The 111,596-nt window shown below is 50.2% G+C and overlaps 2 protein-coding genes across 3 annotated transcripts; one reads left to right on the top strand and one right to left on the bottom strand.

Moving 5' to 3' along the window:
- Nucleotides 1-36,546: 36,546 nt before the first annotated feature.
- Nucleotides 36,547-62,112, top strand: MECR (mitochondrial trans-2-enoyl-CoA reductase). Its single transcript, XM_074976316.1, has 10 exons — nt 36,547-36,726; nt 48,914-49,011; nt 49,311-49,442; nt 53,117-53,260; nt 54,778-54,880; nt 56,515-56,617; nt 57,298-57,371; nt 58,489-58,549; nt 59,614-59,686; nt 60,994-62,112. The coding sequence occupies exons 1-10, from the start codon at nt 36,602-36,604 to the stop codon at nt 61,155-61,157; spliced, it is 1,077 nt and encodes a 358-aa protein (XP_074832417.1). The 5' UTR covers nt 36,547-36,601; the 3' UTR covers nt 61,158-62,112.
- A 2,309-nt stretch (nt 62,113-64,421) lies between these two features.
- LOC142001390 (putative transmembrane protein 244) lies at nt 64,422-84,664 on the bottom strand. Of its 2 annotated transcripts, XM_074976543.1 has the most exons (6): nt 84,499-84,664; nt 76,851-76,936; nt 72,415-72,488; nt 70,015-70,140; nt 65,183-65,227; nt 64,422-64,903 (listed from the first exon to the last, which is right to left on the bottom strand). In XM_074976543.1, the coding sequence occupies exons 1-6, from the start codon at nt 84,532-84,534 to the stop codon at nt 64,809-64,811; spliced, it is 462 nt and encodes a 153-aa protein (XP_074832644.1). In that variant the 5' UTR covers nt 84,535-84,664; the 3' UTR covers nt 64,422-64,808. The 2 variants fall into 2 exon arrangements, with proteins under 2 accessions (XP_074832644.1, XP_074832645.1); XM_074976544.1 differs by lacking the exon at nt 76,851-76,936 and having other exon boundaries at nt 84,499-84,572.
- Nucleotides 84,665-111,596: the final 26,932 nt, after the last annotated feature.

Here is a 111,596-nt window from a genome sequence, read left to right as displayed (position 1 = left end):
TGCACTCAGTTCTGGTGCCAGGCCTCAGCCTGGCCCAAAGCACACAAGAGCTGCGATTACAGGGAAAGTTGCAGTGCACCAGGAGTGCTGCACACACGTTGCATGCACACACTTGGGGTACATGCTGGAGCACACTTGGCACAGGCAGAATCTTTGGCTGTTTTACTTGTTAAACTCTCCAAGGTCTCTACTGAGCATGTGCCAGTTGAGATCTGGCAAAGGGTAATACAATATTACCAACCCTCCCCGCACCTTCCCTCAAGGTCAAAAGCCACAAGTGGGAGCCCAGAAAATCAGGAAATTGCCTTCACTCTTTATCAAAGGTTCCTTACGTGTTAACAAGAGAACTGAAATTTGCCCATCGGTGTAACTCATTGAGCTGTCAGGATGTGGACCGATTGGAAATCTGCCCCTTAACTAGGTGCCTAAATGAGAGTGAACTAGCATTGCCAATTCTTGTAGTTTTATCGCACAAAGTTATGCCCAGAGCCCTAGCTCCTGGCATCACGTGACTACATAGGACTCCCAGCTATTACTGAAATGACATGTGCATTTCTAGCCATCCTGGTTGCAGAGTAAAGCTTGAAAACATGAACCCCACAAGCTCAACATTCAGAAGATAAATAAAAGAAGAATGCCAAATCTATTACGTGGAGGTGGCCGTGATTTAAAGGCCATGCTCATGGTTATTGAGGGCCTGACTAACAATTTGTGAGCACTTCTTGTTGACAATACCACTGAAGTCTTTTGAAAATCTGCCCCTGATTGTGGGAGCTCAACATCTGAAAATCTAATCTGGCCTAATTAAGTTGCCTACCCACAAAGTATTAAGTCAATATCAGGAATAGAACTGTGGTGTCCTGACTCCCAGCCATGTTGTCAAAGGGACATCTTTGTATAAGTTTTGTCTAATTCACTAATATTTTAAACTCTTCAGATTCCTGAGCACCATTTAATAAAGGTATTTTTAAATAAAAATGGCTTTTGCTTGTGTCTTCTCAACTTGGGAAGAAGGCCTTCCAGGTGGCTTGCAGTGTGGAGGCAGATTTTTTAATTTTTTCCCCTACTATGCTGCTTATTTTTAGGTACATTAAAAATGTATCTCCTCTCTCCCTGGAAGATTCCATCATGATGGAAGAATGAGTAAAACAACATCAAAAAGCTAAAGAGAGTGAAAAGCCAAGTGTACATATTGGATGCCGGGGGAGTGAGCAGGCATAGCCTGCCCACGGCTACAAGGCCCCTCACACGATGAGAGGGGACCCATTAAAAACAGCCCGGTTCCAAGTAAATACGGGGGACAACGAAAGAAAAACCAGGAGCGGGAGTGAGGGTTAAAGGTTTAAAATGAGGGAGCGAGAGGGGGACACCGAGCAGAGGACCCCGGACAGCGCCCACCGTTCCTCAAAGGCGTCCAGGGAGTTGGTAGATGCCGCCCAGAGGAACTCTGCTCGGATTCGTGAGTGGAGGGAGGAACGGAAGTAGGCCCCACAGTCGCAGGTCACCCCCCCTGCCAGCCTCCTCTCCCTGGTTTTGTAAATGGCCATTTTGGCCGTGGCCAGGAGGAGGCTGACGAGGAGATCCCGCGACTTTGTGGGGCCACGGATAGGGTGTGAGAGGATGAGAAGGTGTGGGGAGAAGTGCAGCCAGAACCTCAAGAGGAGGTTCTGGAGGAGCCAGAAGAGGGGCTGCAGCCTGGCGCACTCGATGTAGATGTGCGCCAGGTTCTCCCTCGTGCCGCAAAAGGTACAGGTGTCCGGGATGGGGGTGAACCGCGCCAGGTACATGCCCGTGCTCACCGCTCCGTGGAGGATTCTCCAGCTGATGTCCCCGGCGGGCCGCGGGACCAAGGTGGAGTAGAGGCCGGCCCACCGGGGCTCCCCACCCTCCGATGACGGCAAGAGGTCCCGCCATTTGTGATCGGGGCGGGACACGAGGGTGGGGAAGTGGAGCGTGTGAAGCACGAGCGCGTACAGAAGGTGTCGAGGCGCGGTTCGGAAGGGGACCGGATGGAAAGTGTGCAGCCGGCTGAGGTGATGGGGGGGAGGGGGGCGGGCAGGATCGCGAAGCCGGGGGCCCACGAAGAGGTCCGGAGGGTTAGGAGTGGGAGGGGGGCAGGGTGCACCCTCTCGCAGGACCCGGCCGAGGTAACTGTGAGCGGTGGAGGGCAGGGCAGCCTTCACCTCCCGGAGTACGAGACGGGGGGAGCGTAGGTCGGAGAGCCCCATGCGCCGGGCGAGCGCCGGGGCCTCCATCCAGTCCCCCCGCTCGTAGTCCAGGAGGTCTCCGACCCTGGTGATTCCACCTAGGACCAGCCTCCGGCGCACCGTGCGAGACTCCGCTGCCTGCACACGAAGGTGGGGGTTGTGTAGCAGGGGCTCCGCGAGGAGGTCTTCTCCGACGGTGGCCCCTAAGGACCTGGAGGCTGCGAGCAGCCGCCAAGTGCGGAGGAGGTCCTGGTAGAAGGCCGGCAGCTCCGAGAGGCCTCGCGGACGGTCTCTGCAGGATAAATAGAGGAGCTGCCGGTCGCATCGGAGCCCTCAGTAACGGCGGAGGAAAGCGTGCGCCAGCGTGCTCCATGCCGGACTATCTGCACTGTTGGTGTTGAGAAGCCTCTGCAGGGCCCGGAGGTGGAAGACATGGACCTGAGTGCGCGTGCAGGTCAGGCCCTGTCCCCCCTCCTCCGGGGGGAGATGGAGTACCCCTGCAGAGACCCAGTGCAGTCCTGGCCAGAAGAACTCCAGGATTAACCTCTGGAGCTGGTCCAGGAACCCGGGGGGTGGGACCAGGGTGCTGAGGTGGTGCCAGACCATGGACAGGACTAGTTGGTTCAACACCAGCGCTCTCCCTCGGAGGGAGAGACACTGGAGTAGCCCTGTCCACCTCCGCAACCGCTCAGCGACCCTGCTCTCTAGGCCTTGCCAGTTTTCCGGCGGAGAGGGATGCGTGGCGGAGAGAAAGACGCCTAGTTAGAGCAGCGGACCCGCGCTCCACCGGATGGCCTGAAGCGCGGGTGGGAGGCGGCTCGTCTGCCAGCCGGTCCCGACCACCAGGCCAGAGCTTTTGACCCAGTTGACCCGGGCGGAGGAGGCTGCCGAGTAGATAGCTTGGCAGGCCTCCAGCCGCGCCAGGTCTCCCGGGTCCTGGACCACGAGGAGCACGTCGTCGGCGTACGCCGACAGGACTAGCCGCGGCCCTGCCTCTGGAAGCGCCAACCCCGTCAACCTTCGCTGAAGGAGGCAGAGGAAGGGCTCGATGGCCAGAGCGTACAGCTGTCCTGAGAGCGGGCAGCCTTGTCGTACTCCCCGTCCGAAGCTGACCGGAGCGGTCAGGGTCCAGTTGAGCTTGACCATGCACTCCGAGGCAGCGTACAGCACCCGGAGAAACCCGACGAAGCGGGGTCCGAAGCCGAAGGCCTGCAGGGTGCCCAGGAGATACCCGTGGTCCACCCTGTCGAACGCCTTCTCCTGGTCCAGGGACAGGAGGGCGAACAACAGGCCGTCCCTACACCCAAGCTCTAAGAGATCCCGGACCAGGGACAAATTATGCAGGATGGTGCGGCCCGGGACGGTGTAGGTCTGGTCGGGGTGGACCATGTCCTGCAGCACGGACCCCAAGCGACAGGAGATGGCTTTGGCAATGATCTTGTAGTCCGTGCTGAGGAGCGAGATGGGACGCCAGTTCTTGAGGTCGCGGGGGTCCCCCTTCTTGGGCAGCAGGCTGAGGACTGCCCGCCTGCACGAGAGGGGGAGCACCCCGCTTTGCAGGGCCTCGGCCCAGACGCTGAGCAGGTCTGGGCCGAGGACGTCCCAAAACACGCGGTAAAACTCCACGGTCAGCCCGTCCATGCCCGGGGATTTATTGGTGGGCATGAGACGGAGGGCTTCCGAGAGCTCGGCCAGAGTGAGAGGAAGCTCCAGCCGGTCCCGGTCGCCCGTGCTGACCGACGGGAGTTGGTCCCAGAGCGCCCTGCGGGCGTCGGCGTCGGTCGGATCCGGGGAGAAAAGGGTGGCGTAGAAGGCGCGAGCCCTCTCGCGCATCTCCGCCGGATCCGTAAGAGGGGTGCCATCCTCCGCCAGAAGGCAGGGGATATGTTTTTGGACGCCCCTCTTTTTCTCCAGGGCGTAGAAGAAGCGGGAGCCGCGGTCCATCTCCCGCAGGAGTTGGATTCGCGACCTCACCAAGGCCCTCTGTGCCCGATGGGCGTCGAGGGTCCTGAGCTCGTCCCGCTTCTCCTGGTACGTGCCGCAGAGGGATGGATCTCCGGGGCTGGCGGCTAGACGCCTCTCCAGCTCAAGGACCTCCCGTTCCAGCTGCCCTGTCAACGCATCCCGCCGCCGGCTGGCCCCCCGAGTATAGTCGCGGCAGAAGAGCCGCGCGCGCACCTTTCCCAGGTCCCACCACCGCCGTGCCGAGGGAAAGGCGTGCCGCTGCTCGCGCCAGGCCAGCCAGAACTCCCGGAAGGACGCCACGAAGCCCACGTCCTCCAGCAGGCTGTTGTTAAAATGCCAGTAGGCCGACCCCCGCCTCCCCGGCGAGAGGGAAGCCTTCATGGCCACCAGATGATGGTCCGAGAAGGGGGCCGGCCGTACGCTGGAGGCGTGGGCATGGGAGAGATGGTGCCGCGAGATGTGAATGCGGTCCAACCGGGAGTGTGCAGATTTATGGCCCACCACCCGGACGTAGGTGAAACCGGCGTCCTCGTCCGGGTGGTGGCTGCACCAGACGTCCACCAGGGAGCGACGGTTAATGAGCTCCCTGAGGACGTCCGCAGCGGCCTGGCACTTCTCGGTCCCTGTGCGGTCCCGCTCCTCGAGGGTGCAGTTGAAATCCCCGCCGAGGACCAGGCACTCGCGAGGATCGATGGTGTCGAGGAAGGCCGCCGCCTGCCGGAAGAAAGGGGTTCTCTCCGGGCCGAGTGTCGGGGCATAGATGTTGACAAGGTGAAGAGGCAGCCCCTCCACCCGCACCCGGAGATACAGTAGGCGGCCCGGCACGACCTCGACGCTCCCCAGCACCTCGGGCTGCAGGTCTGGGGAGAACAGGGTCGCTACCCTGGCCCGCTGGGCCGAGAGATGACTAAAGTGGACCCCGTCTCCCCACTCCAGCCGCCACTTGGCTTCGGAGGCCGGAGTAGTGTGGGTCTCCTGTAGAAAGGTGACCGAGTACCCGCCCTCTCGGAGGAAGGAGAGCACTCGGCACCTGCGGAGACCCGACCCGCAGCCCCTGACGTTTAGTGTGGCAAAGATGAACGGCGCCATTTGGAGGGCTGGGGAGGATCCTCGCCAGAGGGAGCGCCGGCGGTTCCCGTGGGGCCACGCAGCAAGCCGTGAGCCACGCCAAAGGTGACGAGGGCGTCGCGGAAGCCACGGGCCCGTTGGTAGACCGCGGCGTCCCTCTTCCCGGTCCCCTTACCCTCCCTCAGAAGGGCCCTCGCGGACTCCAGGACAGAATGAAAATCTCCCCAGCGCTGGAGGGCAAGAGTAACCTTGTTCTTGGAGCCGCGAACGTCCTCCAAGAACTGGCGCATTTCACCCGCCAGCGCGTGGGGTGCCGAGGTCTCGGGGTCTTGAGAACCCGTCGGCCTCGCGTTCTCTTGGGCCCCCTGGCCAGAGAAGAGGTTGGGGGAGGGACTGGGGCCTAAGTTTGGGAGGGATGAGGGCGGCGGAGGGAGAGCAGCCCCAGAAGTGCTGGGAGAGGGCAGTGCAAGAGGGGCCTCCTGAGGGGTTACGTCCTCGGGGGCAGGTATGAGTGGGCAGGGGTAAAAGGGAGGGGGAGGTATGGGGGCAGGGGAGGTAGAGATCAGTGGGGGAAGAGAGGGGTCATGGGGGGGAGGGAAAGGAAGGAGTGGGGGGGGAGGAGGAAGGGGAGGGTTTAGAGTGGGGGGGATTGCGGGTTCTGGAGTGGGGCATTGGCTGGGAAGGGGTGTGGCGGGGGTGGCAAGCAGTGAGGCCGAGGTGGGAGCAAGGGCGGAAATATGGGCCAAGGAGGTCTCCAGGAGGGGGGCTTCCTCAGGCAATGGCAGGGTAGAGGTTGAGGTGCCGGCACTCTCAGCGGGAGTCGTCCCTAGTTGAGGGAGGGGTTGCCCCTTGGGACAGCTCAGGGCGGAAGGAGGTGACAAGTGAGGGATCGCTGGTGGGAGGGGTGGGGGAAAGTGGGAGGGGTGGGGGAGAGTCCGTGGGCGGCCCACAGGCCTCTAATAGCAGGCCTTCCATGTCCAGGGCCACCGGGGTGAGGCCCAGGGCCTCGACCTCCTGCGAGAGGAGGGCGAGTCCGGGAGCCACCTCCTCCGGGCGCTCCGTTACAGCCGCCTGGGTAGCGGCCGGAGGGGTGTCAGAGGAGGGCGCGGGCACGGGGCGGGCCATCTCGGCCTCTTTTGGCTCTGGCTCCGGGGCCGAGGGGGTGTTAATCTCCTCGGCCGCCGTGGCGGCAACCTCCGTCACCCCCGGCAGATGGTTGGTAGCCGGGGGTTCGGCGGGTGGAGCGGGGCTGGCGGATCTCTTGGGTGCCTTGCGTGGCACCTCCACCCCGTCCTCCGGCGGGGTGGGGTGCCGGACGCGCGCACCCCCTTTTTTCCTTTTCCCCCCCACCAATACCCAGTCCTCCGAGGAGGCGGGCTGGGCAGTAGAGGAGGAGGGGCCAGGGGATAGGGCCGACAACGAGGGAGGGAGGGAGGAGGGGGGTGGGGCGGCGAGGGAGAGGGGCGACCCGCCCTGGGGTGGGCCCTCTTTTGGTCCTGCCGCCGGCCCTGCCTCCCTCTCCTCCACGGGCCCGGCTTTTGTGCCCGCTCGGGTGCCGGCGCCCGCTTCTTCTCTCCCGGCACCATGCTGCCGGGCGCCCTCCAACGCCCAAGCGGCGATGGATCCGTCCGGGCCTAAAAGAGGAGGGGCAGTCCCAGGGCCTGTCGCGGTCGGGGCGCCGCCGGTCTCGTGGCTGACGCCCCCCGGGTCGGAGGAGGTCCCGGGCTCCTCTCCTTTGTGCCGGGCCAGGGGGCAATCCCTCCGGACATGCCCCGCCGCCCGGCACCCGAAGCACCGGGCCTCCCCCAGGGTGTAGAAGACCCGGTACTGGGCCCCTTGATGGGGCACCAGTATAGTCCCCTCCTGGGCCACCCCGCCCTGTGCTGCCGCCGGCGGCAGTTGGACTCGGGCCTGCCGGCGGAATGAGAGCACGTGCCGGAGGGCGGGGTCTTTGCAGCCTAGGGGGAGGGGACTCAGGACCGTCAAAGGCCAGCCCAGGGCAGTGAGGAAAGGCAGAAGGGCGGCGTTGGGAAGGAAGGGCGGGACGGACGAGAACACCACCCGCACGCCCAGGTCTTCCAGCGGCTCCAGGGGCACGTGCACGCCCCCAACCGCCAGGCCCCTCTCCACCGCCTCCTGGGCGGCAGCCTCCAAAGCCAGGAAGAAGACGATCTTCCCAAACATCCGGGAGGCCGCCACCACGGCCGCGGACCCCACCACCCGTGCCAACGCCCGCACGTAGGTTTCCACGTGGGGCGAGGCAGCCACCAGGAGGCAGCGGACCCCGTGCCTCCTGGTGAGCACGGGGAAGGGGCCGCGACCGTCGGGGATGGTAGTCCTGGCGGAGGCGGAAGGAGCAGGGTGCGGGGCGGCGGCCGCCGCCTGGGCATACGACCTGGGGGCCGAGATGTCGGGGCCCCCAGGGGTGGTGGAGGGAGCAGGGGGAGGGGGAGAAGGGGAGGCTGTGGCGAGTGCTTGGGCAGCCGGGGGGAGAGTCCCCGCCACGGGGGGTTTAGCCTTCCGGGCGGGGCTCTTGCCCTTCCTTTTCCCCTGGCCCTTTCTGCCCTTTTGGGGGGGTGGGTGCGGGGCCAGGTTGCTGGAGGACGCCGCGGCGGAGGTGGTGGGAGCCCCGGAGCCTGCGCCCGCACCCTCAGCCAACATGGCAGCAGAGTCTTGGGTGGCCCTGGATGAGTGGGCCGCCGTTTCGGGGGTGGGAGGGGTGACAGTGGAAGACAAGGGGAGGAGGGGGTCACCGGATGACCCTCCGGCAGGTGTGGGGGTCATGGTGGCGGGTTTATAAGATGGGGGAAGTTTGTTGGGTGTGGGGCCTTTAAGAGAGAGCGGGGGAGGGGAGGAGAGTGGAGTGGAAGGAAGGGTGGAGGCGTGGCTGCCCCTCCCCCACCGGCCAGGCTGAGGACCCAGTCAGATGGGGGAAGGGCAGAGCAAGGGCAGTGAGGTCAGGGGAAGGTGAAACCCAAGATGGCCGCTGCTCCCAGCACAAGATGGTCAGATGGCTCCTTTTCTGCACTGGGATGTGGGGAATTGAAGTTTGTGCGTGGGGGGGGGCTCAGGCGCTTGGGTGAAGTGAAAAATAAAGGTGGGTGGGAGGGGGCGTGGGCACAGCCAACCTGGTGGAAATGGGGGGGTGGGGGTGCCCACGTGCGCCTGGGGGGGGGGCCCACAGCAGCTGCTACAGAGCCTTCAAGAAACCAGGGGGAGAAGGAAGGGGCAGTTGGTTAGAAGGGGGCCTAGGTGGAGGAGGGGCCCCCAGCGGCGGCTGGGTGTGGGTGGGGGGGCAGTAAGGGGGGGGTGGCTGCAGGGGTGGGGCAGGGGCACACCCTAACACCCCACCCCTGGCTATGCAGCCACCCCTCTGGAGTCCCGGTGGAAAGGAAGGGCTCTGCCCAAACTCACCCCTCCCAGGCCACTCCACAGGAGGAGGCCCGTGGAGGGGGCCCAACCACCGCTTTCAGAAGCCGCTTACCTTTCCTGGGGGGTGAGGATGCAGCAGCTGCTGGATGAGGAGGTGGGCTGCTCAAGTGGGGGGCAGCAGCAGTTCCCCTGTCTTTGGTAGTGTGGGGAATGGGGAGCAGGAGAACGCAGTGCTGCTGAAGGCTGGGAGGAATGTGTCTCCCAGAGGTCATGTGCATGAGAATGCAAAGGTGTGCATGTGTGATACCTTTTCAGGCAAAGCCTAATGGGTAGCAAGTAAGCCATGAGATTTGGTCTATTGTAAACATGTAGTTGTAAAATCACAATTTAAGCTGACACTTAATGTGGGAGTTGTGAGATCTCACCAATGCTCTGGGTTGTTGTAGGGGACAGGGCAGTTGCCATATCTGTGTAAGACATTGATTACACAGGGCTCCCTGGTTTAAAGGATTGTAAGAGAGTAGTAGTACTGGTTGAGCTATTTTGGTCAGTGTCATGGTTCTCCCTATGTTTTGGCTATATAGCTGTAAGTCTGGCTTGACTAATTCTCCCTATCTGTCAAAAGACAGAGCTGGATATTAGAGTCTATCTCAGACTCTGTGCTTGCGAGAGCGGGGGAGAACCGCCTTACAGGCACCTAGCATGGGGGTGAAATTGTCCCAGGCCACTGGGTGGGGGCTCGAGCTGGTTAGTTGTATCCTTGACAGGAAAACCCCACAAGAGTTGAACCTGGCCCTTCTGGCAGGCATTTGGCATTAATAGAAGGGTTACACCAAGCATCTGAGAGACAAAAGGAATTTTTAGTTATACTGTTTACAGCTCATACTCCTTTGATTTTGTTTACACCTAACTTCAATGATGAATTAGCTTTGTGGAGAAGAGAAATCTTTGTGAAAATTCAAAGATCTCCCCCTCTTAAATGTAGGTGAGCCAGTGAACAATATACTTCCTCAGAGAGTCTCCATCAGATCTAGAATCAGCTTGACTGATATTTTCAAAAGAAAAAAAAAACATTAACAATAATAAACCCACCATCTTACAGATCTTCTTTGCACACCACAAAGATTCAAACAGAAGCACTAGCCCAGATTGTTTTAAAAAAACACAATTCTTTGTTGCGATACCAATGAGGCTTTTTCTGTTTCTCTGGTGATGTCTGAGGGACACAAGACACTGATTGATTCTAAAAGAGAAACAGAAAAACTGACTACTCAAAGTGCTGTCAAAGCCATAAAGTCAACAAACAAGTAGGAAAGGGAAAAACAACTTTTCTCACTAACTCTTTTCACTTACATAAAATGTCGGTGTCATTTACAACAAGAATAGGTGTAAACAATTTTCAGACACAAATGGGATATTTAGGTTGAAGGTGCCCTTTAAGAAAGTAGTAGATCAAACTTGCACAGTAAAATGAACTCACTTATTTCTCACCTGCCCCTCTGTTGAGATAAGCGAGTATTTTTTGTGACTGGTCTAGTCAATTTTCTGGACGTTTTGTAGGGCTGTGTTAGGCCATAGATCTATTTTATTGTAATAATAACACCTTGATCCTTTCATTCACAGCTCTCACAAGAAAAGCGTAACTCTCCCCATTTTATAGAGGGAGAAGCAGAAGCACAGGAAGATGAAGTGCCGGAGCTGGCAACGGGGCCAGGTCTCTTGAGCCTTAGGCTATTACTCTGTCCCCAGGCCACACTCTGTCCACATTAAAAAATAAATCTCTGTATTTTATGGGTAATATAATATGTATTTTAGGGGCTTATCCTAACACTTAAATCTTTACTGGTCTTTTAACACATTAACTAATGCAATTGTTCAAGTGCAGGCATTGCCATTACATTTGTTCCTAGTTGTGTTTCGCTTTAGGCTCTGGCACTCAAGAGCAGGGCAGGATTAACTCTCCTGTGGGCACGGGTCTACTAGATTTTGTGGGGCCCTCTAGGTTCTGGACTGGGGCCAAAAACGAGGGGATCTATGTGCAAGAGGGGGCAGTGGATTGAGACAGCTTTGGTGCGGTGCTGGAGGGGTGAGGGCTCCTACTGGGGGCCGAGCTCTGGCTTGAGGCTGGCGATAAGATGTTTGGGGTGCAGAGGGCTCCAGATCAAGGGATTTGGAGTGTGAGAGGTGGAAGGAGGTTGAGATGGGGGTGCAGGGTCAGGGCAGGAGTTTGGGTGTGGGAGGGAGCTCAGGCTTAGGATGTGGGAGAGGGCTGGGGTGATGGGGTGAGGTTCATGAGGGATTTAGGAGTGGGAGAGAGCAGGGGACTGGGGTCAGGGCACTTACAGGCAGCGCCCCCCTGCAGCTCCCATTGGCCATGAATCACAGCCCATGGGAGCTGGGGTGGGACAGAGCCTGCAGGCGAGGACAGTGCTGGGACAGAGGTTCCGAGTGCAGTGCTTGTCACAGTGATGCAGCTCCAGGAGTGGAGGTTAGTGACAGCCTGCAGAGCTGCTTCCTCTGGCAAGCAGAGCTGGTCCAGAATGCAGCAAGCAGACTGCAAGGGCTGTTGAGACTGCAGCCCTTAATCCAGCCCTGCTCCCAGTAACTAGAACTGGCACTCAAGTTTGCTAAAAGGCAGGTGTATAGGGCGCAGAGTACATACCACCCCCACCCCCTCGGCACTGGAACCATAGCAGAGCAGACAGGGAAGTGCTGCCCAGGTGAAGATTGTACAGACACGCTGAGGGTATGCACCAGTGGGTGTCCCCTACACAGCCCTGCAGTGCTGCTACATTGCTATGCTTAACAGTGTCATAGCCTAATGCTTCCCTAGTGCTGCAGCTATCCCAGGAAAGGCTCCAGCAACATGGGCCTGGTGGGGGAGGGGGGAGAAAAGAAAGGCTCTGGCAACTCCCTTTTGCCAAGCCTTTCCCTGCTGCCTCCCTGGCCAGAGCCTTTCAATGATGCATGTAGCTCCACAATTACATGGCTCCTGCATGCCACCAAAAAGGGGAGAGGTGAAAGGGAGACACACGTGTTAAAACAGGAACACTACTTGCAGGGAGGCAGTCAATGGGAGTGTCAGTAGAGAGGGCCAGGTTGTGCAGCATCAGATTGTGTTACTTTCTAAAGGGATGCAAAAAAACCTCCTTGGATTGGCAAGCCCAAGCCAGCTGGCTGGCACAGACAAGCTCATGTGGAGTAGTCCCTACGTCTGGCTCTGAAAGTCACAAAAGCTCTCGATTTCATGAAATAATAGTAACATGTGGGCTCCTTTTATTTGACCTCTTGGTTTATAAGCTACAGGTCACAATTTCAGGCAACTCGCTCTTTTTAAATCAGTGGAACCTGAGATGCTGCATTGCCTGAGCTGAGCTCTAAGAAAACTGTATATATTATGAAACTGGTGACAAAATTTGCAGTAGGTGGCAATGGTATGTGTGAGCTACAGTAGCTGAGCACTACTGACTTGTTAGCTGCATCCAGGTCTATAAGCATGGTACAGCTCCTTCTGTGTGCAAGTGTGTCAGCATCAGAGGGACATACAGTAAGCCCCCCGATACATGCAATTTCAACTTGAGCTTAACTTGCATTAATGCGAGTTAAGCACAAGTCAAAATCCTGAGGTTCCCAGGTGCTGGGGGCTGGCAGGCATGCAGCTCTTCTGCCAGCTCCCCGCTCTGGTCCCTGGCTCCCCCCGCTGGGGGAAAAGCCAGGGAGAAACCGCCTGCTGAGGCTGTTTGCCCAAGTGACTCCTCCAGCTGGTGGAAGCCGGGCAGACAGACTGCCACGCTGGTGTGGCTACTCCCCAGCTTCCCCCAGCTGGTCAGTTTCCCAGCCCCTGCAAGCCCAGGGGTGCCAGGAGCCAGGTTGCCGCCATGTTCCCAGTTCCCCCATGACTTGAGAGAAATTTGAGTTATGTGAGGGTGTGCAGGAGCTCAACCTTCGCATAACTCAGGGGTTTACTGTATGTGTATGTGTGACTGGCAGACGTGGACAGGCACTTCACCAACTTTGGGTCCATATTGCAGTGTTTTAATTCAGCCCTCCAGAACAAAGGGGGAGTGGGTCATTTCTGGAATTGAAGCCCAAAAGATCTGGTTTCAGATATCAAATTCTGTTAAAGCTGGGAGGACCTTACCCATCGGGAATATGCACACACTTTCTGCATAGTTGTAATGTGCCCAGCCTTCTGAGCTCACAAACAAAAGTCATACCCTGCAAAAGGAACCTCAAATGGCAAGTTCTTCACAGAACTTTCAAGTGCCACCAAACTTTCCTTGGGCCTCAGGTCAAGAGAAAAGTTCAGTTGCAGAGCAAACCCAGCAGTTATCTCCCGCAAGCAGAGGGAATGGAGTGTTAGATCTCTGAACTACATTCAGCAAAGGTAGCACCTGGCTGGTGGTGAGCCAAGCAGGTTGGGGCTGCACAGAGCAAAGATGCTATTCTCCTGTTGCATGCTGAACAGATGCGGAGTGGGAACTGGATTCACGACTGAAATTGTTTAATTAACTTTTAAGATGCTAATATGCAGCTCACCAATCATAGCAGCACTTTTACATACTTAACATACTAAGCAGGCTGTTTCCCTGAACTGTGGGTCGGAATCAAGATGGGTTTTCAGCACAATTCAATACTCAAACCCAACCCACTCAGCTGGAAATGTGCAGACATGAAATTCTGCAGACAGCATAACAGTATGAAGGCAGAGTTTAGCCAAAACACTTGTCTGAGAATTTTTCTCCTCAGGTATCATTATGATTCTCAAGCAGTAGCTCTGTCAACCTTGTTGCTGCGTTATGATAGCTCTTGTCACCTGCTTTGCAGTCCGACAAGCATGCGAGTAATGAGCTGTAACTTATTTACAACAAGACAAGTGACTGTCGAATCACTGAATCTTTGAAATGTGGGGCTGGAAAGGCGCTAGAGAGCTCATCACATTCAGGCCCCCTCAGAGTAAAACTAGACCAGCCCCCAACATGTATAAGGCCATTCATAATTTCTCAGTTCAAAAGTTGGGTCAACCATTTATTACAACTGTGATGCAGGTGCAAAGCCAAATTTGAATATGGCAGTGAAGCAGGTTCCCCTTTTGAACCCACAAACCAGCCTGAGACTGTCTTTTCTGTGTCAGTTCCCACCACCTTCTATACACAGAAGCAAGGCGAGGAAAGGTGAGATAAGATGAGGCACAGCCTGGCCTGGCCCTTTATCTCTTCAGCCTTCCTACTGTGGCTAATGAGACCTGCATCTGTTCCCCATTTACCTCTCCACTTTGGGCTTACTCAGCCAGCTCTACTCATCCTTTCTGCTGCAGCTGGTGCAGCAGGGCTCTGGCTCACTCATTTTAGCCAGCAGTCTGTCACAGGCAGGTTGTGACACCAATCCCTCAGAGTCAGTCCATCTCCCCTCTGTCCTGATGGGGAGGTGGCCAGGCCAAATTTCAGTGTGTGGCACAGCGACCCTGCGAGTGACTGGTGTTGCAACTTGCCACATAGGGTCATAAGTTACCATTGTGCTAAAGTTGCAGCTTCCACAACAAAATCATGGGTTGTGATTTTCCTATAACCTAATTTATATGCCATCATATACAAGTCTAAGGAATAGTAACAGAGAGGAAGCCGTGCTAATCTATACACTATCTATACACTATCAAAACAAAAAGCAGTCAAGTAGCACTTTAAAGACAAGCAAAATGGTTTATTAGGTGAGCTTTCGTGTGACAGACCCACTTCTTCAGACCATAGTCAGACCAGAACAGACTCAATATTTAAGGCACAGAGAACCAAAAACAGTAAGCAAGGAGGACAAATCAGAAAAAGATAATCAAGGTGAGCAAATCAGAGAGTGGAGGGGTGGGGGGGGAGGTCAAGAATTAGACTGAGCCAAGTATGCAGACAAGCTCCTACAGTGAAAGTTCCCATCACGATTTAAACCACGTGTTAATGTGCCGAATTTGAATATAAAATCCAGCTCGGCTGTTTCCCTTTCCAGAACGGTGCGATAATTCCTTTTCAGTAACACACATACCTTTAGGTCATTGACAGAATGTCCCGTTCCATTAAAATCTTGACTAACTGGTTTGTGGATCTGGAGTGTTTGATGTCTCTTTTGTGCCCATTGACCCTTTGTCTAAGGCAGTTAGAAGTCTGTCCAATATACAAAGCATCTGGGCATTGTTGGCACATGATGGCATATATGATGTTAGTAGCTGGTCTCTGGGTATTTGTCTGGCCCTGTCGATTTGTTTTTTTACTTCTCCTGGTGGGTAATTCAGGTTTATGAATATTTGGTAAAGTTCTTGTAGTTTTTGGTCTCTGTCAGTTGGATCAGCGCAAATGCGATTGTACTTAAGAGCTTGACTGTAAACAATGGATCTAGTCACGTGTGCAGGATGGAAACTAGAAGGGTGTAGATAAGTCTAGCGATCAGTAGGTTTTCGGTACAGAGTGGTACTCATCAGGCCATCCTTGATTAGTACTGTAGTGTCCAGGAAATGTATCTCTTGCATGTTGCAATTGAGGCATAAGTTGATGGTGGGGTGTAGATTGTTAAAGTTTCTGTGGAATTCTTCTAGAGCCTCTGTACCATGGGTCCAAATTATAAAGACATCATCAATGTATCTTAAGTACAGGAGTGGTAATAGGGGATGAGAGCTGAGGAATCTTTGTTCCAGGTCAGCCATAAATATATTAGCATATTGTGGGGCCATGCGGGTGCCCATAGCAGTTCCACTAATCTGGAGGTATAAATTGTCCCCAAAATGGAAACGATTGTGTGTGAGAACAAAGTTACAGAGGTCAGACACCAGATTGGCTGTGGTGGCATCAGGGATGGTATTCCTGATTGCTTGTAAACCGTCTTTATGTGGAATATTAGTGTACAGAGACCAGTTACTCCAAGATCAGCCCAAAAAAGCCAAGAACAGAACACCACTGGTCATCACCTACAGCCCCCAACTCAGACCACTACAACGAATTATTAAAGACCTACAACCTATCCTTAATCAGGATGCCACACTCCAGAAGGCCCTAGGTGACATGCCTGTTCTCTCTCCTACAGACAACCTCCCAAACTTATGAGGATCCTCACAAACAGCGACAGTCTATACCCCAGGAATACCAGTCCTGGAACCTTTCCCTGCAACAAAGCCCGCTGTCAGCTTTGTCCACGTATCTTCTCTGGAAATACCATTACTGGATCTAACCAGGTTACTGACAGAATCATGGGCACTTTCTCATGCTCCGCTACTAACATCATATATGCCATCATGTGCCAACAATGCCCAGATGCTTTGTATATTGGACAGGCTTCTAACTCCCTTAGACAAAGGGTCAATGGGCACAAAAGAGACATCAAACACTCCAGATCCACAAACCAGTTAGTCAAGATTTTAATGGAATGGGACATTCTGTCAATGACCTAAAGGTATGTGTGTTACTGAAAAGGAATTATCGCACCGTTCTGGAAAGGGAAACAACTGAGCTGGATTTTATATTCAAATTCGGCACATTAACACGTGGTTTAAATCGTGATGGGAACTTTCTGAGTCACTATGGCTATGTCTACACTAGCCCCAAACTTCGAAATGGCCACACAAATGGCTCGTCACGCCGCATGGCTCTTCCCCACAGGGCTCCTTTTCAAAAGGACCCTGCCTACTTCGAAGTCCCCTTATTCCCTTCTGCTCATGGGAATAAGGGGACTTTGAAGTAGGCGGGGTCCTTTCGAAAAGGAGCCCCGTTGGGACAAGCCGCGCAGTGGCAAGGCGAGTCAATTTTGAAGTGCTGCAGCCAGCCGCATGCTAATGAAGCACTGAATATGCATTTCAGTGCTTCATTAGTAAACTCCAAAATGGCCATTTGCATGGCCATTTCGAAGTTTGGGGCTAGTGTAGACACGGCCTATAGGAGCTTGTCTGCATACTTGGCTCAATCCAATTCTTGACTTGACCAACCTCCCTCCTCCCCCACTTTCCCCCTCTCTGATTTGCTCACCTTGATTATCTTTTTCTGATTTCTACTCCTTGCTTACTGTTTTTTGTTCACTGTGCCTTAAATACTGAGTCTGTTCTGGTCTGACTACGGTCTGAAGAAGTGGCTCTGTCCCACGAAAGCTCACCTAATAAACCATTTTGCTAGTCTTTAAAGTGCTTCTTGACTGCTTTTTGTTTTGAAAGTGTACCTATTGGATGCCGGGGGAGTGGGCAGGCGTAGCCTGCCCACGGCTACAAGGCCCCTCTCACGATGAGAGGGGACCCATTAAAAACAGCCCGGTTCCAAGTAAATACGGGGGACAACGAAAGAAAAACCAGGAGCGGGAGTGAGGGTCAAAGGTTTAAAATGAGGGAGCCAGAGGGGGACACCGAGCAGAGGACCCAGGACAGCGCCCACCATTCCTCAAAGGCATCCAGGGAGTTGGTGGACGCCGCCCAGAGGAACTCTGCTCGGATTCGTGAGCGGAGGGAGGAACGGAAGTAGGCCCCACAGACGCAGGTCACCCCCCCTGCCAGCCTCCTCTCCCTGGTTTTGTAAATGGCCATTTTCGCCGTGGCCAGAAGGAGGCTGACAAGGAGGTCCCGCGACTTTGTGGGGCCATGGATAGGGTGTGAGAGGATGAGAAGGTGTGGGGAGAAGTGCAGCCAGAACCTCAAGAGGAGGTTCTGGAGGAGCCGGAAGAGGGGCTGCAGCCTGGCGCACTCGATGTAGATGTGCGCCAGGTTCTCCCTCGTGCCGCAAAAGGTACAGGTGTCCGGGATGGGGGTGAACCGCGCCAGGTACACGCCCGTGCTCACCGCTCCGTGGAGGATTCTCCAGCTGATGTCCCCGGCGGGCCGCGGGACCAAGGTGAAGTAGAGGCCAGCCCACCGGGGCTCCCCACCCTCCGATGACGGCAAGAGGTCCCGCCATTTGTGATCGGGGCGGGACACGAGGGTGGGGAAGTGGAGCGTGTGAAGCACGAGCGCGTACAGAAGGTGTCGAGGCGCGGTTCGGAAGGGGGCCGGCTGGAAAGTGTGCAGCCGGCTGAGGTGATGGGGGGGAGGGGGGCGGGCAGGATCGCGAAGCCGGGGGCCCACGAAGAGGTCCGGAGGGCTAGGAGTGGGAGGGGGGCGGGGTGCACCCTCTCGCAGGACCCGGCCGAGGTAACTGTGAGCGGTGGAGGGCAGGGCAGCCTTCACCTCCTGGAGTACGAGACGGGAGGAGCGTAGGTCGGAGAGCCCCATGCGCCGGGCGAGCGCCGGGGCCTCCATCCAGTCCCCCCGCTCGTAGTCCAGGAGGTCTCCGACCCTGGTGATTCCACCTAGGACCAGCCTCCAGCGCACCGTGCGAGACTCCGCCGCCTGCACACGAAGGTGGGGGTTGTGTAGCAGGGGCTCCGCGAGGAGGTCTTCTCCCACGGTGGCCCCTAAGGACCTGGAGGCTGCGAGCAGCTGCCAAGTGCGGAGGAGGTCCTGGTAGAAGGCCGGCAGCTCCAAGAGGCCTCGCGGACGGTCTCTGCAGGATAAATAGAGGAGCTGCCGGTCGTATCGGAGCCCTCGGTAACGGTGGAGGAAAGCGTGCGCCAGCGTGCTCCACGCCGGACTATCTGCACTGTTGGTGTTGAGAAGCCTCTGCAGGGCCCGGAGGCGGAAGACATGGACCTGAGTGCGCGTGCAGGTCAGGCCCTGTCCCCCCTCCTCCGGGGGAAGATGGAGTACCCCTGCAGGGACCCAGTGCAGTCCTGGCCAGAAGAACTCCAGGATTAACCTCTGGAGCTGGTCCAGGAACCCGGGGGGTGGGACCAGGGTGCTGAGGCGGTGCCAGAGCATGGACAGGACGAGTTGGTTCAGCACCAGCGCTCTCCCTCGGAGGGAGAGACACTGGAGTAGCCCTGTCCACCTCCGCAACCGCTCAGCGACCCTGCTCTCTAGGCCTTGCCAGTTTTCCGGCGGAGAGGGATGCGTGGCGGAGAGAAAGACGCCTAGATAGAGCAGCGGACCCGCGCTCCACCGGATGGCCTGAAGCGCGGCTGGGAGGCGGCTCATCTGCCAGCCGGTCCCGACCACCAGGCCAGAGCTCTTGACCCAGTTGACCCGGGCGGAGGAGGCTGCCGAGTAGATAGCTTGGCAGGCCTCCAGCCGCGCCAGGTCTCCCGGGTCCTGGACCACGAGGAGCACGTCGTCGGCGTACGCCGACAGGACTAGCCGCGGCCCTGCCTCTGGAAGCGCCAATCCCGTCAACCTTCGCCGAAGGAGGCAGAGGAAGGGCTCGATGGCCAGAGCGTACAGCTGTCCTGAGAGCGGGCAGCCTTGTCGTACTCCCCGTCCGAAGATGACCGGAACGGTCAGGGTCCAGTTGAGCTTGACCATGCACTCCGAGGCAGCGTACAGCACCCTGAGAAACCCGACGAAGCGGGGTCCGAAGCCGAAGGCCTGCAGGGTGCCTAGGAGATACCCGTGGTCCACCCTGTCGAACGTCTTCTCCTGGTCCAGGGACAGGAGGGCGAACGACAGGCCGTCCCTACACCCAAGCTCTAAGAGATCCCGGACCAGGGACAAATTCTGCAAGATGGTGCGGCCCGGGACGGTGTAGGTCTGGTCGGAGTGGACCATGTCCTGCAGCACGGACCCCAAGCGACGGGAGATGGCTTTGGCAATGATCTTGTAGTCCGTGCTGAGGAGCGAGATGGGACGCCAGTTCTTGAGGTCGCGGGGGTCCCCCTTCTTCGGTAGCAGGCTGAGGACTGCACGCCTGCAGGAGAGGGGGAGCACCCCGCTTTGCAGGGCCTCGGCCAAGACGCCGAGCAGGTCTGGGCCGAGGACGTCCCAAAACACGCGGTAAAACTCCACGGTCAGCCCGTCCATGCCCGGGGACTTATTGGTGGGCATGAGACGGAGGGCTTCCGAGAGCTCGGCCAGAGTGAGAGGAAGCTCCAGCCGGTCCCGGTCGCCCGTGCTGACCGACGGGAGTTGGTCCCAGAGCACCCTGCAGGCGTCGGCATCGGTCGGATCGGGGGAGAAAAGGGCGGCGTAGAAGGCGCGAGCCCTCTCACGCATCTCCACTGGATCCGTAAGAGGGGTGCCATCCTCCGCCAGGAGGCAGGGGATATGTTTTTGGGCGCCCCTCTTTTTCTCCAGGGCGTAGAAGAAGCGGGAGCCGCGGTCCATCTCCCGCAGGAGTTGGATTCGCGACCTCACCAAGGCCCCCTGTGCCCGGTGGGCGTCGAGGGTCCTGAGCTCGTCCCGCTTCTCCTGGTACGTGCCGCAGAGGGATGGATCTCCGGGGCTGGCGGCTAGACGCCTCTCCAGCTCAAGGACCTCCCGTTCCAGCTGCCCTATCAACGCATCCCGCCGCCGGCTGGCCCCCCGAGTATAGTCGCGGCAGAAGAGCCGCGCGCGCACCTTTCCCAGGTCCCACCACCGCCGTGCTGAGGGAAAGGCGTGCCGCTGCTCGCGCCAGGCCAGCCAGAACTCCCGGAAGGATGCCACGAAGCCCACGTCCTCCAGCAGGCTGTTGTTAAAATGCCAGTAGGCCAACCCCCGCCTCCCCGGCGAGAGGGAAGCCTTCACGGCCACCAGATGGTGGTCCGAGAAGAGGGCCGGCCGTACGCTGGGGGCGTGGGCCTGGGAGAGATGGTGCCGCGAGATGTAAATGCGGTCCAACCGGGAGTGTACAGATTTATGGCCCACCACCCGGACGTAGGTGAAACCGGCGTCCTCGTCCGGGTGGTGGCTGCGCCAGACGTCCACCAGGGAGCGACGGTTAATGAGCTCCCTGAGGATGTCCGCAGCGGCCTGGCACTTCTCGGTCCCCGTGCGGTCCCGCTCCTCGAGGGTGCAGTTGAAATCCCTGCCGAGGACCAGGCACTCACGAGGATCGATGGTGTCGAGGAAGGCCGCCGCCTGCCGGAAGAAAGGGGTTCTCTCCGGGCCGAGTGTCGGGGCGTAGATGTTGACAAGGTGAAGAGGCAGCCCCTCCACCCGCACCCGGAGATACAGCAGGCGGCCCGGCACGACCTCGACGCTCCCCAGCATCTCGGGCTGCAGGTCTGGGGAGAACAGGGTTGCTACCCCGGCCCGCTGGGCCGAGAGATGACTAAAGTGGACCCCGTCTCCCCACTCCAGCCGCCACTTGGCTTCGGCGGCCGGAGTAGTGTGGGTCTCCTGTAGAAAGGTGACCGAGTACCCGCCCTCTCGGAGGAAGGAGAGCACTCGGCACCTGCGGAGACCCGACCCGCAGCCCCTGACGTTTAGTGTGGCAAAGGTGAACGGCGCCATTTGGAGGGCTGGGGAGGATCCTCACCAGAGGGAGCGCCGGCGGTTCCTGTGGGGCCATGCAGCAAGCCGTGAGCCACGCCAAAGGTGACGAGGGCGTCACGGAAGCCACGGGCCCGTTGGTAGACCGCGGCGTCCCTCTTCCCGGTCCCCTTACCCTCCCTCAGAAGGGCCCTCGCGGGCTCCAGGGCAGAATGAAAATCTCCCGAGCGCTGGAGGGCGAGAGTAACCTTGTTCTTGGAGCCGCGAACGTCCTCCAAGAACTGGCGCATCTCACCCGCCAGCGCGTGGGGTGCCGAGGTCTCGGGCTCTTGAGAACCCGTTGATCTCGTGTTCTTTTGGGCCCCCCGGCCAGAGAAGAGGTTGGGGGAGGGACTGGGGCCTGAGTTTGGGAGGGATGAGGGCGGCGGAGGGAGAGCAGCCCCAGAAGTGCTGGGAGAGGGCAGTGCAAGAGGGGCCTCCTGAGGGGTTACGACCTCGGGGGCAGGTATGAGTGGGCAGGGGTAAAAAGGAGGGGGAGGGATGGGGGCAGGGGAGGTAGAGATCAGTGGGGGAAGAGAGGGGTCATGGGGGGGAGGGAAAGGAGGGAGTGGGGGGGAGGAGGAAGGGGAGGGTTTAGAGTGGCGGGGATTGCGGGTTCTGGAGCGGGGCATTGGCCGGGAAGGGGTATGGCGGGGGTGCCAAGCAGTGAGGCCAAGGTGGGAGCAAGGGCGGAAATATGGGCCAAGGAGGTCTCCAGGAGGGGGGCTTCCTGAGGCAATGGCAGGGTAGAGGTTGAGGTGCCGGCACTCTCAGCGGGAGGCGCCGGCAGGTCGGGGGAGAGGGTATCGGGGTTTTTAGTTGCAGGGACGAAGGGGGGGTGCAAGGGGAGCCCTAATTCCCCTGGGGCGTCCGGGGGCTGGCCGACCTCCGCCGGGGGGTCGTCCCTAGTTGGGGGAGGGGTTGCCCCTTGGGACAGCTCAGGGCAGAAGGAGGTGGCAAGTGAGGGATCGCTGGTGGGAGGGGTGGGGGAAAGTGGGAGGGGTGGGGGAGAGTCCAAAGGCGGCCCACAGGCCTCTAATAGCAGGCCTTCCATGTCCAGGGCCACCGGGGTGAGGCCCAGGGCCTCGACCTCCTGCGAGAGGAGGGCGAGGCCAGGAGCCACCTCCTCCGGGCGCTCCATTACAGCCGCCTGGGTAGCGGCCGGAGGGGTGTCGGAGGAGGGCGCGGGCACAGGGAGGGCCGTCTCGGCCTCTTTTGGCTCTGGCTCCGGGGCCGAGGGGGTGTTAATCTCCTCGGCCGCCGCGACGGCAACCTCCGTCGCCCCCGGCAGATGGTTGGTAGCCGGGGGTTCGGTGGGTGGAGCGGGGCTGGCGGATCTCTTGGGTGCCTTGCGTGGCACCTCCACCCCGTCCTCCGGCGGGGTGGGGTGCCGGACGCGTGCACCCCCTTTTTTCCTTTTCCCTCCCACCAATACCCAGTCCTCTGAGGAGGCGGGCTGGGCAGTAGAGGAGGAAGGGCCAGGACACAGGGCCGACAAGGAGGGAGGGAGGGAGGAGGGGGGTGGGGCGGCGAGGGAGAGGGGCGACCCGCCCTGGGGTGGGCCCTCTTTTGGTCCTGCCGCCGGCCCTGCCTCCCTCTCCTCCACGGGCCCGGCTTTTGTGCCCGCTCGGGCGCCAGCGCCCGCTTCTTCTCTCCCGGCACCATGCTGCCGGGCGCCCTCCGACGCCCGAGCAGCGATGGATCCGTCCGGGCCTAAAAGAGGAGGGGCGGTCCCAGGGCCTGTCGCGGTCGGGGCGCCGCCGGTCTCGTGGCTGACGCCCCCCGGGTCGGAGGAGGTCCCGGGCTCCTCTCCTTCGTGCCGGGCCAGGGGGCAATTCCTCCGGACATGTCCCGCCGCCCGGCACCCAAAGCACCGGGCCTCCCCCAGGGTGTAGAAGACCCGGTACTGGGCCCCTTGATAGGGCACCAGTATAGTCCCCTCCTGGGCCACCCCGCCCTGTGCTGCCGCCGGCGGCAGTTGGACTCGGGCCTGCCGGTGGAATGAGAGCACGTGCTGGAGGGCGGGGTCTTTGCAGCCTAGGGGGAGGGGACTCAGGACCGTCAAAGGCCGGCCCAGGGCGGTGAGGAAAGGCAGAAGGGCGGCGTTGGGAAGGAAGGGCGGGACGGACGAGAACACCACCCGCACGCCCAGGTCTTCCAGTGGCTCCAGGGGCACGTGCACGCCCCCAACCGCCAGGCCCCTCTCCACCGCCTCCTGGGCGGCAGCCTCCGAAGCCAGGAAGAAGACGATCTTCCCAAACATCCGGGAGGCCGCCACCACGGCCGCGGACCCCACCACCCGTGCCAACGCCCGCACGTAGGTTTCCACGTGGGGAGAGGCAGCCACCAGGAGGCAGCGGACCGTGTGCCTCCTGGTGAGCGCGGGGAAGGGGCCGCGACCGTTGGGGATGGTAGTCCTGGCGGAGGCGGAAGGAGCAGGGTGCGGGGCGGCGGCCACCGCCTGGGCGTACGACCTGGGGGCCGAGATGTCGGGGCCCCCAGGGGTGGTGGAGGGAGCAGGGGGAGGGGGAGAAGGGGAGGCTGCGGCGAGTGCTTGGGCAGCCGGGGGGAGAGTCCCCGCCGCGGGGGGTTTAGCCTTCCGGGCGGGGCTCTTGCCCTTCCTTTTCCCCTGGCCCTTCCTGCCCTTTTGGGGGGGTGGGTTCGGGGCCAGGTTGCTGGAGGACGCCGCGGCGGAGGTGGTGGGAGCCCCGGAGCCTGTACCCGCGCCCTCAGCCGACATGGCGGCAGAGTCTTGGGCGGCCCTGGATGAGTGGGCCGCCGTTTCGGGGGTGGGAGGGGTGACAGTGGAAGACGAGGGGAGGAGGGGGTCACTGGATGACCCTCCGGCGGGTGTGGGGGTCATGGTGGTGGGTTTGTAAGATGGGAGAAGTTTGTTGGGTGTGGGGCCTTTAAGAGAGAGCGGGGGAGGGGAGGAGAGTGGAGTGGAAGGAAGGGTGGAGGCGTGGCTGCCCCTCCCCCACCGGCCAGGCTGAGGACCCAGTCAGGTGGGGGAAGGGCAGAGCAAGGGCAGTGAGGTCAGGGGAAGGTGAGACCTAAGATGGCCGCTGCTCCCAGCACAAGATGGTCAGATGGCTCCTTTTCTGCACTGGGATGTGAGGGAGTAAAGTTTATGCGTGTGTGGTGGGGGGGGTGGGGCTCAGGCGCTTAGGTGAAGTGAAAAATAAAGGGGGGTTGGAGGGGGCGTGGGCACAGCCAACCTGGTGGAAATGGGGGGGGGGTGCCCACGTGCGCTTGAGGTTGGGGGGGGTGGCCCACAGCAGCTGCTGCAGAGCCCTCAGGAAACCAGGGGGAGAAGGAAGGGGCAGCTGGTTAGAAGGGGGCCTAGGTGGAGGAGTGGCCCCCAGCGGCGGCTGGGTGTGGGTGGGGGGGGCAGTAAGGGGGGGGTGGCTGCAGGGGTGGGGCAGGGGCACACCCTAATGCCCCACCCCTGGCTATGCAGCCACCCCTCTGAAGCCCCAGGGGAAAAGAAGGGCTCTGCCCAAACTCACCCCTCCCAGGCCACTCCACAGGAGGAGGCCTGTGGAGGGGGCCCAACTGCCGCTTTCAGAAGCCCCTTACCTTTCCTGGGGGGTGAGGATGCAGCAGCTGCTGGATGAGGAGGTGGGCTGCTCAAGTGGGGGGCAGCAGCAGTTCCCCTGTCTTTGGTAGTGTGGGGAATGGGGAGCAGGGGAACGCAGTGCTGCTGAAGGCTGGGAGGAATGTGTCTCCCAGAGATCATTTGCATGAGAATGCGAAGGTGTGCATTTGTGATACCTTTCAGGCAAAGCCTGATGGGTAGCAAGTAAGCCATGAGATTTTGTCTTCTGTAAACACATTGCTGTAAAATCACAATTTATCCTGACACTCAGTGTGGGAGTTGTGGGATCTCACCAATGCTCTGGGTTGTTTTGTGGGACAGGGCAGCCGCCATAGCCGCATAAGACATTGATTACACAGGGCTGCCTGGTTTAAAGCCTCATAAAGAAGAATGTATTAGAGTCAAGTTGTTGAGTGGCTTAGTAATGCTTGTGTGTTGGTTATGTAGTTATTATACTGGTTTGACTAGTTTTTCACATCTGTTGAAAGATAGAGTCAGATACTAGGGTTTTCATGAAGCTCTATGCTGAAATCACAGAGTAGCAATTGAGGTCATGCAGAGCTGAAATCACAATCACAGGGTTCTGCTTCAGGGTGATTTCCCAAAGGCTGCTGGCAGGTAGCTGGTAGGAGGAGTAGCCAGCAGGTGGTAGTCAGTGGGATGCTGCAGGCAAGTGGACAGCTAGTACTGCACTGGAGATGTATCTGTGGGCTCTGGGTCTGGGACTGCACTGAGAGAGGTACACCCTGTGACTGTGTATGGGGGAAAGGCAAAGAGCCCAAGCAAGAGACTTCGTTCTATAGCACGTGGGGATGGTATCTTGTTAAAGGGGTTTGTCTCTCCTTTGCTTAGCTATACTGCATCTGTCACTGTAAACTTGGGGTAGGTTATTTTCATTAAATAAGCTGTTTCTATCTTAGACTCTGTGCTTGTGAGTGGGGGGGAGAACTGCTTTACAGGCACCCAGCAAGTGGGGTGAGATTGTCCCAGGCCACTGGGTGGCAGCTTGAGCCAGTTGGTTGTATCCTTGACAGAAAACCCCTAGGAGCTGAACCTGACCCTTCTGGCAGGCACCTGGCATTAATAGAAGGGTTACACAAGGAAACTCGGCTGACTTGCAACTGAATGCAAACCCTCCCCTTTTTATCACCAGGCAGCTGCAACATATTTTATGGATCCACCAGGTAATGATCCTTTTCTTGCTGTGTCCTTGTGACACTGACACCCAGACATACAAGTATATGGCTTACATACATTGTGAATACGTATGCATACATGCAGATTTCCTCTCCAGACACACATCCCCCCAGACAATCATTTCAGAAAAGACATCTATATTCTAGTTGGGTGTCAAAGACATGTGTCTTGAAAAAAATAAAAGATCAAGGGAATTCTAAATCTCTAACGTTCTACTAAATAAGCTCAAATCCCTCAGCCTCTCCTCATGTCATGTTCTCCAGTCCCCTAATCATTTGCTGCCTTCCACTGGACTCTCTCCAGCACATCCACATTCTTTCTGTAATGGGGGTGGGGCCCAGAACTGGATGCAGTACTCCAGATGTGGTCTCAACAGTGCAGAAGAAAGAAGCATAATCATGCTGCACTTGTCCTTGTTGACAGATTTCTTTTGGCCCAATCCTCCAATTTATCTATGTTGCTCTGGATCCTATCCATACTCAACAGCATATATATATTTCTCCCCTTAGCTTAGCATTATCCATTAACTCCGGAGGGTGCAATCCATCCCCTCATCCACGTCATCAATAAAGATGTTGGAAAAAAAAAACAGCCCTAGAACCGACTGTTGGGGAACTCTGCTTGATACCAGTTGCCAGCCAGACATCAAGCCGTTGATCACTACCCCTTGGGCCTGACCATCAAGCCAGCTTTCTATCCATCTTACAGTCCATTTATCTAATCCATACTTCTTTAACTTGCCAGCAAGAGTATTGTGGAGACTGTGTCAAAAGCGTTACTAAAGTCCAGGTATACCATGTCCATTGTCTCCCTCAGATCCACTGAGCCAGTTACATTGTCATAGAAGGTTGGTCAGGCATGACTTGTCCTTGGTGAATGCATGTTGACTGTTCATGATCACTTTCCTCTCTTCTAAGTGCTTCAAAACAGATTCCTTGGGGATCCCCTTCAGGATTTTTCTGGTAACTTAGGCTGAACAGTCTGCAGTTCCTCCTTCTACATTTGCCTTTTTCCAGTTGTCCGAGAGCTCTCCATCAGCAACCTCAGATGCATTAGATCTGGCCACATGGATTTGTGTATGTGCAGCTTTTCTAAATAGTTCTTTACCTGTTCCTCCACCACTGAGGGCTTCCCACCTCCTCCCCATACTGTGCTGCCCTGGGCAGCATTCTAGGAACTGACGTTGTCTGTGAAGAAAAAGGAAAAAAAGCATTGAGTGCTTCAGCTTTTTCCCTATCATCTGTCACTAGGTTACTTCCCTCATTCAGTAAGGTTTCTCACCTTCCTTGACCAGTCTTTTAATATACCTGTAGAAATCTTTCTTGTTATCTTTTACCTCCCTTGCTAGCTTTAATTCCAATTGTGCTTTGATATTCCTGATTATACCTCTTCATGCTCAAGCTATATATTTATACGCTTCCTTAGTCATCTTTCCAGGTTTCCACTTCTTGTAAGCTTCTGTTGTGTGTTAAAGCTCACTGGAGATTTCACTGTTAAATGAAGCTGGTCACCTACCATATTTGCTTTTATTGATGCCTTCAGTAAGGGTTTTTTAAAACACGGCCCACTCTACTGGACTCCTTTCTCCCTCATGTTAGCATCCCAGGGGATCCTGTCCACCAGTCCTCTGAGGAAGTGAAAGTCTGGTCTTCTGAAGCCCCAGGTCCATATTCTGATGCTCTCCTTTCTCCTTTGGTCAGGATCCTGAACTCTACCATCTTATGGTCACTGCTTCCCAGGTTGCCACCCACATTTACTTCCCCAACCAATTCCTTCCTGTTTGTGAGCAGCAGGTTGAGCTGAGCCCAGCCCCTGGTTGGTTCCTTCAGCACTAACACCAGAAAGTTAACCCAAATATTCTCCAAAAACATTCTGGATTGTCTGTGTACAGCTGTATAGGTCTCCCAGAACATGTCTGGATGACTGAAGTCCCCTATGAGAACCAGGTACTGTGATCTGGAAGCTTCCATTAATTGTCTTAAAAAACTTCATACACCTCATCCACCTGACTAGTGGTCTATAGTAGACACACAACACAACATCTCTCTTGTAGATCAAACCTCTAAACTTAACCCAAAGACTCTTGACAGGTTTTTCTCCTGATTTATACTGGAGCTCTGAGCAATCATACTGCTCTCTTACATACTGTGCACATCCTCCTCCTCCTTTCCTCCCCTGCATGCTCCAAGCATGTGAGTTGTGCCACCAAGTCTCTGTTATTTCAATCAAATCATTGTTCTTTGACAGCGCCAGGACTTCCAATTCTTCCTGCTTCTTTCACAGGCCTCTTGTGTTTGTGTAGAGACACCTAAGATAACTAGCTGATTGCTCTACTTTCCCAGTATGAATCAGGGGTTCTCCTCTGTTGCACTTTCCTCCTTGTGTTTCTTCCCAGTATCCCTCTTCTCCCACTTACCTCAGGTCTTAGGTCACCATTTCCTGACACACCTAGTTTAAGGCCCTCCTCACTAGGTTTGCCATCCAGCCTGCAAAGATGCTCTTCTCTCTCTTGGTTAGGTGCATCCCATCTCTTCCTAGCAATCCTTCTGCCTGGAACAGTATTCCATGGTTGAAGAACCCAAAGTCCTCTCTCCAATACCACCTGCACAACCAAACATTTACTTCCAAAATTCAGTGATCCTTAACTGGGCCTTTTCCTTTAACAGGGAGGAAGGATAAGAACATCACTTGTGCCTCAAACTCCTTGATCCTTCTTCCCAGTGCCACATAATCTGTGGTGACCTTCTCAAGGTCATTCTTGGCAGTATTATTGGTTTCTATGTGGAGAAATAGGAATGGGCTGCGCTCTAAGGACTTGATCAAGATCAGAAGACCCTCAGTGACATCCTGAATTCTAGCTCTAGGCAAGCAGCACAAATCTCAATTTTCCTTCTGGACAGCAGATGGATGACACCATCCCCTTTAAGATGGAGTCCCTGACTCCCACCCCCTTCTCCTTCTATTGGGAGTGGTGGTTGTGGAACCTCATCTCAAGGACAACACATCCCATAGCTTCTGTTCAATGGTGTCTCCTTCTGATCCCCTCACTCAGACATCTCCTCCAAAGTATCTATGCAGAGAGGCTGAAGACAGTTGCTTACGTCTGGCTGGAGTGGGATACTTGAGTTGTCTTTCTCTCTCTGGAGGTCACATGCTGCCAATTTTCTTCCTTTTTCTGCGCTGCCCTCTGTGGTTCACCAGCTTCCTTTGCCTTCAGTATCAAAAACTGACTTCTGTCTAGAGGGGTTATGGCTTTTCCAGGATCTCCTGGTTGAAGACTGGGAGTCAGAACCATGCCAACTGGGACATACTCAAGGGCAGGCCGAGTACTGAGAGTTCCTTGGTTCCCCTGCTGGAGTCCTGAGAGCACAGCCCTGCTGGGAGCTGGTCTTTTGAGGAAAGTGCCAGCTGAAGGGAGTTAGGGGGACATGCCTCACCTCCCAGGTGGAAGCCTCAGGTGCAAGACTTGGAAGAGGTACATGTGCTCCTGCAGGAGACGCTGGAGCATGGTCTGTAGGTGGAATTTATGTTAAACTGTCTTACTTGGGAGACATAAAAGTCAAGCCCTAAAGAAAAATGGCTGGCACCCTAGGTCAGCCAGCACTGCATTTTTTAATGTGCTGGCTGGCAAGCTGGCACTGACTTATCACCAATTTATCAGTTTGAAGCCAGAGCCAGTCAGAAATAACCGAATGCCCTTCCCCTCCTCTGCAGTGTGGCCTAAGTGACAGGAGTTGGTGGTTCTCAATCCAGCTCATAAGTGACAGATGTTCCATCACAAGCCCACTCCAAACAGCCATTTAATATTAAAGTGGTTGCAACAGCAGTCAGGGCCCCATTGTACAGGATGCATTTTAAAGAGACAAGACAAGCAGAATGGCAGGAGGGGACATGGAGACTGGAAATTACTTGGTCAGGGTCACGCAGCTGCTCAGTGGCCATGAAGAAATGAATCCAAAAAGCCCCCTGTCTCCATCCATTTTTGGGGTGAGGATGGGGTTACTTTCACTGATGGGAAACTGTCCCTGCGTTTCCTTTGTCCATCTGTAGCCCATAGATGGGTAGTATCTTCAGAAGACTAGCTCATATTTCAGAATCCATTCAAAGTGATAAAGAAAAATACAGGTTGCACCTCTCAATTCTGGTACTCTTGTCCAGCAACATCCCTGGTCCTGCCAAACCATGGATGTTTCAGGACCAGAGAGTACTAGGCTGGGGCTGGGATTGTAGCCAGTGTTAGAGCCCCATCTGCGTTGGGACCAGAGCCCCTGTCTGCCCTGAGGCAGCATGGGGCAGGGCCCAGAGCCCCTGGCTGGCCCCCAGCATTGCAGGACTGGCTGGAGCCCCCTGGCTGCTCCACAGCAGCATGGGGCTGTCCAGAGCTCCCTGGCAGACTTGCTGTGTGGGTGCAGAAGCTCTGAACTTCCTTTGGTCCTGCAAATTCTCTCGTTCGGGATCTGTCATTATCCTTAGCATGCCAGACAAGGGAAGTGCAACCTGCACTTTGCTAATCTCATGTGACTATGCATCTCATGGAACCCATTTTTCATCCAACCCCCGGCAATGGCACAGTAGGAAATCACTCCTAGGGCACTTCTGAAATAGCTGATCTCTGCCCTGTGATAATTTGCTTCATGCGGACTAGAGGCCTGGTTGCAGCTCCACGTGCAAGCGGAAGTTGGCCTGGAAGAAAGTTTTAGACAGAAACTTGTTGTAATACATGTCCAAAGTTTATCGGCTGGGTCCCACGCTGCCTGCGGGAATTGCTTCATTGTTGGCTGGGCCAGGCCCTCCACTGGCTGGGGGAGGGGCTAGGGCTGGCATGGTGAGGGGGTTCCGTTGGGGTCTGGGCCTGGCCCCACGCTGGCTGGGGGAGAGGTTGTGACCGAAACAGGGCAGGGTGGGAAACATGGTAGACCCTGGCCCCAGCAGACAGGAGGGACACAGCAAAAATAATACAGTAGTCCCTTGAGTTACATGAGGGTTGAGTTCCCACACACGACTTGAATTTAGTGTAAGCTGGGGGGCAGCTTTCTTCCCAGTGGAACGCATGTTCTGCAGCCGGGGAAGTAGCAGGAGCACCTGGACCTCCTTTTGAAAGGTAAGTCTTGGGGTTGGGGGGGCAGTTAGGGAGGGTTAAGCCTGGCAGTGGTTTGGGGCCATGGGAGGGGGGCAGGGGGGTTAAGCCTGGGGTGGGTTAGGGCTTCAGGGGGTGTGGGGGTGTGAGCCAGAGCTGTGAGTGGGGGGGTTGAGCCACAACCACACTCAAGGGGGTTGAACAGGGGTTGGGGGGTTGAACTGGGGCAGGCGAGGGGTTGAACCAGGCTGAGGGGGTTGAGCCAGTGCCGGGGGGAGTGGGATTTTGAGTTGTGCTTGCAGTAATGTGAGTTAAATGCAACTCAAAATCACGCATTTCGAGGCTTTAATGTATATATGATGCCATTTCTTAAGCCTTGCAATCGACATAAGCTGCATTTTAAAATATTCTATTCCTTTCTAGCAAAGATAGTTGATTCTTCTCTAGGATATTCTAGACCCTAATGCACTTTACACACTTGAAGTATAATATAAATATAGGTAGTCCGTCATGTCCGACGATGATGTCTTGAGCTTGCACAAGCTCATCGGTTGTGGACTCGCATGTGGCTGACGAGTCCAAGCTTTGAACTGCATGGGTGTTCACAGTGGGGGCCAGGGAAATGTCCTGGCTCTGTTGGTGCGGCTGCTACTGTTGCTTTCTTCCTCTCACGAGCATCAATGAGGCATACGTGTCGCTGTTCTTCAAAGTTGTCATACGCATGTCGTACCAGACCACACCAGCCTGTTCGGTCTTTTGCATGCTGCTCTAGACGATTTGGTTTTAAACTAGCATGAGCAATGTTGGCCTTCACGCAGTTTTTATACCTCTTGCGAGGCCTACCTGGATTCCTTTTGCCCTGGAAGTGTTCAATGTAGAGGAGTTGCTTAGGGATTCTCGACTCCTCCATTCTTATGATGTACCCTGTCCAGCGAAGCCAGGCTTTCAGAATCTTGGCTTCGATGCTCATGGTTCCTGCTTTGTCCAGGACTTCCAGGTTCGTAACTCTGTCCTGCCATCAAATGTGCAGTGTTGACCTCAGGCTGCATGTGTGGAAGCCCTCCAGCAGTTTTATATGTTTTCTGTACAAGGTCCAGGTTTCACAGCCATACAGGAGATTGGTCAGGACTACAGCCTTGAACAATTTCAGTTTAGTGAACTGTCGGATATTGTGCTGATTCAACACTCGCGCTCTCAGATGTCCTAGTGCCCAGCTGGCCTGGCATATTCTGGCATTGATTTCTTTGTCAAGGGAGCCATCATTGGCTATCACACTGCCAAGTTACTTGAACTCCTCTACTGTTTTTAACTCTGTTCCTTCAATAAAGATTAAAGCGGGGAGAACAGCAGGTCCTGGAGCAGGTTGAAACAGTACCTTGGTCTTTCCTAGGTTGATGGTCAAACCAAAAGAGGCGAGTGGCATCAGCAAACTTGTTGACAATGAGCTGGAGATCCGATTCCTTGTGTGCCATAAGTGCACAGTCATCAGCAAAAAGGGCTTCAAGGATGAGCCCCTCAAGCGTCTTGGTTTTAGCATTCAGGTGACAAAGGTTGAAAAGTGACCCATCAAATCTGTATTTTATGTACATTCCATGGTCTGGGTCCCTAACTGCGTGGCTGAGGACGCACATGAAAAATACATACATGAAGTAAGCCTCATAATACTCCTGTATGGCAGGTAAATCTTAACACCCCAATTTTACAGCTATGGAAACTGAGGCCCAGAAAGGGGACATGACTTGTCTAAGGTCACAGCCAGGGAGACTGACAGACTTGGGAAGCGGGCCCAGTTCTCTACTCCTTGAAGGGGTATGGCTTTGGGCAGAAAGGGTGGATCTTGGGCAGCCCACCCTCTGGAGTACACAGCAGCATGCCCTCCCCTGCCCCAGAGTTTCTAATTAATTTATACTCAGACAAAACTCCCACAGAAGAGAAATTTGCCTAAGGAAAAATGGGCAGAATTCTGGGTCCGGTGAGCTGCTCTCCCAATATGTTCTGGAATGCTTCTCATTCAGCTGGTGTAGATTTTAACCCGTGATGCATATTGAGCAGCCCCAGATCAATTAGTACTGTCTGGTGGGGTCTGGAACTGGAGTGCACACAGATAAATAACAGGCAAACAGCAGCTTCACTCTCTAGAGGGTGCCTGTTATGGAAATGGATCAGGACAAAGGGGTAACAAATGGCAAAGGATTCTTGCTTTCAAGTGGAGAGATGATCAGAATCAAGGAAGCCATTGGCCTTGGATGAAGGTGCATAAGGAGGTCCCTGGCAGGTAGAAATGAGCTGGCATAGTTGCCTTAAAAGGCAGAGGTTGGCAAAATAGAATTCAGAGAATCAAACAAGTCTCAAAGAGAAATTGACCAGTGTGAGACTTGGCTTGTCAAGCTAATTGATCTGCTACTTTCCCAGCCAATGTTTCACCAGGGGATCATGCCTCTTCAAAGACCAGAGCAGCCAGGCTCCAGTCCAGCAAAAATTCAGATCTTTCCTGGCTTTTTTGGTTTTTAACTGGACACCACCAAGATAACCTCTTTCATTTCCTCAGTTCCTTTTTCATCTCCCTCTCCACTGTTCTACCAAGCAGGAAGCATTTACACTGTAGTAGAGGTATTACAACAGCAAAAGTGGTCATCTAGCATTCCCTGCGGTGATCCCCAAGCCTCACATTCTATGCCAAATGAGTCTGTTTGCAACCTGATTTGAAAGAAGGAGGAGGGGAAAGTCTGATGATTTATTGAATTGTCTCTACATTTTAGATAAGAAGTCAAATCTAGATATAAAATGAATTATTTTTAAAAATGCTGCTTGCTTGCTGTGTTGTGATAAAATGGTCTATAAATAAGACATTGTAGTTCCCTTGTTGTGTTGTTTTGTTCTTTTCATTTTTTTCCTCCCATGTAAGTGCTTTTAATGATAAAAATTAAATGAGATCTTTCCCTGGAGAGATTTATATAAAACACTGAATTAAATTACTATTAGCACTTTTTATTACATGAGTATCAAGCATCTATAGTTTAAAATAAGCATCTGATTAACATTCTTAGGCAGCATTTCCTACATAAAAGCCACATTAACAAACCTAGCTGCAAGAAAATGTTTTCCTTGTAAAGAGACAAAATCTATGTGGTACTATTGGCCACTCCCAGTTTTGGCAGTTATTCGTGCTTGTTGGCCCTCAGGATTTAAGGATCTGGCCCTAAGAAAGCTTTGCTGCTATATGAAATAGATTTAGAAAGAAGACAACATCTTGTGTTTACGTACTTCTATTAGCGCAACGAAGCACATTACAACAAGAAGTCCTGTGACACCATGGCTACGTCTACACGTGCACGCTACATCAAAATAGCTTATTTCGATGAGTAACGTCTACATGTCCTCCAGGGCTGGCAACGTCGACGTTCAACTTCGATGTTGGGCAGCACCACATCGAAATAGGCGCTGTGAGGGAACGTCTACACGCCAAAGTAGCACACATCAAAATAAGGGTGCCAGGAACAGCTGCAGACAGGGTCACAGGGCAGACTCAACAGCAAGCCGCTCCCTTAAAGGGCCCCTCCCAGACACAGTTGCACTAAACAACACAAGATCCACAGAGCCGACAACTGGTTGCAGACCCTGTGCATGCAGCATGGATCCCCAGCTGCCACAGCAGCAGCCAGAAGCCCTGGGCTAAGGGCTGCTGCACACGGTGACCATAGAGCCCCGCAGGGGCTGGAGAGAGAACGTCTCTCAACCCCTCAGCTGATGGTCGCCATGGCGGACCCTGCTATTTCGATGTTGCTGGACGCGGATCGTCTACACGTGCCCTACTTCGACGTTCAACTTCTAAGTAGGGCGCTATTCCCATCCCCTCATGGGGTTAGCGACTTCGAAGTCTCGCCGCCTAACGTCAATTTCAACTTCGAAATAGCGCCCAACACGTGTAGCCATGATGGGCGCTATTTCGAAGTTGGCGCCGCTACTTCGAAGTAGCGTGCACGTGTAGACGCAACCCATATGGACTAACATATTCTGGAGCATAAGCTTTCAAGGGCAAAGACCTGCTTTGTCAGGTGCACAGTAAAGTTTCAGTTGTAAAGTAAGCCAGGAAATGAATAAATTAAAGATTCTAACAGCAGGAATAGCTCATCCATGCTGCAAACCCAAGGGTTATTATGAAGAGAGCAGGAAGGCCTGTTTTCAGACTTGCTAAACACAAACTACTTCTGCTGACTTTAGTGCTCAGCAGGTGAAAACTGAGGCCATAAAATAAATGTTTATGACCCAATCCTATGCTTGAAGCCATCCTGTCCATAATATGAACTGGGGTGGCTGCCTCTGCTGTCCTATGGACAGGAGGTGGGAGGATTACCTGAGGCAGGGTGCTGTGAGCTCCCCTCACCCCACAAGGCACACTCACCATATGAGTATCGGAGGGGTAACCGTGTTAGTCTGGATCTGTAACACAGGAGCCTTTGTTACTCTCACCATATGAGTAGCAGCAGCAGCCTGCTGTGCTCCATGGCACCCTCCCACCCCATTGAGCTCTGCTTTGCACAGATGGTGAGGACCAGAGCTGCGATGGAGAAGTGGGCCAGGAGGATATGGCAGACCAGAGAAGCACTCACCTGCTTGGTGAGTGCAGGGTGAGAGCAAATGACCCCCTGCTGCTGCCATACCCTGCCACAGATAACACCCACCTGGGTTGGTTGGGGAGAGTAATATAACAGGTTAGGGGAAGGTACCCTCAACGTGGATGGCCCACCTGCCTATGCTACCCAAATATACTAGTGTTTAGCATCATGTGCCTCATAGGGCTGAAAGGGACCTCAGGAGGATCATCCAGTCCTCCCAGAGCCTAAATAGCCTCTTCAAGGATTGAGCTCACAACCCTCTCTTAAGCAGGGTGATGCTCAAACCACTGAGCAACTCCCCCTCCCCTATGAAACAGCCTATTGAAAAGGAGATGACAGGCTTGTCTACATTAGGAAATTCATACTAGTATCACAAAGCCAGTGTACTAGAGAATTTAAATGAGTGGAGTTTATGCGGACTGAGCCAGGTAATTTACCAAAGTAAATTGCACCAGTATGGCATATTTCTATTGTGGAAGTGCAGGAGGACAAACGGGAGGGGGATTCCACTCATGTAGCAAAACGTTTGCAAATTTCCATAATGTAAACAGGCACATTATCATCACCAACAACCATGGGCTCAGCTCCTGTTGCTGTCTGATGCCTCCCGCACTATGTCCTCCCAAAACAGGTTTGCGATGTTAATCTATTTCTTAAAGCCCCAGCAGCTGGGATCAAACCGTTGCAGATGACCTGCCGGAACAGCTGACAAATGAAAGGGGCCAATTTTATTTATGCTAAGAGAACATGGGCGTTTGGCGTGTGTTTCAGGGTCCCGACTCCTAACTCAGTTTCTTACGGGGGGGTTAGGGGCAGGTAGCAGGAGCCCAGTGGAGCTCGGGCCCGGTTTGCACCCCGCACAGGGTGGTTACTTGCCACGCACAGCCACATGCAGGGCACGGCCGCGCACTCGGCCGGGGCTGGGAGCGGCTCTCCGCCGTTTTAGCCCCACCTGGGGCCTTGCACCCTCCGCGGGTTTGAAGGGAAACTCCCACCTCACTCAGAGGGGTGGGTGGGGCCAACCTGAGGGGGGGGGGTCTCCCCGGCAGTGGGTGGGGCTAATTAAGCCAGGCGCGGGCTCTCCAGCCAGTGGTCAGGGCGAGCTGCAGCGAGGGGCGGGGCGATGGGGCAGTGGGCGGGACAAACAGGGGTTTCCGGGCTGTGGGCGGGGCTCCCTGCCGTGACGCTCTTTGCTGGGGCACTTGAGTGCCGCGACTGCTGAAGAGGATGGGGCTGTTCCGCGGGGTGCGGCCCCTCCTGGCCGCCTTCCTGCGCCCCCTGTCAGCGTCGGCCCCGGCCCGCTCCCTGGCGCTGGTCTACGAGCGGCACGGGGAGCCGGCTCGGGTCCTACAGTAAGGGGGCTCCCGGGCGGGGAGTAAGGCTGGCGGGGGCTGCTGGGGGGCAGGGTTGGCGGAGGTTGAGGGGCAGGCGGTAAAGGGGGATCCCAGGCTGGGGGCAGGGCTGGAGGAGGTGGGTGGGTGTGTGGTGGGGAGTAGGAGGTAGAGGGGGATCCCAGGCTGGAGGGCCAGAGAAGGGCAGGACGGGAGGCAGTGGGTAGCCGGGCCCACTGACAGGAGCGGCAAAGGGCGGCGTTGCCTCAAGGTCCAGGGCTTCGGTCGCTGGTGGCTGGACCCTGGCCCTTTGTATCACTGCTGGGGCATGGCACTGTGCGCGCCGGGCAGCACGGAGGGCTGGGGGCGGGGCTTAGTGTGCTCCTAGCAGCACTGTGGGCTCGTTGCTGTCAGTCCCAGGACTGTGGGGTTGCTCCTCTACTCGCCCAGGGGCCCACAGAGGCTGTCTGCTCCTCGGCAGGTGGGAGAGTAGAGGGAGATCCTGAGGTGTGGGTGGGGCATATCTGACAGAACTGCTGCTTTGGCTGCATGGGTTTGTCTCCTGTGTTTCCCCATATGGTGTGGGGTGTTCAGGAAGAGGGGTCCCCAACGAATGCCATTGCCCTGCCAGTGCATTAGGAGACCTGCTGGCTGGTGCCATGGCCACTCCTGTTGTACTTCCAGCTGGGGTGTGATAGTGATGGGGCCACGGCACATGCATTGCTCCAAGTGTCTAGAACATGCACGTGTGAGCTCCTCACATCCCGTCCCCTATTCTGATCCTAATAAGATGCAGGCTGGGTCCTAGTGTAAAGCAATGGGAAGGGCCAGTGGTTCTCTAGGGTCTGGGCAGGCAAACAGACCAAAGTCCCATGTCATCTGTGCTGCTGTGAACGTGGTGTAAGTGACTTCACTGAAATTCTTCCAGGATGAATGCAGTGCAGCTGAGACTGGGATCTGGCCTGCTGCTCTTGTAGCTGATGTTCTGTGGGGTTCCCCTCTGGAGATCTGGGGGATGATGAGGGCACTGACTGAAGGGAGAAGTTGAAACTCCTGACTTCTGTTCTTTCTTGCCATATGACCCTGATCACTCACATTCTTACTGTGTTGTCTGTACTACGTGCATGTTACCACCTCCAGTACTGAATGGGTTAAATAAAGTCATAAGGCACACTGTGAGGTTTGAAATGAAAAATTTGCATTCTTTATACAGTTCTCTTGAAACTTTTTTTTTTGGGTAAGTTTGTTTGAAGAAATGTAACATGGGGCTTTTTTGCTCCCCTATAATGTTTGTAAGAGTCAGCTGCAGTAAAATGGATTGGCTTTACCAGTGGGTTTGTAATCTTTTGTAGTTTGCAGACACCTAACAAACTTCAAATAGAAATGTGGGGTGGAGGCAGGCCCACTGATGGGCGAGGCAAAGGGGAGCCATTGCTCCAGGGCCTGGTGCTTCAGAGAGGCCTTAGGAAATCTTAGCCAGAGTCTGCAGATCACTGGGTATTTGAAGACCACAAGTTTAAAGCCACTTTAGAGTAACAACATTTTTGGGGGGTCCTTTGACAGTGTGTGGACCACAATTGGTTTCTGGACCACAGATTGAAAACTGCTGAGCTATATAAATGAGACAGACAATACACAAAGTGGTGCCAAATGCCTAAACCAACTGGGGGTGAGGGGGAAGAAGAGAGGAGCAGAGAAATCATTTTGCTAACTTTCCATTGCCATGGTTTCAGGTGGTCTATTTTAATTATATGCAACATTTTTAGGTGGATGTAGTTTCTCCAAGATGACAGTGTCACTAAAGTTTGTACAGTCATTTCCATCGTCACTATGTGCATAAGTCTCACTAGGCATGGGTGGCTCATCTGACTGATTTAAAAAACTCCTAGACCTTTCACACTTGGCTGGGGATTTTTTGTTTCCCACAGTTAAGCATTTGGTGAAGTGTGATGCTATGTAGCTGGAACCACCAAGTTGATATTGATTTTTGCTGTATCTTTAGTAATATATTTCTAAGTCACTTGGAATCATAAACTAAAGTTCTTTATAATAGAAGCTAGCAGACAAGTCATAGAATTGATTTTTTCACTGGGAGTTTTTCACCTTCTGAGATTACCACTTTTTAATATCATATTTTGGACACTAGCAAGAGTTAGTATAACTCTGAAGATGCTGGTATGTGGCTGTGTCTGCACTAGCACACATCTTTGAAATAGCCATGCTAATGGCTATTTTGAAGATTACTAATGAGGTGCTGAACTGAATATTCAGCTTCTCATTAGCATTAGGACGCTTCCAGCTGTGGCGCTTCAAAAGCGCTGCTTTCGAACACCCACGGCTCGGCACAACTATACAGGGGTCCTTTTCGAAAGGACCCCGCACATTTTGAAATCATCTGAGGGGAATAAGGGGATTTCGAAATGTATTGGGCCCTTTTGAAAAGGACCCCTGTGTAGCCACGCTGACACGCAGGGGTTCGAAAGCAGCACTTTCGAAGCGCTGTGGCCGGAAGCATCCTAATGGTAATGAGGTGCTGAATATTCAGTTCAGCGCCTCATCAGTAATCTTCGAAATGGCCATTAGCATGGCTGTTTCAAAGATTTGTGCCAGTGTAGATGCAGCCATATATATGTTGTTTTGAGATTGATTTTGAACATGATTTTTATTCTGAATTATGACTTTTTTCTATATATTTCTCTGGAGAATTCAAGGTGTGGGCAATGTAGAGAATTAGCATTACTAGGTCTATTTATATATTACAGGTTAACCCCTCTAATCTGAAACTCTCTCATCTGGCAATATCCATAATCCAGCATGATTTTAGCTACCTGGACAACCACTTGTCATGGGTACGGCCAAGTTTCCTGTGGGTTCATAGAGGTTGTTTACAGATACCTGTCCTGGCTCTCAGTCTTCTGTGCTGTTAGCTGTAATTTATCCCTAAATCTCTTCTAAGAGCCCAGTAAACAGAGGAAGTGTTGATAATATGCTGGACAATGTTGACCTCCCATGGTCTAGCAAATTCTCTTGTTCAGCACTGATCAGGTCCTGAGGGTGCCAGACGGGAGAGGTTTAACCTTCAGTCCAAAAAGCATGCACTTGCCCTAGTGAAAGAAATTGCAGATTCTGGTGTCCCATTTATACTTAACAACAATCCGGGGCTGTGCCGTTTTGCCAGTAGAGTGGCCAGGCAGTCTGTCTGCTCTCTGACAGAATGGATCTCTCTTTTGATCCACCCTGAGGTCTGGATGTGAGCTGTTGACAGAAGTTTTGTCACAAGATATCTTCCAACACAAACTTCTGCCAATAAATCCCTGTAGTCTAGACTTAAAGTCTTTGTCTTGCCAGCATATCTCAATCATCTCTGCAAACAACATAACCTCCGACAGCATAAAGGTTCCTTTGCTGGTAAAACTGTGTATAAACCAGGGCTACACTGTTGACAGAAGTCACCATCAGAAGAGATCTTCCAGCAAAACCTCTGTTGACAGATCACATCCGTACACAAAAAAAAGCAAGAAACTGTCTGGCTGCTCTCTGGACAGAAGGACCAACTGGCATATCAGCAAACAGGGCTGCCCAGGGAACTGGAAGCCCTGTCTATCGAAAGAAGGGCCCCCCAGTGTCTACATGGCTCTTTTGTCGACAAAAGGGTTATACCTAAACGCGAAGAAGCACAGCGCAGCCAGCAGATGTGCCAGATTTTGTTGACAGTCTGTCAACAAAGCACATTTTGCTTGTAGATACTCTGTGCGTTTTTTCTGACAAAAGTCTGATTTTGCTGGAAAAACCCTCTTTTTGTAGTTGTAGCCAAGAGCTTTTGTGAGCATTACCAGGTTGGTTTGATGGGAGGAGGGGATCTTTTGTTTCCATATTCCTTGCTGACACAGCTTTGCTGTGAGAACTATGTATTCTAGACGAGGCTTATACTACTTCATCCAGTGGAGCCTTTAAGTGGCATTATGTCCTCAAACACCAGCGTTTTAACTGGCTCCCTTAATATTCTCTACATTCTGTTTGTTGAGGGGAAACGTTAAGCACTTGGAAATGTTAGACACAATTGCTGTTTCCATGATTATCAAAATGTTGCTGAATCACATCCTCTTTTTGTGGAAATAGTTCTGCCTCCCTTCCCTCCCCCACCTGCCAAGCGTAGGACAGATGAAGTTTTTTATTTTCTGTCAGAGGCTAAATCTCCCATTGACACACCCTAAATCACTTTTTAAAGTTATTTTTTATTCTTATTTTTGTCTCTTTCTAAGACTAGCTGACTACTAAAATCTTCCCAGTACTTAGACAGGAACTGTGTGTTCAGTAGACATGATGCTGTCTGCCTTGTGAGATATAACAGTCATAGGTGTGATGAATCCAGTCCCCTCTTCCTCAAGGAAGAAGAAGATAATCAACCTTACAGTTAAAAGAAATGCTGAGCCTAGGTAACTTTCAGCTAGAATTAAAAAAGATGTCAAACTAGGTGCTGTATTTTAGAACCAAGGCCTTTTTGACTGTAGTGAAATAAATTGAGTACGAACTTATTGCTTATTTGTAGTACAGGCTTCAGCTTTGAAAAGTGCAAGTGAGAGGGTGTGTTCTGAGGTGCGAGGGTTAAACTTGGATGTATTGTAAAATGTGGCCTTTGTAAGGGAAGAAATCTTGAGGATTTCCTGGTCCAGTCTAGTCACAGGAAGTCACATTTTACAAAGAAAAAGCACTTGCATCTGGTATGCCAGCATTTGCAGATGGACATCTTTCCTTCTGGTTAAATGTGTGAAAGTGCGTCATGTTCGCCATAGTCCTGTGCTTTGCTATGCAGCATCAGCTCTGAGAAAACAATGGTAGTTGAAGGCATCTAGCGCGCCCTGAAAGTCTTGAAGCTCCAGTCCTTAAGAATTCTGGGTCCAATCTTGTGCTCTTTATTTGAGCTTTGTTAAAGAAAAGAGAATGAGGTGGGCTTATGATTTGGTCCTTCTAGGCGCAGTTGGATAAAACAGCCTAGATTTGTGCGCTTGGACCTATATCCCTGAATGACTCAGCAAGTGTGTGTTCTGGGGGCCTATCTGCAGGTATCCAAGTGTTTCAAGGTGACTGGTGGGGGGATTTGGCTAGAACATGTTTCCTGCCTGCTGTGTAAACACACCCTTAGACAAGTCCCCAATTGTTCTTTTTCTCTATTTGTTGCACAAGATTGAATCCTGCATCACGATGATTCAGCTCTCCATTTCTCAGAACACTCTACTGCTTTCTGAAAGTGCCAGTACACTATCCAACTTCCTCCTGAAATCAAAGCTTTTTTTATACTGATGCTTCCAGTAAAATACATGCCCAACATCTCGTAGATTATGCAGTGGATTTTTTACACCATTTCCTGTTCAGTTAAGGCTAGTGACCATTATTCAGCCAGATGGCATAATAACAAGTTGGGTGTTTGCAGCAGTGCTCTGCTAGTACTGTTATAATTAATGACCTGACAGATTTTTCATTATAAAACCATTTTTTTTCCCAATGGAGTTATAAATTACCATAAACCCTTGATTTAATGGACTAATGGAAGGAGGAGCTGGAGTCTGCCACCGCTGCTGGGGGCCCCACCATGGTTGGGAGCCCTGGTGCGGCTGCAAGAGCCACCACCACCTGGAAGAGCCACTGCCTCTGCTGGAGCCGCCACACGCTCCTCCCACAATTGGTGGGGTGCATACGTGAGTGCCGTCTGCCCACCTATGCGCATTACCTCTGGTAGGAGGAGCGTGTGGCGACTCCAGGGGAAGAGGCAGTAGCTGTGGCTCTGCAGTGGTAAGTCCATGTTGGGGGGAGATGGGTGGGTATTTAGGGTTTTATGGGCCCTGGTTAAGTGGACTTTGGAAACAAGGGGGTCTGTTGTTCCCAAGTCTGCTAACTCGGGGTCTGTAAAACTGAGGGTTTACTGTAATTCTAAAATCTTGTTCCACCCTAAATTTTAGAGTAAGGACTCACAAAGGATTATTTCTCTACTGGCTGCTCGTGGGATTCCCTGTATATCTAGGACCACTTTAGCAAGGATAGTTCCATCCCAAAATGGCTGCACTGCATTGTGGGAGGGGCAACACCACAACCCTTCCTCCTGGCACTAGCAGCTGATGTCCAAATTCTTATTTCCAACCTTTCCCCAAACTCAGTGATGGAAATGTGCTGCTGAACTGCAGACATGCTAACCTGGTTTAAGGCCCAGATGTGCTGGGCCTCGCTCATGATAAACATGTCAGAATCCAGCTGAATGAGTTGATTCTAGCTGCAGCATGGAAGGGTTGTTTTGGGATGCCTGCCACTGCTTAAAGAAGAAGAGTGATTGAGGTTAAATCATTTGATGGAATCATTTGTGATCTTTTACATTATTTTTCATAGCCTTGCTAGGTAAACTTGGGAAAAACACATAAGGGAGGCTATGTCAACACAGCAGCATTATTTTGGAATAAGCATTAGAAAAGGTTCAGAAAAGAGCAATTAAAATGATTAAGGGTTTGGAAAGGGTACCATACAAGGAGATGTTAACGAGATTGGGACTTTTCAGTTTAGAAAAGAGGAGACCCGGGGGTGCGGGGATATGACAGAGGTATATAAAATCATGACCGGTGTGGAGAGGGTGAATCAAGAAATGTTATTTACTTGTTCCCATAATATAAGAGCTAGAGGATGCCAAGGCTGGGTCTGCACTAGCACCCCGCTTTCAAAAGGGGGATGCTAATGAGACACTTCAGGGTATGCTAATGAGGCACTGCAATGAATATGCAGCACCTCATTAGCAAAATGGCGGCTTCAGCACTTCGAAAGTGCCACTTTCAATTACGCACAGCTTGTCTACACAGGATCCTTTTTGAAAGGACCCCGCACACTTCGAAATCCCCTTATTCCTATTTGCCTATCCTGAAGTGTTTTATTAGTGTCCCCCTTTCAAAAGGGGGGCATTAGTGTAGACCCAGCCCAAATTAAATGAATGGGTAGAAGGTTTAAAACTAATAAGAGAAAGTTCTTTTTCACAGAGTGCACAATCAACTTGTGGAGCTCCTTGCCAGAAAAGCTGTGAAGGCCAGGACTATACGAAAGTTCAAAGAAGTTAGATAAATTCATGGAGGTTAGGCCTGTAAAAGTCTATTAGCCAGGGGGTAGGAATGGTGTCTCTGGCCTCTGTTTGTCAGAGGCTGGAGATGGATGGCAGGAGACAAGTCACTTGATTGTTGTCTTTGGTCCACCCCCTCAGGGACACCTGGCACTGGCCACTGTCGGCAAACGGGATGCTAGGCTAGATGGACCTTTGGTCTGACCCAGTAATGGCCATTCTTATGTTCTTAAGCTGTTCTGGAAGAGATTTTCTGGAATAGCTTATTTCAAAATAAGACAAAATGCTTGTTGAAATAGTGTTCAGTTAGTCTGAAATAGAGCGTCCATGCACAATAGAGCCTGTTTTGGAGAACAGCCCCTGGAAGCACTATAGCTTATTTCAAAATAGCCCCTATTTTTGTCTACATGGCCCCTGTTCCAAAATTTCTGTTTCGGAATGGGCGCTATGCCTTGTAGAATGAGGTTTACAGAATATGAAATAAGCTGTCCGCTGTTCTGAAATTATTTCAAAATGGCAGTTTTTCTTTGTAAATGCTTGCAAAGTTATTTCAGAATAGTGGCCATTGTGCCAAAATAACTGCTGTGTAAACATACCCTGGGCTTGTCTACACTTGCCCCCAACTTCGAAGGGGGCATGTTAATCAGGGCAACGGGAGATTGCTAATGAAGTGCTGTAGTGAATATGCCACAGGGGAGGATTAGCCTAATGAAGTGCTGCATATTCACTGCAGTATTTATTAGTAATTTCCTGTCACCCTGATTAACATGTCCCCTTCGAAGTTGGGGGCAAGTGTAGACCTAGCCCCTGAGAGTTTTCCTGCTTGAAAATGGAAGACAGTTGTCTATCAGCCGTAGATGTTGTGAAACTTAAGTTTAATAGTGCTTTGAGATCCTCAGAAGGAAGGTGGTATGAATGATATTTCCAGCTCCTCTAACAAACTGGAAGGATGTGCATCATGATTTTTGCAGTTGCCGTATTTTTTCTTATCTCACCTTAATATAGTGGCCTTTGACTTTTATGCAGACGTTTAATCTATAATCAGTGTCCAGTACACTTCCTGTTCTCCATGTGCGCCACACAGCTTGGGCGGCCCAGCTTGGGGCTCCAGCAGTGTGGCTCAGGGCTCTGGCGGCTGGCGTGGCACGGCGTTTGGGTGGCTGGCATGGCTTGGGGCAGTGCGGCTCTGGTGACTCACTGGCCGTTTGCTGGTGGGCGGCGGGGGTAGGGTGCCTGGCTGCAGGAGGGAGAGGGGTAGGATGCCTAGCTGGGCAGGGGGGACGTGTGGCGATCTGCCCAAGTGTTTTTGGACACCACTGATCTATAATGTAGGTCAGAGCCCGAAGAAATGTCAAGAAACTTTTAAAAAAAATAGTCAAAATGTTCTACTTTAAAATACAGCAAGCTTGTATATGCAGAACATACACTTTAAAAAACTTCCTTTTTCCTGCTGGGAGAGCGCTATGTTAGCATAAGCAATAACACAACAGCCCAATAAAAATAAACTCCTGCCCTTTTCCAATGAACCCTCTTCCATGCCTCCACCTAAAACACATGTCCATGTGCAAACGTCAGATCTGATCCTGAATCCTTTGTACTCTTCCATTGGCTTCAGAGAGTTGTCTTCCAGGGAAGCTGGGACAGACAGACTTTAAGCGCCTCTTTGTAAAAAGCCTGTTGTTCCACTGTTTCCGTATAATGAGGCAAAGGAGTAGAACTGGAGACACAGCGAGGAGAATAAACACAAACTGAAACATTCACCATCTAGAAAGGCAGTTAAAATTAAGTATGTGGCAATTGTATTGTGCGCGTAACAGCCACCCACAGCATCCAGTGTACCAATTAACTACAGCCTAATCGGTAATTCCCAGCAGAGCCAAGCAACAAAACTGCTCTGAGGGTAGCATGCAAGCTGTGCAGGACTTCAGCTACCTTTTCCCGGGCAGCCTTTGATAGATGTACATGTTGTGTGCACATTCCCATTGACGCTAATGGCTATAAAGGAGTCCTTGTATCCATGATCTGTTGATTTAAATCACTGGGATCTTACTGCTTTGAATGGGGTCATTAGAACTTCAGTTGAAGAGCCTTAACAATTGTTGAAATAGCATTCTGTCAGAGCTAATTCCAGTAATTCTGGTCTGTGTTCTCAACAGCAGCTGCCCAGGCTCTCTGCATAGAGGCTAAATGTACAAAACCTCTGTTAGGGTAACAATGAAGGCATCTTGTCTCAGTTTATTTTGCCACAATTTCCCCCTTAAGGATCTGACTGAACCCACAAAATCCAGAAAATTCAACATGGTCCCCTCTATCATTGGGTGTTGCCGTATTGTGTCCCTTCAGTAAACGTTTTAACAAGTGAGTTAACATCCTTGTTATGCTTGGGCCTTTACTCAGGACTGAATGATCTCCATGTGTCCCCAGAAAGGCTCTCTTCGTTACTGACTCATATGTAAACTGCCATTCCACCCGAAGGCATCCTGGTATCTCTCCTCCCTCTACCTATCTCTGCCGAGGTATCTCTCTTCTTGTTGACCTTATCTGAAGTATTTCCACCTTGATTAAAAAAGTTAACTTGATAACTGCAGTTCTGATTTGGAGAGCGTGTTTTGGTGCAACTAGCATGGATGGGATTCCAAGAGCTGTTTTCTAATCTTGGAGCTCCTACCAGCTCCCTCCATGGCTGGGAGAAAGCACGTAGCATCTATGCCTCAATTTTCCCATCTGCAAAATGGGGCTAAGTATACTCAGAAGGGTGCTGGGAAGATAGGTTGGTTGCTCTTGGTGTTATGAACACAATGCTATGCAGTTGCTAAACCTTCCTGTCCTAGAAACATTTAAATCTCCTGCTAACCTTTGAACAGCTGTATCTCATACCTTGTGAAAGCTTTAAAATGCATGTCCATCTTAAGTGAAGCCTTGAGCTGGCTCACTTGGTAGGTCACAAACAAGGCTTGAGTCAAGGGAGAGAGAACAGAGCAGTACAATCAGAAGAATGAGTCTGTAGGACTTATCTACCTGGGATCCTTCTTCAAGGATCTGAGTTTGCTTGAGAATCCCAGCCCCTGCTTTTTTTGATCAAGAGCCATTCAAGGCCTGGGCCCTCTGGAGGAGTTTGCTGTCCATGACAGAATTGGGTCACAGTCCCCCCAGAGGTAACTAGCTGGTTACATCAGGGGAAGGTTTGACACAGTGTACGGTGGCTTTGGAACGTGGGCAAATGGTTTGAAGGCAAGGGGCACTGTGATCTCCTTAACACGTGTTCGCGTAGGGCCTGCCAACATCAGGTTAAAGTCTTGTTTCATTTATGAACCCAGTCAGAAAATGAGCCCAGGTCTCTTGAAAGCATTAAAGCACACTTTGCTCTCAGCCCTCTTAAAACCTTGGAGCAGCTTTGATTACAGGATGCAAATTCCTAAGTGCTAAAAGCCTGCTAACAAGTACTCCTTACTGTATTGTTTAATTGAAACCCCCAAGATTTATCAGTACATCAGCTGTGCAGCTTACAGGGGGAACCCTTTGCCAGCACAGGACAAGCTATGAAAAGAATTGAATTTATTGTTTCTAATGATGCTCACTGAACAGGATGTGATCATAGCTAAAGTTCTTAAAACTGGCAGCTAATGTGCAAGCACCACCTCAGACCCTCTTCAACTCCACTAATGCTTCATACAGATGAGACTTTTTTTTTAAAGCCCTAATTTTTTAAAACCTTGAATGGGTTTACTTCAGCTGAGCCTTTGGTCAGCAATAATTTAGCACGAGGCTTGTGTGTGTCCTTCTATCATCTCACTACCATTGGTACTAGAGCTGCCTTTGTAACTCCTGCTTTCTGGAACAGCTCTCCTTTGTGTATCAAGCTTGGCTTGCATCACATCTGGAAGCATCTTTTTACACCTTGCCAGTACATCTGTGCTGTGTATCTCTGTAAAACCAGTAGGTCTCCCTGTACAGTTGTGTGGCTGCACAGTCCGAAAGTTTCATCATTTGTACCAATATAACTCTCCCATGTGGACAGTTATTCTGGTATATGACTGGTAACGTGCAGTCCATGTGTCCACACACAGCAGCCCTGTCAGTAATTACACTGGTGTAAATTCAGACCTTCATTTGGGCTGCAAAACTCGTTCCATACAGAAAAGGCCTAAATTTTCCCTTAAGCATGTGCATGGCTCTTTTCTGACAATATCTCTGAGACGTACAAACAGCTCCAGTCATCTTGAAGAGCTATGGACAAAGCTGTTGCTCATTCTTGGGAAACAAGCCTACGTGCTTGTTATTAGATGTACTGACACAGTGGTTCCCAACCTGGGAGCCGCATACCCCTGTGGGTCCATGAGGGTATTGCAGGGGGTCGCTGGAAAAAAAAATAAAGATAAATAAAAACGGCCATAGAATGTAGAATAGGCTTTGAGGGGGGTCCATAAACAGTTTGTGGGGTGATTGGGAGTCTGCACTAGTGAAAAGGTTGGGAACCACTGTACTAACAGGTATTGGGGGTGGACCAGGGGATAATGAGTTAGTGTTTCCTTACCAAAGGGGAAGTGTGGCAGAGCTCTGCTGATTAGCTTGAGGGTGGGGTGGGGGTGGTACATTGTAGGGCAGAAGGCTTGAGATACGCATTGCTGCATAATTCTGGGATCCTTGCTGCATAATGGAAGTCTAACATGTTGGGCCAGCCCCAGGTAGAGGTGGCATGGGATGGTCTTTGTTCCAGGCTACACCTTGTGCCAAAGACATTTGTTACACAAAATCCAGTGGTATTACAGGTAGAACCTCTCTAATCTGGCACCCTTTGCACCTGCCTGGTGCTGGACAAGAGAATTTGCCATACTGCAGGAGGTCAGTATTGTCTAGCAGCATTACCAACACTTCCACTGCTTACTGGGCTCTTAGAAGACATTTAGGGGTAAATTACAGCTAAGTAATAGCACAGAACACTGAGAGCCAGGACTGGGGGCTGTGAACAAACTTTATAGGACTGCAGGAAACTTGTCCACACCCATGATAAGTAGTCATCCACTAATTAAATGGTGCTGGATTACAGATGTTGCTGGATGAGGGAGTGCTGGATTAGAGGGGATCAACCTGTAACACTTTGTATGTTTGTTTGATTAGGCTAAAAGACCAAGAGCGAGCAGAACTAGGTCATTTTGGGGTTCATGTGAAGATGCTAGCAGCCCCCGTCAACCCAGCAGACATCAATATGATCCAAGGTAACCTTGCTTTTTCTGTCTGAATTGACTTTTTGCTTACAAACAACTTCAGTTTGGAAACGAATTCGGAATATCAATTGATTACTCATTTGATAGCATGGCGCTAATTACATTAGCCTACTGTCAAAGTTTTCATGATGTGTCCGAGAGGATTTGTGTTACAGGAATTAGGACTGGAACCCCAGAGCCGGAGGAGTGGGGAACCAGGCCTCGCAGAACAGAACTTGAGAGAACAGCTTGAAGTTGTTTTTTTTTTGTTTTTTTTTTTAAATGCTGGGATATTTCTGCTTCTCTTGCAGGGACTTATGCCCTCCTTCCTGACTTGCCTGCAGTAGGAGGGAATGAAGGTGTTGGACAAGTGGTAGAAATTGGCAGTCACGTGACTTCTCTGAAACCTGGGGACTGGGTTATCCCAATAGATGCACCAGTAGGTGAGGTTTTTTCCCCATAATTAGCCATAATTCTGTTGACTTCATGGCAAGGGTAACATTTCAGGAGGGCAGCAGGGAGGAACAGCCATGTGTTTCCAGATGCTGCTTGCTCTTCTTCCTGTTCCACTGACTGTCAGGGAGTGAGGGAAAAGTACACGGCTTGTATGTGCATGAATCTTGCTCCTGGCTGAGGAAGGGAGAGAGCGGAGGAGTGATTCACACAAGCCATGAACTTTCTCCTTTCTTCCTAGTGTGCTGCCCTAACCACCCTTCCACTGCAGCTTGTATCCACCTGCTGTGCCTGATGAGCTGGTAGTTTAACACTTTGAATGGAGGGGTTATGAGATTTTAAACACCTGGAGATAATGTGACATCTTGTAGCAAATTTGTTACTCTCTGAAATGCTGCTTTAGCTTTGTACAGCCTCAGTCTTGTACACAGCTTAGTTACAGCAATTACGTGTAATCAGATGTGATTTTAAAAAACACACACACACACAAAAACCTGCATTAGAGATTGTTCCAGGCAAGGGAAGCAGCAGTTGGAATCCATTTAGCACCATATTAGTCAAATTGCAAATGTAATTGTAATTGGTTGTATTTTCTCAAAGGAGAAGCATCTGTGTAGTCAGTAGAGTTGCACAAGGCACTTGACTTCATATCTATTTTTATGCTGCTTTAATCATTGTTCTCTTTGTATTTTGAAGATTTTAAACTCTGTATTTTATGCAGCCATACTGACTCAGGTTATGATCTCATTAGAATTCAAAGCTAAGTAGAGACTGTTCTGATCTGCATGAAACGGAGATGGCCAGAGAAAATCCAGATGCTGCAAGAAGCGATGTTGGTGATTCAGTAGTTAGCACAAGTTAGTACATAAAGTGAGTCTTCCAGACCACTTACAATAATGGAAGTTCCTGGGACGCTTTTAGCAACACTCTACAGTATTGGCAACATTTTACATTCTAAACTGTACTTCCTATAACTTAAGGTGGGTTTTGTACTTGCATATGACATATACATATCTCTTAGAGCTGGAAGGGACCTTGAGAGGACACTTCACAGCAAGACACTTGACCATATCTGGTTTTTTTTTTTTTGTTTTTTTTTTTTTAAAGCTAATGTGCCCCAGAGATCCTTGACAGGCCCCCTCTAGGACTGAGCTCACACCCCTGGGTTTACAAGGGCAAATGCTCTAACCACTGAGCTATCCCTCATATTCTTCCCTGCTTCACTTGTTCGGTAAGCTTACTGCATCACCTTCCTCCCCTGAAGTAAATTTATGGCATTATACCTGTCCCACAGGATTGGAAGGGACCATTAGAGGTCATTGAGTCCAGTCCCCTGCCCTCACAGCAGGACCTATCACCATCCCAGGCTAGTGCTTAAACCACTGGGTTATAGCTCCCCTCTCGTAGTTGCAGTGTCATTTCTGAGTGTTGTTGTTCCTCGTTGTCACCTTTCTAAAGGCTTTGGGTGGTAAGCATGATATAAACAGGTTCATTGTTGTGTTTATCAGCTGTTGTCTTCTGAAGAGTCTATAAATAAAAATATGAAATGCGGGATAGGGGTTTCAAAACAAATGTCTCTTGGCCAGAAATTCAGAGGGGCTCGCTCTTGGCCAAGTCCATTTGCTCTGTTCTGGTTTCACTTTAAAATGTTTTTCTAATGAATTCGGAAATTAGACAATCCACAGCTGGGAGGTGGGCAGGGGAAACAAACCAAAATTAGCATTAGAAACCTCAGTTTTGTTGATATACCAGTTATTAGTTCTCCTTCCACACTAAATAAAGAACCTGCACTTTCCTTTCTCTGTCTTTGGCTCCTGGATTATTTAAAAAAACTCTTCTTAATGCCTTTGATATCTCTTGCTAGGTGTTACTCATATTGGGCCTTAGCCTGTGTGATTTTGTCCCAATGGGACTGCAAGATTCTTTTGCATTTGTCCTAAGCAGTTTGTCCACTTTTGGTAGATTCTTTTTTGATTTTTCAGGTCATTAAAAAGCTCCTGATTGAGCCAAATTGACTTCTTATTATTATAATTTTTCCTTTTCATCAGGACAGTTTTCAGTTGTGCCTCAGTCAGTGTCCCATTGAGAAAATGAAAACTTTCCTGGAACTTCTTTTCCATTCATCTTCCCCTGGAACCTTATCTACCAAGTCGGAGTTTAAGAACTGGGGTAGGAGGGTTTAGTCCATCGTCTTTATTCTGCTGCTTACTCCTTCCTTTCCTTAACCTCATGAAATCTCTTATCTCGTGATCGCTTTCAGCTAGATTGGCTTTCCCCTTCAGATGCAAAATCAGTTCCTCCCAGCTGACTGGAATCCAGTCTAAAATGGCTGTCTCCCTAATTACTTCTTTCACTTTTGGACACACACAGTTCTCCTGGTACATTCCAAACACTTTCTGGAAATGTGTTTTGCTGCATTATTTTTCCAGCGGATACCTGTGTAGTCACCGTTGACCATTACTACCAGGTTTTGTGTTTTGTATATTTCTATTGTTTGTGTACTCTGGTGGTTTTGCTGCCATAGCATCCTCATGGGTCTTTAGCTTCACTGATGACCAGGTAAGGATCGAAGGCACCCAGCCAGGATTTGTTGTCAAGCAAGGTACAAATAACAGTCGTCAAGTACTGATACACTGCACATATGTACTTGCCACAATGGACTGACACAACTAGTGGGAATTCCACTGCCCCCAGTTCAGACAAAGATGGTCCCCCCCCACCCAAGACACCACTTTATATACAGGTACAAAGTGCACCTCACTGCTGATGTACCAGGTTGCCACCCTCGACACTGTCGTGTTACTACCCATCACCCTGCACCTCGTGATTTGGTTAGATCATCTCTTAGCCATCACGCTGTCATTTGAGACCCTTTCCTGAGCCTGGGTCTGTCTCTGTGAGAAGTTGGCATGAAGATTTTTTTTTAATGAGCTGGTGGTGCCTTGTGATTTCAACTTCTGACTGGTACCAATTGTTCTGCACCTGGGCTGATTACCAATTAGTGTTTTGCATTCTCAGCCCTATATGTGCGCAGCTCTGTTCTTAGGGGCCCGCCTCTTGCTCAGCTTAGCTTTGCTTAATGTTAGCCATGTTTTGTTCATTGTTAGCTAGGCCTTGGGCCTCAGACAGCTTTTACAATTTTTGTCGTCTTTGAGTGGTCAGTGTTTGTTTAGCCACCTTCACGGTTTGTTGGTCAGTTTTAAAGCAATTTTATGTTTTGCAGGGGAAGACGAGTTGTCTTTGACTACTTTCATTTTTGCTTTGGTGCAGATAAATGAAGACATGACATAAGGGGGAAAAATTCCTAAATAGGAATGAGATGTGCTAGCCAAGCTAATAAAGGCAGTTGCAGCATCCTGCCTCATTCAGTGTACACCAGACAAGAGATGCTAGCGGCTTCATTAACCATGTCCATAGATAAGTTAGCACCTCAAGAAAATCAAGCTTCAGGTGGCTTCCCCAAAGCCAGAGGGGGACTGTGTATCGAACCCAGGACTGACATACAGGAGTTTTGTCTGTATAGCCTGTGCTTAGACCTCAGGGCCACGTTTCTCTCTCCAGTTTTATTTGGCCTGAAAATTTTGTCTGATCAGTTACCTGCTCAACTTGCCTGCATCTTTCTAATGCTTCTCATAGCTTGAATAATCCTTGTCCTTTAATCCAGGAACATGGCGAACAGATGCAGTGTTGAGTGAGGGCAGCCTGCTGAAAATCCCACGCAACATCCCTTTGCTGTGTGCTGCTACCTTGAGTGTCAATCCCTGTACAGCCTATCGGATGCTGGCTGATTTTGAGACCTTGGAGCCAGGTACATTGGAACTTAGCCTGCTCAATGTAACTTGCCTAACATGAAGCTGATTCTTTACAGTGAACAAATTAACAGAATTTACAGATTCCTTCTTCTTAACAGTTAATCCATGTGCATTAATACAAGACTGAGTAGTTAAAATAGGGGTTTGGGAAACAATACTGTGAGTTTTATCTCCAGCTCTACCACTGACTGCTGGACCTCTGGCAAACCTGCACCTTTTTTCTTACCTTATAGGCTGGTACTTTTTATTATTTATAGTGCAATGCTCAGGAGCCAAGTCAGCACTGTGCTACATAAACACAGCCAAAGATATGGTCCCTATCATAGCTCACTCTTCTACAGCACCACCTCCTAGAGCACTGCAGCCCTTCTGCCTCCTCCACCTTCACCAGACTCCTGTGATTGGCTACTCACTTGGCCCTCTGGCCAAGTGACACTGTGTCCACGCTCAAAGCAATGGAAACTCTTCCACTCTCCCTCGTCTCTGTACTTCGTGGATCTTGACCCCCTCTCAAGCTTTGCATCTTCCTCGCACTATTACAGACCACTGCCTCAGAGGGTTTAGTCTCTGGTGACATGGCTTGTCTTGAGCTACTGATCCTTAGCACTGATTCTCTGGAGTCTCCATCTCACCAGCTTCCCTCTTTCAAGGTACAAGCTCCTTCCTGCGCACAGCTATTCCAGAGAGAGAAATGCCCAACTACCTCTTTCCTGTGTTTTCTTCCCTGTTGCCCTGCATTCCTTCCTTTCTAGGAACTATGCAGAAGGGTTCTCCCCAGCTGAATCTAATCTGTCCTTATCTGTCTCTCCTGCAGGCGCCACAGAATGGGCAAACTAGGCTTTCTGTTGCCCCTTAATCTTATCACAATCAGCATGCAATTTAGCTACCCCATCACAGTGTGCCCAGGGAGCTTAAGAGCTGAAGCTGATGGAGTATTTAAGTATTTGAATGAATGATTTGATATGTGGGCCAAATTTTATGATCAGTATCAGGTGCCTTCAAGGTTTTAGGTCAGATGCAAGTCCTCCTTGCAAGCTATGGGAAAATAAGGCCCACTTCCTAATAGGCTGCTAAGTATAAATCTAAATCAAAGCCATTCCAAGAAAGCCTTCATTAATTTGTCTATAATGAGTGAAGGTCTCAGATGAATGAAGGAACTGAGCCTTTGAACTGTAGTTTGTTAGTTTAAATGTCGTCATAGTGGTTGAAAGGTTGTTCCCATTCAAGGACCTGTATGAAATAAGTTGATGAGTTCAGCTTTTAGAAACATCTCTGCATCAAAACCCACTACCTCCATTGACTCTAGCTAGCCCTTAGAAATCTCCCTTGCTAGCTGTCAAAGCAATTGAATTGTATTCTTGTTGATAGAGCTGACTCAACAGAATTGTTGGGAGAAAGTCTGTTCTGTACCTGTCCTTGAGCATGTTCTCAGCCCTGAAGGTGTCCACACCTCTCTTCAGCACTAAATTTGTTTCAAGCCAGAGCTGATTTGGGTTTCTTTATTTTGCTGCAGGTGATTCCATCATCCAGAATGCAGCCAATAGTGGCGTGGGGCAAGCTGTTATTCAGATTGCAGCAGCTTTAGGCATCAAAACAATTAATGTGATTCGAGATAGGTGAGTGTGTGGTGAGCACCAGTTTTCAGAGACTTACAAACTGGGTCATTTGTTAAATCAGGACAGTTTTAACATTTCTTGCTTTGTCATGGCTTGTTCAGTTCCCTTTCCTTTCCCCCTGCATTCTGCCTGTGTCCGAGTTAGATTATCGGTGGGTGGAAGGGGATTCTCTGTTGGAGGTGATGGAGGTGGGCTGGATGAGTGTGTCCTGGCCAGTTGAGAGCATCTCCATTCAGATGTTTGCTTCACAATCCGACTCAGAGTTTTCACTTTAACTGCTCTGATATGAATCTTCATGAGGGAACCCTACCTGCTGGAATTACAGTAGTGAAAGAGTGGGGAGAGGACAGGTTAAATGGTAAAAGGATCAATATCCCAGTACTTGCATCAGTTTGTCTCCAGTCTTCAAACAGACTGAAACAGGCCGAGAACCTGTGTTGTAAAACTGAATGATACCTCTCATATTGGTTGATAGACTTCATTTGTGTGTGAATGGGCTGTGAGGGGCAGTTGAACCCAGCAGTAAGAATTCTTCACAGTGGGGCTTGCCTTTCTGCTCTGCATGAGGCTGCCCACTCAGTGATTACAAGTAACAAGCAGTCCTGTAGCATCTTTATTATTAGGTCATGAGCTTTTGTGGGTCAGCCCTGCCTCCTATTAGTGAACGTATTAAATGTCTCTACTGTAAAGTCTCAGAGGGGTAATCATGTTAGTCTGTATCTGCAAAAACAGCGAGAACTCCTGGGACACCTTAAAGACTAACAAATTTATTTGTCCTGAAGCTTTCAAGGGTAAAACCTACTTCATCAGATTCAACATTTTTACTCACGAAAGTTTATCCCAGATAAATCTCTTAGTCTTCAAGGTGCTCCAGGAGTCTTCAGTGTGGCCTGCTCATGAGGCTTGTCCCTTCTCACAGTGGTGCTGGTCCCATCCCTTTCTCTTGTCAGAGTTGGAAAGCGAGGTTTGATTTGTGGGAGCCGCAGCAGCTGGTGGTCATGGTAAAATAGGTACTGAATGGAGAAGCAGTGACTTGCTCTGTGACTAATTGGCTCCTACTCTGAGCAGACAGGAAGTCCTTTTTGGAGCTTGTGGGTGAGCATTCAGGGGCAGATCATATGCAGAAATTGCTGGAGCTGGCATCTGAGTTCAGCATGGAAAGCACTGTGGGAGGAAACTTTAGGAGAGGAGAAGCACCTGTGTAGAGACCGCATGGAGGAAGGCACAGAACAGAGCGGGAGGAGGAGACACTAGGAGCTGTTCTCAGGAAGTGTAGAAGGTGAAGGCTGGGATGAAGCAGAGGAGAAGGTTGGGTGGCACCACCTAGAGCCTTGAAGGTGAGGCTAAGGGACTGATAGCTCATGCATGGCATGAGGAAACCTGTGGGAGGAATCTAAGGGACCAGAGGTGGGAGTGAGGTGGTCAGTTGATAACAGGACAAGAAAATGAGGAGAAGAAAACCCCACAAGAGGCTTCCCTTTAGGAGGGAACATCTTCCCCGAGGCATGGGCTGAGTCTAGTTTTCTCACAAGTTAGAGTTTATAGCTCTTAGAAATGGACTAACTTGTCCAAAGGACCGTGCTGAGCGCTGTCCATCTTGCTAGTTATTTCAGCCAATCTCTCTCTTTGCCCAGACCCAACCTCCAGGAGCTGGTACACAGACTGACATCCCTTGGTGCAGACCATGTCGTCACAGAAGAGATGCTGAGAAAGCCAGAGATGAACGACTTATTTAAGGTACTGCAGTGATGAGCTCTCAGAAGGAAGAATTCTAGGAAGGAGGCAGGAAGCTAATCACCTGGATCCAGGGATAATACAGGAATATCTCCATGGGCAAATTAGATCAGCCTGTGGTCCATCTAGTCTAGTGGCCTGTACTAGGTGCTGTAGGGAAAGACACAAGAATCAAACTCTTTCCTAATCTATCGGCATATGGGCAGATTCTCAGTTATTTGGGCTTCTACCTTCCACTGACATCACTGGAAACTAAGGGCATAAATATCTTTTAAGGATTGGAGCCTTTTTCCTAAATCATGAGTTGATGTCCCTTTCTTTGTCCTCTCTTGTAACTGAATGTTCTCATTAATTCATATAAGTGTCATTTCTAATACTAGGCACTTGGCCTCAATCAGAACCTAGGCAGTGAGTTCCACAGGAGTAAAATACTAAGCTCTTTCCTTTTATCAGGTTAAAGTTGTTCTTTAGTTTGATTTAGCTTTGGGTACAATTCTGGATCTGCTCTTAGTTTAAGCAACCTTTGGCACTAAAGCATGTGAACCTGCTTCCCTCAGCACTCGGAGCTCTAACCCCAAGAGACGATACCCTTGTATTCAAAATATGGTGATCCAAAGCTTCTTTGCTGGACAGAAATCTGACTTGAGCCTTCCTTTTTCTGTCTGTAAAACTGACTCTTTCAGAAAGTCCCAAAGCCTCGGTTAGCTCTGAATTGCGTTGGAGGAAGAAGTACCACTGACATGCTCCGTCACATACAGTAAGTGCTGCTGTTGTGTTTAGCACTCAGAGAAATACCTGTTCAAAGAATTGGTTTGCCCACGCTGGAGGTAGCATTTGGGATCAGGTGAATAATTGGATATAAACTGGCCATGAACAAGTTTAGGCTTAACATTAGGGGAAGGTTTCTAGCCATTAGTAAAGTTTGGGACCAGTGGGGGTCAAAAAAAACTAACTGGCTTCAAGACTGAGGATGATACAATTATAGAGGGGATGGTTTGAGAGGACTGCCTACAATGCTGTGTGGTTCATCTCTGACTGTCTGTAGCAAACATCCCCAACACTGGATGGGGAGGTTTCTGAGTTGCTACAGAGAATTCTTTCCTGGGTGTCTGCCTGCTGGTTGTGCCCACAGGTGCTTAAGGTCTAACCGATGGTCACATTTGGGGTTCAGTAAGGACTTTCCCCACATCCAGCCAGCAAAGACCTTGATGCATGGTTCACTTGCGGGTTTAAACTAGTATCAGTGATGAATTCTCTGAGACTGGAATGCTTTACACCATGATTTGAGGACTGGGGTAACTCAGTTAGAGCTGAGAGGTCTGTTTCCAGAGTGGGTGAGTGAGTGAGGGTCCATGGCCTGAAATGTGCAAGAGGTCAGATTAGATGATCACGGTGATCCCTTCTGTCTGAGTTTGTGACTCAAATTACGTCATATGTCACTCGTTTAAGCAGGGGGGCAGGGGCAGTTCTCGGAAGCTACAGTGACTGAAATCTAAGACCTTACAGAAACTCTAGGGAAGTTTCCTGGCCAATGATACAGCAACAGACTTCTAATGGCTAGTTAATAGTCACACCCAGCTCTGAGGGTGGAGTCCCTGTGGTATCTCACTCATTCCCCTGTGGGCTGTTGCATTAAGCGGAGTCCATTAACGCTGGGTCAGCATTTCAGCTAATGGCTCTTGGGAGAATGAGGGGAAGCCAGAAAGCAAAATGAGTGAGTAACAAAGTAGCTGTTCAACAAAGTAATTGACAGACCCCCTGTGTGAAAGCATCTGTATCTGCAGGGGTTCAGAATAGGAGGAGGAAAGCAGGTCTGGTTGAAGACCCATATAAAGAGACATCATTAATTGTCTGACACCTGACTCTCCATACAGACAGAAGGGAACCATGGTTACATACGGCGGGATGGCAAAACAGCCTGTGACTGTCCCTGTGGTAAGTACCTGCTGTATGTTACATGTTCTCTGTATTCACATCTCATAGCCCTACTCCACAGCACCCAAACTTTCCAGGCATAACATCCACTGCAAGCAACTGGTTTCACCATATCTAGACATTGTTCCCTAGCTCCCTACAGCCCCCTCAGTTCCCAGGTGGCAGCACTGCTCCCCTTATGAGTGACTGGATGAAGCAGGCACTTCATTTCCTGGTGCTCCAACACTATCTCCCTGGGCCATTTGAACACCAGAACCAATGCCCCATGGTATCCAACTTCTGAGAATATGCAGGAGTGAGCTAATTCTAGTCTGTTTGGTGATTACAGGGTTAGGGTGGGTCATGCTCCTGGCCATATTTATGAAGTGACTGGCCCTGGGGTATGGGACTGACCCAACCACTGCACATTGTCACTTCAGTATTTGCCAGGCAAATCGTTATTGCAGAAGTTGTCTGCACACTGAAGTGCACACAGAGGGCAGATTTTCCCCTGTGTCAACCCTTGCTCTGACCTGGAATTAGTAGCTATAGCATCTCTTGCCAGAACAGAACAATCTTTAACCTATACCCACCAGACTGTGGGGACCCTGAATGGGGATTTTTAAATGCAGACCCTGACTAACAGCCAGAGAGCCTGATGTTCTCTATTGCCACAAAACAGTCACAGTACAGAAAATGCTGGTTTGCAGTTATGACCGGTCTGGCAAGAACGTGATGATTTCTCAGTGAACCAAACCCTGGTCCGAGCTCAGATTTAGTACCCACTGCACTGCGGAGGAGAACAAGGTTATACAGGTGTTACGTAAAATTTAAAACAAACAAACCAGAGTTGTCAGAGTGAACTTGCTCCAAGTTCAGGCTCATCTAAAAGCAGTGGTCAGTGTCAGGGAGGGCAGACTTGCAGGTCTCCATAGCAGCAGGAAAGTGGCTGTCAGACTCGCAACAGCGTGTAAAGTTGCTGTATGAGGAGAATCTTACCTATGGCCCAAGTGTAGCAGACTGAAGAGTGCACATAGTGAACAGTTTCCCCTAGAATCATCGTGTGTCTTACCTTGTTTCTACAGAGTGCGTTCATCTTTAAAGATGTGAAGCTTCATGGGTTTTGGATGACCCAGTGGAAGAAAAACCAAACTCAGAGTAAGCTGAAGATCATTTCCGTGGGGACGTAGCCCAGAGGAGCTCTATTATAGTATTAACATATTCTCTTAAGGTCCCCCTTTTTCCGCTGTCCCTGCTTCTGTTGGTGGGGAGATTGAGAAATAGAAATGGAGTGACTAGTCCAAAGCCCCAGAAGGAGTTGTTGTCAGAACAGGAATCAGCCCTCAAATGTCTGGCTTCCAGTCCCACTTGGACAATGAGATAATGTTTCCCTCATCCCTGTTGTTAGGGAGGCCCTAGGAACACAGAGCCCAGAACACAGGCTGCAGAATTGCCAGGTTTTAGTTTAGTAAAAGCCCTCTTGGGGAAATACTGCCAAAAAAGCCCTCAAACTCAGCGTCTGAAGAGCAGATAAATGGTCTGCTCTCTGGGCTTCTAGACATCTAAAAACACAAGCTGAGTGAAGCTGATGACAAGCTTTGACTGAGAAAGTTTCCTTCATTCCCCTGTTGAGCCCCTCAGGTTCAGGTCTTGTATAACCCCTGGAGTCTGTGACCAGCCCTTGGCCTCAGCAGAGTGGCACAGAAGCATCTATTTGTACATTGGGTCAGGAAACCACAACAAACTGCAACGTTGAATTTAAACAAGTGTGACTGGTCCAGGACCAGGGATTCAGCTCCACTCTGATGTTGCTCAGCACTTGAGATTTAAAAAAAAAAAAAAAAAAAATGTCAGGCATTTTGCAATGAACACGTTTCAGGCTCTTTCTTCTTTGAGGCTGCGTGGCTTGGGCAGAAGCTACCTAACCACAGCCTTAGGTTCAAAGCAGTGTGTGCCAGATGGCTGCTGACCAAGCTGCAGTGCAAGTGGCAGGTAACTTTGAGAGTAATGAGCAGGCCAGGCACTCAACCAGGAGGCTACCGAACTACCTGTAGCATAACACCTGAGAACAAAAACATCACAGGGGTGTGTCTCCTCCCTCAACAGAACAAATCAGTTGTCCAACCTGGCAACCCTGCAGTCAGCACAAGGGAGTCAGGTGGAATCATCTGCCTTGTACCAGCCTAGAGACTGGAGGCATTTACCTCCAAAGCCAGTGAGTTAAACAGGAATTGCTGAAGACACTGAGAACAGCTGCTCCCATCCCCAGCTGCTGTCCAAGGGAGCTTTGCACTTGAAGTCTGCTCTCCTGGGCTGTATTGCTAGGTGGCCATGGTAGCCAAGACCAACTCACTTTTAGTTATTGTATTGTCTCATCTCATTTCCTCAGGGTAGGGGTACTGTGAGTCTTGTTTACCTTCAGTGCTGGAAGGGGCCAATTACTCTCTTCTGTCTCTCCCTTGCAGACAAGGACAGATTGACTGGGATGATTCTGAACCTGTGTGATCTTATTCATAAGGGGCAGCTCACTGCTCCAGTGTGCACAGAGGTCCCTCTGAAGGACTACCAGATTGCGCTGGAGGCTTCCATGAGGCCGTTCACCTCATCTAAACAGATACTAGTCATGTAATCCTGCTTTCTGGGACCACCATGCAGCCTTTTTGTTTCCAGAGGAGTTTTAAGAGGGAGCTGAATCACAGCCAGTTCTGATGACACTGGTTTCAAACACATGTCCTTCAGTGAGCCCTGTCTTCAGGAGGGAGCGGTTGAAGAGGGAGAATCTCTAAACATTTGTAAACTTTGCCCACTTGAAAAAATAACAGGCACATCTGAGACTAACGTGGGTAACTGATGGTACTGAGGAGCAACAGTATTTCTTGGCTTTTGGAGCCGGATCCTCTTCACATTGGCTCACATTAGGTGCTTTGCAATGAAAGTTACGGCGAGCGATGGTGCAGCTCCTGGAGCCCCAGAAATTAGGAAGAAACAAAATTTGTCAGCTTATTGCTGGTGAAATCAGCCAGTTGAGGAGGACACAAATAGGAGTGATCTGCTTGGATGTAGTCACCCAAGCAGGAGGGCTTTGGAACTCCTGACAAGAGGCTAACGCAGCCCTGGCAGTAAAGTGTAACTGCTCCGGGGAGTGCGTTAAATGAGGAAGTCTCTGTTTATCTTTCTGTGGCCTTTTTTCCCCAAGAAGGACTCATCCCCCAGGCCTGGTGACACTCTTCTGGACACTGGGCAACATGGGGGAGGGGCTTGGCATTAGGCCCACTAAAAAGGGTGAGGCCTCAGGCAGAAGGGGCAGGGTTAGGGCAGCTAACCCTCAGTGCCTCATAGGGCTCTGGTGGTATTTTAAAGGGCCGGGGGCTCTGGCTGCCCTGTAGCAGTGGCCAGTAGCCCTTTAAATCTCCACACCCTGGGGCAACTGCCTGTTTTACTATACAGTAAGGTCTCCAAGTAGGCGAGGGTTAAGTTCCACGCGCCCTTGTGTAAACCCAGATTTCATGTAAGTGGGGGTTTGCTTTTTTCCCCAGCAGAACACCCTGTCTGCAGCCGGGGAAGCAGCAGAAAGGTAAGTCCTGGGGCGGGGGCAGTTGGGGAGGGTTAAGCCTACCAGTGGGGTGGGGCCGTGAGAGGCAGGCGGGGGGGGTCTAAGTCTGGGGGGTTAGGGCTGCAGGGCAGTGAGGGGTGGAGTTGAGCTGGAGCCCTGCTCAGGTGGTGAGCTGGGCCACGGGTGGGGGTTGAACCAGAGCCGGGCACGGGGGTGAGCCGGCAGGGGGCATCGAACCGGGGGTGGGGTGTTTGAACTGGAGCCACGTGGGGCAGAGGTGGGCGGGTGGCTTAAACTTTGGGGGTGGTGGTGAGCCACCTAGGCGTGGGTGGGAGGTGAGCCTGTGCTGCACACAGGTGGTGAGCCAGCAGGGGGTTTGAACTGGGGACTGGGAGGTTGAGCCAGAGCCAGAGCCGCACCTAAGGGGTGGTGAGCAAAAGCCTGAGGCAGGAGTGGGGAGTGAACGGGAGCTGTGCGCAGGTGGTGAGCAGAGCTGGGGCCATAAGGGCCCGGGGAGCAAGTTCAGCACAACTGGAAAGCGTGGTACAGGGTTTGCTATAGGAATCGGGGTCGGACGCGTAACAGCAGGGTCGTGTACTCTGAGACCTTACTGTGTATGCCTCCTCCCTGGTTGGTGGCCCCTGCTAACCTCAACACTGTCATGTACAATCCCTAGGGAAACTGAAAGGTGTCATTTGATATTAAGGCAGTTGCAGCTGATATAAAGCCATGTCACATTGTATTTCAAACCCATCATCTGAGAGCAAGAACTGTGAAATGGGCCTCTGAAATATCCATGCTTTTTCAGAATAAATGCTATAATTTAGAGATCTGTGTTCTTCCTGGGCTATTTTTCCATCAGCTGAGTTTTTGTGAAACCAGTGCTGTGTAATAAAATGTAGTTCCTCTGCTACGCTTCAGTCAGAACAGTCTGAATTATCACACAGTGTTTACTTTGTTCTCCTTTAAAATGTCATGTTGTAGCTTCCAAGGGTTCATGTGCCAACCCTTTTCCAGGTGGCATTACAGCTTGTTCACACCGGCTGCCACAAAGGTCAAGGAGGTCTGACCAGCAGACAGGCATTGAGAATCACTGCCCTGGGTTACCTCTGAGCCAATGTGTGCAAAACAGGCTTGAAAAATATCCATCTTGGGTTCTGTCTTCCTACAAGTGAACTTGATTGTTTTCCTCCCCTCAGTGAGCTCTTGGGTAATGCACTGTGAGAGTAGGACAAATGGTAAACTTCTGACCATACTCTACGTGCACCTGTAGGCCTGCTGGTTCCTTGTAAGTTGTGGCAAGGGTGGGGAGGTGCAAGTCTAAGTGGTCCAGTGACTCCCACGTGTGTGCTGCTAAACTACAGGCTGCATTCCCCTTGCATACCTCTCTCCACTGGAAACTAGACCAACTGATGTTCTGATCCATATGGCAATGACGTAAAAACGTAATGTCAAGAGGGGACTCTCGAGTAGAGAGGTTATATTAATTCTGTTTGGCACTCATGCGACTGGTGCTGGAATCCTGTATCCAGGTCTGGCATTTGCAATTCATGAAGGATTCTGTTAAATGAGACAGTGCTCAGGGAAGAGCCCTGGGAATGATTAAAGGCTCGAGCTCTTTGTTATCCCGTCCACTTAGCTTCCCACAGAGATGGTTAAGGGTGACTTTGATCAGTCTTTAAGTGCCTGCTTGGGGAACAGCTATTTGATGACACAGGGCTTTTGAGTTGAGCTGGTGAGGGAACAAGCCAATACCTGGCACCTGGAGTTAGACAAATTCAGACTAGCACTAAGGTGCAGACTTTGAAGGGAGGGAAATTTAATCCCTGTTGGATTCTCCATCTCTGGCAACTCTGAAATCAAGATTGGCTGTTTTTCTAAAAATGTGCCCTAGTTCAAACAGAAATCCAACTCAGGGAAATCCTATGGCCTGTATTGTTAAGGAGCTCAGACTAGATGGTCACAGTGGTCCCTTGTGGCCTCAATATCCATGAATATCACTCTCTCTCAAATGCACTGCAAATACCAAATCTACCTCAACAGTCATGTCTTCTTAAAACGAATAAACCCCGTGAGACTGGTCCCTATGGCCTGGAAGGACAAGAGCATTACTGACACCCTATCTGCACTTTGGGGTGAGAGGACACACCTTCTCTTGTGGTAGGAGTAATAGAAACACCTAGCTCCTGCAAGGGTCTTTAGGGACAGGTGCAGTAGGCCTAGCCTCTAGACCATAACTAAAAGACATGTGACACTTGATTTGCCCTAATGGCACTTTTGAATCAAATCATGAGTGTGCTTATTAAGTATGATAAGGCTGAGGTTTGGATTGGACACGCATTTTAAACAGCAGAAGAGAGAACTACCACACAGCAAATGTCTAGAATTGCACCTGGGAGAAACTTGACCAACAGTCTCCAGAGCAGAATAGTTTGTGTTTCTCTAATACAATTTTTTTCTCTGACCTTCCTCTCTGAAGTGGAAGGACCTAAATGGCTTTTATTCATGCCAAACTATGCTGCATCAGACCGAGATGGCGAAAGAGGATTTTCAGCACTTGTGCAGTCTCACCGTTATTCTGTTGAAAGCGTTGGACGTTTTTCTTGCTAGCCTGACTGTGAACTTGCTGCCGCCCCATAAACACTGCTCAGGTGACATGCTCAGGTTTGGAGGTCTAGGAAGTGAAGTACCTTGATCTTGAATCACTCAATAGCTACCAACACTGAATCACTCAGCAGCTACCAATGTGGGATGGCTGTAGTCTGGGCAAGCAAAGTGTGTCACAAGTTGTCCACTGCAAATCATGATAAAGAGGCCACTGCCTGGAAGAAATAGGAAGAAAGGTATTTGAAATACAGCACCAATATCGGATACTGTCTCTACCCCTCCACCGCTAGCTTTAAAACCAAACACCAAGGACTAGATGCCAGGTGGTAGTTCAGTAATTTTAGAAATCGTGTGGTTAGATGGAAGTGGTTGCTGCTTGACTGCAGTCAAACCATTTCAGCTTTGTTATAGTTGAACTTGTAGGGTTGGTCTCATCCCTGTGCCCTTTTAACAGCTGTATTAGGAGACAGAAATAAAGGGAAATGAATGCTTACCGAGGGCTAGCCACCAGTGCCACACCAAAGGGAACTGTTCCATCACTATAAAAGACAGATCAGATGTGTCAGTGCTAATAGCTGCTTTCTCCAAGAGAGTAAAGCAATCAGTAATCTGATAAAACTGGGCTGTCTCGTGACTCGAGCTAGGGCCTGAAGAATCCGGACTATTGGGTTCTATTTCTGATTCTACCACTAACTTCCTTCAAGTGTGGTGTGGTTTGGATTGGGGTTTGGTGTGTTTTTTTGCAGAGGCACAAGTCACTTAAAAATTTGCCATGTTTTTCCCCCGTCATTACAGGGGTAATTGGATTTCTCAGGGTGGACAGGGGATAAAGTTGTGTGGCTCAATGTGAAAGAGCTTGGGAGCCATAGATTAGAAGGGGGCAGTGTAGTCATGTTTTTAAGGGGCATGCTTACTGTAGTTATACCAAGCATTCAAAAACTGTGAGTCAAGTACCTCACCAAAAAATCAAAATCCTTTAAAACGGCTGCATTCTTTTTCTGTGCTTTCTGCTTCAGAGCCCTTAAGGGGTCATATTTGCAAGCTTCTCTTTACTCTCAGAAGGGCTGGGGTGGCGGGGAGGAAGAGAGAGAAAGAGTGTGTGTGTGTGTGTGTGTGTGTGTGTAAGCTGAAGCTGTCTTGAACACCTGACTCCAGGAGCTGGGGCTTTAAGAAAAACACCAAATGTTGTGAGACCTACATGCAGACAAACACCACTGGAGCTGGCACTACTATGGTTAAAATAATATTTTAAAGACACTGAATTTGCAACATCTTCAGTATAAACATAAAAAAATCCCAGTTCACCATTGGCCCTGTTTCAGTGAATTTCACTTGTTTTAGGTAATGAAACTAGCTTGTGCTGTCAGGATCTCAGTGCTATTGTGTTGGGGTTAATAATGGCTTGTGGGGGGATGTGTGTTTGGCTTCTTTTAATGAGCTTCCTATCTTCCTATAAATATTTAAATTTGAAGCAGCCTGTTTTGCAACTAAATGGATAGCATGCTCCTCTTTTTGAGATATTTGAATTTTGATTCCTGCACGAGGTGTAGGTTGGCTATTAGGAAAAACTATTTCAGCAGAAGGGTGGTGAAGCACTCGAATGCATTGCCTAGAGAGGTGGTGGAATCTCCATTCCTTGAGGTTTTAAGTTCTGGCTTGACAAAGTCATGGCTGGGATGATTTCATTGGGTTTAGTCCTGCTTTGGGCAGGGAGCTGGACTCGATGACCTCCAGAGGTCCCTTCCAGCCCTAGAATTCTATAATTCTATGAAAATAGAGGGATCTCTGTGTATACTTTGACATTCATGAATAATGTGAGGTTAAAACCCAGGGGTGAAATCTCGGCCCATTGGAAGTACACAGGAATTTTGCCATTCAGTGAGGCCAGGACTTCACTGCAAGTCCACAAGGTAATATCTAGCACTTCTACAGTAGTTTTTCATCAGTAGCTATCAAAGCATTTCACAGTCTTTTAAAGCATAGATTTTCACAACATCCTCCTGATGTACTATTAACTCCCTTTGTAGAATGGGGAACACAAGCCAATGCCTAACTTTTAGGTGCCCGGAAAATCACAGGAACAAGGTGATGACCAAATGCTGAGCCAGGTACCCAGATTTCATTGAATGGTGGCAGAGAGGCACTGCACAGTATGATCTGCACAAGCCACCCCGCTTGGCAGGGAGCTACCTAAGCTAGCTAGTGGGAGACTGTAACAAGTTGTATTCTCAGCCCTGCCCCTCATGGATTTGGGCACCTCGCTTTGCCCCCCGTTCACAGCCTAGAGCTCCTGACCAGTCATTTCTTGGGAGAATGAGTTAGGTGTCTGCAGCGCTCCACACAAGAGCAGCCAGTGGTTAGAGCACTCAGCTGGGAGTCTCATGTTCAGTGCCCCTGACGGGGAGTAAGGATTTGAGCAGGGGTCTCCATGCATGAGTGTGCTCACTGTTGACCTATGGACTATTCCCTCCACTTCTTCTGTAGAATCCCTTCCCTTTCTATAAATAACTATTCACTGAAACAGACAGATCAGGTTGTGTGTCCTAACCACTAGGCTCTTATGCCCTTTCTCTGGCTTGACACGCTAAATATTTATCCAAAGCACAATACCTTTAACAAGGAGAGATGGGGGAAGTCTCACCTCCAAGTGCCCTCTAGGTCAGGGGTTAGAGGAGGCGCCTGAGGTTGGCGACCCATTTGAGTCCTTTCTCCCCATCTGGCAGCGGAGGGATTTGAATCCTGTATCCTTGGTGGGTGCGCTAATCTCTTGGTTAAAAGTCATAAGGTGGGCAGGAGAACCACCTCCTCCAGCCAGCTTGTGAATGGGACCTGATCCAGCAGGCAGCCTCTGAGCAGCGTATCTACTGGATAAGGCCTCATGGGTGAGATACTGACACTCCTCTGCCTGTCTCCTACTAGTTTGTGAATTGCTCTGGGGCTTAGGCCTGAAATTGTTGTCCTGCTGCCCAGAGGGAGCCAGCAAAGTGTGCACTCAAAGGCAGAAATATGTGGGCACAGTCAGAACTTGCACTCTAAACATTTAAGCACCAGCCAAACGGGCTTTTTTGGATTGTCACATTGCCTAAAACTGAGATTATGCAGATCTGGACCACAGAGACTGAATGATTTGCCCAAGGTCACCCAGGAAGCCTGTGGCAAAGTAGGAAATTGAAAAATGTCTCCCTCCCTGTGTTCTACGCCTGTCACTGATGTTTTGTGTGATATGTCACTTCCCTGTATTTTGACAGTTTTCTCAAATGTTTATGAAAAGTAAGTGGTATTAGTTCCAATTCCAGAGTTGGGAGACTTAACTCATGGGTGGCTTTTGAGATCTCCTGTGGAAGAGGCACGAGAACTACACACCTGTGCTTTGTGCTCTCATTTGGCTAAGGTTGGTAACTTTGATTGTCTGAATGTGGGAAAAGCAACCGAAACTCCTCATCTGGATCCTGCAAAGTGAGTTGCCTTAAATGGAATTAAAGCATCTGTGTCAAGTGTGCTAAAGGCCCTGCAGAAAGGGGCTGCATCAGAAACCTGAGTGCATAGTGGTGGGAGGAGTGTCCTCATTGGCCCTGTGGGATGCTGCACTGGATCGGCTATTGTTCTGGTTCTGCTCCTAGGAGCCTTGCTCATCCATCTCTTTGCTAGTCTGTCCAGCTGTTCATGTATCTGGTGCTCGTTTCTTCCCCCTTGTGTTTCTTCACTCATCTGTCATCCATTAATTTGCCTCCCCTATTCTCCCAGTCCATCCATCTCAGGCCCAGAATACTCAAGTTCCCCCCCTGCCAGCCAGCCAGTGAGCTGGGCTGCTGCAGTGAATCATGTCCAGGTTTGAGCATATAAATCACACCATATCAGAAATCAACACCACAGACCTAAGAGGCAGGCAGAATCAATGGGGACCAGATGCTGCCTGGTTTTCCCTCTTTTTTTTTAACCTGGTAAAATGGCTTAGTTGGAGCATAAGCAATTAGTTTCTCACTAAAAAACAGAAAGAGGAAGCTAAAGGTGGGGGGAGGGCAAGCTTTCAGCCCTTTTCCTGAGGAATGATGAGGCTGTTTCCACACCATTAGCACCAGTGGGATGCAGACAGCAGCATCTGCCTCACTGAACTTGTGCTGCAAGACAAATGAAGGCCCCTTCCCCCATGTTTGTCAGAGCTGCTCTGGGAAGGAAGGATGAAGCAGTTCCACATGGCACAGGAGTTAATGGAACAGAACAAACATACAGGCCCGGGCTGGAGGGAGAGGGGGAAATGGAAGTGACAAACCCATTTGGAGCCATTTCACTAGCTCTGCTTTTGGTAATGTTCATATTTACTTTGAAGCTGTTTTCAATTGTTGGTCTCACTGGATCATTAGCCTTTTAAATATTATGATGTTCAGCTGTCGTGGGGCGTAGCGTGGGGAGAGAGACAAGAATAGAAAGGGACTTTGCATCAGTGCCTCCTGAGCTGTGTACTGCCACGGACTCTTTGGAGCCTGAGGTTCCATCTACCAGCCCTGTCCGCAGCCACAGGTTCTTCAGACCCCCTCAGCATTCTGTCCCCTCAACTGCCAGAGGGCCTCTGGAGCCCCTAGGTTCCATCTGCTAGCCCCACCCCCCTCACACCCACAAGGTCCCATCCACCAAGCGTCCCAGACCCTTCAGGATTCTTGGTATTTCACCGGGCAGCCCCTTTTGCCTTGCCCAACTGCCACAGAACCAACAGGGTCTCAGCAGCCCACCTCAAGCCCCTATACCAGCTCCAGCTGGGATCAGCAGATTTCTGAGCAGTGCCTGGCTCCAATTTACTCCTAGCAGCAAGAGGAACAAACCAGTCTTCAGCTATTGGTTTTGAACAGACAGCAAAAAAGGAAGGGGCAGGGAAGAGAAGGCAGGGAAGAGGAAATAGAAAAAGAATAAATTGGAGAGAGTGAGTTTAATACACTGCACTAGAGGGAAGGCAGATTTTAAAAGAGGAAGAGGAAACCAGGTGGGTAAGTGGGCAATGGCACATGGGTATTTTGCAAAAGTTACTTTCCAGTTAACTCTGAGTCACTGCATCACCCTGGGCATGTTTCAGGACCAATTACAGGGAAACTGAAACTCCTGCTGGAGTTGTTCTTAAATCGAGGCTAATGTGTGAAGCTCTTAGGAAATATGCACCCGCCCCTGCAAGGGTGAGACACAGCAGCTGAGTAAGAATACACATCAGTGCTCCCTTATCGCTAATGACAGGGAGGCAAACACCCCACTTCCAGCTGAAATTGAGAATGGAAGACGACAGTAGAAGGCATTTAGCTAAATTAATTTGACTGGCCCAACCCACTCCCTTCAGACTCACCTACAGAGGCCAGTGCCACATGGGCCAGTGTGACAGTGATGGCATAGTCCCAGACCCATTGCTTCAGCAGAGCAGCAAAGAGAAGACCGCAGATGAAGTAGGTCAGTTCCATGGACAGCAAATTCACTAGAGAAATGAGAAGGGAGAGCAGCCGATATTCTGAATGAAAGATGGAATCATCTCCCAGGAGGGAGCCCTGGGTTTATGGGGTCCCTGCCCATTGGGCGCAAAGGGAAAGCTCCAAATGATCCTGGAGGTTTATTGGAATTCAGCGTCTGCTGATTCGAAAGGGAGGTACTGAAGGAGATGTACACAACGTCCATACCCGTGAGGCAAAGAAATCCAGTGCTGTCTCTTTGGAATAGCTGGGAACCAGTTCATTATTTTCCCAGTGGCTACGCTGAGTCTGTTCCTCCAACCTCACCCATCCCCCTCTCTCCCAGCCAGAGATTAACATACTTCTGACTTGGAAAGACAGAGAGGGAGCCGTGCTAGTCTATACACTATCAAAACAAAAAGCAGTCCAGTAGCACTTTAAAGACTAGCAAAATAATTTATTAGGTGATGAGCTTTCGTGGGACAGACCCACTTCTTCAGACCATAGCCAGACCAGAACAGACTCAACATTTAAGGCACAGAGAACCAAAAACCGTAATCAAGGAGGACAAATCAGAAAAAAATGATCAAGGTGAGCAAATCAGAGAGTGGAGGAGTGGGGGAGGAAGGTCAAGAATTAGATTAACCCACGTATGCAGACGAGCCCCTATAGTGACTCAGAAAGTTCACATCCCGGTTCAAAACACGTGTTAATGTGCCGAATTTGAATATAAAAGCCAGCTCAGCTGCTTCACTTTGAATAGCGGTGCGAAAGTTTGGAACTGCTATGGGCACCCCCATGGCCCCACAATATGCTAATATATTTATGGGTGACCTAGAACAACAATTCCTCAGCTCTCGTCCCCTATTACCCCTCCTCTACTTAAGATACATTGATGACATCTTTATGATTTGGACCCATGGTATAGAGGCTCTACAAGAATTCCACAGAGACTTTAACAATCTACACCCCACCATCATCTTATGCCTTGATTACAACACACAAGAGATACATTTCCTGGACACTACAGTACTAATCAAGGATGGCCTGATCAATACCACACTGTACTGAAAACCTACTGATTGCTAGACTTACCTACACCCTTCTAGCTTCCATCCTGCACACATAACTAGATCCATTGTTTACAGTCAAGCTCATAGATACAATCGCATTTGCTCTGATCCAACTGACAGAGACCAAAAACTATTCATATTCAAATATTCATATTCAAACTATTCAAATATTCATAATTCATAACTGAATTACCCACCAGGAGAAGTAAAAAAACAAATCGACAGGGCCAGACGAATACCCAGAGACCAGCTACTCCAAGATCGGCCCAAAAAAGCCAAGAACAGAACACCACTGGTCATTACCTACAGCCCGCAACTCAAACCACTGCAATGAATTATTAAAGACCTACAACCTATTCTTAATCCGGATGCCACACTCCAGAAGGCCCTGGGTGACAGGCCTGTTCTCTCCTACAGACAACCTCCCAACCTTACAAGGATCCTCACAAACAGTCACAGTCTATACCGCAGGAATACCAGTTCTGGAACCTTTCCCTGCAACAAAGCCCGCTGCCAGCTTTGTCCACATATCTTTTCTGGAAATACCATCACTGGACTTAACCAGGTTACTCACAGAATCACGGGCACTTTGTCATGCTCCTCTACTAACATCATATATGCCATCATGTGCCAACAATGCCCAGATGCTTTGTATATTGGACAGACTTCAAACTCCCTTAGACAAAGGGTTAATGGGCACAAAACAGACATCAAAACATTCCAGATCCACAAACCATTCCATCAACATTTTAATTGAATGGGGCATTCTATTAATGACCTAAAGGTATGTGTGTTACTGAAAAAAAACTTTTGCACCGTTATTCAAAGAGAAACAGCCGAACTGGTTTTATATTCAAATTCGGGACATTAACACGTGGTTTGAACCAGGATGGGAACTTTCTGAGTCACTACAGGGGCTTGTCTGCATACTTGGCTTAATCTAATTCTTGACCTTCCTCCCTCACCCCTCCACTCTCTGATTTGCTCACCTTGATCTTTTTTTTTCTGATTTGTCCTCCTTGATTATTGTTTTTGGTTCTCTGTGCCTTAAATATTGAGTCTGTTCTGGTCTGGCTATGGTCTGAAGAAGTGGGTCTGTCCCACAAAAGCTCACCTAATAAATTATTTTGCTAGTCTTTAAAGTGCTACTTGACTGCTTCTTGTTCTGACTTGGAAGAATGCCTGTGATTTTGCCCATTACAAAGTGGCCTTGTCGCCCACACGACTTACCTAGATATTTGGGATTTGAGTGAGATGGTTCTGTGTTAAATTCAAAGGGGATAAGTCCATCAAATGTGTCCAGCCTGGAAGGAAAAATGGAGAGAGGAAGATCTGAGGAAATTAAAAACAATCAGCAGCTTTTAGACTGATCCCCACTGAAAAGTCAACATTTGCCTGTTCACTAGGAGAGCTGAGCTTGTATGCCATTGTTACAGGGCCAGCTGCATCCCTGGTGCTCTGTGGTCTCTTGAGACTATGTCTGCACTGCAGAGTTATTTCAAAATATCTTTTTTTTAAATAATACAGCTACACCCCAAAACGCATTTTGAATAGCACCCAGCTATTTCGAACTAGAATTCTGGATACAGAGGCTGTGTCTATGTGGTGCACTGCTGCCATCAATGTCATGCAAATGACCACACATGACAATGCAAATGAGCACCCTTGACAATGCAAATGGGTGCTCATTTGCATAGTCACATACCTCATTTGCATAGCCTTGAGAGATCACTGTTCCAGCAGAGGCTTCTAGCATCACAAAACAAGCTGTGTAGATTGAGTTCTGTCAACAAACCCCCACCCTTCATTGACAGCCCCTTATTCCTTATTTTTTCGACATGTGGGGTTTTGGTTGACAGAACCCTATCTACATGGCTTAGAACCTAAGAATGCCCATACTGGGTCAGACCAAAGGTCCATCTAGTCCAGTATCCTGTCTGCCGACAGTAGCCAATGCCAGGTGCCCCAGAGGAGGTGAACCGAAGACAACGATCAAGCAATTTGTCTCCTGCCATTCATCTCCCACGTTCGACAAAAGGCCAGGCACCGTACCTCACCTCTTGCTAATAGCCATCTATGGACCTAACCTCCAAATATTTATTGAGCTCTTTTTCAAACTCTGTTAGAGTCCTGGCCTTCACAGAGTCCTCTGGTAAGGAGTTCCACAGGTTGACTGTGCGCTGTGTGAAGAAAAACTTTCTTTTATTAGTTTTGAACGTGCTACCCTTTAATTTCATTTGGTGTCCCCTAGTTCTTATATTATGGGAACAAGTAAATAACTTTTCTGTATTCACTTTCTCCACACCATCCATGATTTTATATACCTCTATCATATCGCCCCTCAGTCTCCTCTTTTCTAGACTGAAAAGTCCCAGTCTCTCTAGCCTCTCCTCATATGGGACCCGCTCCAAACCCTTAATCATTTTTGTTGACCTTTTCTGAACCTTTTCTAATGCCAATATGTCTTTTTTGAGGTGAGGAGACCACATCTGCACGCAGTACTCAAGATGTGGGCGTACCATAGTTTTATATAGGGGAAGTAAGATATTCTTCGTCTCATTTTCTATCCCTGTTTTAATTATTCCTAACATCCTATTTGCTTTACTGACTGCCACTGCACACTGCGTGGATGTTTTCAGAGAACTATCCACTATAATTCCAAGATGCCTTTCCTGATTTGTTGTAGCTAAATTTGCCCCCATCATATTATATGTATAATTGGGGTTATTTTTCCCAATGTGCATTACCTTACACTTACCCACATTAAATTTCATTTGCCATTTTGCTGCCCAATCACTCAGTTTGCTGAGATCTTTTTGAAGTTCTTCACAGTCTGCTTTGGTTTGGACTAGCCTGAACAGTTTGGTGTCATCTGCAAACTTTGCCGCCTCACTGCTTACCCCTTTCTCAAGCTCATTGATGAATAAGTTGAACAAGATTGGTCCCAGGACTGATCCTTGGGGAATGCCACTAGTTACCTTTTTCCATTGTGAAAATTTACCATTTATTCCTACCCTTTGTTTCCTGTCTTTTAACCAGTTCCCAGTCCATGAAAGGATCTTTCCTCCTATCCCATGACCACCTAATTTACATAAGAGCCTTTGGTGAGGGACCATGTCAAAGGCTTTCTGGAAATCTAAGTATACTATGTCTACTGGATCCCCCCGTCCGCATGCTTGTTAACCGCTTCAAAGAACTCTAATAGATTAGTAAGACATGACTTCCCTTTACAGAAACCATGTTGACTTTTGCGGCTTGTTTTGTGACAACAGAAGCCTCTACTGGGACAGTGATCTTACATGATTATGCAAATGAGGCATATGGTTATGCAAATGAGCACCCATTTGCATTGCTGAGTGCCCTCATTTGCATGACCCTGCTGGCAGCAGTGTACCATGTAGACCTGGCCATAGTGTCTGTTTTGAAATAGTGCCATTGAATGCCACAATGGCTCATTCAAAATTGTGCTATTTTGATCTATTTTGACCTATTTAGCAATAGCATTTTCTCAAACAGGTGTTATTCCTCCTGCAATGAGGTTTCCCAGTTTCAAAATAACATATCCACTATTTAAATTTATTTCAAAATAGCGTGTGCCTTGTGAGACGACAGCGAGGCTATTTTGAAATAACTCTGTGGGTAGACGTAGTGAGCTCTCCCACAGGAGGCAGGTCTTGTACTTTCACCCCTCCTGAAGTGAACTTCTGAACAGTGGTCCATGTCCTTCAACCAAAGTGTTTATGTTCAGTAGGAACAAAGTATTTAGAGAAAAAAGAATTTTAAACCAACAGTCCACAAGCATGTATTTAACGAAAATTTATCATCCCTTCCAGCTGTCCTAGGCAGGCCTGACTTCTTCACACAGCGCCCTGGGAACCTGTGCCTCTGATTACTTCAAACAGCTCCTCAGGAGCGAGAAAGTGTCCCTTTCTCACCCCGCAAGAAGTCTTTTGTTCTTCTGCATTCCCAGCCTTTTCCAGCCTTGCCATTGTCTTAACAACTCACAAGGATTGGCTTAGAAATGGTTTATTTTCTGCCTTTCTTTCCCTTTCTGCTTGTTCCTCTCTATCTGTCTTAGCAGTCACTCAGTAACTCATGTCACTCGTCTACTTGGGAGCCCACTGATGGCTGACCAGCCTGATTCGGGAGGCGCAGGTCTCATGAGGAGGAGGGACAGCTCAGTGGTTTGAGCGTTGGTTTGATAAACCCTTGGGAGGGCCCGTTAGGGCTCTGGGGCAAATAGATTTAAAAAAAAAAACGTCTATCAGGGATGTTGATAGGTCCTGCTGTGAGTGCAGGGGTCTAGACTCCATGACCTGTCAAGGTCTTTTCCCAGTCTATGGGATAGGTATATTGCAGAAGGGTCAGGTGTTGGAAGGGCACACGGCAATTTTTGCTGCTCTTTTCTTCTTCTCTGCCACTCCTCGTCTGCACTGCGGTGGGACCTCTCAAATTGTGCTACCCCCTCACAGATTACTGCAGACAGTCCTGGGCAAAATTCTCCCAAAGCGTCAACACCAATGCTGCACTTTTTCATGTGTGCCCTCAGCACATCCTCTGGCCCCCAACACTCCTCTGTCCTTCCACCAATCGGAAACCAGAATCTGTTTTGGGAGGCTCTGATCAGACATCCAAACCACAAGACCACTCCAATGAAGTTGTTGGTGAATATAATGGCTTCAATGCTGGTCATGTTTGACTCTTCCAGGATGCTAGTGCCCGTGCACCTGTCCTCCCAAGAGAGATTTAGGATTCTTCTGAGTCAACGTTGATGACATTGTTCAAATGCCTTCAAATGACACTTGCATGTTGTCTAAGTTTCACATGCCTACAGTAGCATGTTTCCCCCAAAAGCCACCTGTTAAACTAACCCAATGTATTCATAAAATAGGCATCCCAATGAACAGGTCAGCTTACAGTGCCCATACATTATTATAGCCTTCCATACTCCCCCCTGCCCGCCATCCTGCATTTAAGAACAAGATATAAACCTGGAGCCCGTGCAATGCCAGTTGACATTTAAATGGCACCCACTGTGCCATCTGGAAGCCTGTGGGGTAACCTGTCCAGCTTCCAGGGGCTAGGGTCTGCTTCTCCCAAACTGCCTCATCCAGTTGATGCTAACTGGCCCCCTTTGTTGATACCGGCAGCACAGAGGCCAACAGTTTGGGTTGGGATTTTCAAAAGAGACTCCAATATTAGGAATCCAGATTCCACTGAAATTTAGTGGACATCTTAAAAAGGTATTTAGGTATTTAGTGGGAGTAAAATGTCCACATAGTTTTGTGGAGCTGGACCTGAATACTTGACTCTTTTACATTCTCATAAAAATCTCTGCCTGCACACTTATGCTCGCCCCCACTTTGTCTGGGCTGTCCTTGTTCTGTGGATAAAGAGAACGTCAGGCTCCACAGTAATGCAGCCTGGTATATTTCACCAGCAACTAAACTAAAAATAATGTGGTCAGCTGTGGGGCAAACCACCAAGCAAAAGCCACATGACTGGGAAAAGCAGGACCCCACAGCCTAACCATCACACTTAGGAGGAGTCCAATCAAGGGAAAGCAACACGGTGCTCACTGAATCAGCTCTCTTGATTTCATTTGGATGAGCTCAGTGTCAGAGCTGCTCTTCTCTACTCTGCTCTGTTCAAAACAGCAGCCTCACCTGAAAGCTCCAGAGCAGATGCTTCCAATCATGTAATAGACTGTGTAGAAAGTGACCAGGCACAACAGCAGGTGAATGAGGATTGTCTGGAAATCAGAGCAGAAAAGCACATGGATCAGCACACGTGGCAGTGAAGGGGACATTCATTCACAGCCCACCACAAGGAATGACACTGCAGCAGAGGAAAGAGTCCTGGGAATTCTGTACTGGCCGATAACAACTATATCTGAGCCATGTATGAAATGAGAAGCTCTGTTAATCCAGCTGGCTGTTTCAATGGCATGTGTTTTAAATACATTCTTAGTGCTTCACGGGACTGGGGAAAGAATACTAGAATACTACATAGAATACAACCATAGAATACTAGAACTGGAAGGGACCTTGAAAGGTCATCAAGTCCAGTCCCCTGCACTCACAGCAGGGCCAAGCACCATCTATATCATCCCTGTTAGATATTTATCCAATCTCTTCTTAAATATCTGCAACGAGGGAGATGCTACAACCACCCTACACAATTTATTCCAATACTAAACCACCTGGACGGCTAGGAAATTTTTCCTCATGTCCAACCTAAACCTCCCTGCTGTGGTTTAACCCCACTGCTTCTTGTCCTATCCTTAGAGGCCAAGAATAACAGTTTTTCTCCCTCCCCCTTGTAACACCCCTTCAGGTACTTGAAAGCTGCTATTACGTCCCCTCCAAGTCATCTGTTTTCCAAACTAAGCAAAAAGAACAAGCTAAGTTCCTAGGGGAGAAGTGCATTGATGACTACTAGCCGACAAGGTCAGGAATGGAACCCTACACTCTGGGTGTCGCTAGCCTCTGAGTGCCAGAGGAGATGACATGCCGTACACTGGATGGGGCTCTGTGGTTACTGATTAGTCTCTTTCTTACAGTTTTGTTTCTCTTCTGTCCTTCAAGGTGGCACTAAACCCATCTGAGAGACTCTCTGACGAAAGGGAAAAATGGATAGTGACAAACCAGCTGTTGTGACCTGCACAGCATGTGCCATATTTGTCTTCCTCCCAGAAGATAGAAACGATTTCGTCTGTACCACGTGCAAGCTGGTCGCCATCTTGGAGGAAAAGGTTAAAGGACTTGAGGCTCAAATAGCGACCCTCCAGTCCATCAGAGAAGATGAAGAATTCCTTGACAGAAGGCTTCATTTAGTACTGCAGGCACAGGTGGCTGAGCAACCAGTGAGGGCAGTACAAACAGAGGAAGAAAACTGGAAGCATGTAGCCTCCAGGAGAAGAAAGCCAATTCAGGTATCTCTAATTCCAGTGGAGGTAAGCAACCACTTTCAGGCTCTATGCACAGCTGCTATGGTGGAGAACACTGTCGCATAGACCTCTCAGGGAAGGGATCAGGTGAAGACCCCACTGACTGAAAGGCATGGGATGCATAGTTCTAGGGACAGGGTTCTATGACCACCACCCCTCAGAGCAGAAGATGGTGGTGGTCAGGGACTCCTTCTTAAGAGCGATGGAGTCATCCATTTGTCATTCAGACCTGGAATCTTGGGAAGTTTGCTGCTTACCAGGAGCTAGAATCCAGGAAGTTAAAGACTTCCAAAAATCATCAAACCTGTGGATTATTATCTCTTCCCATTTCTCCATGTAGGAACTAATGACACAGCAAAGAATGACCTTGAGCACATTATGTAACTCTGGGAAGGAGAATGAAGGAATATGGAACAGAAGTGGTGTTCTTGTCCACCCTTCCTGTTGAAGGAAGGGATCCAGGTAGGGATAGTTGAATCATTGAAGCAAATGAGTGGTTGCGCAGGTGGTATCAGAGAGAGAGCTTTGGTTTCTTCAACCATGGGATTCTGTTTCAAAAACAAGGATTGTTAGGAAGTGACAGGCTCCACCCAATGAACAAAGGAAAGAGCATCTTTGTGGGCAGGCTTGCAAACCTAGTGAGAAGGGCTTTAAACCAGGTTCATCAGGGGACCATGACACAAGCCCTGAGGTAAGTGGGGATGCAGGTAGGAACACCAGAGGAGGACCCCAATTGGAAAGGAGAGGGTAGGCCAATCAGCTAGTTATCTAAGTTGTTTGTACACAAATGCAAGAAGCCTGGGAAACAAACAGGAAGATCTGAGGCCCTGGCACAGTCAAAGGAGTACGAGATGATGGAATAATGGAGACTTGGTGGGATGACTCGCATAACTGGAGCACTGCCGTGGAAGGGTGTAAACTGTTCAGGAAGGACAGGCAGGGGAGAAAAGGAGGAGGCATGTCGATGTATGTAACAGAACAATATGGTTGCTCAGAGCTCCAGTATATGGAGGGAGAAAAGCCAGTTGAGAGTCTTTGTGGTAAGCTTAGAAGCGGAAGCAACAGAGGTGATGTTGTGGTTGGTGTCTGCTATAGACCACCAGATCAGGTAGATGAGGTAAATGAGCATTTTTTCAGACAATTAAGAGATGCTTCCAAATCACAGGCCCTGGTTCTCATGGGAGACTTTAATCCCCCTGACATTTGTTGGGAGACTAATAGAGCAGCACACAGGCAATTCAGGAACTTTTTGGAGAATGTTGGGGATAACTTCCTGGTACAAGTGCTGAAGGAACGGAGCAGGAGCCATGCACAGCTTGACCTGTTGCTCACAAACAGGGAAGAACTAGTAGGAGAAATAGAAGTGGGAGGTAACCTAGGCTGCAGCTATCAAGAGATGGTAGATTTCAGGATCCTGATGAAAGGAAGAAAGGTGAGCAGTAAAATACAGAGCCTTGATTTCAGAAGAGCCGACTTCAACTCCCTGAGAGAACTGGTGGACAGGATCCCCTGGGAAGCTTATATGAAGTGAAAAGGAGTTCAGGAGAACTGACAGTATTTTAAAAATGATGTGCAGTAAGAAAAGCAAATATGGTAGGCAACTAGTTTGGCTTACCAGGGAAATCCTTTATGAGCTTAAACTCAAAAAGGATGCATATAAGAAGTGGAAACTTAGACAGATGACTAAGGAGGAGTATAAATATATTGCTAGAGAATGCAGGGAAGTAATCAGGAAGGCAAAAGCACAATTGGAACTACAGCTAACAAAGAATGTGAAGGTAATGAGAGGTTTCTACAGGCATGGTAACAATAAGAGGATGATCAGGGAGGGTGTGGAGCCATTACTGGATGACAGAGGTAACCTTGTGACAGATGATGGGGGAAAAGCTGAAGTACTCAATGCATTTTTTGCCTCTGTCTTGATGGACGAGGTCAGGTCCCTGACTATGGCACTAGGCAATGGAGTACGGAAAGGAGGTGGGCAGCCCTTGGTGGGAAAAGAACAGGTTAAGGAATATTTAGAAAAGCTAGACACACACAAATCCTGGGTCCAAATTTAATGCATCCAAGGGTACTGAGAGAATTGGCAGAGGCCACTGCAGAGCCTTTGGTCACTATCTTTGAAAACTCATGAAGATCAGGAGAGGTCCCAGATGACTGGAAAAAGGCAAATGTAGTGCCCATATTTAAAAAAGGAAAGACGGACAATCCAGGGAACTATAGACCAGTCAGCCTTTAGTCAGTCCCTGGAAAAATCATGGAGGGGATCCTCAAGGAATCCCTTCTGAAGCACTTGGAAGAGGGGAAAGTGATCAAGAGTAGTCAACATGGATTCACTAAGGGCAAGTCATGCCTGACCAATCTGATTAGCTTCTGTGAGGAGGTAACCAGCTCTGCGGAAGGGCAGAAGTCAATGGATGTGATACAGCTTTTGATACACTATCAAAACAAAAAGCAGTCAAGTAGCACTTTAAAGACTAGCAAAATAGTTTATTAGGTGAGCTTTCGTGGGACAGACCCACTTCTTCAGACCATAGCCAGACCAGAACAGACTCAATATTTAAGACACAGAACTCTGTGTCTTAAATATTGAGTCTGTTCTCTGTGTCTTAAATATTGAGTCTGTTCTGGTCTGGCTATGGTCTGAAGAAGTGGGTCTGTCCCACGAAAGCTCACCTAATAAACTATTTTGCTAGTCTTTAAAGTGCTACTTCACTGCTTTTTGTTTTGATAGTGTATAGACTAGCACGGCTTACTCTCTGTTACTATTCAGCTTTTGATACAGTTTCCCACAACATTCTTGCCCATAAATTAAGGAAGTATGGATTGTAAGGTAGATAGAAAGCTGGCTAGATGGTTGGGCCCAACGGGTAGCGATCAATGGCTCTATGTCTGGTTGGAGGTTGGTTTCAAGTGGAGTGCTCCCAGAACTGGTTCTAGGGCCACTACTGTTCAACATCTTTATTAATGACCTTGATGAGGGGATGGATTGCACCCTCAGCAAATTTGCAGATGACACTAAGCTAGGGGATCAGGTAGGTATGTTGGAGGGCAGGGATAGGATCCAGAGTGACCTCGGTAAACTGGAGGATTGGGTGAAAGGTAATCTGATGAGGTTCACCAAGGACAAGTGCAGAGTCCTGCATCTGGGATGGAAGAATGCCAAGCATTGTTACAAGCTGGGGACCAACTGGCTAAGTAGCAGTGCAGCAGCAAAGGACCTGGGGATTGTAGTGGATCAGAGACTGGATATGAGTCAACAGTGTGCCCTTGCAGCCAAAAAGGCTAATGACAAACTGGGGTGCATTAGAAGGAGCATTTCCAGCAAATCTAGAGAAGTAATTATTCCCCTCTATTCAGCACTGGTGAGGCCACAGCTGGAGTATTGTGTCCAGTTCTGGGCTGCCCGATACAAAAAGGATGTGGATGCATTGGAGCAGGTACAGCAGAGGGCACTGAAAATGAGGGGGCTGGAGCACATGAGCTATGAGGAGACACTGAGGGATTTGGGCTTATTTAGTTTGCAGAAGAGGAGAGTGAGAGGGGATTTGATAGCAGCCTTCAACTGCCTGAAGGGGGGCTCTAATGAGGAGGAAGAGAGGCTGTTCTCAGTACTGAGGGTTGGCAGAACACAGAGCAATGGTCTGAAGTTAGAGAGGGAGAGGTGTAGGTTGGATTTTAGGAAAAGCTGTTTCACTGGGAGGGTTGTGAAGCACTGGAATGTGTTTCCTAGAGAGGTGGGGGAATCTCCATCCATAGCAGTTTTTAAGTCCTGGCTTGGATGATTCTGTTTTAGGCAGGAGGCCAAACAACCTCCTAAGGGCTCGTCTAGCCCTAGGATTCAAAGTTAACATGCACAGAAGGAGTTCTGGACAACCCCAGACAGGGAAAGGAGATCTCCTCTGAGCAGGGAGTTGAAACCTGGGCTTTCAGATTAAAAGCCTGGTACTCTATAAACTGAGTCAGCCAGGCTCATGTAGCAGTGTGTGCATTTTAATGCCCCAGTTTCCTGAGGGAGCTGGCAGCAGGCGATAGGACAGAACACCACTTCCAGGGAGATCAGGGCAGCTCCTAGCCAAGCAGGCTGTGTGTATCGACAGTACAGCATTTGTTCCTTCCTCTTTGCTTTCATTTGGGTACCATCACAATCCCTGGCCCTTGAGTCTGGCTGAGTCACTTGCAGGGACTGAAGCTGGGAGCTCTGGATCTAAAACAACAAGCCTGTATTGTCTGAGCTAAAATAACAGATTTGTACAGATTCCAGGCAGTAGCAGACTCAGAAACCTCCGGGGAGACCAAAAACCACCCGGTTATAGGGTGATACCACAATTACCCTTGCAAGCACAATGTAGCTACAAATGGATTTTTTAACAGCCTCAGGTTGCAGCAGCTCCATCATGCAGGGTTCCCTCCAATTTCTTCCATCTGTGTGCAAAATGAATTTTGTTCTGTGCACCGAGGCATGTGCCATTGTGTACCACCATCAGAAACACACGCTGCTGGTGTTGGCACTCTGCTAATCAGCTGGGCAGCTTGTGAATCTCTTCTGAGAGGTTGCCCAAGCACTCAGCTTATAGGGAACACTGCTGTCAAGGATCCCTAAGGACCTCACAAAGTGATTCCACCCCCTCCCAATGGAAGGCAGCCACTTCTAAATTGGAAGGTGACAGCTGAACAGACCAACATCACACAGCTTTGGGAAAAGGCATTTTGGTAAGGCCATCAGGGCAAAACCCCTTCTTCCTGGCAACTGCCCTGGGATAATTTGTGTCCATGTGGGACAGACAGGACTTGGTTATTAACCTCTGCTTCAGGAAGATGATACAGGATACTTCCTGCCAGTCCACTGAGGTACGCAGGAAATGGGTCACAACAGCTGTGCTTTACAAGACACAGCAAGTCCAGTGCATCCAGAAGGCATGGCTAGTTCCTTCTGTCTCTGTCCGTACCATGGAGGGTGGGAGGGGAGGAGCAGTAAAACCTTTACACCAGCTAGGACATCCCTCTGCACAAGTATATTCTGAGGAGGCGCATTTATTTATCTGGTCCCTGTCACCATAACTACTGAGCTCCCCACAATTTTAATGTGTTCCTATCACAACCCCTCTTGTGAGGCAGGGTGGTGCTGTTATCCCCATTACGCTTATGGGAGACTAAGGTCCAGAGAAGTTAAGGGACATACTCAAGGCCACATAGAACACCTGTATCAGGCAGGGGACAGCTTGTAGGCTCCCTGAGTACCAGGCAAACACCCGGACCATCAGGCCAGCTGCTCTCTGCTGCATTACCCCACCCAATCAGTTCTTAATGTAACATGACCCAATATTTTTGTGAGGGTGGAAGAGGTGGAGAATGTAGTCAGCTGCTGCTAAGACAGCAATCTGTGGGGAAATGGGGCAAACACAGGACCAGAGAGGGCTCAGCGTAAGCCAGGGCCAAAGAGCCAAGATCATGTTGCAAACTGCACAGTTGGATAGTTCAGTATTAATAGTAATTGACCTTTGGCTAGCTCTCAAGGGGCCCCAAGCACCAGTGACCGGATGCACCAAATCTGGAAAGGAGACTGGTAAGGGGCACAAGGGTGTCTGTCTGGGAAAACAGGATGCATCCAATGGCGGCTACTGAGCAGTGGGCCCTGAAAGCTGAGTGCCTGGGCGGCGGCCCAGGAGAGATTCAGGAGCCGCCCAGCTGATTAGCAGAGTGCCCAAAGTGGGCTGCATGTGTGTCTATTGGTGGTGTGCATCCACACATGCCTTAGTGCATGTAACAAAATTTATTCTGCCCATTGATGGGGAAAAAAATAGAGGGAACCCTGATACTGGTGCTCTGGCTGGGAATTTCAGTGACATAGTCAGTTTTTCTGTCCCTGTCCCTGTCCCTGCTGTCTGGCTCCCTTTGACTATAGCAGAGTAAGAAAGGGGGCTATCCAAAGCACCAGGGAGAAAGGAGTCCTGTTTCTGTGCCAGAATTAGCTCCAGTGGGCGTAATTATACTTGAAACAATTTCACTGGCTCCCTTTTAAGTTAATTAAACTTTGCTTTGAACTAAACCACTCCTGCCCGTGGCTGATCTCCCATTTCCCCCAGCACCTCACTGGCAGGGCTGGAAGAGCCTTGGGCTTCAGCATGTCTGGGAGGCCAAGCTTTTATTTTCTGAAACAGCAACCACCACCCCACCCCACAACACACACACACATTGATCTCCCTCCTCCTTTGCCTTTACTACTTACAACGGAATCCCTGTCACATGATACTGCAATCTGATCAGGCCCAGATGCCGCTGCTGATCCATAAACCCTTCAGCAGCCAACTCTGCCAGGCATTGCCCTGCTCCCCCAAGCACAGCAGCAGCTCCTGTGGGTTTACCTTGATGCCTGGCACCCTGCAGCTTCGGAAGGCCATGTCAGAGGAAGGTTCATCACTGCACAGGGCAAACTCCAGGACTGTCGCCTGGGACGTCTCCTGCTGAGATGCTCTAGGAGAGGGAACCCAGGCTTCTGTGTCCGGGGCAGAGAGAAGAGGCTGCAGTGCCTGCTAGAGGCGAAGATCAGGCAGGCAGGGAAGGAAACCAGCTGCTGCTCAGGCTGTGCCTGCTCCTGGGATAATTACAGGACATCTACTTCCAGGGCCAGCCCCCTGCTGATGTTATTTTTGAAGATGTCACATGTGGAAATGGCCGGCTTTGTTCCTGACCCCATCTTCATTACACACTAGTGTACGGGTCACCCAGGACACAAACCTCCGGTGATCCTGACGGGACTCTGTGCATGACACACCCATTCACTTTGCTCTAGACTCCCTGGGACTCCAATGGCAGTGGCACACATGCAGGGCTGGTGGGATCGGGCCGTGTGTGATTGAGGGGTGCTAGTCTCAGGGAAGTCCAGCCATGCTAGGGGTACAGAGTGCCATGTCATAGGGCTCTCAGGCTTCACCAAGCCTGGTGTTCAATAGGAAATGAGTCTCCCAACTGTGATCATTTAGCCCAGCGTAAAATGGGGTCACACACCACCAGATCAGGACAGACGCATTCTATGTTTATTGGTGTAAATGACTTCACAAGGTGCAGAGCAAGAAAGTGAGGCTGCCCCTCTAACACCACTCAGGGAGGTAGAGGCTCAACCTCCCTGGTCTGGCACCCTTGGGACCTGAGCAGTCTCGAATGAGGGATTTTGCCAGGCCCCAGGGTGGTCAATTCTACCCCATCCCCACCCCTGCTGGCCTCAGCCCCTGCTCCAGGGATCCCACTGTCACCCGCAGCTCCCGATTCCCCATGCCTGCAGGCTCCCTGGCTGCTGGCTCCTGGCTCCACCCACCCCTCCCCAGCCATGGCTTCCTCGGGGCAGCTTCCTGATCAGCCCCTGCCCCAGTTTTCTAAGATGCCTTTCCCCAGCCTGGAGCTTCCTGTCTGTCCCCGGGGATGAGCCACCGTTCCCAGGCCAGGGGCAGCTTCCATCCAGCCCCTGCGCATTTTCTCCTGGCTGGCTTCCTGCCCTGCCAGCCCTGGCCACTGCTCCCGGCCTAGGGCAGGGGTCTCTCACTGCAGTTGTCTGACAGCTGCTGCTGGCTGTCCTTCCCCTCAGCCTTGCCACCAGAGCAGCTGTGGCTGCTCTGCCTCCTGCCACTGGTGTGGCTGGCACCTCCTCCTCCCAGACCTAGACCTCTCTGGTTCTGTCACACGCCGGATGTTATCGGATGAGAGAATGCCTGATTTGGGAGTTTCAACTTGTACAAGAACAGACAGGGGCAGGAAACTTGGCCAAGCAATAAGGTGGAGTGAGCTACAGAGCCTACCAAGAGTGAGAAGACAGCTGGACACTTCAGCATACTAGGGGCAGTTTTCTCCTTGGTTGGCTGAGCCACTGGACAATTTGAGAAGCCCAGTCCATGGGGGCTCAGGGTAAACCAAGGCTGGGAAGAAGCTGTACAGACAAGAGGCTCAACAGCTATGTATTTAAAACAGGGTTTGTTTTTTGCAGGCTGGGATAATGGTTGATAGTCCCAATATTAGGGTGGAGCTGGACAGTAAAAATGCAGGGAACAAAGTAGCCCAGGGCAGTTGAGGCAGCTCCTGCTAACCAGGAGAGCGTTTTAGAAGGGAGCTGCAGCTGCAAGATCTGTGGCCAAGTCAGCTGGCATGCACTGGAACCGAGCGGAGCACTGTGGGCCTGACCAGACTGAGGTGCAGCTGGCTGAGTTATGTGGCTGGTCTGAAGCAGCGAGAGCAGACAGTAGTTGTGGTGCAGATGCCTGGGCACAGCTGTGGAGAGGCAGGGAAAGGACTGTGCTAGCAGAGGAAATTGCAGGCCTTGGTTCAGGCATGGAAGTGATATTGACCCAGCTCCTGGCCCTGCAGTGGCTGGTTCCCATTGGAGCTATTAGTCTTCCACTTAGCCCATCACTTAATTTGCCTGTAGTGCTTTGAAAGGGAAGAAAAACTTAGACGTATGGATGGAAGAACCCAGCTGTGGCTTTGTAGCCCATGAAGCCTGGTAGCCCCGGGACTTAGACATGAAGGAGAAAGGAGCCTGTGAAAATATTTGTTATCAAAATGGACCTGTCAGTTTTTTAACATTCAGAAAACTGCCACCATGGGAAAACACATCAGCAGTTCAACCACGGCCGGAAAGTCATTGCAAATGGTGTGGCTGGGTGTGATAGACTCTCACAGGAAGAGAGCAGAGGTGGTGTATGCTGGCTGAAGAACTGAATTAAGACAGCTAAACGCCTCCTCCAGTCCCCAGTATCTGCAGGCAGGGATTTTTTTGTGCTGAAATCCCACAGAATGCTGTTCAGGCACCTTTACTCCCCGGGTGGGGCCGGGTGCCACTCCAGGAGCCACTCTGGGCAGTTTGCATGTGGCCGGGTGCGGAGCCACTGTGGGGAGGAAAGCGGAGAAGTCACTGGCCGCCCCTGTGTGAGGTAGGTGGGGGCAGTCTGTGTGTGTGTGAAGCCTGGGAGTGGTTTGAGGTGGCGGGTTGGGAGTCACAGGAGGCTGGCGGGGCGGGGGGGTTAAGCCCTTTGAGGCTATGGGGTGGGGTGGTGGTTTAAAGGTGTGATGGGTTGGGACCACAGGATGAGGGGTAAAGCCTGGCAGTGGGTGAGAGGCATGAGGTTCCCTGGGGGCTGCTGGTTGCAGCAGGAGCTGGGGAGCAACTTGCTGGGGAGGCAGTGGGAAGGGAGAAGTGGCCCCCCAGGAAGGTGGCTGCCTGTGGGCTGCTGTCCATGCCCTTCACCTGGGGAGCACCTGTGGCTATCAGGGGGCAGCTGCACACCCTTTGTACCCTGCAGTGCCCCAACCCCCCACAGCCCCTGGCCACAGCTCCCTACCTGTCCCCAGCACTGCCTGCCTCTAGCCCTCTGCCTGGTGCCCTCTGCCTTGTTCTGTCAGCCTACAGCCCACCCGGTCCCCCACCTGCCCCGTGCCCTATCCCCAGCCCCTCCACCCACTTCCCTGCCCCTGCCCCTGCCCCTCATTTGGTGCCCACAGCCTGCCCGGCCCCTTGTCCTACCTGTTTCCCCTCTGCCCTGTGCCCACAGCCTGCCATGCCCCACTTGCTCCACGCCAGCTCCCCACCATCTCTCCTGTGCTTGGTGCCTCCGTCCTCTGGCTGCCTCTCCTGGGGGTCTCCCCCTGCATCCACGGAGCAGGTCCACAGCCAGGCAGCCGCCCTTCCCCAGTGCACCTGGCTGCTGTGGGGAGTTGCTTCCTGGGCAGCAAAGACCTGGCACAGTGTTGCAGGAGGTGTCGGGCAGGGAGGCAAGTCTGGGGCTGTGGGTTTATGCCCTGCTGTTTGTGGGGGTAGAGATATGTGTTTGTGTTCCAGGGTGTATTTGGGGCTGTGCTGTGTGCGGTGGGGTTGGAAGAGTGTGTATTTTGTGTAAGGCTTGTGGGTATTTTGTGTATTGGGATTGTGTGCGTTGTGTTGGGCATTATGGTCATTTTGTATATTTGGATTATGTGTGTGTGTTTTGTGTCAGGCATTATTTTGTGAGTTGGGGTTTTGCCTGCATGTGTGTTGTTGTGTGTTATATTTAAGTTGAGTTGTGTGCTCTGTGTGCGCATGTGTAACCTGGCGGCAGTTTGGGGCCGCGGGGTGGGAGGGCTGGTTGCGGCTTGAGTTCTGGCATCTGTTTTCCTAGAAAAAAAGCCCTGTCCACAGGCATTTGGGGTCAATGCTGTCTGGACTCACACTGGGTAGTTTTTAGGCCAATGTGTCTTATCCACTGAAAAATTAGGGACACATCCTCAGCTGGTGTAAATCAGCACACCCGTATTGACTGTATTTGACTCCATCAACTTCAATGGCCCTCTGCTGATTTACAGCGATTAATGAGCCAGCCTTTAGTTTTGTAACCAAACAAATGATGGAAAATGATCAGTTAACTTGGACTTTATTGCAAAATCTGAAGGCCCTAGCACAGTGCTCTCCAAGCAGTAGCACTGACTACTGCTGTCTTTCACCCTGAACAATCACAAAGGGCTCCTCAGTCTCAAAGTATTTTACATGGGAACCACTTGCAGCAAGCTGTTTGACTGTGCATGTTACAGGGTGCCTGGCCCCTCCAGGGGAGAGAGGCTCCAGCCCCACTTGTGACAAGAACCACTCACCTTCCCACGTGGGAAAGTCACTTTGGTCATGGGATGTGACCAGCTCATGCCAGACCTAGGGATACATGGCAAACAGCCCTGTGAGGGAGACAGTAACTGCAGTAGGCAGGGCTTGGAGTGTCCGCTAGGATGGATAGTGTGAACTTGTAGCTGCCCTAAAGAAGCAGCTACAGGGAGCAAACTGGTTACTGCAAGAAATCAAAGCAAGTTTGATTCTAACCCAGCTCAAGGAGAGTGAGGCACTTGAGTGACAGCCAAAAGCTGGAGACAGGAAGGCAGTCGGGGAGCACTTTATTGTGAACTTCAAATAAAATCCCTGGCAGGGGAATTTTGTCTTAACACCTTTTGGACCAAAACAAAAAAGCAGTCCAGTAGCACTTTAAAGACTAATAGAATAATTCATTTGGTGATGAGCTTTCATGGAACAGACCCACTTCTTCAGAATGGACCAGTGTGGAGCAGAAGGGGGCACTGTGCAAGGTGCTGCAGAGCCATCCCTGGCCACGTAGGGGTGCTCAAGATGCAAGCAGGCCTTTTAGACACAAGCATGGTACTGAGCAGTTGAGGACAAAAAAACTGTTGTGTAGCCAGCTGAAATTCCCCCTTCCTGCAGCCACAACCAATATCAGAGGGTGTCAGCAGTGTCAGACCTGAGACTGGAAGGCAGGATCCTGCATTACAGGTTGGAGCTCTTCTCGGTAGGCCACATGACCCACTTTTTGGCTCTTTGGTAGAGGAGATGGGACAGGTCACTTCTGTCTGGTCATGGCCTAAAAGGAAGACAAAATGGAATCTTTTTATCCTGAATTATTGTTCTTTCCTTTCTTCAGAGCTCACTGCTGGCTCCTGAAGACTCGTGACTTGCACTGGAGAGCTACAGGCCTTGTGAGATAATGGTAACATTTTATAGCATCCACTAATGTCTCCTCACAATGCAATTCCACTTCCCATTAGAGGCTCTCCTCACATAATGACCATTTCATAGGATTACAAGGGATGCCAAAGAAAACTGGAATGATCTGTAATGATCTCATTGAGTTGTCCAAATGTGTAAGTTTTTCAAAAGACAAATGCCTCCCTACCTGCACCTGATACATTTCCCACCACTGTTGGGCTCACCAGTGCATATGGTATCGTAACAGAAGCTTATTTCAGCAGATGTTGGATCTGACTGTAGCAACTTCCATGGAGGTTGGAGGGAGGAGGCCTGGTGGTCAGTGGCAAGAGTGCAGAGATGGCCCCAGGCAGTGAGTCTGTGTGCACATGGCTAGAATGCTGCTCACACTGGCAGCATCTTTGTAAATGGTTCTCTTAATAAGGAGCCACTCTAGTTCCACATGCCTGGAGCCCTTTCATGTTATTAACCAGCATGCAGGTACAAACCACCAGCTACCTCGCTTTCCCTCCTTTTTCAGGGAAACAAACACCCCACAACTGGTGCACTGGCCTCAGTCCCCTGTGTTAAAGTCTGGTTTCTTAACATAAAAACTAGACATTCTAAGCCGATTTCCAAAGGCCCAGAAGTTCACTGTGTTATTCTTGGGCTTCCAGGCTTTTTCCTGTGACTGACAATGGATAGCCCTCCCTGACCATGGGCACCCTGGAGGTCTTTCTCTTCTTTATCCTGGTGCCTGAGTCTGCTCTGCTGCAACCTCCTTTAAGTCTGATTGCCCCTCTATCATGCAGCAGACTCCCTCTTTCTGGAAGCATCCCTCTCCCCACAAGGCTGTCATCATGTGATGCCTGTTCACATCACCCAACAATTGTCCTAAGCCAGACTCATCTCTTACAAGCAATGAGGAGGTATAGCTCAGTGGTTTGAGCATTAGCCTGCTAAACTCAGGCGTGTGAGCTCACTCTTTGAGGGGGGCCATTCAGGGATGTGGGGAAAATGCATTTAAAAAACAAAAGTGTCAGGGACGGTGTAGGCCCTGCAGGGGGCTGGAGTTGATGACCTCCGAAGGTCCCTTCCAGCTCTATGGGACAGGTATATCTCCATACAAGCTAAGGGGAATATGAGGGGACACTACCCCCTGGAAATTTCTTTGCTCTCTGTGTAGAACATGTTCCATTTCCTGCTCTGGACTCTTAATCTGAGGCCAGATCTACATTACAGACTTATTTTTTTATAAATATGTCACTCAGGGTGCGAAAAATTAATGTGTGAGACAAACTCAGCAGTGAAAAACATTCTCAAATAGTACATCTCCATACAACTTTTTTCAGAGGCATGAAGTCAGGCTATGTCTACACGATGCCCCTACTCAAAGTAAGATATGCACTTTGTGTACCCTATTTTGAGTCAACTTTGAAATAGGCTATTTTGGGATTTGGCGCTGTCTACACAGCGCCAAATTTTGAAATACAACACTATTTTGAGGCATCCCTTTCCCCTCCCACAGGGATGCCGAAAGAGTGCAGCCAGTATTTCAGAAAATATTTTGAAATACCGGGCACGTTTCCTAGATGTGAAGTTACTATTTCAGGATACCTCTGTATTCCGAAATAGCTCTGCAGTGAAAACGTAGCCTGACCATCAATCTCAGCTTTAACTATTGCACATGAGAAATACATTTCCTGGATACCACAGTACAAATCACTGATGGCCGCATCAACACCACCCTCTACCAGAAACCCACTGACTGCTACACTTACCTACATGCCTCCTACTTCCATCCAACTCACAACACACAATCCATTGTTTACACTGAAGCCCTTAGATACAATCACATCTGCTTTGACCCTACTTACAGAGACTGAAAACTACAAGACATTTACCAAGCATTTATAAAACTAAATTACCCACCAGGAGAAGTAAAAAAACAAATTGACAGAGCCAGACGAACGCCCAGAAACCAGCTACTTCAAGATAGGCAGAACACCACCTGTCATCACCTATAGCCCCCAACTCAAACCCCTGCAATGCATCATTAAAAATCTACAACCTGTTCTGGATCAGGATGCTACACTCCAGAATGCTCTAGGTGACAGGCCTGGCCTTTCGTATAGACAGCCTCCTAACCTGAGAGAGATTCTCACCAGCAATCACAGGCTACACCACAGTCATATTAATTCTGGAACTTTTCCTTGCAACAAACCCTGCTGCCAACTTTGTCCACATATTTATTCTGGGGATACCATTGCTGGACCTAACCATGTAAGTTACAAGATCAAAGGCACATTCTCGTGCACTTCCAGCAACATTATGTATGCTATTATGTGCCAACAGTGCCCTGAAACTATGTACATTGGACAGACTGGGCAAAACCTTCGCCAAAGAATAAATGGACACAGAGCAGACATCAAGAAAGTCAGTACACATAAGCCATCAGTGAACACTTCAACAGAGCGGGCCATTCTGTTAAAGACCTGAGCATTTGTATCCTGGAAGACAGAGAATTTAACAACAGATTAGAGCAAGAGATTTGTCAGTTAGAGTAAACGTTCAAATTTGACACATTAACACGTAGTATGAACAGAGACATCAACTACTTCACACTTTACAAGAACTGCTTCCCTTCCTTTGATGCTCGTAATTATCTCAGACAGGGCAATTAACATCCCCACATCTCTCACCCCCTTCCTTCAATCCTATTTGATTTTTTAGTTTTTATTGCAATTTTTTTCTTTTTTGGTCCTTTGTACTTATAAATGTCAGTCTGTATTCGAAATGAACTAGATCCAAAGAAGTGGGTCTGTCCCACAAAAGCTCATCACCGAGTAAATCATTTTGTTAGTCTTTAAAGTGCAACATTTCTGCTGCTTTGGTTTGTTGGAGTACAGATTAACACAGCTACCTCTCTGTTACTATAGCCTGACTAAGGCCATCACCTGCAAAGACTCATAGAAATAAGATGGACTGGAAACCTTGGAAATTATCCTCAATAATTTGGAAGCGATTCAGAGTATTCTGTCAAAGTGTATTAATGGATATGCTGACCTGTTCACTGAAGCAAGGGAGCTGCTGGAAGTTACAGAATTATTCATCTTTCTTGTTCTTATTTGAGGTTATGAGTCTGATTTTGAAAGTTTTTGCTTTTGTGAACAACTACCTCCACAAGAAACTGATGCACCTTGCTAAAGGAGTTGAATCAAAGCTAAGGGAGTTGAACTGATGTGAAGAACTTCAGTGGAAGAAAAAGGTTTTTTGAGGACTTTTCTTAGAGATTGCATCTAAGCTCAAGAAGCACCAACACTAAGCTGTGGCACCAAAACAGCCAAAATATTGTCCCTAAAATTTTAAGAACCCGTAGTTATTGAGCACTTATCAGGATTTCAAAAGTGTAGATGAGTATCTGCATTCCCAGGTTTATCATGAATTGATTGCAGAAACCACTGGAGAACTGCAAAGGAGACTTTGTGTGAAGAACTCCAAGTTACACAAAAATTTGTCAGCAATCTATTCTACCAGCTCTCCAGACTTCTTGAAAATGAAATCAATGCATGCTTTGACTGACAGCTTGGATTAGATTTGGAGAAAGTTCAAGTTGAAAAGGCTGGATTTAAGTCATTGATTCATGAGAGAAATTGCAAAGAATCTGAAGGAGTTCTAGGTTCTCTGAAGGAATTAAAGGAGGCTTTCCCATGTACTTTTGAAATGTCTTTAGTGGTCTTGTTTGGAGCATCAGTTTCTGCTTATAAAAATTCCTTTTCTTGCTTGAAAAGAATTTTATCACTCCAGAGGATGAGCATAATCCATGAAGGAGAGAGAAACCTAGTTCTGCTGTCACACGAAAGCGATTTCACTTCAAAACTAAATGTGGATGTCTTTGTGGCAGAATTCAGACATCATTAGCCACAAAGACTTCAACTTTAGTTTCCTGAACAGTCTTTACATTACACAGCACTTTCATGTGAAGAGTGACACTTTTTGAATTTCTGAATCTTTGACTGTTTCAAAAGCTTGAGTATTGTTAGACTAAATGATCATAAATATGTATTTTATTTTTTCTCATTTCATAAAAACAAGGTTACAAAGTAACAGAAAGAAAGCCGTGCTAGTCTATATACTATTAAAACAAAAAAGCAGTAAAGTAGCACTTTAAAGACTAACAAAATAATTTATTAGGTGAGCTTTCGTGGGACAGACCCACTTTTTCAGACCATAGCCATACCAGAAGAGACTCAATATTTAAGGCACAGAGAACCAAAATAGTAATCAAGGTTGACAAATCAGAAAAAAATTATCAAGGTGAGCAAATCAGAGAGCAGAGGGGCAGGGGGGGAGAGGGGAGTCAAGAATTAGATGAAGCCAAGTATGCAAAAGAGCCCCTATAGTGTCCCAGAAAATTTACATCCCGGTTCAAACCATGTGTTAATGTGTCCACTTTGAATATGAAAGAGAGTTCAGCAGTCTCTCCAAAGAAGAGTGAAAATTCTTCTTCAGTAAGATGCAAACTCTTGAGTCATTAACAGAATGGCCCACTCCATTAAAATGTAGACTAACTGGTTTGTGTATCAGGAGTGTTTTGATGTCTGTTTTGTGTCCATTAACTCTTTGTCTGAGAGAGTTTGAAGTCTGTCCAATATACAAAGCATCTGGGCATTGTTGGCACATGAGGGCATAGATGATGTTAGTTGAGGAGCATGAGAATGTGCCCATGATTCTGTGACTAACCTGGTTAGGTCCATTGATGGTATCGCCAGAATAGATATGTGGACAAAGCTGGCAGCGGGCTTTGTTGCAAGGAAAAGTCTCAGGACTGGTGTTCCTGCGGTATAGACTGTGGCTGTGGGTGAGAATCCGCCTAAGGTTGGGAGGTTGCCTGTAGGAGAGAACAGGCATGTCACCTAGAGCCTTCTGGAGTGTGGCATCCTGATTAAGGATAGGCTGTAGGTCTTTAATAAAGCATTGCAGTGGTTTAAGTTGGGGGCTGTAGGTAATGACCAGTGGTGTTCTGTTCTTGGCTTTTTTGGGCCTATCTTGGAGTAGCTGGTCTCTGGGTATTCGTCTGGCCCTGTCGATTTGTTTTTTTTTATTTCTCTTGGTGGGTAATTCAGGTTTATGAATATTTGATAAAGATCTTGTAGTTTTTGGTCTCTGTCAGTAGGGTCAGAGCAAATGCGATTGTACCTAAGGGCTTGACTGTAAACAATGGATCTAGTTATGTGTGCAGGATGGAAGCTAGAAGCGTGTAGGTAAGCATAGCGATCAGTGGGTTTCCAGTAGAGTGTGGTACCAATTAGGCCATCCTTGATTTGTACTGTAGTGTCCAGGAGATGTATCTCTCGGATGGAGTAATCGAGGCATAAGTTGATGGTGGGGTGCAGATTGTTAAAGTCCCTGTGGAATTCTTCTAGAGACTCTATACCATGGGTTCAAATCATAAAGATGTCATCAATGTATCTTAAGTAGAGGAGGGGTAATAGGGGACGAGCGCTGAAGAATTGTTGTTCCAGGTCAGCCATAAATATATTAGCTTATTGTGGGGCCATGCGAGTGCCCATAGCAGTTCCACTAATCTGGAGGTATAAATTGTCCCCAAATGAGAAATAATTGTTGGTGAGAACAAAGTTACAGAGGTCAGACACCAGATTGGCTGTGGTGACATCAGGAATGGTATTTCTGATCTCTTGTAATCCATCTTCATGTGGAATATTAGTGTACAGAGCCTCTACGTCCATGATGACAAGGATGGTGTTGTCAGGAACTTTTTCGATGGTTTGTAATTTCCTCAGGAAGTCAGTGGTATCTCGGAGATAGCTGGGAGTATAGGTAGCATAGGGTTTGAGGAGAGAGTCCACGTAACTGGATAGTCTGGTGGTAAGGGTGCCAATACCTGAAATGATATGTTGTCCAGGGTTCTCAGGTTTACATGCGATCAGGAATACCATCCCTGATGTCACCACAGCCAATCTGGTGTCTGACCTCTGTAACTTTGTTCTCACCCACAATTATTTCTGATGTGGGGACAAGTCATATGTCCAGAGTAGTGGAACTGCTAATTCTTGACTCCCCCCACCCCCCCGCCCCTCTGCTCTCTGATTTGCTCACCTTGATAATTTTTTTCTGATTTGTCAACCTTGATTACTATTTTTGGTTCTCTGTGCCTTAAATATTGAGTCTGTTCTGGTCTGGCTATGGTCTGAAGAAGTGGGTCTGTCCCACGAAAGCTCATCACCTAATAAACTATTTTGTTAGTCTTTAAAGTGCTACTTTACTGCTTTTTTGTTTTAAGGTTAAAAAGGGCTTCTGAGATAAGATTCTTTCCAAGTATGTGAATGTCTGAAGGTGAGACAACACTTCCCCACTTGTCGTGCAGTGTGCCCCTCCCCACACCACAGCTCCCCTCTGGATGTCCAAACTATGGGGCTGAGCTGAGACACACTTTTCCAGCTCCTCTCCGGCGACAACTAGTTATAATATCGCCCCTCCACATGAGAGTTCCATTCAAGGGATTGACAATTTCTGGTCAAGATACATATTAAAGTTGTGGTCTACACTAAGAGGTTAGTTTGAATTTAGGTGACTAAGGTCGATTTCCTAAACAATGAGTCTGTTCCACCAATTTTAAGAGCTTGTAAGGTCAGCTTTGGTAATCCTACTTTCCATGAGGAGTAGCACCAAAATTGACCTTGCATGTTTGACTTTAGGGTAGTGCAGATGGAGTATTGTGAAATTCCACATTCTTAGCCTCCTGGAGATATCCCACAGTTCCCCAATGTGACCATTCTGGCCACCATTTTCAGCTTTGCTGCTCTCCAGGGCTACGTCTACACGTGAAGCCTACATCGAAGTAGCCTATTTCGATGTGGCGACATCGAAATAGGCTATTTCGATGAATAGCGTCTACACGTCCTCCAGGGCCGGCAACGTCGATGTTCAACTTCGACGTTGTGCAGCCCAACATCGAAATAGGCGCAGCGAGGGAACGTCTACACGGCCAAGTAGCACACATCGAAATAGGGATGCCAGGCACAGCTGCAGACAGGGTCACCGGGCGGACTAGCGCTTCAGGGGCAACAGCTAGCCGCTCCCTTAAAGGGCCCCTCCCAGACACACTCAGCCTGCACAGCACACGGTCTGAGGAGCCATAGGCACACAGACCCCGGGCGCCGCAGTCATGGACCCCCCAGCAGCGGCAGCAGCAGCAGCAGCAGCAGCAGCAGCTAGAGGTCCACCCAGCCCTCCCGGCAGGAGCAGGGCTTGCCCTGCTCCGTGCCATGCGGGAGGCAGCTGAGCACCTCCTTGCCCCAGAGGAGGAGATGCCCCCAGGGCAGCAGGGCTCAACCCCTACCCCTGCAGCACCCCGCCCCCCCCCGGCCTCACACGCCAGCGGCTGTGGAGCTACCCCACCAGCACCGACTGGTGGGAGCGGCTGGTGCTTGGGGAGTGGGACGACGACCGCTGGCTCAGGAACTTCAGGATGAGCCGGCAGACATTCCTGGAGCTGTGCCAGTGGCTCACCCCCGCACTCAGGCACCAGGACACTGCCATGCAGCGTGCCCTCACAGTGCAGAAACGGGTCGGCATCGCTGTCTGGAAGCTGGCCACTCCAGACAGCTACCGATCCATGGGCCAGCAGTTTGGTGTCGGCAAGGCCACCGTCGGGGCTGTCTTCATGGAGGTAAGCGAACCCACGGGGGGAGGGCAGGCCAGGGCAGGGGAGGGGAGGCCAGGGCAGGGGGGCCAGAGCAGGGGAGGGGAGGCCAGGGCAGGGGGGCCAGAGCAGGGCAGGGCAGGGAAGGGCGGGGGGGCCAGAGCAGGGCAGGGCATGGGGGCCAGGGCAGGGGGGCCAGAGCAGGGCAGGGCAGGGCAGGGCAGGGCAGGGCAGGGCCACGCACACCCTGCTCACCCCTCATTGGTGCTGTCCCATGTGCTTTCTCTGCAGGTTGTGCGTGCCATCAACGCCATGCTCCTGCACAGGCTCGTGGGGCTGGGGGACTCAGATGCCACCATCGCTGCCTTTGCCACCCTGGGCTTCCCCAACTGCTTCGGGGCTCTGGATGGGACTCACATCCCCATCCGCGCCCCGCATCACAGTGGAGGACGATACCTCAATTGAAAGGGCTACCATTCTGTCGTCCTCCAGGCCTTGGTGGACAGCCGGGGACGTTTCCAGGACATTTATGTGGGCTGGCCTGGCAGCACCCACGACGCCCGGGTTTTCCGGAACTCGGGCCTGTGCCGCCGGCTGGAGGCGGGGACCTACATCCCCCAGCGGGAGATCCCTCTGGGGGACACCACCATGCCCTTCTGCGTCATCGCAGATGCGGCCTACCCCCTCCGGCCGTGGCTCATGCACCCCTACACGGGCCATCTCCCCGCTAGCCAGGAGCACTTCAACGAGCGCCTGAACCACGCACGCCAGGTGGTGGAGCGCTCATTTGGCCGCCTGAAGGGACGCTGGAGATGTCTCCTGACCCGCCTGGATGCGGGCCCCAACAACATCCCCCAGATTGTGGGTGCCTGCTGCGCCCTGCACAATTTGGTCGAGAGCAAGGGGGAGACCTTTTTCCAGGGCTGGGCTGCGGAGGCCGGCAGGGCACACGTCCAGCCACCTGCTGCCCCCAGTCGGCAGGTGGACCCCGAGGGGACCCGGGTCCGGGAGGCCCTGCGGGCCCACTTCGATGAACAGGCCGCGGGGTGAACTCTGCCCAGGCCCCCTACTGCCCGCCCCTTCCTCCCCCACACTCCTGCCCCAACGCCTACACCATGGAGCACCCCACCGCCCCCCGCTCCCACTTGTCCTGGACAAATGACAGCACGCACTTGTGGCTGAACGTAAACTTTTTTTTTTCTTTCCGAAGCTTTTTTTTTATGACTGTAAATAAATATGTGAACCACAAACCAAAAACTATGTACAAACGTTGAACAAAAGCAATATGTACAAAAATAAAACAATACAAAGAAACAACTGTCCGCAATAATAAAAAGAAAACCAGGGAGGATAAAGGGGAGAACTATTTACATGGGGGGGACGGGGCAAACTGGGGGCCGAAAAAAACAGGGTCCAACTATATACAAGTGGGGGGGCCACGTCCCGGGCCCCTCGCCCCTATAGCCCGGCACCGGGCGTTGGCGGCCGGGAGCCCCGCCGCGCTCGCAGCCTGGTCCGTGGCTGGGTGGGAGCGGGCTGGACCGGAAGGTACGGTGGCCGGTGAGTGTCAGGTGGCTCCAGGGGTCCCTCGGCGCTCCAGCCCTCGCCGGTGGGTGGTGGGGCGACGGCGGACGGGACGGCGACGGGCGGAGCAGCTGGTGTTGGGGCTGCAGGAGCAGGCAGGGCGGGCGATGTTGCGGCTGGCGCGGCATGGGGGGCCAGGTAGTCCACTAAGCGGTTAAATGTGTCCATGTAGGCCCCCCATGCCTCCTGGCGCCAGGCCAGCGCCCGCTCCTGCAGCTGGAGGTGCTGCTCCGCGACCTCCAGCTGCCGACGGAGGATGGCCAGCAGCTGGGGGTCCGTCGCCGTCGGAGGTTGGTGGTGCGGGGTCCGCCGTCTAGCCCGCCGTGGGGCCGGTCGGTCCTCGGCCGAGGGGCTGCCCTGGAGCGATGGTCCCGGAGGGCTCTCCAGGACGACTGACGCCTCGCCGGCGCTCTCTTCCAGTCCTTCTGATGGTGCAGGTGCAGGACACAGGAGAGGAGGGGGGGAAGAAGAATGGAGACAGGCGTTAGTGTAGGCCCCGAGCCGTGGCCTTTGTCCCCCCAGCCCTGTGCTGCAGGTTCCCCATCCCCGTCCCCGGGAGATGCTGCTGTGATGGATGGGGTTCAGGGGTCCCCCTGCCCTGCACCCCATCCCCTGGTGGGAGCGACTCTCACTTCACCCCGCAGGGTCTGAGAGCAGGAGAGGTTTCTTAGGCCACAGATGCCCAGTTTCTGCCAGGAGTGACAGCACCAGCTGTCGGAAGAGACAGTCCTTCCAACCCATCGTGGGGAGAAGACCCCAAGTGGTGCCCCTCGGGGATGCAGCTTTCCCCCTCCTCAGGCTGGCTGCCTTCCAGCTCTCCCTTCCCCTAGCCTCTACCTGTGGGCCCCGCCCTCGCCCCCCAAGTCCAAGCCAGCTCGGCTCCTCCCTCCTGTTTGTTCAGGGCAGAGGTGTCACCTGCTAGCTGTAGCCCCAGGATCCTCCTTTGCCCCTGGGAGCTATTCGGCTCTTGTTGCTCATATGTAGCCTGAGTCTCCCTTTGGCACTCCCCCCACTCCATCACATGCTGCTGCTGCTGCGGGGTGTCCCACCCCCTCCTCCCGGGGGCCCCTCGAGGTTCCACTCCCCCCTGGCCTGGGGATGGGGCATGGCACTGTCATGCGGGGTGCGGGGGGCAGGGGCTGATGGATGCAGTGCTGTGAGGGCCATGGCCCTGGTGTCCTTGGGGCCATGGCCATGTGAGCATGTGGGGGGCCCTGGACACATATCTCTTACCCCCGCCCCTCAAGCCCAGGGGTGTCCACCAGAGGTGGGTACCTACCTGTCGGTCCGCTCCCACGGTCCGGAGATCCCCGGGGGGCGGAGGCCCTGCTGCTGCTCCAGGATGGCAGGAGGAGGATCTGCAGGCTGGATTCTGCGGAGGAGGAGCCCCCCTCCTCCTCCTCCTCCTCCTCCTCCTCCTGCCGCGATGTCCTGGGGGTGGCCTCCGGGGGAGGCCCCCGGGGTGCGGGGCTTGCCTCCGGGGCGGACTCCGTCTGCAGGGCCTGCTGGGGCTCGTCAGCCGAGGTGTCAAGGGTGGCCGGAGGGAAGGAGGTGTGCCGGGAGCCCAGGATGTCCCTGAGCTCCCTGTAAAAGGGGCAAGTGACGGGGGCAGCCCCAGATCGGCTAGCCGCATCCCAGGCCCGGGAGTAACCCTGCCGCAGCTCCTTGACCTTACTCCTGACGTGGTCAGGAGTGCGGGCAGGGTGACCCCGGGCAGCCAGGCCGTCGGCCAGCCGAGCGAACGCATCTGCGTTCCGCCTCTTGCTCCCCATTACCTGGAGCACCTTCTCCTTGCTCCAGAGCCCCAGCAGGTCCCGTAGCTCGGCCTCCGTCCAGGAGGGGCCCTGCTGCCGCTTGCCAGCCTGGCTGCCCTGGCTCCCCTTGGGGGGGGGTCCCCTGGGGGCACTGGGGGGGGCTGCCAGCCAGCCATCGCAGCTGTGTGGGGCTGAGGGTGGTGCAGGCTGGCCGCGTGTGCAGGCTGCAGCCTACACGTTCCCTCAGCTTCCTGCAGAGGAAGGGAGGGGGAGGGGACCTTTAAGGGGCCGCTCCACGCGGCCACCAGTGAGCTGAGGGGCTCGAGAGAGAGTCTCTCAACCCCCCAGCTGATGGCCGCCATGGAGGACCCGGCAATTTCAACGTTGCGGGACGCGGATCGTCTACATGGTCCCTACTTCGACATTGAACGTCGAAGTAGGGCGCTATTCCAATCCCCTCATGAGGTTAGTGACTTCGACGTCTCGCCGCCTAACGTCGAAGTTAACTTTGAAATAGCGCCCGACGCGTGTAGCCGCGACGGGCGCTATTTCGAAGTTAGTGCCGCTACTTCGAAGTAGCGTGCACGTGTAGACACAGCTCAGGTGCGCAGCACATGGCCTGGGAAAGTTTGAGTTTCATTTCCTGTTTGACCAGCATGATGAACCAAGCAAGCAGCACACCTCAGCAGTTGATCTGGCCATGAATTCCCAGAATCACAGATGAGCTCCAGGATGGAGTGTGCAGGAGATCCAGGACTTCATTGCTGTGGAATTGGGGGGAGGATTAAGCTTTGCTGGCAGAACTATGATGCAGCAAAAGGGACTCAGGCATCTATGTCAAGATTTCACAGGGCACAGTGGAAAAAGGATACACCAGGGATGCCCAGCAGTGCTGTGTGAAAATAAAGGAGCTCAGCAGGTGTATCAGAAGACAAAAGTAGCAAAAGGATGCTCTGGGTCATCACCACAAACATTCCACTTCTATTAGCAGCTGCATGGGATTCTAGGGAGGCACCCAACTGCTATCCCCAAACAGTCCGTGGATGCCCCCCAAGAGATTCCTCAGGCAGCCTCTGGTAATAGCAAGGAAAACATGGAGGATGATGATGATGAGGACGATTACAATGGTCCGCAGGTCAGGAGTAGCTGATCTCACGGACAGCCAGGAACTGTTTTTAACTTTGGATATCATCCCATTCTCCCAGGACATTTCTCAGCCAGATTCTGATGGCCCTCTGGTGAGTTCTCATTTTTAATCATGCTACAAGTGGTTAAGGCAGTTAGGTGTGATCTGTGGCAAGTGCTGTAACTACACCTCCCAGGGCCCCTGGAACAACTTGTTAATGCGTCTGAGGATGGTGCGCCCGATCCTCACTGCACATTTCCATAAAGCTCTCAACAGGTACTCTTTACTCCTTTTCACAAGTTTTCTGGGTAGATCTACCTGATTCCAAACTCTACAATAGGATACCATTCCTCATCAAGCCACCTGTAACTAATCTGGCATCATTGCACTCCCGAGCCATGCAGCACCCTGACCAGCCTTCTGCCTATATTCAGTCAGCATCCATTCCTTATCAATATTAGTTATTCTAGGCAGGCTAATCTCTCTCTTGGCAACCTAGAGGAAACAGGGGAAGGAGCATTAAACTATTATGATAGCACAAGCTGCTCTGCCAGGTGTGGACCATCCTCTGCCCCAGTATCTCTCTGGCCTGGTAAATGTCTGGCCTTCACTTATGCTTTGTTGCAGTGCACTCAACAGTGGAGTCGTTGACCACTGCTCCACACACCCCTCCAGCTGTTAAACTGGCACAGATCCAAAGGAGAAAAACAAATGTAGAAAGATATGTTTCTTGAGCACATGCAAGCTACCCACACAGAGAGGGCACAGTTGAATGCCTGCAGGAGAACCACATTAGAGCAGAGATGGACAGATAGAGAGGACAGGGGAGCACTCAGAGTGTGAAGTCCAGACTCAGGAGGAGACATTGAAGCTGATGAGGTAGCAAACAGAGCTCCTGAGATGGCTGGTACAGGAGCACAGTGCCTCACTGCAGAACATGATGAACCACATGTCCTCTTCTCCATGTTCCCTACCACTCACCATCAGCACCCCAGAATGAAGAGAGGGAGTCAAGGGCAGCCTTGCATTCCACCCCGAGGGACTCTTCTCAGAGCAGAATGCTGACATTCCCCCTCTTGTGATAGCAAAATGCCTCTTGCCCTTGCTTATCCTGTCCCCTAAGCCCCTGCCATGAACTCCTCTACTGTTCCCTGAATAAAAATGATAACGCTGTTTTTTGAGTGTCTTCATTGCTTGTGTTGCACCAGGGAGGGAGCAAGGTTTACAGGATTTACAGGCCAGCACACATCATATGGGGGCACCTCCTTAAGAGAAATAGACATGACTGTTATGTCGCTGTTTAGTCATTCATAAAGCTGTTTTTCAAAACCTCCCTGATTAGCAATGCTCTCCTTATTGCTCTGGTGCCTGGCTGCTCATAATTAGTGGCCAGGTCATCTGCATTTGCTCTCCTGCATGGCATGAAAATTTTCCCCTTGCTCTCACGTAAGTTACGGAGCACACAGCAGGCTACCACCGCAAGGGAAATGTTGCATTTGCTGAGGTCTAACCGAGTCAAGAGGCTCCTGAATTAGGCTTTTTAAAGTCCAAAAGCATGTTCTAATACCATTCTGCACTTGCTCAGCCTGTAGCTGAATGATCCTTACTGTGGCCCAAGTTGCCTGTGTATGGCTTCATTAGCCAAGGAAGCAAGCGGTAAGTTCTATCTCCCAGGCTCACTGTTTGCATCTCCACGTCTCGAATTTTCTGGTCTGGTCTGGATGACAGCAGTCTCCACTGCCAATCTACCCACTCTGAATTGATTAGCTACTGTCCAATAGCTGCCTGGTGTTTCATGTTTCCACAGAACCATTGCCACTTGCTTCTGAACTGTTAGAGCAAGATTCATTTTGGCACTGCAGTGCTTCAGAGCAAGGGAAAGCAATTCACAAAGTTCCATGAAAGCAGCATTCTGTAGCCACAGCTGATTGTCCTAGACCTGCAGACCAATGCGGCTCCACCAGTCTGAGCTTACGTCATGGCACCAGAACTGGTCTCCACTGTATAAAAAGTATCAAGTGCAGCCACCATCTCCCTGCTCCTCCCCTCCAGTGCTTCACATTCCTGTATACCTGTGTCCTTCTCAGAGCCTTTGTCATTCTTAAGGACACTTTGGCTCTGCACATACTGCAGGACAATGCATGACGTGCTCACAATATTTGCCACAGCTATATGAAGCTGAATGGACTCCATGCTACCGTTGCAATGGCATTTCCACAGATATGAAAAAGGGCATAAAACCACATTTTGCCATTGCTTTCCAAGGGGAGGGAGAGAAAAGAACTGCACTATGCGAGGCTGACAACACACAGTCAGAACCACCTGCAGCACTTTTTTGTCCCATCAAACACTGAAATCTTAACCCACAATGCAAGGTGGCATCAGGAACTGTGGGATAGGTACCCACAGTGGATTGCTGGCAAAGTCAAATTTTCCAACCCTAATGGGATATGCACCTGCGACTGTACAAAAAAATTGGATGCTGCAAAACTGACCTTAACAAATTCGACCTAATTTCCTAGTGTAGTCGCACCCAAAGACATAGATCATCTTAAGCAAGTGCTGTGGTGGTATCCTGGTATTCTGACCAAATTCCAATTGGGAGATAACTCCCATTCTACTCCTCTAAATTTCCCTTGAATTTCAATAGAATATGGTATATTTCTCTCACTTCCTGTTGCAAACTTCCATGTCGTGCCATGTTCCACCACAGATATAGCATTGTTTCATTGGTGGTTGAGGTGATTCTTGTATATAGCTGAGAAAACACATTGGTCTCTTTGAGGATGAAATGAAGGTATGTAAAATCACCGTCATTCTTAGAACCCAGAAATATTTTGCTGTCTTGTTCTTCTCTTCCAGGTTTAGCTTTGCTAATAGGAACTGATACTCGATACGCCAAATCATCTCTGGATTTATCCTTAGAGGATTCTAATTTCTTAGCAAACATGCAGCAGACTGCAATATTTTATCATTAGTTCAGAGTACAGATTGTAGAATAAGAGAAAGTCAGTGCCAAACTGAGGTTAGTCTCAAAAGTGACAGTGAAAATTACATCCTAAACATCTCATGAGACTCTAAATTGCCAGTTCAACTAGCCCTTACAAGAATTGTTGGTCAGATGTATTGATCTGTATGACTGTTATCTGAAATTAGTTTGGAGGTTCTGTGTAGAGGATAAAAAAAAAAATAGAAATCTGCACAATTGGCAATAAACTAACAACCCTGAACCATCTGACCAGAGAGATCCAGGACTGCATGGGTCTTATAGGCTGTGTCTACACTAGCCCCAAACTTCGAAATTGCCCTGCAAATGGCCATTTCGAAGTTTACTAATGAAGCGCTGAAATACATATTCAGCGCTTCATTAGCATGCGGGCGGCCACGGCACTTTGAAATTGACGCGCCTCACCGCCGCACGCCTCATCCCGACGGGGCTCCTTTTCGAAAGGACCCCACCTACTTCAAAGTCTCCTTATTCCCATCTGCTCATGGGAATAAGGGGACTGCGAAGTAGGCGGGGTCCTTTCGAAAAGGAGCCCCGTCGGGACGAGCCGTGCGGCGGTGAGGCGCGTCAATTTCAAAGTGCCGTGGCCGCCCGCATGCTAATGAAGCGCTGAATATGTATTTCAGCGCTTCATTAGTAAACTTCGAAATGGCCATTTGCAGGGCAATTTCAAAGTTTGGGGCTAGTGTAGACACGGCCATAGAGTGAGAGCTATATCTACAAAGGGATTTGGGTCTATAACTGCCAATTGAGGCACCTCTGTGCAAAACGTGTATCCACATCTCAGCAGCCACTGAACACTATAGGTGCCTGAAGCCCTACGACCTTATATTTCTGTCCTCAACTCAGTAAATCAGGGTGTAAAAATAAGAGAATTTTAAACAAGTACACAGGCAAGAAAAACAGCACTATTATTTATATCTGTATTGTTGATTTTACTGGACAAGAAAACAATAAGCATTAGAGAACTTGTTCATATTACAAAATCTTACAGAACATGCACTTACACATAATGCATAATTAAAATTATCAGATGAACAAAGTGCCTTTGTGTTTATTATGGCATGCCCTAAACTGAAATGTTCACAAAAGTCTCTTTTAATCATTTCATCATTTTTGGACCTCTGTGCTGTATAACTGAGTCTGGACTGGAAATGCTATAAATCTGAAGAAGTGGGTCTGTTCCACAAAGCTCATCACCTAATACATTGTAAGGAATGTGGCAGCAGGAACGCAATGCTGCTGAAGGTTGGGAGGAATGTGTCTCCCAGAGATCATTTGCATGAGAATGCAAAGGTGTGCATGTGTGATACCTTTCAGGCAAAGCCTAATGGGTAGCAAGCAAGCCATGAGATTTTGTCTATTGTAAACACATTGTAAAATCACAATTTATGCTGACACTCAATGTGGGAGTTGTGGGATCTCACCAATGCTCTGGGTTGTTGCGGAGGACAGGGCAGTCACCATAGCTTCATAAGACATTGATTACACAGGGCTCCCTGGTTTAAAGCATTGTAAGGCAGGGGGGTACTAGTTGAGTCTGTTTGCTGAGTGCCTTGGCTATATAGGTACAAGCCTGGTTTGATTAGCCCTCCCCACCTGTTGAAAGATAGAGCTGGGTACTAGGGTTATCATGAAACTCCATGTCGGAAATAATATGAAGAGTTCAAATTACAGAATAGCAGCTGAGGCCATACAGAGCTGAAATGACAGGTTTCTGCCTCAGGGTGATCCTCAAGTGGTGCAGCTGGTAAGGGAGCAATGATGGTGGGTGTCTGATAGGACAAGCAGTGGACGATGGTGACAGGCGGGCAGCTGGTAGGAGGAGTAGCCAGCGGCCAGCAGGTGGCAGTCAGTGGGATCCTGCAGACAAGTGGACAGCTAGTACTGCCCTGGTGATGTATCTGTGGGCTCTGGGTCCGGGACTGCACCGCAAGAGGTACACCCTGTACCTGTGTGTGGGGTAAAGGCCCAGAGACTTGGTTCTATAGTGCATGGGGATAATGGTAGTCCACCAATCCGATGATGACAAATCTGTGCAGATCATCTGTTATTGGTCTTATGGTGTGCCCGCTGGTGACTGTATAAGCCAATTCTAGAGGTGCACATTTTGCTGCAGATGGTGCATGGGAAGTTTGCAATCTGTGGGTTGTGCATTGCTGATGCTCCATGACGTTGTTCGCGTGGCTCTTGTAGATGCCGGCAGTGGTCTTCCTCAAAGGCAATGCAGGTATTTCTAACTGTTGCATGCCCCTGTGTTCTGTCACTGGTGGCATCCTCAAGGTCCCTAGGTTTGATACTGCTGTACTGCAGATTGGCTTTGATGGTATTCTTGTAGCATTTCTGTGGACGACCTATACGCCGGATTCTCTGGGAGAGTTCACCATACAGAAGCTGGTGAGGGATTCTGTTGGCATCCATGCGGCTGACGTGACTGGTCCACCGTAGTTGTGACTTCATAATCATCATTTCGATGCTTGTCATCTGTGCTCTCTCGAGGACCTCAAGATTGGGCACTTTGTCTTGCCAGCGGATCTTCATGATGGTATGAACGCAGCGCATGTGGAATGCTTTGAGCTGCTTGATGTGACGCCGATATAGTGTCCATGTTTCGCACCCGTACAAAAGAGATGAGAGAACAACAGCTCTGTACACAAGCAGTTTTGTTGACACCCAGATGTTATGGTGGTTTAGAACTTTGACACGCTGACAGCCAAGTGCCTGGCTCGCTTTGGATATTTGCGCGTTGATCTCATTATCCAGTGATCCATCACTGGACATGACACTACCCAGGTATTTGAAGTTCTCCACTACTTTAAGATGAGTGCCATCAAAGGAGATACTCGGGACAGGAGCATTTGATCCAGGTGCAGGTTGATGGAGAACTTCTGTCTGTCCAAGGCTTATAGTTAGTCTGAAAAGTTGCGAGGCCTCAGCAAACTTGTTGACAATGTGCTGAAGATCGTTTTCAGTGTGAGCCATAAGGGCACAGTCGTCGGCAAAAAAGTGCCTCAGAACGGAGTTTCTGCACTGTCTTAGTCTTTGCATTCAGGCGACGGAGGTCAAAAAGTGAACCATCATGACTGTATTTCAAGTATATACCTTGGTCCAGATCTTTCATTGCATGGTTAAGGACACATGCAAAGAACAGGTTAAATAAGACAGGAGCAAGAACACACCCTTGTTTCACGCCGTTGGTGATGTTGAAGGGGGCTGATGTGGCTCCATCAGACAGTACTTCGCCTGTCAGGTCATCATGGAAAAGGCGTATAATCTGGACAAATTTTCTTGGGCAGCCAAGTAGTATTAGAATGGTCCAAAGGGCTTCCCTGTTGACGGTATCAAACACCTTTGTCAGATCTATGAAGACAGCATACAGGTGCATGTTCAGTTCAATGCACTTCTCTTGTATTTGTCTGACAGCAAACACCACACTGGCTGTGCTCTGGCCAGGTCGAAAACCACACTGACTTTCAGGTAGATTTGCCTCGGAAATACTGGCTATTAGGCAGTTCAAGATGATGCGGGTGATCATCTTCCCTCCAATGGAGAGGAGGAATATGCCTCTGTAGTTTCCACATTCTGCTTTGCTGCCTTATCCTTGAAAAGGGAGACAATAATAGCATCGCGGAGCTCCTGTGGTATGTTTTCATCCTACCAGATGCTGATGATCACGCTATGGAACACTGCTAGTGCTGCTGGACTTGCCGTTTTATCTCTCTCTGCTGGTATCCCATCTTTTTCAGGAGCTTCTCCTGAACTCATCTGGCTAACAGCTTTCTTAATCTCATCTATAGTGGACGGAAACTCAAGATCTGTCAGGATGGGTTGTTGTGGAATTTCATTGAGGACGTTGTTATTCACGGTTGATGGTCTGTTAAGGAGGTTGCTAAAGTGTTCTCGCCATCTTTCATTGATGCCCTCTTTTTCTTTGACCAGCATTGTGTTGTCTGATGAGAGCAGTGGGGTAGTCCTTGGTTTAGAAAGTCCATAGACAGTCTTAATAGCACTAAAGAACATCTTTGAGTTGTGGGTCTCAACACAGTGCTCAATTTGTTTGGCTTTGCTCTCCCACCAGCTCTCTTGTATGTGATGGAGGTCTTTCTGTGTTTTGCTCTGAAGGTGCTTGAAATGGTCCCGTTTGGAGGCTGAGGAGGGGTCATTCTGCCATTCAATAAAGGCTTTTCTCTTTACTTCCGGTGCTGAACATATTTCTTCTTGGTTCTCATCGAACCAATCCTGATGTATTCTTTTCTTTGATCAAAGCGATGTTATTGCTGTGTCAGTCACTATCTGCTTGAACTGATCCCACTTTTCGGTTACAGAACCAATCAGTTGACCGTGAGATGTTAATTTGTCATCGAGACTCTTCTGAAAATTGTTTAAACATTGGGCATCCTTCAGTTTGGCTATGTTAAAAGCAGGTTGCACATGCTTAAGGCATTTGTGCCAAGAGGGAGCGATGTAAAGTTGAAGAGATATCCTGACTAATCTGTGATCTGTCCAGCACTCTGCACCTCACATTACTCTGATGATCAGTACATCTCGGATGTCTCGCCTTCTGACATTGGCGTAATCTATCAGATGCCACCGTTTAGACCTAGGGTGCGTCCACGTTGTTTTGTATTTATCCGCTTATCGGAACAGCATGTTGGTAATAGTCAGGTCATTTTCAGAACAAAGGCTCAAAAGGAGTAGTCCATTGTTGTTCATTTTGCCTACACCATTTGGCCCAGTTCTTGTTGTCAGCCCGGACTCGGGCATTGAAATCTCCAAGTCGGAGTAGTTTGTCTGTTGCAGGTGTGGCCTTGATCAGTCCATCAAGATCTTCATAGATTTGTTCCTTTGAGTTGTCAGGGCATGTTAGAGTGGGCACATATGCACTGATGATGGTGGCATGATGTTTGGCATTTAGTGGGAAGCGTAGTTTCAGCAATCTTCATTGATACCCACTGGAAGGTCTGGGAGTTGACACACCAATGAGGTTTTTATTGCCAGACCGACTCCATGGATTCTATCCTCTGTCTCAGTCTTACCCTTCCAGAAGAAGGTATAACCACTTCCTGGTTCACTCAAGATACCCAGCCAATCTTGTTTCACTTAATGCTGCTATATTGATGTTATAGTGGGCTAGTTCACGAGCAATGAGAGCTGTCCTTCTCTCAGGTCTTGCAACAGCTTCTCGATCCATGAGAGTACAAACATTCTGTACACCAATGGTAAGTTTTCTCAAATTTTTCTTTTGGTTTTGACCGGAAGTAGGGTTGAACTACCAGCCGTGGCTTGTTGGCCAGTTATTGTTGTAGGGCAGGAAATTTTTAGGCCACCTTTTCTAGGCCCATCCCTCACTAGGGTGAGCAGTGCCGTCCTAAAGAGGACTGCTCAGACGCCTGGGATGTTGCTGGGCAACTCTGCTGCCCCAGGTACAGAGCTGGATGACCACTTGTCCACAGGCCGCCTACGTGCGGGATTGGGACTACGACTCCCAGTGGTAACCTCCACCTATCGCTTCGCCCCTCCCCCATCGCTGCAGGACTTGGGTGATGTGATGATATGATGATTTGCACAGGACCTGTGCATGAAAGCTTTTTCAGTGGTAGAGCCGTTGCATGGGAGCAATCCCACTCTCTCGACTTTGGAAGCCAGGCACCAGTGGTACGTAGAATCGTCATGACTGGTAATTTCTTTGGTTGCAGTGGATGGCCTTGACGTCTTTCGTGCCTTGTCAAGCCCTTCGCTTTCCACAAAGTGTTGCAGAACTGCCTTCTTGGCCGTTGGATCTAAATGATTTCTTCCACGCAGTCCACTGGAACTGACTTTACATGCTGCGTAGGCACATCCGAAAATTCACCGAGGGTTTGAGCCCCATCGGTTACACTCACCTGGTTTGGCCAGCCTGTCAAAGCTGTTGCCCAGGGTGTGGCCGCTACGCACGCTGCAGCTACTTGGAGCCACAAGTGAGAGCTGAGTGACAGACGGGGACCAAAGTGAACGGACTACCCCCGAAGGGGTACGACAAGTCCCTCCAACAGAGGTACTACCCCTCTGTGTACACCCCATACATAACAAGATGGTATCTTGTTAAAGGGGTTTGTCTCTCCTTTGCTTAGATATACTGCATCTGTCACTGTAAACTTGGGGTAGGTTATTGTCATTAAATAAGCTATTTCTATCTTAGACTCTGTGCTTGCGAGTGTGGGGGAGAACTGCCTTACAGGCACCCAGCAAGTGGGGTGAGATTGTGCCAGGCCAGTGGGTGGGGGCTCGAGCCGGTTGGTTGTATCCTTGACAGGAAACCCCCCTAAGAGATGAACCCGGCCCTTCTGGCAGGCACCTGGCGTTAATAGAAGGGTTACAAATTATTGTTAATCTTTAAAGTGCTACATGACTGCTGTTTTGTTTTGTTAATCATTAGTGTGACTTAGGAACTGAATGAGAGCCTCTGAAGTCAATGGGGCTTTTGCTACTGATTTTCATGAAATTTACATAAGCCCATTAGGATTTCTGCAATATTTTCTGTACCATACACATTAAGTCTCCAGAAATGGAAGAATTACATAACTGAATCCTAGGGCTGGAAGAGACCTCAGGAGGTCATTGAGTCCAGCCCTCTGGCCAAACCAGGATCAACCCCAACTAAATCATCCCAGCCAGGACCTCGTCAAGCCAGGACTTAAAAATCTGGAGATGGAAATTCCACCATCTCTCTTGGTAACGCATTCCAGTGCTTCAGCAGCCTCCTGGTAAAAACAAAAAAGCAGTAAAGTAGCACTTTAAAGACTACCAAAATAATTTATTAGGTGAGCTTTTGTGGGCACCTAATAAATTATTTTGTTAGTCT

This window comes from Carettochelys insculpta, chromosome 24 (genome assembly GCF_033958435.1).
Source record: "Carettochelys insculpta isolate YL-2023 chromosome 24, ASM3395843v1, whole genome shotgun sequence".
Classification (NCBI taxonomy): domain Eukaryota; kingdom Metazoa; phylum Chordata; order Testudines; family Carettochelyidae; genus Carettochelys; species Carettochelys insculpta.
The sequence above is the reverse complement of the archived record's forward strand: the minus strand, read 5'-3'. Positions and strand labels throughout refer to the sequence as shown.

What these genes read in the sequence shown, in the direction of transcription:
- LOC142001390 (XM_074976543.1), bottom strand. Translation starts at nt 84,534, where the DNA reads ATGGCCTTCCGAAGCTGCAGGGTGCCAGGCATCAAG. An exon ending in GCAGGGTGCCAGGCATCAAG is followed by an intron (nt 76,937 to 84,498) that starts GTAAACCCACAG and finishes TCTGATTTCCAG; the next exon opens with ACAATCCTCATTCACCTGCT. An exon ending in CTCAAATCCCAAATATCTAG is followed by an intron (nt 70,141 to 72,414) that starts GTAAGTCGTGTG and finishes TCATTTCTCTAG; the next exon opens with TGAATTTGCTGTCCATGGAA.
- MECR (XM_074976316.1), top strand. Translation starts at nt 36,602, where the DNA reads ATGGGGCTGTTCCGCGGGGTGCGGCCCCTCCTGGCCGCCTTCCTGCGC. An exon ending in GAGCCGGCTCGGGTCCTACA is followed by an intron (nt 36,727 to 48,913) that starts GTAAGGGGGCTC and finishes TTGTTTGATTAG; the next exon opens with GCTAAAAGACCAAGAGCGAG. An exon ending in TTTTGAGACCTTGGAGCCAG is followed by an intron (nt 53,261 to 54,777) that starts GTACATTGGAAC and finishes ATTTTGCTGCAG; the next exon opens with GTGATTCCATCATCCAGAAT.